At 36.8% G+C, this 121896-nt stretch overlaps 2 protein-coding genes across 2 annotated transcripts in view; one reads left to right on the top strand and one right to left on the bottom strand.

The window, feature by feature from the left end:
- Positions 1-208: 208 nt before the first annotated feature.
- Positions 209-60381, bottom strand: LOC100375525 (N-chimaerin-like). The gene is made up of 12 exons (XM_078009635.1): positions 60194-60381; positions 60021-60059; positions 25564-25651; positions 17419-17535; positions 14625-14898; positions 13746-13829; positions 11974-12058; positions 5756-5929; positions 5401-5478; positions 4779-4916; positions 1191-1305; positions 209-411 (listed from the first exon to the last, which is right to left on the bottom strand). The coding sequence occupies exons 1-12, from the start codon at positions 60207-60209 to the stop codon at positions 234-236; spliced, it is 1386 nt and encodes a 461-aa protein (XP_077865761.1). The 5' UTR covers positions 60210-60381; the 3' UTR covers positions 209-233.
- A 61406-nt stretch (positions 60382-121787) lies between these two features.
- The window catches only part of LOC102800966 (indolethylamine N-methyltransferase-like), a gene marked incomplete at its 5' end in the record, with an annotated part of 903 nt that continues 794 nt past the window's right edge, over positions 121788-121896 (top strand). Inside the window, one exon of the mRNA XM_006817230.3 lies at positions 121788-121896. This exon is cut by the window's right edge and continues 106 nt beyond it. Within this exon, the coding sequence (XP_006817293.3) occupies positions 121788-121896 (109 nt within the window).

Genomic DNA, 121896 nt, shown 5'->3' with positions numbered 1-121896 from the left:
ACAAGTAGTGTATGGTACCAAGTTTTATCGTACAAGTAGTGTGTGGTACCAAGTTCCAAAGCGCCATATGACGAGAGACAACAAAGCACTGTCTAATACTGTGAGGATAATGATCTCACAGAATCTAGTGCAAGAAACATTATCAATCTCGCTAAGTGACATATTTTCTTATTACAGTATTCCTTAGATTAACAGATATATAAATTGATTATTTAGATTAAAAATGATTTTATTTACAAATCTAATAAAACATTATTGTTGGCAATTAGGAGCTCAACCACATGTTGCTGGAATTTCATGTTTGTCAGACTTTCCAACGATTCCACTTCTGGTGATCGAAGCAATGTTGGTCCAAACACAACGCCAAGGTTCTCAGACCCCATCAAATTTTTAGAGCGATGTTCAGTTACCCTGGAAACAAGTAAAAACAAAAGTCTTTAGAGACAATCTGATGTAGGCTTGGTTACCGGTACTGTTTGCTTTCTAACATAATTGTTGCTTGGTTGACTTGATTAAAATCTGAAGAAACCAGTGTTAAAATCTTGAACAATAAATCATGAACTGTGTTACAGACTGCATGTACAGAAGGATTGTATAAGTAAGAGGTGTTTTCATTGGTTATACACCTCCAGATCGAGATTACACGCATACATGTAGTCATATGTGTCATAGTTAGAAGCAAGCAAGTTGGATCTAGAGTCAAATCAGATTTAAATATTAATTTGGTGACAAATTGAAATGAGAATAAACTGAGAACCTCTGTATACTGAGCACTACTATGTAAACTAAACACCTGCATATACTGAACACCTATGTAAACTGAACACCTTAATATACTGAGCAGCTATGTAAACCGAACACCTGCATATACTAAACACCTATGTAAACTGAGCAGCTATGTAAACCGAACACCTACATATACTGAACACCTATGTAAACCAAACACCTGCATAAACTGAACACCTATGTAAACTGAGCAGCTATGTAAACCAAACACCTACATATACTGAACACCTATGTAAACTGAGCACCTGCATATACTGAACACCTATGTAAACTCAACACCTTAATATACTGAGCAGCTATGTAAACCGAACACTTGCATATAATGAGCACTTGCATATACTGAACACCTATGTAAACTGAACACTACATATACTGAACACCTGAATAAACTACACTATACTCACCTGTGTAGATGGTTCACCATATACTTTAACGTCTGATAGTGTGCAGGCTTTAACTCTTGTAATTTATGTACAGCTTTATGCATTAGTTCTAACTTTTCTTCCGTAGTTTGATTTTCTATAAAAAAAATAACAGCCTTAATACAGTATGTACATTCTATAAATATGAATATAAATTCCTTAAAACTCAATACAGTCAGCATTAAAGGGGAACTAAATAGAGCCTAATTTGGTGTTTGTATTTATTAAGTTATGTATATTGATTATAAATTTGAAAAAAAAATTATGATTTAAATATGAGAATCCATAAACCTGCGAAGGACTTCCGTTTGCACCATCTTGCCATAAAAAAACGCCCTCATGAGGTATAAACAGGAAAGGCAACAAAGCATGATGACGAAATAGTATCTAATTATATATAAATAACTTGGGCAGTCATAGTTGACTGGATTGATGAATTGACTTCCAGCCTTGAGAGTTTCGACTTTTACGTTAATGATACTTACAAGTGTATCAACATGCAAATATTATGGATGTGCGAATGATTGAGACAGGCATTTTATTTTATTTTTTGTCCAACTGTACAATAAATGCTATTTCCATTACTGCTCTATGCGCACAAATTATTTCAAAGTCTGGATGCTGGAGTATGCAATCTTGAGTTCGTAGGGTGGTGGTGGAAAAATTTTCGTCCATGTATTCACGGGGCTGCACTGGCAAATCAATGGGGCAATTGTCACAGGAACACCAAGCAGATTGTTCACAGACTTCCTCGTAATTTGAAATAAAACTATCATTCGAACAAGGGGCATCGTCGACGATATACTCTCATCACTCACACTGGACTGAATTGAATCTTCACAGTATACCGTACTTCCCTGATCATAAGCCCATGAACACGTAAGGGAAAAGTAAGGGATGGGCTTATACTCGAGGACCACCTCAGAAAAGATGATTTTGTTTTAGGGTTAAACACTGTAAACATCGTGGTAACAACGAAAAATTATCTGCAAAAAATTCGTTCACCATACCGGGAAAATATCAGGAAAATAATACTTCTTTTTGAAAAAATGTGTCATTGATTTCCCAGACACTTTTACAATGAAGAAACAAACATGTTCATAAAAAACACATACATTTTATTACAATTCGATTTACATACAGTCTGTGGGAAAACAGTCAAAGGCATTTATCATTATCTTCGTTTTGGTATGTTTTCGATCGTAGGCAAACTCTCAACGCAAAGCAATTTTCACAATGAAGTTTTTCAGCGTGATTTAACCTGAAATGACTTCCTTTGACCTAACAGGTCATGTTTTTCTTTAACCAATCAAAATGATCTGTCGTAATGACGACATTTTCTGATTATTGACAATTTTTTTAACGCAATGCGGAAGTGACTACTGCAATGTTAGAATACAATCTGTCGATTGTCGACTCGCAATATCCGAAAAGTAACGACGATTAATAGTAACTGCGAGTAAATGACAGAATAGAAAGGATGCAAACCACGTTATGTACATTCACTATGCACTCTGCAAGTTTTCTTATAAAATCACAAACCAAACTACCGTACCAATCACGTCCAGTAAAAAACACTCTGAATGCCCTGAACTCGATAAATGCCTGGGATGAAGGATGGGCTTCATACTCAGGAGGGGCTTACAATCAGGGAAGTAGGGTATTTTAACACAATTGGGCTCCCACTGTCAGAATACTGTGGGTCAAACACATAATGTTCTAACCCAAGTTCTAAAAATGACGAGCATCAGGAACCCGTAATGTTTAATGTATGTACGAAATCCACCCATAAATGCCTGATATTTGATGATTTTTTAGCACAAAAATGACCACAATTCGGCCATTTTAAATAGGATATAGTCAAACCAATATATCTGTTTATCTATGACATGATGTATAATGAATATTTAAAATTTGAAAATATTATCATTCAAAACAAGTCAGAGATATGGGTCTAGAAGCCCATTCATTAAAACAAAATGGCCGCCAGACAGCCATTTTGAATCCGATCTGAAAAATAAATGATGTGCATCAGGAACCCGTAATGTCTAATGTATGTACCAAGTTTGAACAAAATCCATCCATACATGCCAGAAATGCTTGATATTTGATGATTGTTTAGCACAAAAAAGGCCACCATTCGACCATTTTTAATAGGATTGTCAAACCAATATATCTGTATATCTATGACATGATGTATAATGAATATTTAAAATTTGAACATAATCAGTGAAAGCAAGTCAGAGATATGGCACAAGAACCACATTCATTAATACAAAATGGCCACCAGTCGGCCATTTTGAATCTTATCTGAAAAACAAAATGATGTGCATCAAGGTCCTATAATGTCCAATGTATATACCAAGTTTGAACAAAACCCATCTGTAAACAGCCGAGAAATGCTTGATTTTGATGATTTTTAGCACAAAAATGGCCGCCATTCGGCCATCTTGAATCAGATCGTGAAACAAATTGACGTGCATATGTATAATATCATGTATGATGTATGTGTGAAGTTTGATTGTGATTGGTGCAGGCATTTCTATGATACAGGTCTGGACGCACGCACAGACGCATGCACACACACACGGAGGTCAAAACATAAGTCCCCGTTTTCAGACTGCGTTGTGCATATAAAAGTTGAGTTTATACTAGTAGTACTAAATGCTTGGCAGCATGAACGGCTATGTACAATGGCGTATACGAATGTGATCAGATACTAAAACGTCATAGCTTTGAAAAGTACCCGGATGTTAAATATGTTTGTTTGTTAATTATTCCCCTCCATGAATGGCCTCCATGGTGATTAATTGTAAGTACTTTGAATGCCTATCCAAGCTACAGTTATAATTAAAACAAAATTAAACCACTGCAATATTATTTCGAATACAGTTTATAATATACATAACTATAAATTAAGGTCGCATTGAAGTTTGCTTTAAATGTTTGTATAATGGAAGTATAGTCACAATGTAATTACAATAGAGAGTCTAGTCCAATAACTTATACTGTAAAATACTTTATTTTAGCTGCAATTAATTTTCACTGAAAAGACTTTTTGGCTGATTTTTGATGAGTTGAATGTAAAACATGGGAAAAACGGTACATTTGCTGGGTTTAAAATCTGTATTAGAAGCCGCATCCTCAAAAGAAGTCAAACCCATTCTTGTTGAACAATTGAGAACAGAAAATTCACCATTTCTCATATGTGTAGATGCTCTAATAGAAGCCGCATCCCCTCTGTTGCATTGTACCATTTTAATGGAAACTGATTTTATAGTAGTTGAAAGCGAAAATAAAGTATTATATAGTATTTCTTTCTGCAATATTTGATCATGAATTGAGACTTTCTAGATTAATGCTTTTTAGTGTGATCCTATTAGCCATAGATCCAAAAGTATTGACTTTGCAAATTAATCTAGCCCACAGTTATTTGGGTCATACATGCAAATTCTATCCAATATAACACATACTGACCCTAAAATACTGATAAATCTCTCGATTGACTAAAAGTGCAACTGACTATAGGTGCCTACATCGTATGCATGTGATAATGAGAACCATACTTACGCACAGCAGTTATGAAATCTAGATAGACTTCATATGAAATAACAGGTATTGGAAGTTGTCTAAAATAAAGTTTTAAAGCTCCTGTTATTGTATTTATGTCATCATAATCGGACGGACCAATTCTAGCATTTTCACCATCTGCAAGTGTAAATCATAGTATAGTGAACAGAACAAATAATTTAGAAATATAAAAATCAACAAACAGAAGGTCAGAGAGTAATCAAATGTACAGGAGTGCATGCTGTAATGATAGGGTGGGAATGGCAACAACTACTGAAAAATGCTTTATTTTCACTTGAAATTAATTTTGTAATTGTTATTTTCGCTGAAGGAATGAATGAGTGTCAATAAAATCCAGCAAATATACCATTTTTCCTATATTTTACATTCAACTTGTCAAAAATCAGTGAAAATAAATTCCATACAAATCACCCAAAAAGTCTTTTCACCCAAAATTAATTCCAGCTTCAATAAAATATTCTACAGTATATGAATTATAAATGGGAGAAGGCTGTTGCACTGTATTTGACCCACAAATGTATACATTGTACACACACATCTATAATAATCATAATCAATAAAAGCAAGAAATTGATTCATGTAATGTACTACATGTGATTACCTTTATCAAATGACTGTCTAACCATTTCAATGTCATCACTGAATCCTGATACCCTGTATAAACCTTCAGCCGATAACCCTGTAATATCACAATAATCAATATTCATGTTCCTCAAATAATACTAAATGTACTGTATTAATCTCAACATCCCTCATATAATAATATAACCTGAATTGTATCAAAGTTACTAAAAACAATAGTTCAGCAACATATGGCAAGAAAAATAATATACCATATTAATCTTACTGTTCTTTATTATATAATACAGCATGAAATATGAAAAACTTCCCAAATAATAGTGCAGTAATATATATAAGCAAAATAAAATACTACTACTACTAATGTTATTTCTCACCTCTTGATTCAATTTCCTTGATACATTTATCCACTACAATAGGCCTGGTTGTATTATGTGCTTTGACTAGTGTGGTTAAATCAATACTGTACACTCGTTTGATAAGTCGTTTATCTGGCTGACAATCATGGGGTACCAACTTAGAGCACTGCTTATGAGTACTTAATGCACAATCTGTGAAAAGAAAAGAATGCATGTGCACTATATATTAATATACCTGACACATGTAGATGAAATTCGATATAAATTAAATAGATGAGTAAAAAATTACACAAAAAAAACACATTATTTTATTAAGAGTGCACATCAGACTAAATAGCCATGACTAGCTCCCAAGAAGTAAGCATTGTGAATAAATTAAATATCTCTCACCTGAACATTTGATACCTTGTGCTATGAGTCCCCACATGAAATATCTCTCACCTGAACATTTGACACCCTGTGCTATGAGTCCCCACATGAAATATCTCTCACCTGAACATTTGATACCTTGTGCTATGAGTCCCCACATGAAATATCTCTCACCTGAACATTTGATACCTTGTGCTATGAGTCCCCACATGAAATATCTCTCACTTGAACATTTGACACCCTGTGCTATGAGTCCCCACATGAAATATCTCATCTCAGCATTTGACACCCTGTGCTATGAGTCCCCACATGAAATATCTCACCTGAACATTTGACACCCTGTGCTATGAGTCCCCACATGAAATATCTCATCTGAACATTTGAGACACTGTGCTACAAGTCCCCACATGAAATATCTCTCACCTGAACATTTGACACCTTGTGCTATGAGTCCCCACATGAAATATCTCACCTGAACATTTGACACACTGTGCAATGAGTCCACATGTGAAATATCTCTCATCTGAACATTTGACACCCTGTGCTATGAGTCCCCACATGAAATATCTCTCACCTGAACATTTGACACCCTGTGCTATGAGTCCCCATGTGAAATATCTCTCACCTGAACATTTGACACCCTGTGCTATAAGTCCCCACATGAAATATCTCTCACCTGAACATTTGACACCCTGTGCTATGAGTCCCCACATGAAATATCTCTCACCTGAACATTTGACACCCTGTGCTATGAGTCTCCATATGAAATATCTCTCACTTGAACATTTGACACCCTGTGCTATGAGTCCCCACATGAAATATCTCATCTCAGCATTTGACACCCTGTGCTATGAGTCCCCACATGAAATATCTCACCTGAACATTTGACACCCTGTGCTATGAGTCCCCACATGAAATATCTCATCTGAACATTTGAGACACTGTGCTATGAGTCCCCACATGAAATATCTCTCACCTGAACATTTGACACCTTGTGCTACGAGTCCCCACGTGAAATATCTCTCACCTGAACATTTGACACCTTGTGCTATGAGTCCCCACGTGAAATATCTCACCTGAACATTTGAGACACTGTGCTATAAGTCCCCATGTGAAATATCTCTCACCTGAACATTTGACACCTTGTGCTATGAGTCCCCACATGAAATATCTCTCACCTGAACATTTGACACCTTGTGCTACAAGTCCCCACATGAAATATCTCTCACCTGAACATTTGACACCTTGTGCTATGAGTCCCCACGTGAAATATCTCACCTGAACATTTGAGACACTGTGATATGAGTCCCCACATGAAATATCTCTCACCTGAACATTTGACACCCTGTGCTATGAGTCCCCACATGAAATATCTCTCACCTGAACATTTGACACCTTGTGCTATGAGTCCCCACATGAAATATCTCACCTGAACATTTGAGACACTGTGCTATAAGTCCCCATGTGAAATATCTCTCACCTGAACATTTGACACCCTGTGCTATGAGTCCCCACATGAAATATCTCTCACCTGAACATTTGACACCTTGTACTATGAGTCCCCACGTGAAATATCTCACCTGAACATTTGAGACACTGTGCTATAAGTCCCCATGTGAAATATCTCTCACCTGAACATTTGACACCCTGTGCTATGAGTCCCCACATGAAATATCTCATCTGAACATTTGAGACACTGTGCTATGAATCCCCACATGAAATATCTCTCACCTGAACATTTGACACCTTGTGCTATGAGTCCCCACGTGAAATATCTCACCTGAACATTTGACACCCTGTGCTATGAGTCCCCACATGAAATATCTCATCTGAACATTTGAGACACTGTGCTATAAGTCCCCATGTGAAATATCTCTCACCTGAACATTTGACACCTTGTGCTACGAGTCCCCACGTGAAATATCTCACCTGAACATTTGACACCTTGTGCTATGAGTCCCCACATGAAATATCTCTCACCTGAACATTTGACACCTTGTGCTACGAGTCCCCACATGAAATATCTTACCTGAACATTTGAGACACTGTGCTATGAGTCCCCACATGAAATATCTTACCTGAACATTTGAGACACTGTGCTATGAATCCCCACATGAAATATCTCACCTGAGCATTTGACACCCTGTGCTATGAGTCCCCACATGAAATATCTCTCACCTGAACATTTGACACCTTGTGCTACGAGTCCCCACATGAAATATCTTACCTGAACATTTGAGACACTGTGCTATGAGTCCCCACATGAAATATCTCTCACCTGAACATTTGACACCTTGTGCTATGAGTCCCCACATGAAATATCTCTCACCTGAACATTTGACCCCTGTGCAATGAGTCCCCACATTAAATAACTCTCACTTGAACATTTGAGACACTGTGCTATGAATCCCCACATGAAATATCTCACCTGAGCATTTGACACCTTGTGCTATGAGTCCCCACATGAAATATCTCTCACCTGAACATTTGACACCTTGTGCTACGAGTCCCCACATGAAATATCTTACCCAAACATTTGAGACACTGTGCTATGAGTCCCCACATGAAATATCTTACCTGAACATTTGAGACACTGTGCTATGAATCCCCACATGAAATATCTCACCTGAGCATTTGACACCCTGTGCTATGAGTCCCCACATGAAATATCTCTCACCTGAACATTTGACACCTTGTGCTATGAGTCCCCACATGAAATATCTTACCTGAACATTTGAGACACTGTGCTATGAGTCCCCACATGAAATATCTCTCACCTGAACATTTGACACCTTGTGCTATGAGTCCCCACATGAAATATCTCTCACCTGAACATTTGACCCCTGTGCAATATGTCCCCACATGAAATATACCACCTGAACATTTGACCCCTGTGCAATGAGTCCCCACATGAAATATTTCACCTGAACATTTGACACACTGTGCAATGAGTCCCCACATGAAATATCTCATCTGAACATTTGACACCCTGTGCTATGAGTCCCCACATGAAATATCTCTCACCTGAACATTTGACACCCTGTGCTATGAGTCCCCATGTGAAATATCTCTCACCTGAACATTTGACACCCTGTGCTATAAGTCCCCACATGAAATATCTCTCACCTGAACATTTGACACCCTGTGCTATGAGTCCCCACATGAAATATCTCTCACCTGAACATTTGACACCCTGTGCTATGAGTCTCCATATGAAATATCTCTCACTTGAACATTTGACACCCTGTGCTATGAGTCCCCACATGAAATATCTCATCTCAGCATTTGACACCCTGTGCTATGAGTCCCCACATGAAATATCTCACCTGAACATTTGACACCCTGTGCTATGAGTCCCCACATGAAATATCTCATCTGAACATTTGAGACACTGTGCTATGAGTCCCCACATGAAATATCTCTCACCTGAACATTTGACACCTTGTGCTACGAGTCCCCACGTGAAATATCTCTCACCTGAACATTTGACACCTTGTGCTATGAGTCCCCACGTGAAATATCTCACCTGAACATTTGAGACACTGTGCTATAAGTCCCCATGTGAAATATCTCTCACCTGAACATTTGACACCTTGTGCTATGAGTCCCCACATGAAATATCTCTCACCTGAACATTTGACACCTCGTGCTACAAGTCCCCACATGAAATATCTCTCACCTGAACATTTGACACCTTGTGCTATGAGTCCCCACGTGAAATATCTCACCTGAACATTTGAGACACTGTGATATGAGTCCCCACATGAAATATCTCTCACCTGAACATTTGACACCCTGTGCTATGAGTCCCCACATTAAATATCTCTCACCTGAACATTTGACACCTTGTGCTATGAGTCCCCACATGAAATATCTCACCTGAACATTTGAGACACTGTGCTATAAGTCCCCATGTGAAATATCTCTCACCTGAACATTTGACACCCTGTGCTATGAGTCCCCACATGAAATATCTCTCACCTGAACATTTGACACCTTGTGCTATGAGTCCCCACGTGAAATATCTCACCTGAACATTTGAGACACTGTGCTATAAGTCCCCATGTGAAATATCTCTCACCTGAACATTTGACACCCTGTGCTATGAGTCCCCACATGAAATATCTCATCTGAACATTTGAGACACTGTGCTATGAGTCTCCACATGAAATATCTCTCACCTGAACATTTGACACCCTGTGCAATGAGTCCCCACATTAAATAACTCTCACTTGAACATTTGAGACACTGTGCTATGAATCCCCACATGAAATATCTCTCACCTGAACATTTGACACCTTGTGCTATGAGTCCCCACGTGAAATATCTCACCTGAACATTTGACACCCTGTGCTATGAGTCCCCACATGAAATATCTCATCTGAACATTTGAGACACTGTGCTATAAGTCCCCATGTGAAATATCTCTCACCTGAACATTTGACACCTTGTGCTACGAGTCCCCACGTGAAATATCTCACCTGAACATTTGACACCTTGTGCTATGAGTCCCCACATGAAATATCTCTCACCTGAACATTTGACACCTTGTGCTACGAGTCCCCACATGAAATATCTTACCTGAACATTTGAGACACTGTGCTATGAGTCCCCACATGAAATATCTTACCTGAACATTTGAGACACTGTGCTATGAATCCCCACATGAAATATCTCACCTGAGCATTTGACACCCTGTGCTATGAGTCCCCACATGAAATATCTCTCACCTGAACATTTGACACCTTGTGCTACGAGTCCCCACATGAAATATCTTACCTGAACATTTGAGACACTGTGCTATGAGTCCCCACATGAAATATCTCTCACCTGAACATTTGACACCTTGTGCTATGAGTCCCCACATGAAATATCTCTCACCTGAACATTTGACCCCTGTGCAATGAGTCCCCACATTAAATAACTCTCACTTGAACATTTGAGACACTGTGCTATGAATCCCCACATGAAATATCTCACCTGAGCATTTGACACCTTGTGCTATGAGTCCCCACATGAAATATCTCTCACCTGAACATTTGACACCTTGTGCTACGAGTCCCCACATGAAATATCTTACCTGAACATTTGAGACACTGTGCTATGAGTCCCCACATGAAATATCTTACCTGAACATTTGAGACACTGTGCTATGAATCCCCACATGAAATATCTCACCTGAGCATTTGACACCCTGTGCTATGAGTCCCCACATGAAATATCTCTCACCTGAACATTTGACACCTTGTGCTACGAGTCCCCACATGAAATATCTTACCTGAACATTTGAGACACTGTGCTATGAGTCCCCACATGAAATATCTCTCACCTGAACATTTGACACCTTGTGCTATGAGTCCCCACATGAAATATCTCTCACCTGAACATTTGACCCCTGTGCAATATGTCCCCACATGAAATATACCACCTGAACATTTGACCCCTGTGCAATGAGTCCCCACATGAAATATTTCACCTGAACATTTGACACCTTGTGCTATGAGTCCCCACATGAAATATCTCACCTGAACATTGGACCCCTGTGCAATGAGTCCCCACATGAAATATCTCACCTGAACATTTGACATCCTGTGCTATGAGTCCCCACATGAAATATCTCACCTGAACATTGGACCCCTGTGCTATGAGTCCCCACATGAAATATCTCACCTGAACATTGGACCCCTGTGCAATGAGTCCCCACATGAAATATCTCACCTGAACATTTGACATCCTGTGCTATGAGTCCCCACATGAAATATCTCACCTGAGCATTTGACACCCTGTGCTATGAGTCCCCACATAAAATATCTCACCTGAGCATTTGACACCCTGTGCTATGAGTCCCCACATGAAATATCTCTCACCTGAACATTTGACACCCTGTGCAATGAGTCCCCACATGAAATTACCGCAATATTCACACCAGTTTGGACCAACAAAATTATGAACCTACAAATAAATAAGAAAAATAAATAAAGAACGTGTTTGTCAACAAGAAGTCAATAAAGAAAGGATAATGTACCAAAAGTTCATTGAATTATTGCATTTTTACAGAAACTAATTTCTGGCTATCATGACTATCAAAAATATAGACAAAATAGTGTCATAGAAGAAGTCATTTGAGCATTTGTATATTTATTGGTAGCTAATTTAGCAAACAACAATAATCAAGTCAAATCAACAATAATCAAGTCAAATCAACAATAATCAAGTCAAATCAACAATAATCAAGTCAAATCAACAATAATCAAGTCAAATCAACAATAATCAAGTCAAATCAACAATAATCAAGTCAAATCAACAATAATCAAGTCAAATCAACAATAATCAAGTCAAATCAACAATAATCAAGTCAAATCAACAATAATCAAGTCAAATCAACAATAATCAAGTCAAATCAACAATAATCAAGTCAAATCAACAATAATCAAGTCAAATCAACAATAATCAAGTCAAATCAACAATAATCAAGTCAAATCAACAATAATCAAGTCAAATCAACAATAATCAAGTCAAAACAGCAATAATCAAGTCAAATCAACAATAATCAAGTCAAAACAACAATAATCAAGTCAAATCAACAATAATCAAGTCAAAACAGCAATAATCAAGTCAAATCAACAATAATCAAGTCAAAACAACAATAATCAAGTCAAATCATCAATAATCAAGTCAAATCAACAATAATCAAGTCAAATCAACAATAATCAAGTCAAATCAACAATAATCAAGTCAAAACAACAATAATCAAGTCAAATCAACAATAATCTAGTCAAATCAACAATAATCAAGTCAAATCAACAATAATCAAGTCAAAACAACAATAATCAAGTCAAATCAACAATAATCAAGTCAAAACAACAATAATCAAGTCAAATCAACACTTCAGCGTTTTTTTTTTTTTTTAGAAGTTACCCACATCCAACCATTTTTCCTGAAATCCAGACAGACAACCATCTATCTATCTATCCTGATGATAGACACATCATCATCGGCATAGCTCAGTGGATCTAAGATCATTGAACTAAAAATGATATGTGCCAACCAGCTTAGTAATGTAGTTTTTATATTCATGTATATGACAAAAAAGGTATTTTATATGAAAGATACTGGTTATATAAAAAAGAGCAAAAGTTGCAGTTAAACACTGGTGGCACTGTTCACAAAATAAGTAGAAAAGTATTAAGTTGGATAATACATTAAGGCAGACACACAATTTAACCTAATCCAACAAGAGTATTATTTTTAAGTTATAACAATGAATACCTTAAATTTATGTGGTTTTTCATAAAACAAAGATTATTTTAAAGCTTTAGCAATAAATACCTTAATTTTACGTGGTTTCTCATGCGATGAGAACATTATTTTGAAGCTATAGCAATAAATACCTTAAATTTGTGTGCTTTCTCATGCATTGAGGACATTATTTTTAAGCTATAGCAATAAATACCTTAAATTGATGTGGTTTCTCATGCAATGAGGACATTATTTTGAAGCTATAGCAATAAATACTTTAAATTTATGTGGTTTTTCATAAGACAAAGGCATTATGTTTAAGCTATAGCAATTAATACCTTAAATTTGTGTGCTTTCTCATGCAATGAGGACATTATTTTGAAGCTATAGCAATAAATACCTTAAATTTATGTGGTTTTTCATAAGACGAGGGAACTATTTCTTCTATTTCTTCAATATGTTCTGGTTTAGTTGGAGCATCTTTCTATAATAATGAATAAAAGAATGTAAAATATCACCAAAAGTCCATACATTAATTAATTTGGTGACCCATTAATTCATTTTTTCATTTACTCCATTCATTGATTTTTGCATTTATTTCATATTTATACATTGTCCATTTGTCCAATCATTTATTCACTTTTTCATTTGTTAAGTCATGTTTTCAAAATTTTCATTCACTTGTCCATTTATCTGATCTTTCATTCATCAAATTATTTATTCTATTATTCCATTGTCTAATTATTCACTAACTTGTTCATTTGTATAATCAATAATCTAATGTTCAATCATTCATTCAGCTGTTCAATCAATTCATTTATCTAATTATCATCCACTTGTTCATTTGCATATTTCACTCATCTGACTAAGCATGTCTGATAATTCATTCATTGACCAATCCTTTCACTCATTCATTGACCAATTATTTCACTCATTCAGTCATTGAACAATTCTTTCACTCTTTCATTCATGACTAATTCTTTAACTCATTCATTCATTGATCAATTATTTTACTCATTCAGTCATTGACCAATTATTTCACTCGTTCATTCATTGCCTAATTCTTTCATTGACCAATCACTTCACTCATTGACTAATTCTTTCATTGACCAATTACTTCACTCATTCATTCATTGACTAATTCTTTCACTCACTTGACTAGTCATATATTCATTTGTTTAATTATTTATTCACTTGTCAAATCCTTTATTCACTTGTTCATTCATTCATTCATTCAGGTGGTTTATTTGCTCACTCATTGATTCATTGTCGTACTTACCACTGTTATGTTAGCTTTATTGAACTCATCATAAATCTTCACTTCTTTCTTTACGCTTTGTTTTCTTTTCCTTCCATCTAGCGTTGTATACTTGGAATGGTGTTCATATATTGGTTCTGATACCATAACCGCAATATAATCAGCCGCTTTAGATTCCATATGCATGGTTATCAACCCATCTGATACCAAATCATGTATAGTATCAAATCGTTTATCGCCCACGTAGTGTTTCCCATCATAGAATAGTTTAAAATTCTTAGTTACGCCTCCAAACCTGTGAAATTGTAAAAATGAGAGAGAGAGACAAGTCAACCAGTCTGATACCAAATTATGTATAGTAGCAAATAATTTAGTGCGTACGTAGTGACTTCCATCGTGGAATAGTTTAAACTTCTAAACCTGTAAATGAGAGATACAAGTAAGGAGAGCTAGACAAAATAACCTAATGGTGGTACATGTTGGTAGTTATTACCAACTCGCAGTCAAGAATCGACTTTACATCTGATAAACAACAAAGTGTGAATAAATAGAGGTATACATGGAAACATTTCTTCTAGCAGCAAGCTCTACTATGGTGACCATTTTTCAAAGATTACTGTAAAACACTTATTTTAAGTAACTTTTGGGTAACAGCTACGTAACAAAATGTAGCAAATTTAGCTACTTTGTATTTCCTAAATAAGCAGTTAGACCATTGGCAATTTAGCAAAATTAGAAATAATCTCAATTATGCATCTAAATAATTGACTTTATAAATGTGGTTTACAGTGTTTCAGGTACACAAAGTGTTTCTGTAGACATTCTTTATAAGTTACAGGGATTACAACAAATACAGTTTATCCTTAATTCCACATAGGTTTGTCAGATTATGTTGCTTAATGTAATTTAGATTCTCATAAACAGAAATTAGAAATGAAACATGATAAGAGTGTTACAAGATACACAGCATCTATTTTAAGACTGTGCACACTGCATAAAACATTCATCTCATATATACATCTTACAAAAAGTCTTAAACAGAAATAAACTTTAATAACCCCTATAATTTTGAACCACATTTTCTACAATTCGTGTTCATTCATGATGAACTTTTCAAATGTTGCTAAGTAGATACTAGAGAGTGTACAGTAATTAAATGTTATCCCAAGACTCTTGTCCAAAAAATGGTGGCTGATTTGCATATAAGTATTATTTAATTTGCATACGAGTATTATTTAATTTGCATATAAGTATTATTTAATTTGCATATGAGTATTATTTAATTTGCATATGAGTATTATTTAATTTGCATATGAGTATTATTTAATTTGCATATGAGTATTATTTAATTTGCATATGAGTATTATTTAATTTGCATGAGTATCATTTGATTTGCACATGAGTAGTAGTTATTAGACCATTTTCCATTCACTGCGAGAATCACACGTTATGCGTGAAATCAAACGTAAAAACAGGACAAACAAAGGACATAGTATCGTACGTAGTGCTGTCAAACATCGCATGAGATTCGTCAAACGTGAAAGTATTTTGGGGGACATTTCCATGCTTAATAATGTGCTGTCCACATTTGAAGATAGGCAATTTCGATTAAGTGAGGGTATTCGGAAGCAATATTTTTCTGTCGAAAATCGGCCAGCTACGAAATAGAAAAATTCTAGTTCAAAATCAAATCATTTGATTTTTGTGGCAGACATTCGACGTGCGTTTTTCATGCATCTCGTGAGATCTCGCAATTGTACGGAAAATCACCTTTTTGTATATTAGTGATATTGAATTTGCATAACGAGGTAGTTGATTTACATACAATTAGTAGTTAATTTACATACACGTAGTTGGTAATTTGCATACAAGTGGTAGTTATTAAATGGTTAAATAATTCAAAAACATTCACGGAAAATACATATACCAGAATGTGTAACCTTCAGAGGTCATGTATTAAGCCAATTAAAGGCACATAAGCTGCAATTTACGAACAAAACTCCCAGGGTATGGAGAAACTAATATTTTGTATTTATTTATTTGTCTAGATTTTCTGCTGGAATAAATTAATGAAAGTCAAATTCAGTTCAAATACTCTTCTCTCTACATGTGTATTTGAAATATAACTCATCTAAATTCAATGAAAGAAATTACAATACTGAGTATATATCACATTAGAAAATAAAAGTTTAATTATATGAACAATTATTTCCCATGATTCCATGGTGCAATCCCTGGGATTGGTAGCTTACCCTTTTAAAATTAAAATTACTGTAAATCTCTTCATAATATGAACAATATAGCAAAATAGTGATGTATATATTTACATTGTCACCCACGTATTCCAGTAACAAATCACCACCACATGTGTATATTTCAAATTCTTCAGTAAATATGATACGACTACAACAACATGCCTCAGTTTGTCACTAGGATTTGACTGCATTTTATTATTGTAAAGTTATATAATTTCAATAAAGAAAATTATCATTATTGCAATAAAACACTATGATATAGCTATGTGCAGTTTTTATACATCTGATTCGTGAATTGATAGAATCTAAATTTAAACCAACAGAAAAATGTGAATAAATCAAGCCTAAGAAATACATATTTTGCTTATTAAATGGATATCTTAGCTAATATAAGCTGTAGGTAATCTATTATGGTCTATGGCATGTATATACACCTTGGCTTAATTCATTCAGTGAATATAGAGGTAATTATTATGGCATATTGAGTCTATATACACCTATGTTTGAACTGCTTATTGGGTCTAAAGAGTCTATATACACTTTTATTTGTAATGACTTACCTTAAACTAAGTGTATAGCTTCCCGGAGATCTTTGACTTTCCCGAACGAGGTAACTGCCATCACCAAATTTGGCCAATAATCTGTCGGCTTCCTCTCTTGATATCATACCATGGCATCTGTAAACATAAACAAACAGTTATTTACCCCATCTTTCACTACCAATTTATGCCAAATTTCATAACCTTACAAAAAATTGTTGAAGTATTAAGTTGCTTCCAAAGAGATACTAATTAATAATTTAAATAGTTGATTACAAATTTTAGGCAATATATAATCATGATAAATTGAAATTAATATTGAATTTAGAAAACAATTACAGAAATATTTGGCGAGTTGAGTTTGACGAAAATGATCAACACCATCAACGGATTTAGTGACTGATGTATGTACAGTTAAAACATGTATGAGAAATTATCTATAGAGACAAGAAAAACGACAAATAAAAACAGAACTAAACAGAACCAGAATAAGAACCAGAGGACTACGCACAGAACAGCACTTCATCCATGAATTGCCTATTCCAAATGGTCATATGTACAAACTCCTTTCAACAAACTGAGGTCAGAGTTCAACTGAAAAGGTTTCATTCTATTAATGAGTGGAATTTTTTGATATGACCCCACGAGGGCGCACTCACTCACTCACTCACTCAGACAGCCAATAAAACAAGTTCCTCATGGAGAAATCATCAGATGAGTTTCCATGGTAACCATCATACAAAACACACAAGTAACATCCTATCTTGACCTTTTTTTTCCCTACAGAATTTATTCATAAACCGTTGCTTCACCCCAGATTTTTGAATTCATCAGTGTTAACAACATGTATACAACATAATTTCAATTACATTTATAAGATTAATAAACTACATAAGGACCTCAAGGCTATATATTGGATAGTCACCTTGGATAAATGTAGTTGTATGTAAGTGTATGAGAAAGTAGTCAATGTAATTTAGTTCATTAGTCCACCATGCATTGTGCAGGTGTGAGTTTTCACACTAATTTCATATCTTGCTTCAGGCAAACAAAAATAACTCAAATTATTACAGAAAAAATTCATGAGAACATGACAGGATGATTAACTTTAATGGCAGTCAATTTAACAATATAAATATTTTATGGAATGAACCGATATTCCACTATAACTGTATGTACAACACCTTATGATTTCAAACACAGCTAATATAAGTGATCTGAATACCTTATTTTGACAAATAATTTTACATTTCACAAATCAGTATATCGTAAAACTAACAAAATTTGTGAAATTGTTTGTTAAACTTAATAATATTGTGTACACTGCTAGAAATAAATGTTAAATAATTCATAATCTGAGAAAGTTTAAATCTTCACTGCTATAATATCTGCTAATAATAAGAGAATGTTAAAATTTTAAAATTGTTCTATGAGTATGTTCCACTATTCACAAAGCTGCAAAATTTTTTATCAGTCTATGGCCAAGACTGTCTGGAAAAAAAAAAATTTCAAGTGCCCATGAACCTGGATCTATACTTTATTATTGTCTGTTGCAAAATTAAAATGGTTTAAATATTCACCTACATCCACATGACCACAAACACTGATCTGATCTTCGTAGATTCAAATATAGGTGTATGCAATATATTTATTGATTTATTACTTGGAGAAACATTCAAATTTACCCATAATGCAGTGGTGATGTCAATGTTTGTGCACTCACTAATCTGTACTCACCACTTGAGGGTGCAATTTAACATAACATTGTCACCTTACTTTAATATTGCACTGATGAAACATGACAAAGAAAAAAAATCCTTTATTTGAAGTAAATAATCACCATGGTAACCACGGTGTCGTTGATTTGATGAGTCATCCATCTTTGTAGTCAACTAATGACTACGGTTAATAGAAAACCAGTCAAGTATTACAAGACAAAAGAGAAGATCTCAAGGAAGCAATGAGAATACTAAGTTATACTTGGTGTATGAGTCATCGATACATACACCTTTAATAGTGAGTGGGATTTTGATGTTAGATATAGGGGGGAAAAGACTATTCAACCCACCCCCCACCCCCTGTTACACACATACACTAACTGGAACTCAAACACATGGTGATCATTTAAACATGTTACACAAATAATATACTATTATTGCAGGTTCAAACCAAATCTAATATATCCTTAATTCAATAGCATTGATAAGTTTTTGAGCAATTGGAGCATGATACTTATATTATTAGTGGGCGATTGGGGCGTGTGGGCATTTGGGGCGTGTGGGCAACCTGGGTGTGTGGGCAATAGGGGTGTGTGGACAATTGGGGTTGGGATCTATGGGCAGTTGGGGTGTGTGGACAATTGGGGTTGGGATCTATGAGCAGTTGGGGTGTGTGGACAATTGGGGTTGGGGTCTATGGGCAGTTGGGGCGTGTGGGCAATCAGGGTTGGGGTCTATGGGCAGTTGGGGTGTGTGGACAAATCTAAGGTAGGTCTACCCAAGGTACTTAATACACCAAGTATCAAAGCAATCAGCCTTGTTGTTTTCAAGCAGAAGTCAAAAAAGTAAAAAGTTGATGCGGACAATAACGGATAATAACTCATATGATAATTAAGCTCTTCTAGACAAAGTCGACAGTGGAGCTAAAAATACATAATGCACAACATGCTATACATTATTTTTAGTTAAATGATTTTTGCACCAAGAACAATATTTATAGAGCATATATCCCCTATCAGAAACACAACTCTAAGAGAAGCATATATAAACCAAGAATTGCATTTACTGTATGCTGGATTATTAAAAGACAACTTATTTTGACCATAGACTCACCTCTTTATGTAAGTGTATCCATTACAGTACTTGTAGATGACAAAGAAATGTGTATAAATGTAATAATGATCAAATCAAAATTGTACCAAACTTCCTAAATTATTTAAACTAAGAATTATGAAAAATTACTCCTAAATCAATCTCAATATGCAAGAAATTCAATATAATAATGCAAGAGAATATCTTTTTTGATTTATTTTCATTTATGTCTTTTAATAGCAGTAAATGACTGCTCAGATAGAAGCTATCAATTTAACAATATCTGACCATATAATGCAGACACTGCTGTGACCAATGATTAATGACATGTCAGCATTTTATATTGATGGCTTTGTTATTGGTTATTGTCATATTTACATGCACTCACTGCCATCCACAAAATGCAGTAACATTTTTAACCCTATGTCTAAACCACTGCAAGATCTTGCGAGTTGCATGATCAAATGTTTGCCGCAAAAATTAGATGATTAGATTTTGCACTTGTATTTCTTTTGTTTGTCCATAGCTCAATATTAAACTGCTGATCTTTCAGAAGGAAATATGGCATTGAGAAACCCTTACTTCATTGAAACTGAAACATCATGAAATGAATATAATAGTTATTAAATGTTAAGTTCTAATGCCACTATGATGCTAGGACCTTTGTTTGACCCGTTTTTATGTTGATTTCATGCAATAACGCTTTGTCTCGCAGTGAAGAGGAAATGTTCTATTAATGTACATGGTAGTGTGAAAACCACCTTTATTAATTCAAGTCTGTTGTTTCATAATGTTTACTTGTAATAGAAAAAGATAATAGGATAACATGTACAACACCTGCATATCACTAATAGATTAGTACCAAGTATTCCCAACACAATATGACCTACACTGTAGTACTACTATTAGACAGCCAGCCAGGTAGATAAGTGCTTAACAAATTTGTATTTTCCGCATTTGTTGTTACATGCAGGCATCTATGCTAGATCAAGTCCTGATATAGTAAGATTTCATGACAAGGGCTATGCCAAAATTAAAAATCATTTTTTGGCCAAAACTCCCCATAGAAAGCACTTTTCTACCTTCTGCTGGCTGTCTATATCTACAGTTTCCTTCTTATAACCTGACTGTTATTATACATCTTTCTGGTCCTGATCTGATTGCTATAATTCAGCTGTGACGACAGGACGAGGTAGTGAAAAGCTGTAAAACTTCACTCTGTAATACATCTGCAAATTTATCAACAAGATATCATCATGCCTTATATGGAATTTGCACATGTATTTTCTAATGAGGTAATTGTCAAATACTCAATGATCCAAGGTAACTTCCAGATACTATATGAAAATGACAACATTGTGCTACATTATATTGTACCTAACAATCTGCAAATACAATGTTTCCATGGAAACAACAGCTTGGGGATGTTGCCAAAGAATCTCAGCTAATTAGAATAAAAACTAGGTAATAAGTCTAATTCTGTTAAGATCTGGTGATTTCACTACATGTAAAACTGGTAATAAGTCTAATGCTGTTGAGATCTGGTGATTTCACTACATGTAAGACTGGTAGGGCAAGATGTTTGGGGTGACCTAGGTGTGATATTTTTATTCACGACACACTAATCATTTTATGATACAAGTATGTCACTCTGACTCAAATGGCTGAAAATCAATACAATATGGCTTCACATAAATTATAGATAATCAAATTTATTCAACATTTCTTGTATATTTAAAAAATTTCTCATGAAAGAGAGGCAAGTCTTCTTTTCAAGAATCACTGCAACTACAAACAAACATAACAATTGGACCTATGTAAAAGGACTCTCTTTCACATGATTGTTTTGGTGGATATCACATTTTCAAATTGTTTGGGCATTAAAAAAAAGGATTTTCCTATCACGATTGGATAACTGAGGTAAATGTCATGCAAAAAGTCAGCCATTTTGAAGGTACACTTATAGTCTTTATACATGCCATATGACATGGTTTACAGTATAACCTAGCGGTAAGTTAAAACAGTGATTCATCTAAGCAATAATCTTTAATATATCTAAAAACAGAAAACAAATCTTGTTAAACAGCCTCCTTAAAGTAAAGCACTTGAAATTTATACAAGATCAGATGAGATAAAGTAATTAGTTAGTCATAAACCACTTCTTATTTGCTGCTTTCCACCGCGTGCACACCTGGAACAGTGACATTTGTATTCTACAGTTCACTATGCAAGTAATTTCTCTACAAATTCATTACCCACTTCCCCGCAGATTACTCACCTAAAATTTTAATCCAAATTTTTATTTTAATGCTTTGAATGCAAGGTTTGTCACCTTGTTTCCATTTTTCTTTAAAAATTGTGGTTCAAGACCAGTATGCAATGGAGGAGTCCTTGCTTCAAAGACAACCGAAAACAGGTCGGGCAATAGAAACCAATATAACAACACTACAACCGTATCACAATTGGGGAGTCCCTGCTTCAAAGACAATCGAAAACAGGTCGGGCAATAGAAACCAATATAACAACACTACAACCATATCACAATGGAGGAGTCCCTGCTTCAAAGACAACCGAAAACAGGTCGGGCAATAGAAACCAATATAACAACACTACAACCGTATCACAATTGGGGAGTTCTTGCTCCAAAGACAATCGAAAACAGGTCGGGCAATAGAAACCAATATAACAACACTACAACCGTATCACTATTGGGGAGTTCTTGCTCCAAAGACAATCGAAAACAGGTCGGGCAATAGAAACCAATATAACAACACTACAACCGTATCACAATTGGGGAGTTCTTGCTCCAAAGACAATCGAAAACAGGTCAGGCAATAGAAACCAATATAACAACACTACAACCGTATCACTATTGGGGAGTTCTTGCTCCAAAGACAATCGAAAACAGGTCGGGCAATAGAAACCAATATAACAACACTACAACCGTATCACAATTGGGGAGTCCTTGCTTCAAAGACAATCGAAAACAGGTTGGGCAATAGAAACCAATATAACAACACTACAACCGTATCACAATTGGGGAGTCCTTGCTTCAAAGACAATCGAAAACAGGTTGGGCAATAGAAACCAATATAACAACACTACAACCGTATCACAATTGGGGAGTCCTTGCTTCAAAGACAATCGAAAACAGGTCGGGCAATAGAAACCAATATAACAACACTACAACCATATCACAATGGAGGAGTCCTTGCTCCAAAGACAACCAAAAACAGGTCGGGCAATAGAAACCAATATAACAACACTGCAACCATATCACAATGGAGGAGTCCTTGCTCCAAAGACAATCGAAAACAGGTCGGGCAATAGAAACCAATATAACAACACTACACAACACATATCAATACCCCTAGATTGTCCACAGTCAAGGCCAACCAAACATGTTTTTAGCATTCAGTAATAAATACATGTATTATTGGTAAGAATCTATCCCTTTGTAGAAACAAGAAATAAGTAATTCACACAATTTGAATTATGCATACATGCTTGATCACATTGCAATAGGTATTGTTTAGACGATAATAACCATGACTGATTCCTCTCTGACAGAATCCCTAGAGTGTAAATCTGATAATACTTGAATAAAACTATCATTTTATAATATCTCAATTCAACCTGAACACCTGATGCTAGACACAGATTGATTGTGCAGCATCCGTGAAATTGACTTCAATTACGATAAGACACACAAAGATGAATCACGCTAATAATGAAATAATTTGATATAGTACTATAATCCCAATATCCTTGTATCCCCCCCCCCCCCAATTATTAAATCACATAGACTATGACTAGGCTTTCATCTCAAATAATTGCATAAAATAAAATAATGTAATCTGTTATGTTATTATATCAAAACCATGTACTGCTCCTGTTAATTCAGGGTCTCTATTTATTTGTGTACCAAATTCATTTAAAAAAAATAATTATTAAATGTATCCTTTCATTTGAGATCTAACTTTGTTGTTATTCATCAAGCTAATCCAATAAAAAAAATGCAATGCAAAAATTACCATCCTTTCATGTTACTTTGTTATGTTACATTTCCAGTGATACATTGTACCAGCCGAAAATTTCAACACAAAAGAAAGAAAAAAATAGTGCTTTAATAACAAAGATATAGATTGTAACATTTGATTAGTCAACGCGAATAGAATTACATTGCTTAGCATTAATAAATTTGGTGCCATGTTGTTGAAAGGTTGAAAGTAATCGCTATCATAAATGCTACATGTAGGAGTGAAACAATATTTGAATTCACGTCTTTTGATTTGATAACTGTTTGACCCTGTATCAGTACAAGCTTTTCTCCAACAAAATTCAGTTTTGTAATTGTGAATTTCTGATTGCATCAAAATTATTCTGACAATGAACTTGAATTACATGTATATATTTTTGGTGAAAAACAAGAGTACCTAGTTTTTGAATGACCATCTTGGGTGTAACTTGAATGTCAGTGTTATTTTCCGGTAGATTTACGTACTTTCTACAAAGCTTCATCTTAAAACAACACTGTTGCTGTGTGCAAACAATTTTCACTAAAATTACTGATGGTAAATCATACCATAGTAAATGCTATGTCTCTGTCAGTGTCTATTTTCATCCCAGAAAACCTGAATCACAATTAATTGAATCGACCATTCTATTAACACTAGACAAAAAATACCATTTGTATACTATTTATTTACACTCTCAGAAAATAGACAATTATTTTTATATTCATGAATTAATAGACTACAGACAGTAGACTATATATTTAAGGAGTCATCTTAAATTATCACATAAAGTCAGAAAATGCAGTACTTAAGGCATCACTCCTAGTACTCAGTATTAAGTCTGTATATAGTGATGTAATAAATGCAACTCATCTGTTACATAACAGGGTATAACTATCAGGAAATCTATTTCTTATTTGTCAACAATGATAGAGAAATCATCGTACATATTGACGTACATAATCACTTAAGGTACAGTGTAGCATATTACTCATGCATTTTTGACATGTGTGAACAAATTTTATTTTATGTAGAATATATCATTTGTCATTACATGTTAGTATGCTCACCTACAAAAGTCTTTAAAAATAGTCCTGTTTTTCCTGTAAGTGCATTAGCAGGAAATCCACCATAATGACATCAAAACACATTTGACTGTAGACGCTTTCAGCAAATGTGATAGTAATTTAAAATCATGTTTATAAGCTTGGGAATATTGTGCAAAAACAAAACGCCCCAAAAAAATAAATAGGCAAAACACAAACATACTTTAAATAAAAAGTCAAAAAGCTCAAAAGCATAGAAAGACAATAATAGACATGATTAATGATTGTACTTACTCTCTGCCATAATGATCTGGTTTATTATCTGTTGAACATTCTGAAATTATTCTTTTAGACTGGGGAGCTTGAAGCTGCAACTGATACACTGTGAATAACGATAGAAATAAAATAGATGTATATTAATTATGATAAATTAATATTTATGGTTTATAATACATTGTAGATATATTGTATAATACATTTGCAGTCCTGGGACCATGAAGCTTATACCCATCATTCTCACATATATAGACAGTTACTTACACAACAAGTAGTGTTGTTTCCTCAGGTCATATTATGAGGTCATTATGACGATACCTCGAAGTATGCACAATGACAGTACAGCGGGAGTATCGACTGATGCGCAACGGAGGTCGATGTGACAATGTACTGTCTGAGTGCATACTTTGCAGTATCCTCATAATAACCTTATTATTATACATCTTTTCTTTCCAATGATACGTCATGGGAATGTCGAAATCCAAAATGTTTAGAAAAGAATCAGCGAACTTTTTTGTGAGGAGTCCGGCCAAACTCTTGGTCGCAGCCATATTTGTTTTATTATTAGAGGTCACTAATGTGCATAATCATATCATATTTGAAATTCGCGTATCTTAATATGGTAGAATGAAAATATCCTGTAAAATACTGCAAAATTAGAGCATGCTATAACTTATGGCGTTATGGTGACAGATGTATAATAATATCTAATATGTAATGAAAATCTCACAGCAGAAATATTGATGAATGTGTAAGAAGAATATTTTCTTTCCTAACATTAGCAAAGGACTGTGCTAAATGCAAAACTGCATAATTATTTAGAGTGAAAAATAACAGAGCACTGAACCAATACATACCCAAATAACAGAGCACTGAACCAATACATACTCGAATAACAGAGCACTGAACCCATACATACTCGAATAACAGAGCACTGAACCCATACATACTCAAATAATAGAGCACTGAACCCATACATACCCAAATAACAGAGCACTGAACCCATACATACCCAAATAACAGAGCACTGAACCAATACATACTCAAATAATAGAGCACTGAACCCATACATACTCAAATAATAGAGCACTGAACCCATACATACCCAAATAACAGAGCATTGAACCAATACATACTCGAATAATAGAACACTGAACCAATACATACTCGAATAATAGAGCACTGAACCCATACATACCCAAATAACAGAGCACTGAACCAATACATACCCAAATAACAGAGCACTGAACCAATACATACTCGAATAACAGAGCACTGAACCCATACATACTCGAATAACAGAGCACTGAACCCATACATACTCAAATAATAGAGCACTGAACCCATACATACCCAAATAACAGAGCACTGAACCCATACATACCCAAATAACAGAGCACTGAACCAATACATACTCAAATAATAGAGCACTGAACCCATACATACTCAAATAATAGAGCACTGAACCCATACATACCCAAATAACAGAGCACTGAACCAATACATACTCGAATAATAGAACACTGAACCAATACATACTCGAATAATAGAGCACTGAACCCATACATACCCAAATAATAGAACACTGAACCCATATATACCCAAATAACAGAGCACTGAACCAATACATACTCGAATAATAGAGCACTGAACCCATACATGTACATACCCAAATAGCAGAGCACTGAACCAATACATACTCGAATAATAGAACACTGAACCCATACATACCCAAATAACAGAGCACTGAACCAATACATACTCGAATAATAGAGCACTGAACCAATACATACCCAAATAATAGAGCACTGAACCAATACATACTCGAATAACAGAGCACTGAACCAATACATACTCGAATAATAGAACACTGAACCCATACATACTCAAATAATAGAACACTGAACCCATACATACTCAAATAATAGAACACTGAACCCATACATACCCAAATAACAGAGCACTGAACCAATACATACCCAAATAACAGAGCACTGAACCAATACATACCCAAATAACAGAGCACTAAACCAATACATACTCAAATAATAGAACACTGAACCCATACATACTCAAATAATAGAACACTGAACCCATACATACCCAAATAACAGAGCACTGAACCCATCCCATACATACCCAAATAACAGAGCACTGAACCAATACATACTCGAATAATAGAGCACTGAACCCATACATACCCAAATAACAGAGCACTGAACCAATACATACTCAAATAATAGAACACTGAACCCATATATACCCAAATAATAGAACGCTGAACCCATATATACCCAAATAACAGAGCACTGAACCAATACATACCCAAATAATAGAGCACTGAACCAATACATACCCAAATAATAGAACAGTAAACTCATATATACCCAAATGATAGAACACTGAACCCATATATACCCAAATAATAGAACACTGAACCCATATATACACCCAAATAACAGAGCACTGAACCAATACATACTCAAATAATAGAACACTGAACTCATATATACCCAAATAATAGAACACTGAACCCATACATACTCGAATAACAGAGCACTGAACCAATACATACTCTAATAATAGAACACTGAACTCATATATACCCAAATAATAGAACACTGAACCCATATATACCCAAATAACAGAGCACTGAACCAATACATACTCAAATAATAGAACACTGAACTCATATATACCCAAATAATAGAACACTGAACCCATACATACTCGAATAACAGAGCACTGAACCCATACATGTACATACCCAAATAATAGAGCACTGAACAAATATATACCCAAATAACAGAGCACTGAACCCATACATACCCAAATAACAGAGAACTAAACCAATACATACTCAAATAATAGAGCACTGAACCCATACATACCCAAATAACAGAGCACTGAACCAATACATACTCGAATAATAGAGCACTGAACCCATACATACCCAAATAACAGAGCACTGAACAAATATATACCCAAATAACAGAGCACTGAACCCATACATACCCAAATAACAGAGCACTGAACAAATATATACCCAAATAACAGAGCAATGAACCCATACATACCCAAATAACAGAGCACTGAACCAATACATACTCGAATAATAGAACACTGAACCAATACATACTCGAATAATAGAACACTGAACCAATACATACTCGAATAATAGAACACTGAACCCATATATACCCAAATAACAGAGCACTGAACCCATACATACCCAAATAATAGAACACTGAACCCATATGTATATCCAAATAACAGAGCACTGAACCAATACATACTCAAATAATAGCACACTGAACCCATATATACCCAAATAATAGCACACTGAGCCCATATATACCCAAATAATAAAGCACTGAACCCATACATACCCCAATAATAAAGCACTGAACCCATATATACCCAAATCATAGAGGAATGAAACCCATACATACCTAATAGAGCACTAATCCCATACATACATGTACCTAAGTAATATGGGAAATGAACCCATATATACATGTACCCTAATTATAGAGCACTGAACCCATACATAAGTATCTAAATAACCCATTCATATATCAATGATTAGGCACAAGAAACATGTTTTTAATTGCATTTCAAATTGAATGTTTTTAAAATTGTACTTTGTAATTGACTAAAGAAATAAATTAAAAAAATTGTGATTTGCACATTTAAAACTGACACATGCATAATCAGAAATAAGAAACCTGAACAATAAGGGTTACAAACAAGGAACTGATGAAATGATTCAAAAGTTAAAAAACTTGGTTTTTAAGTTCACAAAATTGTGTTGTTATTTTACATGTTTACATGATTTCAGTTTAGCAGATTTTATTTATCAACAAAAAATAAAACCCAGTGAATATTTAATGCATTCACTTTTCATTTTGTCTTTACTTAAACATAGAAGGTAGCCCAACTTCCATAGGAATCTCGTTTTAGGGCAAGTTCTAGTCAGCCTATGGTAATAGTTTTGATGAGAATATCAAAAACCTCTTTTGACTAGATGTCATTCTCCTAACTACAAATGTTATAAGGCAAAACACTTTGAACTGTGTGTGTATGCAGCCATGATTTGAGTTTCATTACGTGCTTACAAAGACAACTAATGGCACAGTTCTAGACTGTCTTACATCATGTGTTACATTATATGGCATATTTACATAGAGTCAATGAACACAGAATCATTTAGGTTTTAACTGAGACCTAAAAACAAGTTATTTAAAATGGCACAGTCCTGTTTTCAAATTGATTTTTATGAGCTAAATACCAGACATTCCAAAGAAAATGGTGGAGTACAATGTTTTTGTGAAAAAAAAACAATTTCATGCAATTACAGAAAGAAGCAATGACCTATTAAATGTATCAATTGACATTTGTTAGTATAATGGTATGTCAGAAAATATCATATGATATACTGTAAAATACTTTATTTTCACTTGGAATTAATTTTTGCTATTTTTACCGAACAGCTATATATTTGCTATAATTGTGAAAAAAAATAAATGACCACCAGTAATCAGAAGGTCACTTGTCAAAAACAAGTTTTTAAAACTAAGTTTTATGCTGCATTTAAGATGGCGCCCCCCCATATAGTAAATATCGCACTTATTTTATTATCACGTGTGTGCCTATATTTTACACCTGAGAAGTCATTCCAGTGAAAATAAAGTATTTTACAGTATTAGATATGATACAGACTGAACCAGTTCACCTTTTTATGTATTTGTACCAAATTCAGAATAATTGTGAAAAAAAATAAATGCCCACCAGTAATCAGAAGGTCAATTGTCGAAAACAAGTTTTAATGAAATCGGTTACCAGTAGATCAAAGATCAACGGAAACAAAACCCATTATGACTTACATTTGGACTAATGGTGTGGACATGACTGAAAAATAATTGCACACATGTACAAATGGAACGTAAAACACAAGTCCTGTTTCAAGACTAAAAAATGCTTATGGTTAGGATGCGAGGCAATTTTTTCCCCCCACTTATTTAACCACTGAACATCGCCCTCTGTTGGCGAATTGATTAAAAACCTGCAAAATTTTTGGGTTGTTGAATATTTTTGCATAAATAAAACAAAATAATTATACCAGAAATATTATTTTTAACAAGGCCTAAGAAAATCAAATAAACAAATTAAAAATACTCCTTATGAAATAACTATCATGCATTTACAGGCGTGACACGTTTTTATAATTAAGGAATATCCATTCTCAGCGGCGAGGATATCGCATGATTTTGATCAGTTTTGCAACATATACATATACACACAAGCAATAGCAAGTGAACTGGTCAAAATCTGCACCAAAAACGTTCTACTCGCAACTGTGGTAAAATAACAATTAACCCTAGAGTTAGCATACAGTGATTATAGAGACATCTACATACTTGTATCACTGTAATTTGCATGGTTTATTCATGTATATGTAGTTCCTTTTTAGCTGCAACTTTGATATATGTAAAGTCATCTCGATCAAAATAATGTAAAAGTATCAATTAACGTCCTACACCCAATCACACTTTGAGGATTCACAAAACTTCATAGTTCATGAGCGAGCCAGTCTACAACAATAATTTTTTTAAGGCTTTGTTTGCAAAATTTTTCTAACGATTCTATATTTAACCTAAAATATAAAATAATGTTTTTCATTACATGCTATTTCAATTTAAGTTGACAGAAAGATTTGCCTCTACTTGTGTATTGTTATTGTTTATTGTTATTGTTTATTGTTGTAATATTTTGGAGTATTTTTTCTAAACATGGAGAATTGTGGTCATCATGTATTTAACCATAGTTTGCATATTAAATAAAAACACACTCTTGACGCATATTCAGGCAACTAAAACCTCAAGATATCATCTTTACACCAGATACACCATCCCCTTATAGCATTACAAGATTAATGTACAAGTGTGAATACCACACATCAACTTATAATTAAGATAAAACATACCTGACTTAAACATGTACATGTGCTTGTCATAAATAACACGTAAATTAACAACATCTCATCAAGACAAATGAGAGCAATGATTATTCATTAACTCAGGTTGAATAAATACATGTACAAGGAATAATAATATAGTTTCTATTCCCATGCCAGTTTTGAGTATAAGTAGCCAGTAAAATCTACCGAAAACTGTTCGGCCAATCAGAATGGTTCACTACAGATAATAAATGTTTTTCCAAACAGGATCATTTCAACTCTGAGATCATGTGACAGTTTTTAAATTGTGGAACTACATGTACCTTGAAACAAGTCTAGTAGTAACGATACTGAGGAAATCTTACTGTAACAATAGCAGGGTTCAAACTGGAACCTTCGAGTGTTGAGAAACATACACTGTCACTTGATCTACCTGGAACTATATGTTCAATGGTCATTGCGTTTTGAACGATATAAAAGTTAGATCATGAATATTCGTAAACTGATTGTCATTCAACTCTCGAATTTAGCTCCCCCTTGCCATAATTTTAAAATGCAAATTTACGAAAACAAATAACAAATTCTGAAACGTCAACGACTTGTACATATTAAATGTAAATTGCTTGAAATTCACGGGTCAGTGAAAATTGCAAATTATTTTAGCAGTAAACATTTCAGTGAAGTCTTCCAACACTAAGTGTCAGTGACATCATGAATGCAATAATATCCTCAGATTGCAAAACATTCCAACAGTGAAAATTCAATGACTCACAGTATACCAGTACTGTAGCTATATTCATGGTGTAATAATTCAAGTCTTTATAGTTTATTCCATTTGAAAATAGAGGTATTTTATCATATCATCAGAATGAAATTCATGCAGGACATTCAACTGAACACTACTCCCTCCAAATGAATATTTATAGATGGTTTGGGGCTGCCGATTTCAAGTCGGATAAAACTTTCATACTCTGACACGCCTGGGGGAGCCTACCCCCATGATAAGACTTTACATCCTAAGAAAGTCCTCGTATTCAGACTTAAACCCATATTATAACATCATGAGTTTTCAGGTTTCAGATAAGATGCTTCTGCTTATTGTAAACTACAGTACTACATTTAGCTAAAAAATAGGTTTATTGAAACACTTAAAATTCCTCAGAAGGAATTAAAATGGTTATACTAACTGCTAAAACACATATATAAAACATACAAATTTTACAAGAATTACTGTCTAAAGCACAACAATGGTTTAAAAAATAAATCAACAGACTACAATTACAAAAAAAACTATTAATAAATGTTGGTAATAATATTGGGAAAAAAATAGATGAAATAATAATAATAAAAAAAGCAATAAACAGTAAATCAATGAAAGATGGAAATGAGAAAAAAAAAAAAAAACTTATTAAAGGAGAAAAGTATTTATGTTAATTTGCCAGAAGATGTTGCTGTCTAAGGTTCGTGTTATTTTTGATAAATTGGGCAACTGGTATTTGTACATTCAGGTTTGTATCACCCATTAATTTTAAAAATTTGTTGTAGTCACTCATATTCATGAAATTTATAATGTGCTTAGTAGTCTCTTCAAATAATGCTTTCCGCGATTTTTCATAAAAGGGGCATTCAATCATGAAATGGTACTCATCTTTTACTTTATTATTTGAACACAGTTCGCAGATTCTATTTCATATTTCGGTTTTTGGTTTGGTGTAAATCCCTGTTTCAATTTTTAGTTTATGATTGCTCAGACGGAACCTACTTAGACATTTACGTAGTTCGGCATTCTTTATTTTGATCACATAAAAGCTAGCTAAGTTTGCTTTCAAAACAACTATCAAAATTTTGCAGACTAATCTGCCTAAATGAGTTTCATATTCTTAGTAGTTTGTAAGACAAGCAACCTTGCATTTTGTAGAGATCCACTGTAATTGACAAGTACAGAGGGCAGTGGCAGTTACTAGGTGGATAGGAGAAGTGGAATCTATGACAGTTTAGTAATTGTAACCATGGTCACTGTAAGGGCATATCCCATAAGAGGAAATGTATTTGTGTATGTAATGCATTGATATGTATAATTGATGATGTGGGGGTACAGGAAATTGAAGATGAAACATTAAGTTGTTGTCACTATTACCAGAATATATATTTGCATTATTTGTTACATGTGACTGAATTGAGAATGACAAATTTAGACAATATGACAAAGTGACATGCGAGATGACGTTGACCTTTCCTTGAAAGATCTTGATGAAGGAGTAACCTCCTGACCCCAACACACATGCAATCAACATGTGACCTTGTGATGACCCTGACCTGAGGCCTTGTGATGACCCTGACTTGAAGATTTTAGGAAGGTATTTTAGTCCCACCCCACCTTACTGTTCATATAAAAGCAACAAAACGTAAAAACCTTGAAATAACCTTGACCTGAACTTGAGCATTTCTGGAAAACATTGGCATGTGTACTAAGAAAGCCTAGCTTCCAACTGATACAGTTGTCTACTGGAGTCCATGCATTATACATGTGCAAAAATTCAAAAATGTAATAAACACTGACAGAGGACCATCCAAGATAGGTGTGGTATGAATAGCAAGGCAAAGAAAAGTAGACTGAGATACATTGTAGCTCCACTGTTAGCAATGCACATTTCAATTAAAGAACTGAAGATATTATTACAAAATGAACAAAACTTAGAGGTCTACCTAACATGTGTACCGGTATGTTTAGTATCAAAGCAATCAGACTTGCTATTTTAAACAAGAAGTCAAAAGTCAATTTTTACCAAAAATGACAAAATTATTCATCAAAAAAAAAAGAATTGAAGATATCATCATGAAATGAACAAATCTGAGAGAGGTCTACCTATAGTACCAATAAATATAATATCAAAGACATCGGAGATGCGGTTTTCACTTTCAGCAAAAGGTCCAAAATATCATTTTTTACCAAAAATGAAAAAAATATTCAGCAAAATTAGAGAATTGAAGATATCATCACGAAATGAACAAATCTAAGAGAGATCTGCCCAAGGGACACCAAGTATTATAGCAATAAGGCTTGCAGTTTTCAAGAAGAAGTCGAAAAAGTAAAAAGTTGGCGTGGACGACGACGGACAATCACTCATATGATAAGCAAAGTTGATGACGTACGGCGACAGGTGTGGTCAACCCATAAGCTCTGCTCGATCATCTTTGATGACAGCAGGGCAAAAAAGATGTACAAAAAAAAAAAATGCCCCAAAACAGAGAAATAAAATCAAACTACAATGAACTGGGCTGGATGAATCCATAGTAAAATAATAACAGGGCCTGAAACCAGCATTACCTAATTTAAATTACATTGCGTGATAGCAATAAATCTCTTGTAATTTCGTTCATTTTTATAATTTTATATTTTCCATAGTACCAATTTTCTGAACAAAAATGGTTTGTTTCTTAGAATCAATCTACCGGTATATTTATTTTTATTTTATACTTGAGAGGCAGTGTATTCAGTTTGCTCATGAAAATACAACCACATGGTACACTTCATAACTAATGAAAATACAATGTAACTTCCATACTCCACGAACGTTGGGACGAGACCATGGCGTTCTGCTGTAATACATTCCTGATGTTAAACACCTTTTTGTTGGTGATGACATGTTTTTAAATGATGAACATTTCTCAGAATAATTTATGGTTTAGTCTTAGGTATTGATGACGAAAGTGACTTAATTTGTTGTCGCCAAATCTAATCTGCCACTGGCGACTATTGAAAGTTTATTGTAAGAGAACGCACATGTCTGTACATGTTTGACATCAAGCCAATAGTTATATAATTTATGTAAAGAGCACAGCTCTACTAAACCAGCCTAGAGCTTACTAATAAATTATCTATTTTATGACAATTTTTATAGCTCTATATCTAAATCTAGTATTTAACATATATACAGATGTATAGATGAGCAATAAATATAAGTAGAGATATATAACTCAAAGACTTCCGTATTTCAATTTTGACAAGCTCCTATTCTTTTCTATTCTATCTATTCTATTCTATTCTATCTATTCTATTTATTCTATCTATTCTATTCTATTCTATTTATTCTATCTATTCTATTCTATTCTATTCTATTCTATTCTATTAATCAATAAAGAATACTAATGTTTTTAACTCTTACGTGGTCATGTCAAGGTAAAAGTACAGGGCTGACAAGATACATGTAGGGCGTAATCCTTTAAACTTCAAGAAAATACTAAAAAAGTCACAAATATTTTCTTGATTTATACTTTGTTTATTTTGATGATACATGTAGCTAAATGAATAATCACTTGCAACATCAAATCCCATAAAATTTAAACCAGTGAATACAAAATTATAAACATTTAATTGAGTTGTATTTGATGTACATGTATACAATGCATGTAAAACACATTGTTTACACCAAATTCTAGTGTACTATGTGTAATTCACTAATATCGTGTTTTAAACATCGTATTCATAGAAACATAACGTAAACTTATGAAACCTATTCACACATGAATTCATAAAAGTGGATGTAAGCACACAAAGTGTAATTACATGTAGCTGTTCCAGTGACAACACACCCTCATCATCCTACAAGACAGTTTGTCTGACTATGCGAGTCCCTAACAACAGTATCCATTCCATATAACCATAGAAACCTCATCAATACTAATTCTATACTCAATTACAGAGAACGGATTGTATCTTGCCATCCATCTATTACAGTGTACATGTGTATTGATTGTAATGTAATTTTGTCATCCACAGTAAAAGCATATATTACTGTGTTCAGTGATTACACACAGACAGAGTCAATACTCAGATTACCTGGCTTTTTATTTATTTCCGACTGCTCAATATATTCACTAGATATATCACATTTATTATTATTATCAAGCACTAAAAAAAAGCATTTACTGTTCCATGAAAAGCTGCTCCTGCAATCGTTCCAAAAATTATCAGCACATATTTGAACATTCAAATTTTATTATATGAGTAAACTATGTCACTATCACATTCAATATGATAGATATTACATTCAAACACATTCCACTGTTTATATCAAAGACACAAATGCTATATTGCATTATGGACATAGAATCCAATCAATGAACGCAAAGTGGAAAATGTTTTCCGTTTTCATTTCAGGCTGTTATTTTTTAAACTTTTCATCACCAGTCTTTTTATCACAACTCTAAACAAGCAGCCTGTCGGCTGAGATAGCTCCGCTGTTAGCAACGCACATTCCAATTAAAGAACAGAAGATATCATTAGAAAATGAACAATATGTATAGTATCAAAGCAATGGGACTTGCTGTTTTCAACAAGAAGTCAAAAATATCATTTTTCACCAACAATGACAAAAATAATCATCAAACTTAGATAATTGAAAATATCACCACGAAATTAACAAATCTGAGAGAGGTCCACATGTAGTACCTATATATGTAATATAAAAGCAATTGGACTTGCAGTTTTTAACAAGAAGTCGAAAATATCACTTTTTACCAAAAATGACAAAAATATTCATCAAAATTAGAGAATTGAAGATATCATTGCAAAATAAACAAATCTGAGAGAGGTCCACATGTAGTACCTATATATGTAATATCAAAGCAATTGGACTTGCGGTTTTTAACAAGAAGTCGAAAATATCACTTTTTACCAAAAATGACAAAAATATTCACCAAAATTAGAGAATTAAAGATATTATTACAAAATGAACAAATCTGAGAGAGGACCACATGTAGTACCTATATATGTAATATCAAAGCAATTGGACTTGCAGTTTTTAACAAGAAGTCGAAAATGTCACTTTTTATAAAAAATTCCAAAAATATTCACCAAATGAAATGAACAAACCTAAGAGAGGTCTACCTGAGGTACATATACACCAAGTTTCAAAGCATTCAGGCTAGTAGTTTTCAAGAAGAAGTCGAAAAAGTAAAACATTGACACGACGGCGACGGACGATCACTCATATGATAAGCTTCGCTCGACAAAGTCGACAGCGGAGCTAAAATAGTTCTGTTATTAGTCTGCACTTTTCTTCAGAAGATTGGCACAAAAATAGCCAAATTTTTGGAGTAAAAACTAAAAATTTACTCAAATTTTGTGTGTTGACTCCAAAATTAGGGTTCATTTCCAGAAATATTGAAGAATACATGTATAAGAAAAAAGTTCAGAAACATTTGGGCGAGAAAGTCTGGTGGTGAAACGGTTAAGCAAAGAAAAGATGTGTATTAAATGTATGCACACAAGTAGTTCAGGATCTCATTTCCCCTAGCTACACAACGGTCTATTCACTCACTATAATGTCCTCATGTATACTTCCTAGTATTCTCACGGTAACCTCATAATAGAAATACATTTTTTTTAATAATATTACAATATAACCTATTACAATAATTATCGCAAAAATGTTGGTGCAATATTATTATGTATTTTTTATTAATGTTCTGTTGGTATATTTGAATGAAATATAATAAGTTTGGTGATAGATCTTGATCAAAAATAAGTCATTGTCATTGTGTCCTCTTTCAGTTTTTAGTGACTGTGACCTATCGTTTCTAAAAGAATTAAATCACAACGTAAAATGACATGCTATACTAATGTGTGGCGAAAATAGTAAAGTAAAGTAAAGAGAATCAAAGATATCATCATGAAATGAACAAATCTGAGAGAAGTCTACCCAAGGTACATATACACTAAGTATCAAAACATTCAGGCTTGTAGTTTTCAAGAAGAAGTTGAAAAAGTAAAACATTGACATTGACGGACAATCACTCATATGATAAGCTCCGCTCGACAAAGTCGACAGCGGAGCTAAAAAAGTGCTTCAAATAGAGCAAAAGTTTGGTTTTTTTCAGAGAAAATTTTAGAATAAGATATGGGACAGCAATTCGGCAATTTCGTTGTCAAATATTCTGCTGGAATATTTCAACAAAGAGTTGAAGAATCAGTGATTAAACATTTTGCAAGCCTTTAGCTGGCTGAATGGTAGCTTAATTTTAACATGTCCAAATGTGTTTTATATTATTAATATTACTAAATACAACATAGAATAAGTTGAAATCAGAATAAGTTGAAATCAAAATAATGAAAATATATTCCATTTATAAATTATATAATACGATACAAAATACTAAATAATTTTTCCAGATATCAAGAGATTTTCATAAATTAGTCTAGATGCTGCTGTTAGTAAATTATTGCCATAAATATGCTTTCCATGTAATCAAGCTTTGTATGCAAGTGACAGTAGATGCAGTACATGACTCTAATGTAAACTAGCAAACACACCTGAGAGAAAATACATTTACATGTGTGTATATCATGAGGTCTTGTCAACAACTTGACACTAATGCCATGTCTAAACATAGTAAAATAACAATATCGTAAACTACTAAGTCATGTGACTAGAACACTGAGTTCTCCACAGTGGTCTATAGAGTGGCTTCACTATTCTAAACATTTTAATATAAAATATTGCAATGTTTACAATAGAGGTAATTAACATATTCAATTGTTATGCAAATTAGTTACTTTACTATGCTATTTTTCTTGTAGTATATATATATTCTTGTAGTATATATATTTTATTTTAAAGTTACTGGAATGATGTTTTCAATCTTTATTAATTAAGATTTTGTTAGTTTACTTGTAAGGTAGTTTTCTTTCCAATTTGACTAAAACCAACTGTGGCATGATTTTTTTTCTTTCATAAATTTTACTATCATTTTATTTTGCAATTTAATTTACCCAAAAAATTTAAAAAACTTCCATCAAAATGAATGATAATTAAAAATACTGGTAAAGGAAATAATATATAACATAATAATAAAAAAACCATGCATGGCACAGTCCCTGCTAGTTATCAAACTAAGATATATAGTTGACTGTACATGTATAGTTGCAACATAAACATATCAGAGAAATGGATCCAGAAACTGATGCTTTACTAATATGATGCTTTAACATTAAAATGATTGACATTTAGTCAACTTGTATCTGATTGTCAAACGAGTACTTGTCTAAATGGCCACCGGTCTGCCATTTTGAATACATCTGTATCTGGCCGCCAGTCAGCAATCAGGGAACCATAATGTCCAATGAATGCATTAAGTTTGAATGAAATCCATCCATAAACAACCAAGATCTGGTTCCGGAATGCCAGAAATGCTTGATTTTCAAAGATTTTGAATCGGATGGTCAAACCAATATTTCTATGATTTGAACATAATTCGTCGAAGCATGTCAGAGATATGGCACTATATAAGAACCGCATTCATTAAATAAAAATGGCCGCCAGTCAGTCATTTTCAGTCCAATCTTAAAAAACATAATGACATGCATCAAAGTCCCATAATATCCAATGTACAATGTATAAACCATGTGTGAACAAAATTCATTTGTAAACAGCCGAGATCCGGTTCTGGAATGCAAGAAATGCTTGTTTTGATGATTTTTTCAGTACAAAAATGACTGCCATTTGGTCATTTTGAATCAGATCATGAAACAAATTGATGTGCATATGTATAATATTATGTATGATGTATTTCTGAAGTTTGAATGTAATCGGTCCAGGCATGTCAAAGATATACTTCCAGATGCATGGATGCAAAGACAAAAGGACGTACGTCCCTGTTTTCGAACCATGCCCGAATGAGGATTAATAAATAATACTGTATTGGCTTTATTACATGCACTAGTTAAAATAGCAGAGGTGAGTTGATGTTCAAAATAAGTCATATTTCAAAGCTGTAGTAGTGGCAACGCTTGAAAACCATTTTAATCTGAAAGTTAAAACATTCGTTTAATATATTACGATCTAAACTTACATCTTGCATTATAAATCAACCAGTGAAATACCACAAAATTATGATACGCTGGCATTACGGTGACAGATGTATAATAATAGTAAGTATGTAATAGTTGAAGTAGTGTATATGGCAACTGTGCGGTGTAACTCTAGGCTTGAAATAAATAATTTAATATCTATGAGGAAATAATGTTTTAAAAGGTGGCTGAAAGGTGAACCTATGCAGCTACATGTATGGTCTCATAGGAGATTTGTACACTCACGGTATTAGCATTTTAATGAGAAACCACATATATCGTCAATGTCTCCACAACTCAGGTAGCGATTTCCTTCGTAATGTGATTGTATAATCACATGGGGTTAGTTAGGTAGCACAGAATTTATGCAAAAATGATGTTTGAGATACCACGAATCACGTCATAACGTAGTTAACGACAGCGATGGTTCAATCGAAACCTAGTAAATGTAGTGATTGAATCATGCATTTTCTATTACTGTAAAATGACTAATATTCACCGGGTTTAAATTTCACTGATTTACCATTTCAGGCATATTCAGTAGGTTTTAAATTCACGGATATGTCATTTAGATAATGTGTTCAGTTTTACATATTCACTGGGTTTTAATTTAGCGCATTTTCCAGTCAGCGAAATAAGCAAAATTAAAACCCAGTGAATAATTAACCCCTTTACAGTATACACTACTGCTTGGTGACACACTGGAAGCTAATTATTACAAGAGAAGGCATTATTTTCTAATAAAACAAGAAACCCAAATATATTTTAAAGTAGTGGAAATAACAAAAAGTTAACACATTCAAAAGAGATATATACGACTTATTTTTGACCATAAACCCACTTCTATCATTTACATGTACGTATAAGAAGCTACTATTAATAAAGCAAATACTGTATAGATTCCTTTACTAAAGTCAATTCAAGAATAATCAGTATTTTTTTATATCATGCAAATTAGTTGCCAATTAATTGGTAATGAGATTCAAAATCTAATTATGTAAATTATTTTCAGTGTACCCACTGAGATTCTATTCACCGGCTCATCAAACTGCATATAATATTTAACGTGTATTTTTAATTCAATATTAAAATTTCAAACTCATAAAAGATTAAAGTGAATCATTTTGCAAAACTACGAATTAAGCTGCATAGCTAAGTGAGTGTAAATAATCTTGTGATTGTATGAGTCACTGTGATTACATTATTATGATAGGGCCAAACTAATTGGATTTTATGTTATGCATTCTTTTTTGCAAGGTTTTAATTAATGGTGGAATTGCAAATAACATCAATTTAAGGTATTATTCTCATGATACTTGTGGTACATAAACTTGTATTTTGAACTTGTACTTGTAAATTGAACGGTGATCTAAATTCAGTAGAAGTGGCGGCATTCACAAGTTGCATTTTACATTTATCAAATTCAGATACATTCAGATACAGATTTTAATAATATTAACAATCCCAACATGCATTACTGTTTTGAATTCTGCTTTGAATGTATAAATAATATAGCTAATAAGTATGCGATGTTTTCTTAGATACAGTAGTAGCATTAGTGGAAAAGTTCTATGAATTCTTAAGGTAGACAATTTTGATTTTCCGCTCACTTTGAAATCTCGCATAATGTGATGATTTGATTTTGAACTTGAATTTCTTTTTTCATCTATGTCATCAAAATTGACCCTCATAAAATGTGTATAGTCGAGCATTATTGCGCATGCAAAATACCCAAAATTTATTTTTGCGTTTGTCAAATTCAACATGTTTTGTTTATCCTGTTTTTATGTTCAATTTTATGCATACTGCAGGATCTTGTGGTGAACTGAAAATTACTATAACTGTATTTTCAAATCACTGCTGAAACATCACATGTACACAACAAGTACATGTAGACTTTTTTATGTATTGTATTTTTGTTATTATTGCTGTCAACCAACGAAAACTGTATTTCTAAAGATGCAATAAATTATTAATATCATTATTTTTATTATTTTTATTAATTTAGCAGGAATTTAAGTTTTACTGATGTTGACATGTGACATGTACTTTAAAAAGCAACAGAACACAACATGTATATAAGTATGGTGCAGACTGCAGTGATGTATTTTTATTGAATACTGAATGAATTCCTTTTCCAGATTACCATCAACTCTAATAGTAGAAAATCTCTGACATCAAAATACAAAAAACAACAACATGGATTATATTTGTATGTGTATGCATTGCCTGAATATTCCACTATATAAAAATAATAAGTTTATAAAAGAATCCACTTAGCTTCTCGATTTTGGTAAGACATAAAACATAATATTCACTGACATGGCCTTTAATCACACAAGAGATGCTATGTGACTGGGTTTAAAAGGATATTAAGTGAGTTTCTAGCCTAATAGGCCAATGACTAGCTTATAACAAATTATTTGTATGAAAAATGTAAATTAGATAATTATCCAGTGTAATTGTAATATTATTTGATTATGTCATGGGAACCTACAATTACATGTTTGAAAACAGAAAAAGATAGACATGTAAAACCAAAGGTAGCAGAAAATAAATAATATAAATAAATAAATAAATAAATAAATAAATAAATAAATAAATAAATAAATAAATAAATAAATAAATAAATAAATAAATAAATAAAAGACGATAAAAAACTAAATTTTCTTTCCAGTAGAGGTTCAGACATTATTATAAATTTATCTGACATGTACACATAACAGGAAGACTTTTAAACTAATCTTATTTAATTTTATAGCATGCCATTTATTAAATAACGTAATGTATTCTTCAAACTATTAATTATCACTTTTTGCTATTACATTGTATTATCATGTATTTCCTGAGTTTATGCAAATGTAGGGTAACAGTGATTGATAACAAATAATAACAAACTTGAAGGATATATAATTTATTGGTTATTTAGACCATATACAGATACCTGGGGTGAGGGTGCGGTGGGGGTGTGGTTGAGGGTGGTTCGGTGGCTGGGTAAGTAATTAAAATCGATTTAGGACAGTGAAATAATTAGTTTTGGTTTTTTTAACTATTGATGGGGATGTGGTATTGCCATAGCAACCATTAGTACTCATGCTGCCACTTTCACATCAAATACACTTACACTGTAAATGTACTCTGTTGCAATGTAGGTGAGGTGATAAGCCTTGCAGACAGCTGACATATCTCAGTGAACAGTTTTATAATATATAAATAAAGAAACCTACTATAATGTACGACTCAATATTATCACATGTATTTCAAGAATATTTCTATTTTTTTATCAGTGGATACAATGTATGTTTCAAAATCAGAGCATCTTGTTTACCTACATTCTAAAATACCAAAACAAATCAGATAATTTCTCGTGTGGAGGGTGATAGAAATAGGGTATGCTAATTATCGATAGTTTCTTTAAATGAATGAGTGGAATTAAGATTTCATTTATTGCGAGCAGCTGCAGAAGTTGATTTCTAATGATATAGTACTTTGCAGACACTGTGAACTCTCACATGTATGTGTACAGTACTTTGCAGACACTGTGAACTCTCACATGTATGTGTACAGTACTTTGCAGACACTGTGAACTCTCACATGTATGTGTACAGTACTTTGCAGACACTGTGAACTCTCACATGTATGTGTACAGTACTTTGCAGACACTGTGAACTCTCACATGTATGTGTACAGTACTTTGCAGACACTGTGAACTCTCACATGTATGTGTACAGTACTTTGCAGACACTGTGAACTCTCACATGTATGTGTACAGTACTTTGCAGACACTGTGAACTCTCACATGTATGTGTACAGTACTTTGCAGACACTGTGAACTCTCACATGTATGTGTACAGTACTTTGCAGACACTGTGAACTCTCACATGTATGTGTACAGTACTTTGCAGACACTGTGAACTCTCACATGTATGTGTACAGTACTTTGCAGACACTGTGAACTCTCACATGTACAGTACTTTGCAGACACTGTGAACTCTCACATGTATGTGTACAGTACTTTGCAGACACTGTGAACTCTCACATGTATGTGTACAGTACTTTGCAGACACTGTGAACTCTCACATGTATGTGTACAGTACTTTGCAGACACTGTGAACTCTCACATGTATGTGTACAGTACTTTGCAGACACTGTGAACTCTCACATGTATGTGTACAGTACTTTGCAGACACTGTGAACTCTCACATGTATGTGTACAGTACTTTGCAGACACTGTGAACTCTCACATGTATGTGTACAGTACTTTGCAGACACTGTGAACTCTCACATGTATGTGTACAGTACTTTGCAGACACTGTGAACTCTCACATGTATGTGTACAGTACTTTGCAGACACTGTGAACTCTCACATGTATGTGTACAGTACTTTGCAGACACTGTGAACTCTCACATGTATGTGTACAGTACTTTGCAGACACTGTGAACTCTCACATGTATGTGTACAGTACTTTGCAGACACTGTGAACTCTCACATGTACAGTACTTTGCAGACACTGTGAACTCTCACATGTATGTGTACAGTACTTTGCAGACACTGTGAACTCTCACATGTATGTGTACAGTACTTTGCAGACACTGTGAACTCTCACATGTATGTGTACAGTTGTATTGATCCAGAAAACCTGTCTTTGCTCTGGATCGATTCAGAAAACCAGTCTATGCTGTGAATCAATTCAAGAATCATTGTACTGCATTGATACAAGATCAGAATAATGCCTAACAATACAACAAACAGCAAGTGAATGTCACAGATTATATCAGTCTAATTGCCATGCTTCATATATCAATAAACCAGAAAGTAATATTTACATGTGTGAAAGGACATGAGTGAATTTAAGATTACTGTGCAATCGGAACACAGCTGAAAAAAAAGTATTAGGAGAAAAACAAACAAAATGTTCTACAATAGACAAAGACAATTATGATTTAAGAATATGGTTATATCAAACAGAAAATTGAAGGCCAGAGTTGTTTTTCAAATTCAATTAAGAGTTAATAGGCATAAATGTTATTTTCGAATAGAAAGAAAAAATGAGATTGTAAACTATGCAGCAGAAAACAGAATATTGCAAGTCTTTATTCTACGAATAATGAAAACTTGCATACAATCAGTAGTCAAGATTACTGTGAAACATTTTGTTTCACAGATTTGTCGTAAATCAGTTTTTAGATATTATTTTTACTGCAATGAACATAGCAAAAACAAAATGTAAATGAAAAATTTACCTTACACTAAACAAGCATCAGAAAATATGTATATTAGAATCCAATTTCATGCAAGACACTGTACTATTAGAATAAGACATGTATTATAATTACATTTTAGTCTATGTTCCACATATTGTTATGTTATCGTTACATATGTTCCACCACATTCTTTACACTTTCTATCACAATAAGATTTCAGAAATTAAAGTTTTCTCATCAATCACATTCAAGAAAGAAATACCCATTTCCATTACATCAGATCTCCATATCATATACAATGTACATTACTACAGTACAAATTGTAGTGGAAACCCAGTGTGATATATGTTGTCCATAGCAAAATCATCACGAGGCAGTGTCATGCACAAGTACATGTAACCACATGAGATTTCTTCTCTAAAACATCAATTAAGTTGTTAGTCTAGGGCTCAGCTGTTTTCAACAATACGAAATTGCTGGGTCCTGGTTCCATGTACTATGGACATCTATACAGCAAGCACAAATGTAATCTAATTTTCCAATCAGTTTTCAAAGTTTTTGCAGACTCAAAAAAATCTGATGGCAATGTTCAAAAACACTGACAGTACATCTCTCCTCACATCCCAATTTCTCATTCGGTGCAGCAAATACTGGGCTAAATTTTCTTCTTTAATTAATACAGCTTGTACGCTGGGTTGACTTCAGTGCACTATGTCTCCCTTCACACCTACTAGATTAATAACATCTATCATTCACTTATTCCATTCGAAAAATAAAGTTTCCACTATTACACAGTACAAGTTACATTGGATTTCAGCTGTTAACACCACACTATGGGTTTTCTCATCTCAGTTACATTGGATTTCAGCTGTTAACGCCACACTGTGGGTATTCTCATCTCAGTTACATTGGATTTCAGCTGTTAACGCCACAATAAGGGTATTCTCATCTCAGTTACATTGGATTTCAGCTGTTAACACCACACTATGGGTATTCTCATCTCAGTTACATTGGATTTCAGCTGTTAACGCCACAATAAGGGTATTCTCATCTCAGTTACATTGGATTTCAGCTGTTAACGCCACACTATGGGTATTCTCATCTCAGTTACATTGGATTTCAGCTGTTAACGCCACACTGTGGGTATTCTCATCTCAGTTACATTGGATTTCAGCTGTTAACACCACACTGTGGGTATTCTCATCTCAGTTACATTGGATTTCAGCTGTTAACGCCACACTGTGGGTATTCTCATCTCAGTTACATTGGATTTCAGCTGTTAACACCACACTATGGGTATTCTCATCTCAGTTACATTGGATTTCAGCTGTTAACGCCACACTGTGGGTATTCTCATCTCAGTTACATTGGATTTCAGCTGTTAACGCCACACTATGGGTATTCTCATCTCAGTTACATTGGATTTCAGCTGTTAACGCCACACTATGGGTATTCTCATCTCAGTTACATTGGATTTCAGCTGTTAACGCCACACTGTGGGTATTCTCATCTCAGTTACATTGGATTTCAGCTGTTAACACCACACTATGGGTATTCTCATCTCAGTTACATTGGATTTCAGCTGTTAACACCACACTATGGGTTTTCTCATCTCAGTTACATTGGATTTCAGCTGTTAACGTCACACTGTGCATATTCTCATCACAGTTACATTGGATTTCAGCTGTTAACGTCACACTGTGCGTATTCTCATCTCAGTTACATTGGATTTTAGCTGTTAACGTCACACTGTGGGTATTCTCATCTCAGTTACATTAGATTTCAGCTGTTAACGTCACACTGTGGGTATTCTCATCACAGTTACATTGGATTTCAGCTGTTAACGTCACACTGTGGGTATTCTCATCTCAGTTACATTGGATTTCAGCTGTTAACACCACACTGTGGGTATTCTCATCTCAGTTACATTGGATTTCAGCTGTTAACGTCACACTGTGGGTATTCTCATCTCAGTTACATTGGATTTCAGCTGTTAACGTCACACTGTGGGTATTCTCATCTCAGTTACATTGGATTTCAGCTGTTAACACCACACTGTGGGTATTCTCATCTCAGTTACATTGGATTTCAGCTGTTAACGTCACACTGTGGGTATTCTCATCTCAGTTACATTGGATTTCAGCTGTTAACGTCACACTGTGGGTATTCTCATCTCAGTTACATTAGATTTCAGCTGTTAACGTCACACTGTGGGTATTCTCATCACAGTTACATTGGATTTCAGCTGTTAACGTCACACTGTGGGTATTCTCATCTCAGTTACATTGGATTTCAGCTGTTAACACCACACTGTGGGTATTCTCATCACAGTTACATTGGATTTCAGCTGTTAACGTCACACTATGGGTATTCTCATCTCAGTTACATTGGATTTCAGCTGTTAACGTCACACTGTGGGTATTCTCATCTCAGTTACATTGGATTTAAGCTGTTAACACCACACTAAGGGTATTCTCATCTCAGTTACATTGGATTTCAGCTGTTAACGTCACACTGTGGGTATTCTCATCTCAGTTACATTAGATTTCAGCTGTTAACGTCACACTGTGGGTATTCTCATCTCAGTTACATTAGATTTCAGCTGTTAACGTCACACTGTGGGTATTCTCATCTCAGTTACATTGGATTACAGCTGTTAACACCACACTGTGGGTATTCTCATCTCAGTTACATTGGATTTCAGCTGTTAACGCCACACTGTGCATATTCTCATCTCAGTTACATTCGATTTCGGCTGTTAACGCCACACTAAGGGTATTCTCATCTCAGTTACATTGGATTTCAGCTGTTAACGTCACACTGTGGGTATTCTCATCACTGTTACATTGGATTTCGGCTGTTAACACCACACTATGGGTATTCTCATCTCAGTTACATTGGATTTCAGCTGTTAACGCCACACTGTGGGTATTCTCATCACAGTTACATTGGATTTAAGCTGTTAACACCACACTATGGGTATTCTCATCTCAGTTACATTGGATTTCAGCTGTTAACGCCACACTATGGGTATTCTCATCACTGTTACATTGGATTTCAGCTGTTAACACCACACTATGGGTATTCTCATCTCAGTTACATTGGATTTCAGCTGTTAACGTCACACTATGGGTATTCTCATCTCAGTTACATTCGATTTCGGCTGTTAACGCCACACTAAGGGTATTCTCATCTCAGTTACATTGGATTTCAGCTGTTAACGTCACACTGTGGGTATTCTCATCACTGTTACATTGGATTTCGGCTGTTAACACCACACTATGGGTATTCTCATCTCAGTTACATTGGATTTCAGCTGTTAACGCCACACTGTGGGTATTCTCATCACAGTTACATTGGATTTAAGCTGTTAACACCACACTATGGGTATTCTCATCTCAGTTACATTGGATTTCAGCTGTTAACGCCACACTATGGGTATTCTCATCACTGTTACATTGGATTTCAGCTGTTAACACCACACTATGGGCATTCTCATCTCAGTTACATTGGATTTCAGCTGTTAACGTCACACTATGGGTATTCTCATCTCAGTTACATTGGATTTCAGCTGTTAACGTTACACTATGGGTATTCTCATCACAGTTACATTGGATTTCAGCTGTTAACGCCACACTATGGGTATTTTCATCACTGTTACATTGGATTTCAGCTGTTAACGTTGCACTATGGGTATTCTCATCACAGTTACATTGGATTTCAGCTGTTAATGCCACACTGTGGGTATTCTCATCTCAGTTACATTGGATTTCAGCTGTTAACGCCACACTAAGGGTATTCTCATCTTAGTTACATTGGATTTCAGCTGTTAACACCACACTATGGGTATTCTCATCACAGTTACATCCTCCATGCTGACTTTCCAGTAGTCAAATTAATTTCCTAACAGGTTTATACTGTCTCTATTTCTATCTGACGGTGTTGAATCGGTTTATACAGTCACTGAATCTGACGGTGTTGAATCAGTTCATACAGTCACTGAATCTGACGGTGTTGAATCAGTTCATACAGTCACTGAATCTGACGGTGTTGAATCGGTTCATACAGTCACTGACTCTGACAGTGTTGAATCGGTTCATACAGTCACTGAATCTGACGGTGTTGACACAGTTTATACAGTCACTGAATCTGACAGTGTTGAATCGATTTATACAGTCACTGAATCTGACAGTGTTGCATCGGTTTATACAGTCACTGAATCTGACAGTGTTGAATCGGTTCATACAATCACTGAATCTGACAGTGTTGAATCGGTTCATACAGTCACTGAATCTGACAGTGTTGCATCGGTTTATACAGTCACTGAATCTGAGAGTGTTGAATCGGTTTATACAGTCACTGAATCTGAGAGTGTTGAATCGGTTTATACAGTCACTGAATCTGAGAGTGTTGAATCGGTTTATACAGTCACTGAATCTGACAGTGTTGAATCGATTTATACAGTCACTGAATCTGAAGGTGTTGAATCGGTTTATACAGTCACTGAATCTGACGGTGTTGAATCGATTTATACAGTCACTGAATCTGACAGTGTTGAATCGATTTATACAGTCACTGAATCTGACAGTGTTGCATCGGTTCATACAGTCACTGAATCTGACAGTGTTGAATCGGTTTATACAGTCACTGAATCTGAGAGTGTTGAATCGATTTATACAGTCACTGAATCTGACAGTGTTGAATCGGTTTATACAGTCACTGAATCTGACGGTGTTGAATCGATTTATACAGTCACTGAATCTGACAGTGTTGAATCGATTTATACAGTCACTGAATCTGACAGTGTTGCATCGGTTCATACAGACACTGAATCTGACAGTGTTGCATCGGTTTATACAGTCACTGAATCTGACAGTGTTGAATCGATTTATACAGTCACAGAATCTGAGAGTGTTGAATCGGTTTATACAGTCACTGAATCTGAGAGTGTTGAATCGGTTTATACAGTCACTGAATCTGACAGTGTTGAATCGGTTTATACAATCACTGAATCTGACAGTGTTGAATCAGTTTATACAGTCACTGAATCTGACAGTGTTGAATCGGTTTATACAGTCACTGAATCTGAGAGTGTTGAATCGATTTATACAGTCACTGAATCTGAAGGTGTTGAATCGGTTTATACAGTCACTGAATCTGACGGTGTTGAATCGATTTATACAGTCACTGAATCTGACAGTGTTGAATTGATTTATACAGTCACTGAATCTGACAGTGTTGCATCGGTTCATACAGTCACTGAATCTGACAGTGTTGAATCGGTTTATACAGTCACTGAATCTGAGAGTGTTGAATCAGTTTATACAGTCACTGAATCTGACAGTGTTGAATCGGTTTATACAGTCACTGAATCTGAGAGTGTTGAATCGATTTATACAGTCACTGAATCTGAAGGTGTTGAATCGGTTTATACAGTCACTGAATCTGACGGTGTTGAATCGATTTATACAGTCACTGAATCTGACAGTGTTGAATCGATTTATACAGTCACTGAATCTGAGAGTGTTGAATCGGTTTATACAGTCACTGAATCTGACAGTGTTGAATCGGTTTATACAGTCACTGAATCTGACAGTGTTGAATCGGTTTATACAATCACTGAATCTGACAGTGTTGAATCAGTTTATACAGTCACTGAATCTGACAGTGTTGAATCGGTTTATACAGTCACTGAATCTGAGAGTGTTGAATCGATTTATACAGTCACTGAATCTGACAGTGTTGAATCGATTTATACAGTCACTGAATCTGACAGTGTTGCATCGGTTCATACAGACACTGAATCTGACAGTGTTGCATTGGTTTATACAGTCACCGAATCTGACAGTGTTGAATCGGTTTATACAGTCACTGAATCTGACAGTGTTGAATCGGTTTATACAGTCACTGAATCTGAGAGTGTTGAATCGGTTTATACAGTCACTGAATCTGACAGTGTTGAATCAGTTGATACAGTCACTGAATCTGAGAGTGTTGAATCGGTTCATACAGTCACTGAATCTGACAGTGTTGAATCAGTTTATACAGTCACTGAATCTGACAGTGTTGCATCGGTTTATAGAGTCACTGAATCTGAAGGTGTTGAATCGGTTTATACAGTCACTGAATCTGAGAGTGTTGAATCGGTTTATACAGTCACAGAATCTGAGAGTGTTGAATCGGTTGATACAGTCACTGAATCGGACAGTGTTGAATCGGTTTATACAGTCACTGAATCTGACAGTGTTGAATCGGTTATACAGTCGCTGAATCTGACAGTGTTGAATCGATTTATACAGTCACTGAATCTGACAGTGTTGAATCGGTTTATACAGTCACTGAATCTGAGAGTGTTGAATCGGTAAAATATACAGTCACTGAATCTGACAGTGTTGAATCAGTTTATACATTTTTTAGATCTAATAGTTTGTATAGTACAGGGCAAAGCAAGATTGTGGTATATAGTGACACTATTTCGCTATAAAAATTTCTACCATATTTGAAATATGAAATTTAGAATTTTACATTTTCCAATATACTGTATAATTACTGCACATATTAATTAACTTATGGAGTTAAGCTTTTTAAAATTTCTTTTATAAATGATTGAAATAATAACAAAAAATTTATTTTGAAAAGAAAACTACACAAATTTAGGCGAGGGTTCTTCGAACCCGCCTATTCACATAGTTCATACCCACCATAGACTCCGGTCAGTCAAAATGACTATTTTGAACTGTAGGCATTAATCAGCGATTCTGCCGGTGACGTAGAGATAGAATCCAGGTCAGGGGAAGCCCCATGACCTCAAGATTCTTTTACCCCTTACGTCACGAACCCACGTGACCGAGGCTACATGGCAACACCATAGGCAGCCGTCCATCACTCTGGTTCCTTTCTCTCCGCCTCGAGGACTTAGACCAACGCGACGGAAAGAGTGGGGAGGTTGGGGGGGACCCGGAGTCTATGGTGGGTATGAACTATGTGAATAGGCGGGTTCGAAGAACCCTCGCCTAAATTCACTACGTTCAATTACCCACCATAGACTCCGGTCAGTCAAAATGACTATTTTGAACTGTAGGCAGAGTCAGACACCGATAGGTGGCGGGTTTTTCCGAGCAAACAGAAAAAAAAAGGAGAATGATGAAAGACTTTCCCCCAGTCCGGGATGAAAAACAAACCCAAAAACCTAAGTTAAGACCCAAGAAGGGTGGTGTCTTACCTTGCCTGTGCTGTCCCAGAAGCAAGAAGCCAATGCTGCTGTGGTGACAGGGTTCGGTGTGCCCGAGAAAGCTAGACCCAAGCCGAACTCGGGGGTGATAAGCTTGAAGTAGGACCGAAACAGTTCGCATGAGGGCGTAGGTCGACAGAAGCGAAACCTGGGAGCTTCCAGGAAGTGCTAGTGGAACAGACAATCTGCCCGCAAAGATGCAGAGACTGACTTATCGCCTATGCGCAGAGGCCCCTGCAGTCGTTCGGGCTGGGTCAGCAAACAAGGCCTGACCCGCTACGACGGGGCCTAACCTGAAGAGACCCTGCTCAATAGATTGGGTGTCTCCTAGGTAGTAGTTGATGAAGACGTTCTGCATTCTCCAGAAGCCTGCCCTCAGAATGTGTTTGAGGGGGGCACCTGACGCTAGCACTAGTGAGTTAGCAATCGCACAGACCTCATGTTCTTGTACTTGGTGTCTCTGCAAGGTCTGTGTTGAGGATAGTGTATTATAGACCTCCAGTACAGTCGCAGTAATCCACCTGGGGATGGAAGTCGGGGAAACCCGCTTATCCCGCTTGTCAGGGCCGTAACACAAAAACATGTGTTTGGGTCCCCGTCTAGAAAACCTGGTACGGTTCTCGTAGCAACTCAGCGCTCGGACCGGGCAGAGAAGCAACTCCTCCTGATATTCCGGACTGACAATATTTGCCAGCCGGGGGATGACGATCGGTTGAGGATCGTGTCCTGGGATTTGGTTCTTGGCGAGAACCCGATTCGTGTCTTAGTACAACTTGATCGCCCATAAAAGTGGCACAACCGTTCGCAAAGGATAGTGTGCGCCTAGCTTTGACCGGCGCCTACCTGAGGCGAGGGCCAGTAGGAAGACTATTTTCCACATCAAAAAATTGAGTGGTGCTGATTGGAGAGGCTCAAAAGGCGGTCTGCTTAGAGCGGACAACACAGCCGACAAGTCCCAGTTGGGCAGTTCCCTTGCATGGGGTCTCAGCGTCTGGAAAGCAGTAAATAGTCTCCTAATAGTAGGACAATCGGTTAGTCTTGTTCCCGTACGTTTGAATGGTGGGGCACAAGGCCGACCTGTAGCCAACGATCGCTGCGTAGGACAAACCCACTTCGTCAAACAGGTGGACGAAGGAGCCTGCTACCTGGCCAATAGAGGGATGGTATCGATCAATCTCCCTTCCGCTACACTAACCAGTGTATGCTCGCAGCCTAGAAATGTAGGCTGCATTGGTGGAATCCCAGTTCGCCCTGGCCAGGATGTTGGCAGCCCGCTCAGATAAAGCTTTCGTATGGGCGGGTCTAATGAGAGCCTCTATGCAGGTAAGTGATACCCGCTGGGCTCGTGGTAGTGCGCCGTCTGGTTGGGACGGCATGTCCGGTAAGTCCGGAAGCACTGCTGGTGTTTCGACTATCGTTTCCGACAGAAGTGGAAACTAGGCCCTGTTCGGCCAATTGGGTGCGACCAATGATAATATGCAGGTGTGCACCTGTCGAAGTCTTCTCCGGTGCCCGGTGGACTAGCGGGAAGGGAGGAAAAGCGTACACAACTAAGTGGATCCGCGGAGCGACCCTGGCCCAGGCTCCTGGAGTCAGCAGGAGTGTTACGTACGTCGGGAGCTTGGTGTTCCGGGGTGCGGCAAACGGTCTAACTTTGGACCGTCCACAGCCGAAACAGCCTGGAGGCTACCCACTGGGGTATCAGCCACTCCGTGTTCTGGAGACGGAGTCGCCCTGAAAGGGCGTCGCCAGACTGTTCCTCACCCCTCGAAGGTGGTGTGCGGTTAGCTCCCCATTGTATTCCAGGCACCAAAGAAGGATTTTGCTCCGCTAGGACTGACAACGATGGGGAAAGCGCCCCCCCTCCTTCTTGAAGGAGACCACCGCTGCGTTGTCTGTGCGGAGCAGGACTCTGTGGTCTCGAACTACGGGTAGAAAGCGTGGTAGTGCTAAGTACACTGCTCACAGTTCGAGCCGGTTGATATGGTGGTCCCAAAACTATGCGGGAGCCATATCCTTGGGCTTGTTCGTCCAATAGATGCACTCCCCAACCCTGGGGGGAGGCATTTGTTACCAGAGTCATACCTGCGGCGAGCGGGTCCAAGGGGGCCCCTCTGCCCGAGGTTGGTCAGTGACGACCACCAGGGCAGGGCTTCCTTCACTTGGTCCGAGATCGAAACCCGCCTATCTAGTTCCCATAGAAGAGCTCGGCGTTATAACAAGTGTTATACCGGGCGGCTGCATAGTGCGGCCTGGGGAACGACCCTTCGAACCGAGGTCATCATTCCGATGATCCGCATTAGTTCACGGAGGGACACCGAGGGAATGCTGACTAGGCATTCGGCTAGGCTGCTTAGCGCTAAACAATATGCTTGAAATAGCTAAGCCAAGCTTACCTCTGTGTCAAAACTCCATGCCCAGGGACACCAACTGCGCGTTGGCTCGAGGTGGGACTTGTCGATTTACTAACGAGCCCAACTGGTGAAGTAAATCCTGTGTTAGCCTGATGCGTTTGGCTATTACCCTTTGCCCGGGTTGTTGGTAACCAGTAGTCTGGGTACGGATTGAGGTGTACCGACATCTGGTGAAGCAGCAGCACTACCTGTTTCATCCCTCTGGTGAACACGTAGGGTGCTGTGCCTAACTCGAACGGAGGGGGGAGCACCGAAGTTCGAATACTTGGCCCAGCTGGGCGATTCGAAGGAGATGGCAACTCGCTAGGTGCATCGGTACGTGCAGGTAGGCCCCGCTTAAATCTAGCGGGGCTAGCCAGTCAAAACGATGGATGGAGAGAAGAACCCTGAATGGTGTCTCCATGTGGAACCGATCGAGGGGCACGTACTGATTCAGTCTGTCTAGGTCCAAAACTGGACGCCTGCCACTTGTAGATTTGGTACTACGAACACATTTGGGTAGAAGCCTGGACTTAGTTCCGGCTGATGTACCCTGTGTATGGCGTCTTTCCCCAGCAAACTGCTACTTCCTGTCTGATTGCTTCCGCCTTGCGGGAGTCCCCTGGCAGTGCCCAACAGGGGAGACACTGACGGGGGGAAGTGGAGATTTCAGCGGTATGCCGTAAACGGATGTCACCACCTGGGAAGGTCCGAGGTCGGTCACCCGCCGTCTCCAAACCGGACTACACCGGCGCAATCTGTGTACGACAGGGATGTGTGGCCATGTGTTCGGCAGTTGCAAGGGGGGAGGGTGCTTCCTTCCCCCATGAGGCGAGTTCCCCAAGGCCTGAAGTAGTCACTAAGTTGTGACCTGGCCACTCACCGAACACGTGCCTGTCTCCCCCGGTTGCAGAGGTGAGTGTCAAACATGCTTCCCCTGCTGCCGGGTAGACATCCGTCCAGAGAGGGTGAGGAGCCACCACCTGGCTCTTACCTCCCTGGGGGCACGCCACTACCCTTCCCTCCCATGGAAGGGTATAAGCGCTTGCCTCCTGGCTGACTCTGGCTAGCGGGCAACGCCCTAGGGCATTGTGTTTTCTGTGCTTGGGGTGCCCTCCGCTTGCCCATGGCAGGACCAACTGGCTAGCGGATTCAATCTGAACCCTCTGATTCATTGCACTCCGAAGCTCCGAGACTGTACCCACCATTCCCTGAACAAAGAGGGTGGAGGGTGTCCAGTCTGCGTCACTGAGGTGGGGGACGTACCCCAGCTCAGCTTGTCGGCGAAAACACGTGCGTCTAAGGCCGCGTCTCGTAGCCCAGTAGTGGCCCTGGCCAAGCGAGCCAAGTCATCCTCAATTGGCAAAGACACCCATGGAACGCAGCTATCCCCCTTTGCCCGGTTTGCCAAATTCGTGGTACCGGGGTCTGGGGAAGGAGCCTTGGAATCCTGTTGAGGCGTTTTGGTCTCATCCCACGCTATGGGGTCTGATCCCGAAACACACTGACTGGGTAGCGTTTGGTCCAGTGGGAAGTGTTGCCTAACGTTATCCCCACCCGGGGGCCTTAAGCATTACATCCTCCGCGGCTGACCAACGCCGCCCATTAACACCGTTTGCGTGCTCTGCGCCCCACTCCGCACTCAGACGGACAGGGGAGAGATGTGTCGACGGGGTTGCTTTGGATCTCGACGCCCGTGATCCCATAAGCGTTGAAGCAACCTTAGGTGGTCGCTTTAGGATCAAGGGTGGGGGTATATACATCATATCACTGGGAACGATGATACTCCGCCTCACCCCAAAAGCGTGGCTCACCGAGTCATACAGATGGAAGACTCTGAGGGACCGCCCGGAGTACCGGCTGTATCCAACGCGAGCGAACGTGTCTCCTTTAACTTAAAATATGTGAGAGGGACCGTGTTCGACTGTGCGTCTCATGACAGGGTCGGTTCCCTCTGGGGACGCCCGTGGGTCAGTAAGAAAGGAGTCAAAACCCACAGCGGGGACCGGACACAAGGATAAATTCGTTATCGTTGTAACGTTACCGCGTGACGAACCCTAGCTGGCTGAAAGTGGGGGGGGGGTGTTCAACGCGTGCCCTGCCCTGAAAGCCCTGCCCCGAGATCGGAGACTTGGCTGCCAGCACCCTGTTGGCATTCAGTGCCCGCGGATCCAGAGAAGGACCGGTGTAATTAGCCTGAGCCTCGGCCACCCCCCAAAATAGTGGGAGAGCCGTGACTGGAAACGGGGGTTCCCCGGAAGAGACGTGTTTGAATGCAAACATGCTTTCGTGTCTCTTCCTGCTTGCCCACCGAGGGGACACAGTGGAGACAGCTCGCTCCGACTGCGTCTGATCTACCCGGCCTGCCAGGGACGCAATTGCCCCGACAGTCCTTCGACCAAAGCCCTCAACTCGGAGGCAAACTCGGCGCCGTGCGAGGAAGGGTCCACGAAGAGACCCGCAACGGGCCCCATAGGAGGAAAGCCTCCAGGGGCACAGCCTCGCTGCAGCCGGTAAAATCGGGTAAAAAACACCGCCTGAAAAAACAGACTGTGACGGGGGAGACCGAGAAAATATCGGTACCTCCGCCGTCGGGCCTCTTACTCGACGTCCCAGTACATGAAGTACCGGTAGCCGAGCGGGAGGACTTTCCACTCATGCAAAACACGCAACTCACTTTAACCGATTTGTTTACTGGACGCGCGACCTTGCTGTGACGCGGTCAGTCTCAGTGATTTTGATGGCTATGAAAGAAAATCTCAGGCCTCAGAACTCCAGTGAAAAAAACACGCTTTCATGCAAAAAAAACCGGAACCCACACGTAGCCACGACAAAGCATCTCGGATGCGGGTTCTATGCTGGTAGATTCTGAATAAACCACTGTACGGTCGGTTCGAAAGACGAGGAGACCGGAAGAAAAAGGCAGCAAGCCTTGGAGCTGTCATTACATCGATATATTGCTAAATACATTAAAAATAAAAGACGACATGCATGAGGGAGACGAATTACAGTTGTAAAAGGTGCCGCCATGAAATCAACATGTGACTACGTAGTGGCGCCGAATTTTGATTTCTTTGCTGTGAAAAATACTACACACAAAGGGGAAAACGACACGAGGGTAAAAAAAGACAAGGAAAACTTATCCTACCAGCTACCATGTCGGATGCCGAGCAGCGGCAACAACCCAAGCTATAAATCCGGACAGGAAAAAAAGCAGGCGATCCAGCAGAGCTCGCTAGATTTCATCTCCACTCGAGGCGGAGAGAAATTAAGAGTGATGGACGGCTGCCTATGGCGTTGCCATGTGGCCTCGGTCACGTGGGTTCGTGACGTAAGGGGTAAAAGAATCTTGAGGTCATGGGGCTTCTCCTGACCTGGATTCTATCTCTCCGTCACCGGCAGAATCGCTGATTAATGCCTACAGTTCAAAATAGTCATTTTGACTGACCGGAGTCTATGGTGGGTAATTGAACGTAGTGAATTTACCCCATTTATGAATAATTAACAGTTGGCCGAACGCATGGCACAGTTGCAGGCGTGGCCTATTCTGAATATGTCAACAACCAATCATAAGGTTAGTTACGAACCACATCGAGGGTCGGGACTCGGTTAGACTCGCTCAACCGGTTCGTAACCAGTATTGTGATTGGTTGTTGGCACATTTTGAAGAGGTCACGCCTCCAACTGTGCCATGCGTTTGGGCCAACCGAATGGAGTCAATTTGTGTAGTTTTCTTGATTTATTCTGCAGATATACTCGGTAGGTAAAATATAGGTAAGGCTTTGGCAAAATTTGAAAGATCAACTAATATTCTTCAACCTGGTATTTTTTATAGATTTTATTTTTCATTCTGTTCGTCTGTTTTTTCAAGTTTAAAAAATGTGAGCTGGCTGAGCCTTCACCCCCTTGTCTATTTCTTACACTGGATACCAGCTGATACCCCCCCCCCCCAGTTCATAGGGACTGCGTACAGTTGATCATAGTTCCTGGGCTCCCTTGCAAGATTTCTATAAATCTTGTTCGTATATTTCAGGTTTCAATTTTTATTTTACAAAGAAACAAATCCTATAAAATATAATTCTCGATCTGTTCATGTCAAGGGTCAATTAACCCCACTCGTAATCTTGTCAGCCCAGGTACTTTTATATTGACTTGACCACACAAGGGTTAAACAAATAATACGTATCAACTTATCGTACAACAAAGACCATTGAATGAACTGACAGTATGATATTCTATAGTTGGAAAGATCTTATTGTGCAAATGTAACGTTATATATTGTTATTAGGCTAATCTGGTAGGATTGTTGAGTGGATGATATGCTATAAGTATAAGGTACTTTTAAATTCATACTCATCCAGCATTGACATTATAATCACAGTTGATATTGGTCGAACCACAGGTTGAACAGTTTTCAAATACCAACTGAGAATAAGGTAGTTAACAATAAGATCAGAGAATACCAGTAAATACAACTTGAGGAAATGAAAACCTTTCTAAATTCTGCATGTAACCATACACTAATGTTGTTATTTATATATTTTCCATATTATACTATGTATATCTTCGTTAATGCAGTATTCGAGATTCCAAAGACGACACGATAAACCCACGTAGGGTCTTGCATGACCCGCAAACCGACCTCTACCAGATAAAATGACTATAGTAAAAATATTTTTAATGGTTGCACGTCTCTTTTATATCTTCCGTGTTAATAGCACTAACAGAATGAGCTAAAGAGTACTGGGGCAATTCACGTAATTAAATTTAAACGTCCACAACAGCACAAATAAGGTTACGGAGAACATAGAATGGAATGAACTGTGTTGTACTTACAATAAGACTTCCACATCGACGCTCCGTGTACGATGTTAGCTGTAAAAATAAGAACGATAGTAAGATGAATCCACGGTTAGTATAAAAGAACCGTGGTGAATCGTACACAGCATTAGCGTGTTCATCAGATCGAATTTCAATCTCACTTGCCGGGGATGTCGAGAGAGACTTACCTTCGGAACTCGCCATTTGGCATTTAGAATGAACCCCAGCTAGCTTGACAAGAACGACTGAAGGTTAGAAGACATATAATTCTAACACTTCGCGACAACCGACGTGTCAAACTAGTTAACGAAGGTAATTTCGCCGCATAATGAATTTCACCGTTTCGAGCTAGCCGCCATGTTGAATGTTTACTTCCGGTAGTGTGATACAAGTTCAAAACCTCGCTGCAATGAAAATACAACTTGTTGGGAGAAAATGACAAAAGGTCTCTGATAATATCGAAAACAAAATGTTATTGAAATACTTAAAGAAACTGCAAATAGAAAACATCTGGTTTGGTATTTTTTGGAGTAAGAATTTATTCGTTTTCGGGAGGATTGTAATATTTTACACATCATGAGAGAATAAAAAACTAAAAAACTGAACTGATCTAAATCCAAATTATAGATCTAACTAGTTAAAGTTAATACAGACAATGAACTACATTTACGACATTTCTTGGAATATAATACAATACAACTATATTACTTCCCTATAAAAAGAATTGTATCGGGCAAATAGCAAACAGTAACATTCTTTTTGTTTCCTTACATGACATGGCATGAAAATAATTTGCAATACTATTTTTTTTTTAATTTGACTTTATTTTGTTTTGTTTTTTTAACAGCAAAAATCGGTTTCATGAGCTTGAACAAAATTAGACAGCTAGGTGATCATAGTCGTTCATATTTTTTTAACGAACTTGAAAATTATGACGATATTACTTTGATTATATGTGTATTTTGTTTAGTTTATTATACAGACTAATAATAATTATTTATTGGTTATGGCGTCTGCATCGCCACTTAAGGAAGTGTGAGTTACATTTGGTATACAAGTCAATTCAAATAAAGACCAAACTACAGCCCGAAACTACTAATAACAAAATCGTCGGCCGTTGTGTCAATGTTATTGCGCCCTCCGATGACAGAATACACCGTCGCCACTTGGGGGCGCCAGACGAAATATATCATAGGCAAATGTCAGAGAAATAGAAACGAAAAAAACAAAACAAAAACATACAAGATGACCTTCCTTGTCCACAAAACTATATATTTTCGGAAAGCTTATGACTGGTAGAAGCAAGGCTGGTCAAATTTTGCGAAACAGTAGTTTTGAGATACGCAATCGACACATTGTGGGATATCAAAATATAGATGATAAACAGTGAGTGATATTTCCAGAGATATAGTTGGAATTGAAGCAAATGAGTGGCCTATTAATCCATGAAACATACTCACACATATCCGTACATATCATCATGTCTTAATGTGTGTGGGCAAAGCTGTCATGCACACAATCGGAAAAATATGTTATTACTGTAAGTCATTATGAACAATAAAAACTGAAATTTAGAAAAACTATGAACAGTTAATAAGGAAAATATGTGATTTGCTGTACAGTTTCCAAAACATTTTTTACAAGTTCCAGAAGTATATACGAGTCGTCAAAACGTACAGTTTGGCGACCGTTGGCAATGATACCAAGATTTAACAATTCCATGAGAATATCGCAACGTTCTTTTAACACATGAAACAACTGTGCATTGGTCGAATTTTGTATAGTTTCAATAGGCATACAAGCACCTGTATATATTTTGACAATAAACCCCTCATTCACATTGTGCAAATACAAACAAGACATTAAACCTTCTTGATAGTAACAATTAAGTGTTGTATAAACCCGAATGAAAAGTCTGGAGTCACGGCGACTACTGCTAGCGAGTCACCCCTCTAAAAACGTCATAACTGTGCCAATGACATTGAACTTTGCTCTTCCATAAAGCAGCAGTTTCCATCTTCAAATAATCAAAATAACCTTGATACCCTGGCGAAGCATGTCTATTGTTTCACAACGACTGTCCCAAGGGATTTTCGTCTTCTCAATTTCTCAAGATAAACGTCCCATGGTTGTTTTGTTTACTTTTGTCTTTTGGCAGCATTGCACAAAAAAGTAGCAAATACTGTTACTAAAGCACAGAATTTGCATGAATTTTTCTCCCCGGCCATTCACGCAAACTGCAAACGAAGTCTTTTACCTCATCCATAGTTGACACTTTGCAACCGCCTTGATGGATGTATTGTGGCGTATTTTGACCCCGGATTCTGACCTTGCGTTTAGGCTACATGTAATGCCGTTCATACCAGTTCAATTTCCTTTAATTATTACATCGAAATTTCATTTTCTTTAAAACAGTCACTTTAGTTGTCACTTTTCTAAAATTATTTTACAGATCAAAGGAATTTTCACTCCCATCATGCAATCTCCCATAGTACTTCCGCAGACACCGTGACAGTGGCGATCGCCAACATATCTACAAATAACCTCGCTCTCAGGAGCTGAGGAATAAAACATGAATCAAAGTAAACGAATTGTGACAAAAAATGATTTTATTATTATAATTTGGAGTTACATATAATGGTTAAACAGATAATCATTTCCCTTCCACAATAACAAAGAAACCTAGAAGGCAATGAACATTAAACACCATACAAAAATAATAACAATTGACAAAAATGATGTAGTTTGAAATGCAATACATGTTTTAACGTTTAATTTTTACCTCAATTATTGGAAACAACTAGATGGGACGTGTTCTCTCAGTGAAAATAATAATATGTAGTAGATGTCGGTTAGTTGTATACCGCTGGTGATTCCACTAGTTATGGACTGTTTTCTCGCTATCTACGCATTTTCACAAGCTCAAATACCTCTCAATAGACTCTATATAGTGAGTTATAACAGCATTACGAAGGCTGAATGCCATTTTAATTTGCCGTGTCACGTTGGTTGCTCAGTTTTACGCACAGGTATTTTCAAACATTTTTTGTGCATAATTTCATTTTCTGGAAGATGATCCCCTCCCCGAATTCCCAAATACCGTGGGTGGGCTATTTATAATTTAGCGATCAACTGTAGGATTTGGAGACATGCCAGTCTTATACATTATTCTAGTAAATATACACATTTGTTTAAATTTTGATCAAAGACTGTCGCCTATATAAATAAGTTAAAGCGCGGTGGTCGTCGCGCAGCGCGTGTTCGAATTTCATGTAAATAAACAATATATTTTACACGCGTTGTATACGTCGCTCTGAGTCCCATATCGAACAGGACGCCGCACGACGACTGCCACCCTTTAAACAACATCAAGTAAACAGAAAAAAATAAAGACATACATTAAATGCAAATAAATACGGTATGTTATATAAAATGGAAAATGGAAATTTTTGGTGCAATATATTGCTACCATGTTAACCTGTTAGAATTTGATTAGTAAGATTAGTTGTAAAGGAATGTACAATCGAAGCGACAATGAGAGGTCTCACACTTCATATTGTGCTTATATAATCTAGTTGTTTTTTTCCCACAGATACCATAGCTTTGTAATTTAAAGGCGGTATGAGACGGTTATGTAAGATCCAATACAATTACATATAGACTTTTGCCTCTGCTCAGCAGACCATTCATGGATCGTATTTAATAATTGAGTTTCACAAAACCTGTGTCTTCTGAAACCGTGCTACTGATTTGCCAAGTTATTATTTTTACCATAATGTTCAATAATTCTCTTGCATATTACATTTTCCAATATTTCACTTATGATTTATGTTAGTCATATATAGTCATCTTTTACGTACCGGGAACACATTTGTTGATTTCCATTCAGCTGGCAAATGACACAAAATGAATAGTTTTACTAATTGTCAATAAATGATTAAGACTGGGGAGGTGACATCGGAGGTGACATCGGGACTGGGGAGATGACATCGGGATAAAGAAACATAGAGTACAATGGTTATCCATGGGCGTTGGCCAAACGGCCAAGCCTAGAGAGCAAACAAGTTTACTAGGTCCGGTGTATATGTCTGAGTCTATCTGAGTCTGTATCTGTATTATTAAAGTCCGAGTCTGTCTTTTTATAAGGTAAATCACGTGATCCAAAATGATACATCACATGACTCAAAACACCTTTTTATGATAGGCGAGTAATTCAATACATCCGCATAAGTTTCCAGAAAATACATTGAATAAAAATACAAAAGTGATTTTAGCACCTCCACATTCATGGGGAAATGCTCTATAGGCTGATTTGTCGCAAGCGATAATGTTTTACGAATTATATTAATACACGTGGTGTCATACACTGTTAGCTGCCCATATACCACATACGTGCTAAAAGCGATACGGATATTGTTTTAGAAACCATGCTCATTGATAGCAATGTGAAGATACGCTTGATATTGTTCCAATACAAGCGTCACCCGTGGGAATCCTGACAACGCCCATGATGGGTGTCCGTACGAGCGATAAGACATAATGATGGTGTAATCTGTGTTGTACACATCTTAAACATTCTTGGAGTTATATCATCTAGTCCATGTGACTTAGTGGAGTTATATCATCTAGTCCATGTGACTTAGTGGAGTTATATCATCTAGTCCATGTGACTTAGTGGAGTTATATCATCTAGTCCATGTGACTTAGTGGAGTTATATCATCTAGTCCATGTGACTTAGTGGAGTTATATCATCTAGTCCATGTGACTTAGTGGAGTTATATCATCTAGTCCATGTGACTTAGTGGAGTTTTATCATCTAGTCCATGTGACTTAGTGGAGTTATATCATCTAGTCCATGTGACTTAGTGGAGTAATATCATCTAGTCCATGTGACTTAGTGGAGTTATATCACCTAGTCCATGTGACTTAGTGGAGTTATATCATCTAGTCCATGTGACTTAGTGGAGTTATATCATCTAGTCCATGTGACTTAGTGGAGTTATATCATCTAGTCCATGTGACTTAGTGGAGTTATATCACCTAGTCCATGTGACTTAGTGGAGTTATATCATCTAGTCCATGTGACTTAGTGGAGTTATATCATCTAGTCCATGTGACTTAGTGGAGTTATATCACCTAGTCCATGCGACTTAGTGGAGTTATATCATCTAGTCCATGTGACTTAGTGGAGTTATATCATCTAGTCCATGTGACTTAGTGGAGTTATATCACCTAGTCCATGTGACTTAGTGGAGTTATATCATCTAGTCCATGTGACTTAGTGGAGTTATATCACCTAGTCCATGTGACTTAGTGGAGTTATATCATCTAGTCCATGTGACTTAGTGGAGTTATATCACCTAGTCCATGTGACTTAGTGGAGTTATATCATCTAGTCCATGTGACTTAGTGGAGTTATATCATCTAGTCCATGTGACTTAGTGGAGTTATATCATCTAGTCCATGTGACTTAGTGGAGTTATATCACCTAGTCCATGTGACTTAGTGGAGTTATATCATCTAGTCCATGTGACTTAGTGGAGTTATATCATCTAGTCCATGTGACTTAGTGGAGTTATATCATCTAGTCCATGTGACTTAGTGGAGTTATATCATCTAGTCCATGTGACTTAGTGGAGTTATATCACCTAGTCCATGTGACTTAGTGGAGTTATATCATCTAGTCCATGTGACTTAGTGGAGTTATATCACCTAGTCCATGTGACTTAGTGGAGTTATATCATCTAGACCATGTGACTTAGTGGAGTTATATCATCTAGTCCATGTGACTTAGTGGAGTTATATCATCTAGTCCATGTGACTTAGTGGAGTTATATCACCTAGTCCATGTGACTTAGTGGAGTTATATCATCTAGTCCATGTGACTTAGTGGAGTTATATCATCTAGTCCATGTGACTTAGTGGAGTTATATCACCTAGTCCATGTGACTTAGTGGAGTTATATCACCTAGTCCATGTGACTTAGTGGAGTTATATCATCTAGTCCATGTGACTTAGTGGAGTTTTATCACCTAGTCCATGTGACTTAGTGGAGTTATATCACCTAGTCCATGTGACTTAGTGGAGTTATATCATCTAGTCCATGTGACTTAGTGGAGTTATATCATCTAGTCCATGTGATTAGTGGAGTTATATCATCTAGTCCATGTGACTTAGTGGAGTTATATCACCTAGTCCATGTGACTTAGTGGAGTTATATCATCTAGTCCATGTGACTTAGTGGAGTTATATCATCTAGTCCATGTGACTTAGTGGAGTTATATCATCTAGTCCATGTGACTTAGTGGAGTTATATCACCTAGTCCATGTGACTTAGTGGAGTTATATCATCTAGTCCATGTGACTTAGTGGTGTTATATCATCTAGTCCATGTGACTTAGTGGAGTTATATCATCTAGTCCATGTGACTTAGTGGAGTTATATCACCTAGTCCATGTGACTTAGTGGAGTTATATCATCTAGTCCATGTGACTTAGTGGAGTTATATCACCTAGTCCATGTGACTTAGTGGAGTTATATCATCTAGTCCATGTGACTTAGTGGAGTTATATCATCTAGTCCATGTGACTTAGTGGAGTTATATCATCTAGTCCATGTGACTTAGTGGAGTTATATCACCTAGTCCATGTGACTTAGTGGAGTTATATCATCTAGTCCATGTGACTTAGTGGAGTTATATCATCTAGTCCATGTGACTTAGTGGAGTTATATCACCTAGTCCATGTGACTTAGTGGAGTTATATCATCTAGTCCATGTGACTTAGTGGAGTTATATCATCTAGTCCATGTGACTTAGTGGAGTTATATCATCTAGTCCATGTGACTTAGTGGAGTTATATCATCTAGTCCATGTGACTTAGTGGAGTTATATCACCTAGTCCATGTGACTTAGTGGAGTTATATCATCTAGTCCATGTGACTTAGTGGAGTTATATCATCTAGTCCATGTGACTTAGTGGAGTTATATCATCTAGTCCATGTGACTTAGTGGAGTTTTTCATCTAGTCCATGTGACTTAGTGGAGTTATATCATCTAGTCCATGTGACTTAGTGGAGTTATATCATCTAGTCCATGTGACTTAGTGGAGTTATATCATCTAGTCCATGTGACTTAGTGGAGTTATATCATCTAGTCCATGTGACTTAGTGGAGTTATATCATCTAGTCCATGCGACTTAGTGGAGTTATATCATCTAGTCCATGCGACTTAGTGGAGTTATATCATCTAGTCCATGTGACTTAGTGGAGTTATATCATCTAGTCCATGTGACTTAGTGGAGTTTTATCATCTAGTCCATGTGACTTAGTGGAGTTTTATCATCTAGTCCATGTGACTTAGTGGAGTTATATCATCTAGTCCATGTGACTTAGTGGAGTTTTATCATCTAGTCCATGTGACTTAGTGGAGTTATATCATCTAGTCCATGCGACTTAGTGGAGTTATATCATCTAGTCCATGTGACTTAGTGGAGTTATATCATCTAGTCCATGTGACTTAGTGGAGTTATATCACCTAGTCCATGTGACTTAGTGGAGTTATATCATCTAGTCCATGTGACTTAGTGGAGTTTTATCATCTAGTCCATGTGACTTAGTGGAGTTATATCATCTAGTCCATGTGACGTAGTGGAGTTATATCATCTAGTCCATGTGACTTAGTGGAGTTATATCATCTAGTCCATGTGACTTAGTGGAGTTATATCATCTAGTCCATGTGACTTAGTGGAGTTTTATCATCTAGTCCATGTGACTTAGTGGAGTTATATCATCTAGTCCATGTGACTTAGTGGAGTTATATCACCTAGTCCATGTGACTTAGTGGAGTTATATCATCTAGTCCATGTGACTTAGTGGAGTTTTGTCATCTACTCCATGTGACTTAGTGGAGTTATATCATCTAGTCTATGTGACTTAGTGGAGTTTTAGGGATTTTATGATCGTCATCGGATACAAGATTGTTATCACGAGTTATTCAGTATATACTATCAGACAAAGAGCTTCCAACAAGAACTTTTTACCCATCCCAGCTCATTTTAATTCCACAAACCACAGTAATGTTAATCTTAAAGTTACAGATATTGATGCTGGCTTCAAAAACATTCACGACTGTAAAATCAAGGAAGCATTTTGGATAGAAAAATTAGGCACTATTTCTCCAAACGGGCTGAATAGAAGAGAGGAACATATTTTGTAATTCTTTATTTGACCATTGAGGGCGCCACACTCATGCTTTCACACCTTGTGTCCTTAATATATTCATGATCTATTGTTATTCAGTTTCACATTACTTTTTCAGTACTTTACTGACATCCTCTGTACACACCAGTAGCAGGTAATTTTCTTAGTTTTTATTACTTTATCTCGTTTCATCCATGTCACTTTTTTGATCTTTTTTCTTTTACTGCACTGTATATTTATGCAGTGTGTCATTTATAGTACAGCAACCCTAATATTTGTTTGTTTTTTTATCCATTTTAGTTTGTTGTTTGATAAAAGGGGTTTTACATCTCCCCGAAACTTCATAAAATAAACCATTGTTTGAAGTCAGAGACGTTTGGAGCTTCGTATATTATACACAACTAACAACAACTAACTTCAGAGGGACTGTGGACGAGCTCTATAGTATCAGTGAATATCACGGATCCGTCAACCCGACGTTTTGGCACAGTTCAAGGAATTCAACTATTCTATTCTGTTCACTTTAGACAAAATAATGATATGAATAGGAGTGTCACTGCATTTTCCTCTCGCTGGCTTATTGAAAACACCGACCGCTCGCCCCAAAACTGATCACTGACTCACACAGGAGTGTTCGAAATGGTGGTTTTAGTGATACAGTTTGGAGATACAACGGGTATTAACTATTATTACAATCTGAACGACTCATCAAATCTATACCACTTTGTATCATTCGCTAACGCAACATCTGTGTCCAATATTAGAGCCGGTACAATATTGTAAACAAATGCCATGATATCAGCCATATCGCTATTGTATACACGTATCTTTTTTTATTCTGTGTTGGACATCGTTGATCCATCTTGTAAAATACAACTCATTAATTATACATGACATCATCTCCTCAGCCAATCATAAATCACATCTAGTATTATATGACGTGTACAAAGTGAACAAATTAAGTTTATCCTAACATTCTGGTTTGCACAAACGTTTACAGCCAAAACAAAGTCAGCTTGGACATTCAGTTGTGAGACATGACAAAATAAACGGTGCCAGCGATATATTTCGCGAATGAAAGAACAAAATAAACGCAATCAACGGCGCTGACCACGCGCGTTGGAAATAAATAGAACGCGTTGCGACGAGAAATCTCGCCTGCATCTTCAAGTTTCACTCACGCAAACGCACACACATGCTATTTCCGTATATTGAATACGTTGACAACGGAAGGATAAGTTTAAATCATCTTTGTATTAACACAACGTGAAAGCAACAGTCTCACACTGAATATATGTTTATCAATTATTAAACTAAACATTCAATGAAGCAGACTGCGACGGTTAAGACGAAAAGACTAGGCTAAGACGAAAAACATGTGACAGTACGATTATGCTCGTCTACTACACGCCCGGGAACTACACGTTCAAGTATCCAACTTCCCAATACAAAACATGATTAGCTAATTAGTATCAGCAATAAATTCTAGTACTGCCTGGATAATTGCGTATTATTAGTTGACATCAGACATATCCCTGTACAGTGAAATAAATCTAGGATAACGTTGGTCACAATTATGGAGCTATGGACCCGCTGCTATCTCCAACCATGGATAACACACAGTGGGGTCAAGCTTGCTGTCAACTGTCAAATCGGCAAACAATATTCTGTTTGAGCTATGGACATAAAGTGCAGTGAAGAATATCCCAATCTCGGATATTTTTCATTCAACAGAAATGAGCGAGAACAATTATTTGGCAGAAATACGCAATCGACACTAACAATTTGTTGACCATCTGCAGCAGCGGTTCTCTCATATACTCAGAAGTTCTTTCGAATCCTCAGAACGTAATATCGAGCATAAATATATCAACGTGGCCGGTAACACGAACATACACGAATAAACCTCGCAACGCCGAAATACGGGTGCGCATTTAGTAAATTTGTATCATAAAGCAAATGCGTGCTTTTTGAGGTCAATTTGTATAAATTCGTTGGTCGTGGGGGCGTAGTTCGTTAACATTGACCTATCAAAATCACTGCTGAATCTAGGTCTTGACTTTGACGTTGACCTTCGGATACTGCAGGTTTGTTTCACCATTTGTATACTGTAATAATATACATACATGTCGTTGTAAATACATCGCTACCACAGTGCCAGAGAAGAGGGCTTATGATACAACTTATCAAGTACTCTTTTAAGGCCGTGGCTATATAAATAGTATATTGACACGCCCTGAAATACGTCGTGGATTTGAACTCCATTTTCGACCCCCATGAGCGAAGTACACAATGGAAGTTTTTGCAGTTACTGTTAGTGTGCAGTGTTTGTCTATGTGTATTGGCGATTCGCTCCGCTAGTATTGCCCTTACAATTATTTTTGGGTGTATATATGATTGTATGCGTGTGTGTGTGAGATATATTCTGTATGTGCGTCGTCTTCACGTATTAACTCCTCTGTGATATTTTTGGCTGGGCCGATTTTGTTCAAACTTGGCAAGCAGGTCATACCTTCACTCTAGTGCAACCAAATGTAACCAAATTAAAAATGTCAATTTTCGGAACGGTGTTGGTTTTTTTATCTTATCTTTATTTCTAGTTGGGCAGTAAAATCTAAAAAAAAAAACGCTCCAACGTTGCCATGGCAATAATCCCAAAAAATATTTTTGAATACCTTTGCACCAAATGTACCACCTTCTACCAATCTTAGAATAATCCTGACATAGCTCATTCTACTCGGCATGAGTGTGGGCCCGAGTTTGCTATTTTTTCATATCTCTGTTTTCATTGCTGATAAATTTGACCTCTAATTTAGAGTAATTTTTGGTCCGGAATGTCTTTTTAACTTTTCTGTGATTTTTGGGAGGCTGGCGCAATAGGTTGGAGATCAAAGTTCTTCTGGAAGACCCTAGACTCATGATCTGCTGGCACTGGGGCATCGCTGTCATAATTTGTCATTTGAGGTTCCAGTTAAGGGGTATCACTATAATCATTTGTCACTTTTGAAATATAGTATCTGCTGGCACTGGGGCATCACTGTCATTTGTTGTCATTTGAGGTTCTAGTTAAGGGGTATCACTGTCATCATTTGTCACTTTTGAAATATAGTATCTGCTGGCACTGGGGCATCACTGTCATTTGTTGTCATTTGAGGTTCTAGTTAAGGGGTATCACTGTCATCATTTGTCACTTTTGAAATATAGTATCTGCTGGCACTGGGGCATCACTGTCATTTGTTGTCATTTGAGGTTCTAGTTAAGGGGTATCACTGTCATCATTTGTCACTTTTGAAATATAGTATCTGCTGGCACTGGGGCATCACTGTCATTTGTTGTCATTTGAGGTTCTAGTTAAGGGGTATCACTGTCATCATTTGTCACTTTTGAAATATAGTATCTGCTGGCACTGGGGCATCACTGTCATTATTTGTCACTTCTGGAGATGTAGTATCTGCTGGCACTGGGGCATCGCTGTCATTTGTTGTCACTAGAGATTCTAGTTAGGGGTATCACTGTCATTATTTGTTACTTCTGGAGATGAAATATCTGCTGGCACTGGGACATTGCTGTCATTTGTTGTCACTTAAAGTTCTAGTTAAGGAGTATCACTGTCATTATTTGTCACTTCTGGAGATGTAGTATTTGCTGGCACTGGGGCATCACTGTCATTTGTTGTCACTTGAGGTCCTAGTTAAGGGGTATCACTGTCATCATTTGTCACTTTTGGAATATAGTATCTGCTGGCACTGGGGCATCACTGTCATTATTTGTCACTTCTGGAGATGTAGTATCTGCTGGCACTGGGGCATCGCTGTCATTTGTTGTCACTTGAGGTTCTAGTTAAGAGGCATCACTGTCATTATTTGTCACTTCTGGAGATGTAGTATCTGCTGGCACTGGGGCATTGTTGTCATTTGTTGTCACTAGAGATTCTAGTTAGGGGTATCACTGTCATTATTTGTCACTTCTTGAGATATAGTATCTGCTGGCACTGGGGCATCACTGTCATTTGTTGTCACTTGAGGTTCTAGTTAAGAGGCATCACTGTCATTATTTGTCACTTCTGGAGATGTAATATCTGCTGGCACTGGGGCATTGCTGTCATTTGTTGTCACTTAAAGTTCTAGTTAAGGAGTATCACTGTCATTATTTGTCACTTCTGGAGATGTAGTATTTGTTGGCGCTGGGGCATCACTGTCATTTTTTGTCACTTGAGGTTCTAGTTAAGGGGTATCACTGTCATTATTTGTCACTTCTGGAGATGTAGTATCTGCTGGCACTGGGGCATTGTTGTCATTTGTTGTCACTAGAGATTCTAGTTAGGGGTATCACTGTCATTATTTGTCACTTCTTGAGATGTGTTATCTGCTGGCACTGGGGCATCACTGTCATTTGTTGTCACTTGAGGTTCTAGTTAAGGGGTATCACTGTCATTATTTGTCACTTCTGGAGATGTAGTGAAAACAAATTACAGTGATGCCCCTCAGGCACTAGGGTGTCACTGTAATTTTTTGTCATTGTGACCTCTTGACATGCAAAAATGACAGTAACCTTCTACAATTTACTGTAATTAAGTGTAATTTTGTATGAACATATTGTCAAACAACTACAATTTAGCGTTAAAACACACTCCACCCAACTGTTATTTTGTGTGAATACACATCACCCTTATTTGGACATAATCATCAGGAAGGATTGACTAGTGTAAATCAGGCAATGATGAAATCCTCAGAAAAAAACGACTTGTGTAAATCAGGCAATGATGAAATCCCCAGAAAGAACCGACTTGTGTAAATCAGGCAATGACATAATCCTCAGAAAGAATTGACTCATGTAAATCAGGCAATGATGAAATCCCCAGAAAGAACCGACTTGTGTAAATCAGGCAATGACATAATCCCCAGAAAGAATTGATTCATGTAAATCATGCAATTGCATAATCCCCAGAAAGGACCGACTTGTGTAAATCAGGCAATGACATAATCTTCAGGAAGGATTGATTCATGTAAATCATGCAATTACATAATTCCCCGAAAAATTGATTCATGTAAATATGCAATTACATAATCCCAAGAAAGGACCGACTTGTGTAAACCGGGCAATGACATACATGTAATCCATAGAAAAGACCGACGAGTGTAAATATGGCAATGACATACTCCCCAGAAAGGATCGACTTGTGTAAATTGGGCAATGACATAATCCTAAAAAAAGATTGACTAGTGTAAATCAGGCAATGATAAAATCCCCAGAAAGGATCTACTAGTATAAACCAGGCAATAACATAATTCCCAGAAAGGATCGACTAGTGTAAATCAGGAAATGACATAATCCTCAGAAAGGATTGATTCATGTAAATCATGCAATGACATAATCCCCAGAAAGGACCGACTTGTGTAAAACTGGCAATGACATAACCCCCAGAATGGATTGCATTGTTTTCTGGCTTTGGCCATTTGGTTCCTTCCCGATCCAGGTACCACGAATTTTAGTTTTGTGGGATGGGAAAAGGGGGGTAGTCGCTTTCATGGAATCTTTCGGCAGTTAAGTCGGAAACAATCCACGTCTTGAGAGCAGAGCTACGATCCTTAATTTTTGAGTTTGTGGCCAGCACAGTGGAACATATTGTTTTGCTCCTCCAACAGTCTGAAGTTTCAAAGGCGGAACGCACTAGCCTCGTAGACCAGCAGACACAGACACACCACATGGCTTCGCTGGACATTCCTGTTTGGCTGCAGGCAGAGTCTTCAACTTCTACAGGCCTCACAGGGTCTCAACTTGGCGGAGGGAAGATCACCCCCTGATGTAGAACTGCTGAACCCATGGCCACATATCTGTCACACACAGCTTGCGCCAGTGCATTCTGGCTTGGAGGCAGCACAAAACTGACCCCTGAACTCTCCAGATACACGGTTAAAGGTCCTGCTGTGATCTCCACCTCCCCTGTCAAGAGCCCCCGTTGGGAACGCTGTCAGGGGAACTCAACAAAGCGGGAGCAATCCAACAGGAGGTAGATAGTTTGCTTACAAACAGTGCTATAGACAGGATAGAGGACTTCTACTCGCAAGTGTTTGTAGTTCCAAAGACTACAGGTAGCTGTACAGACTAAATCAGTATGTGCTTTCCAGGAAACACTGAGCACCGTTTCACTCTCCATGCTCTGACTGATTACCATCCCCAGACTTAAGCAATGCTTACCTCCACCCAGCGAGTCAGCGACTACCTCGATTCACCCATTTGGGCCAACTATTTGAGTTCAGGGTGCTTTCCTTTCGGATTATACAGGGCTCCATACATGTTCATCAGAGTGTTGAAACGGGAGGTGGTGGTGGTGCTGCTGCACCGGGCGTCAGTACACATCAACCTGTATCTGGACGATTGGTTGCTACACAACCAAAACAAATGGTTGTTTGCCGAGCAAGTAAGGCTAACCAGGATTTACTACACCAGTTAGGCTTACTAGTAAATAGAAAAAAGTCCCATCCAGACTCAACACAGCAGTAGGGTTACTGGGCATGGAGTCCGACACAAAGTCAGGCTTGGTATGACCATTGCAGACTTAGCACTAAGCGACTGTCACATACGACTTATTTACCACTTCCGTGTCACTGAGAATGTTCTAGAACCGTACTGTGTCTGGGTGGAATATTCTAGATTTTTTTTAGAAACTGGTTGAATAGGTAATAGAACACTGTAGGAGGCAATAGAAGGTAATGGAACATTCTATAAATTTATAGTAAATTCCAGACTCATTATGTATGCTGATGTAATGGTCTATTTATAGACAGTGTGGGTATATATAGGGGAGTTTGTTCAGCACTGAGTTCAGATCGGAGATCTCGTTGAATTGTATTGGAGTTTAAGTATCTAGTTATTGGAGTAGTGGAGTTTTACCGCGTTATTGTACTTGATGTTTGCAGAGTATAATTATACCAGTACCAGTTGAAACCTCATCTGTTGGCTCCGTGTTCGTATTTTATCATCGCCGCCAGGGAAGTCTTTCTCTTACTGTTGCTATTGCTGTTGCTATACCAATTACGGTAATATTACGTTGCGTGTGACAGCGACCTAGCTAAACATCTAGTCAATGTCCCTTCTGTGACTCTTCGAGAGCTGATGCATATCATCGGAACTGAAGAGGTGAGTAACTCTCTCGGACCAAGCAATGGATGCCTTGCCCTGGTGGATGTCAATTGCCAACCTCAGGTAGGGGGTCCTCCTTGACCCACTCGTCACGCACGACTATGGCTCTGAGGTTGGGGTGCACCTATTAGATGAACAAGCCCAAGGAATATGTCCCCTGCATTGGGTTCATGGTCGCCATATAAATTGACTCGAACTGAAAGCAGTGCACTTAGCACTGATACACTTTCTATCCATAGTTCGAGGTCACATTGTCTTGCTTCGTATGGACAACACAGCAGGGGTCTCCTGTATCAACAATGAGGAGGGAACCTCGATCCCTCCCTTCCTGCTAATTCACTGGGTACTGGAGAAACTTGAACAGGAGTGCACCTGCATTTTGATGATGGTGGCGCCCAACTGGCCAAACAAGGCCTGGACATACCTGATCTGCTGTCCCAACCAGACAGCGCACTGTCACACACCAAGGCTATCAGTATACTCACTCAGACGGAAGGTTTATCTGAGCAGGCTGTCAACATCCTGGCAAGGGCGAATAGGGATTCCACCAATGCAGCCTATGACTCAAAACAGTGGGCGTACATTGATTGGTGTAGTGGAAAGGAGATTGATCCATGCCATCTCTCTGTTGGCCAGGTCGCTGATTTTTTCTTCCATTTGTTGGACAACAACATAGTTGGTTCGAAGGATGAAGAGGGTTTGTTTTTTTGCATGGTTCAAGCGTTGAGTTACTATGAGAGCCGTACTGGGGAGTCGAGGCATGGCAGCAAGCACATGTTTATGTATTATGACCAGGGTAAGAAAGACAGACCAGCTCAGACTTTGGTTATACTGACCTGGCCCTGACGACCGAAGGAATCCCTGCACATAGGCAATAGAATAATCTCTGCTACAGATTTGGGCTGCGAAGTTTCTTCCGCACTTTTTGGACATGTCCAGGTCTTGCTTTCGACTTATGCCCTAATGCAGAACTGTTTTGGCGTCTTTTCTTTGAAATGCTAGTTACCCAAGAATCTGGGTTTGGGTCTAGCGTCCTTGGGCATGCCGAGGCAGTCACCCTATCTGCAGTTGCTTTGTTATGGGGACGACACTGACAAGGTAAGACACCTTTTGTCACTGGTCTTAACTAGGTGGTAGTCATAAGTAAGGAATATTGTCCTGGACTGGGACACTCTTTATTGTTTTTGTTTTTACTCTGAAACCCATCACCTCTCGGCGTCTGACTCTGCCTACAGTTCAAAATAGTCATTTTGACTGGCTGGATACTGTGGTGGGTAATTGAACATAGTGAATTTAGGCTCTGAATAAACAGGTTGAAAACCATCTGCCTAAACTTTTCTTTTCTTTCTGTACACTGATAGGAACTTGTATTTCTAAAGACATAATAAACTTTATTTGTATTATTAGTATTATATTATACCTTTTTAGCTCCGCTGTCGACTTTGTCGAGCGGAGCTTATCATATGAGTGATTGTCCGTCGTCGTCCGTCGTCGTCGTCCGTCGTCCGTGTCAATGTTTTACTTTTTCGACTTCTTCTTGAAAACTACAAGCCTGAATGCTTTGATACTTGGTGTATATGTACCTTGGGTAGACCTCTCTTAGATTTGTTCATTTCATGTTGATATCTTCAATTCTCTAATTTTGGTGAATATTTTTGTCATTTTTAGTAAAGAGTGATATTTTCGACCTCTTGTTGAAAACCGCAAGTGCAATTGCTTTGATATTACATATATAGGTACTACATGTGGACCTCTCTCAGATTTGTTCATTTCATGATGATATCTTCAATTCTCTAATTTTGGTGAATATTTTTGTCATTTTTAGTAAAAAGTGATATTTTCGACTTCTTGTTGAAAACCGCAAGTGCAATTGCTTTGATATTACATATATAGGTACTACATGTGGACCTCTCTCAGATTTGTTCATTTTGTAATGATATCTTTAATTCTCTAATTTTGGTGAATATTTTTGTCATTTTTGGTAAAAAGTGATATTTTCGACTTCTTGTTGAAAACCGCAAGTCCAATTGCTTTGATATTACATATATAAGTACTACATGTCGACCTCTCTCAGATTTGTTCATTTTGTAATGATATCTTCAATTCTCTAATTTTGGTGAATATTTTTGTAATTTTTGGTAAAAAGTGATATTTTCGACTTCTTGTTGAAAACCGCAAGTCCAATTGCTTTGATATTACATATATAGGTACTACATGTGACCCTCTCTCAGATTTGTTCATTTTGTAATGATATCTTTAATTCTCTAATTTTGGTGAATATTTTTGTAATTTTTGGTAAAAAGTGATATTTTCGACTTCTTGTTGAAAACCGCAAGTCCGATTGCTTTGATATATTATACATATAGGTACTACATGTGGACCTCTCTCAGATTTGTTCATTTTCTAATGATATCTTCTGTTCTTTAATTGCCATGTGCATTGCTAACAGCGGAGCTATCTCAGCCGACAGGCTGCTTGTTTATTATATATGAAAGTAACACATTTACTATCAAATGAAATGACATTCGTTTTTTCTCAAAAATAATGTATCCCGTTTAATATGTTCTTAGTAGTCATATATGACCACATGAAGCTGTCATGTAACATAACATAATTTTTAGTTCCTGTTTGGACGCAGTCCGAAAACGGGGACTTATGTTTTTTTACTTTTGTGCATCCGTACTTACGTGTGTGCGTCCGTGTGGACCTTTAACTTAGAAATGTCTAGACCAATCATAATCAAACTTCACACATACAGCATACATGATATTATACATATGCACATCAATTTGTTGCACGATCTCATTCAAGATGGCCGAATGGCGGCCATTTTTGTGCTGAATAATCATCAAAATCAAGCATTTCTCGCCTGTTTACAGATGGATTTTGTTTAAACTTGGTATATACATTAGACATTATAGGAACATTGATGCAAATAGTTTTGTTTTTCAGATAAGATTCAAAATGGCCGACTGGCGGCCATTTTGTTTTAATGATTTTCGTGCCATATCACTGACTTGCTTTGACTGACTATGTTCAAATTTTACATATTCATTATACATCATGTCATAGATATACAGATATATTGGTTTCACGATCCTATTGAAAATGGCCGAATGGTTGCCCTTTTTGTGCGAAAAATCATCAAATATCAAGCATTTCTGGCATTTATGGATGGATGTTGTACAAACTTGGTACATACATTAGACATTACGGGTTTCTGATGCACCTCATTTTATTATTCCGATCGGATTCAAAATAGCTGACTGACGGCCATTTTGTTTTAATAAATGGGTTTCCAGACCCATATCTCTGACTTGTTTTGACTGATTATGTTAAAATTTTTAATATTCATTGTACATCATGTTATAGACATATACATGTATTCAAAATGGCTGATTTTGAATGCTGTTCCAGAGCAATATCTCTCAATATGGACAAGTACTTGTTTGACTATCAGATACAAAAGTCAAACATTTTAATGTTAAACAATCATCATAATCATATTCCTGGCATGGTAATATTTCAGCTATATTACTATAAACAAAACTATATATCTTAAATTCTATAACTAATGGGGACTGTGCCATGCATGGCTTGTTTTAATGAGTTTGAATTGTGAATTTTCATAAAATATATAACGGTAGTTTAATAAGATTTAAAACAATTCTATGAAAACAATTCTATGAAAATAAATAATATGTATTTTACTTACTGACAACCTCTACTACTTTCTTAAATGAAACCCATTCAGTTTCTTGAAAATTCACAATATTGGTTTATTGGTTCTCAAGGTGACTTGGAAAATAAGAGCTGGAGTTGCTGCTGCTCAGTAAATAACATGGAAACAACACAAAGGTAAGTGAAACAACATGCAGGTCATACATATGACATAATTATGGTAACCATCATCTCTGATATAACATAATTGGACTTCAGGAAACCATCTGTATGGGACTCATCTATATTGCTCTGTTTGAGTTTGTTTTTGTTAGGCAAGACTAGGCTTATTCTAAACAGCCATGCATTGCAATACAGAGGTTCCTAACACAGGTTATGATGAGATTGTTTGTGTTCTGCAAGACTAGGCTTATTCTAAACAGCCATGCAATGCAATACAGAGGTTCCTAACACAGGTTATGATGAGATTGTTTGTGTTAGGCAAGACTAGGCTTATTCTAAACAGCCATGCATTGCAATACAGAGGTTCCTAACACAGGTTATGATGAGATTGTTTGTGTTCTGCAAGACTAGGCTTATTCTAAACAGCCATGCATTGCAATACAGAGGTTCCTAACACAGGTTATGATGAGATTGTTTGTGTTAGGCAAGACTAGGCTTATTCTAAACAGCCATGCATTGCAATACGGAGGTTCCTAACACAGGTTATGATGAGATTGTTTGTGTTAGGCAAGATTAGGCTTATTCTAAACAGCCATGCATTGCAATACGGAGGTTCCTAACACAGGTTATGGTGAGATTGTTTGTGTTCTGCAAGACTAGGCTTATTCTAAACAGCCATGCAGTGCAATATAGAGGTTCCTAACACAGGTTATGATGAGATTGTTTCTGTTCTGCAAGACTAGGCTTATTCTAAACAGCCATGCATTGCAATACGGAGGGGTTCCTAACACAGGTTATGATGAGATTGTTTGTGTTAGGCAAGACTAGGCTTATTCTAAACAGCCATGCATTGCAATACGGAGGGGTTCCTAACACAGGTTATGATGAGATTGTTTGTGTTAGGCAAGACTAGGCTTATTCTAAACAGACATGCAATTCAATACGGAGGGGTTCCTAACACAGGTTATGATGAGATTGTTTGTGTTAGGCAAGACTAGGCTTATTCTAAACAGCCATGCATTGCAATACGGAGGGGTTCCTAACACAGGTTACGATGAGATTGTTTGTGTTCTGCAAGACTAGGCTTATTCTAAACAGCCATGCATTGCAATACGGAGGGGTTCCTAACACAGGTTATGATGAGATTGTTTGTGTTCTGCAAGACTAGGCTTATTCTAAACTGCCATGCATTGCAATACGGAGGTTCCTAACACAGGTTATGATGAGATTGTTTGTGTTCTGCAAGACTAGGCTTATTCTAAACAGCCATGCATTGCAATACGGAGGTTCCTAACACAGGTTATGATGAGATTGTTTGTGTTCTGCAAGACTAGGCTTATTCTAAACAGCCATGCATTGCAATACGGAGGGGTTCCTGACACAGGTTATGGTGAGATTGTTTGTGTTCTGCAAAACTAGGCTTATTCTAAACAGCCATGCATTGCAATACGGAGGTTCCTAACACAGGTTATGATGAGATTGTTTGTGTTCTGTAAGACTAGGCTTATTCTAAACAGCCATGCAATTCAATACGGAGGGGTTCCTAACACAGGTTATGATGAGATTGTTTGTTTTCTGCAAGAGTACGCTTATTCTAAACAGCCATGCATTGCAATACGGAGGTTCCTAACACAGGTTATGATGAGATTGTTTGTGTTCTGCAAGACTAGGCTTATTCTAAACAGCCATGCATTGCAATACGGAGGGGTTCCTAACACAGGTTATGATGAGATTGTTTGTGTTCTGTAAGACTAGGCTTATTCTAAACAGCCATGCATTGCAATACGGAGGGGTTCCTAACACAGGTTATGATGAGATTGTTTGTGTTAGGCAAGACTAGGCTTATTCTAAACTGCCATGCATTGCAATACGGAGGTTCCTAACACAGGTTATGATGAGATTGTTTGTGTTCTGTAAGACTAGGCTTATTCTAAACAGCCATGCATTGCAATACGGAAGGGTTCCTAACACAGGTTATGATGAGATTGTTTGTGTTCTGCAAGACTAGGCTTATTCTAAACAGCCATGCATTGCAATACGGAGGGGTTCCTAACACAGGTTATGATGAGTTTGTTTGTGTTAGGCAAGACTAGGCTTATTCTAAACAGCCATGCATTGCAATACGGAGGTTGTTAACACATGTTATGATGAGATTGTTTGTGTTCTGCAAGACTAGGCTTATTCTAAACAGCCATGCATTGCAATACGGAGGTTGTTAACACAGGTTATGATGAGATTGTTTGTGTTCTGCAAGACTAGGCTTATTCTAAACAGCCATGCATTGCAATACGGAGGTTCCTAACACAGGTTATGATGAGATTGTTTGTGTTCTGCAAGACTAGGCTTATTCTAAACAGCCATGCATTGCAATACGGAGGTTCCTAACACAGGTTATGATGAGATTGTTTGTGTTCTGCAAGACTAGGTTTATTCTAAACAGCCATGCATTGCAATACGGAGGTTCCTAACACAGGTTATGATGAGATTGTTTGTGTTCTGCAAGACTAGGTTTATTCTAAACAGCCATGCATTGCAATACGGAGGTTCCTAACACAGGTTATGGTGAGATTGTTTGTGTTAGGCAAGATTAGGCTTATTCTAAACAGCCATGCATTGCAATACGGAGGTTCCTAACACAGGTTATGATGAGATTGTTTGTGTTCTGCAAGACTAGGTTTATTCTAAACAGCCATGCATTGCAATACGGAGGGGTTCCTAACACAGGTTATGATGAGATTGTTTGTGTTCTGCAAGACTAGGCTTATTCTAAACAGCCATGCATTGCAATACGGAGGTTCCTAACACAGGTTATGATGAGATTGTTTGTGTTCTGCAAGACTAGGCTTATTCTAAACAGCCATGCATTGCAATACGGAGGTTCCTAACACAGGTTATGATGAGATTGTTTGTGTTCTGCAAGACTAGGCTTATTCTAAACAGCCATGCATTGCAATACGGAGGTTCCTAACACAGGTTATGATGAGATTGTTTGTGTTCTGCAAGACTAGGCTTATTCTAAACAGCCATGCATTGCAATACGGAGGTTCCTAACACAGGTTATGATGAGATTGTTTGTGTTCTGCAAGACTAGGTTTATTCTAAACAGCCATGCATTGCAATACGGAGGGGTTCCTAACACAGGTTATGATGAGATTGTTTGTGTTCTGCAAGACTAGGCTTATTCTAAACAGCCATGCATTGCAATACGGAGGTTCCTAACACAGGTTATGATGAGATTGTTTGTGTTCTGCAAGACTAGGCTTATTCTAAACAGCCATGCATTGCAATACGGAGGTTCCTAACACAGGTTATGATGAGATTGTTTGTGTTCTGCAAGACTAGGTTTATTCTAAACAGCCATGCATTGCAATACGGAGGGGTTCCTAACACAGGTTATGATGAGATTGTTTGTGTTCTGCAAGACTAGGCTTATTCTAAACAGCCATGCATTGCAATACGGAGGTTCCTAACACAGGTTATGATGAGATTGTTTGTGTTCTGCAAGACTAGGCTTATTCTAAACAGCCATGCATTGCAATACGGAGGTTGTTAACACAGGTTATGATGAGATTGTTTGTGTTCTGCAAGACTAGGCTTATTCTAAACAGCCATGCATTGCAATACGGAGGTTCCTAACACAGGTTATGATGAGATTGTTTGTGTTCTGCAAGACTAGGTTTATTCTAAACAGCCATGCATTGCAATACGGAGGGGTTCCTAACACAGGTTATGATGAGATTGTTTGTGTTCTGCAAGACTAGGCTTATTCTAAACAGCCATGCATTGCAATACGGAGGTTCCTAACACAGGTTATGATGAGATTGTTTGTGTTCTGCAAGACTAGGCTTATTCTAAACAGCCATGCATTGCAATACGGAGGTTCCTAACACAGGTTATGATGAGATTGTTTGTGTTCTGCAAGACTAGGCTTATTCTAAACAGCCATGCATTGCAATACGGAGGTTCCTAACACAGGTTATGATGAGATTGTTTGTGTTCTGCAAGACTAGGCTTATTCTAAACAGCCATGCATTGCAATACGGAGGTTCCTAACACAGGTTATGATGAGATTGTTTGTGTTCTGCAAGACTAGGTTTATTCTAAACAGCCATGCATTGCAATACGGAGGGGTTCCTAACACAGGTTATGATGAGATTGTTTGTGTTCTGCAAGACTAGGCTTATTTTAAACAGCCATGCATTGCAATACGGAGGTTCCTAACACAGGTTATGATGAGATTGTTTGTGTTCTGCAAGACTAGGCTTATTCTAAACAGCCATGCATTGCAATACGGAGGGGTTCCTAACACAGGTTATGATGAGATTGTTTTTGTTAGGCAAGACTAGGCTTATTCTAAACAGCCATGCATTGCAATACGGAGGTTCCTAACACAGGTTATGATGTGATTGTTTGTGTTCTGCAAGACTAGGCTTATTCTAAACAGCCATGCATTGCAATACGGAGGTTCCTAACACAGGTTATGATGAGATTGTTTGTGTTAGGCAAGACTAGGCTTATTCTAAACAGCCATGCATTGCAATACGGAGGGGTTCCTAACACAGGTTATGATGTGATTGTTTGTGTTCTGCAAGACTAGGCTTATTCTAAACAGCCATGCATTGCAATACGGAGGGGTTCCTAACACAGGTTATGATGAGATTGTTTTTGTTAGGCAAGACTAGGCTTATTCTAAACAGCCATGCATTGCAATACGGAGGTTCCTAACACAGGTTATGATGAGATTGTTTGTGTTCTACAAGACTAGGCTTATTCTAAACAGCCATGCATTGCAATACGGAGGTTCCTAACACAGGTTATGATGAGATTGTTTTTGTTAGGCAAGACTAGGCTTATTCTAAACAGCCATGCATTGCAATACGGAGGTTCCTAACACAGGTTATGATGAGATTGTTTGTGTTCTGCAAGACTAGGCTTATTCTAAACAGCCATGCATTGCAATACGGAGGTTCCTAACACAGGTTATGATGAGATTGTTTGTGTTAGGCAAGACTAGGCTTATTCTAAACAGCCATGCATTGCAATACGGAGGGGTTCCTAACACAGGTTATGATGAGATTGTTTGTGTTCTGCAAGACTAGGCTTATTCTAAACAGCCATGCATTGCAATACGGAGGGGTTCCTAACACAGGTTATGATGAGATTGTTTGTGTTCTGCAAGACTAGGTTTATTCTAAACAGCCATGCATTGCAATACGGAGGTTGTTAACACAGGTTATGATGAGATTGTTTGTGTTCTGCAAGACTAGGTTTATTCTAAACAGCCATGCATTGCAATACGGAGGTTGTTAACACAGGTTATGATGAGATTGTTTGTGTTCTGCAAGACTAGGCTTATTCTAAACAGCCATGCATTGCAATACGGAGGTTCCTAACACAGGTTATGGTGAGTTTGTTTGCGTTAGGCAAGACTAGGCTTATTCTAAACAGCCATGCATGGCAATACGGAGGTTGTTAACACAGGTTATGATGAGATTGTTTGTGTTCTGCAAGACTAGGCTTATTCTAAACAGCCATGCATTGCAATACGGAGGTTCCTAACACAGGTTATGATGAGATTGTTTGTGTTCTGCAAGACTAGGCTTATTCTAAACAGCCATGCATTGCAATACGGAGGTTCCTAACACAGGTTATGATGAGATTGTTTGTGTTCTGCAAGACTAGGTTTATTCTAAACAGCCATGCATTGCAATACGGAGGGGTTCCTAACACAGGTTATGATGAGATTGTTTGTGTTCTGCAAGACTAGGCTTATTCTAAACAGCCATGCATTGCAATACGGAGGTTCCTAACACAGGTTATGATGAGATTGTTTGTGTTCTGCAAGACTAGGCTTATTCTAAACAGCCATGCATTGCAATACGGAGGTTGTTAACACAGGTTATGATGAGATTGTTTGTGTTCTGCAAGACTAGGCTTATTCTAAACAGCCATGCATTGCAATACGGAGGTTCCTAACACAGGTTATGATGAGATTGTTTGTGTTCTGCAAGACTAGGTTTATTCTAAACAGCCATGCATTGCAATACGGAGGGGTTCCTAACACAGGTTATGATGAGATTGTTTGTGTTCTGCAAGACTAGGCTTATTCTAAACAGCCATGCATTGCAATACGGAGGTTCCTAACACAGGTTATGATGAGATTGTTTGTGTTCTGCAAGACTAGGCTTATTCTAAACAGCCATGCATTGCAATACGGAGGTTCCTAACACAGGTTATGATGAGATTGTTTGTGTTCTGCAAGACTAGGCTTATTCTAAACAGCCATGCATTGCAATACGGAGGTTCCTAACACAGGTTATGATGAGATTGTTTGTGTTCTGCAAGACTAGGCTTATTCTAAACAGCCATGCATTGCAATACGGAGGTTCCTAACACAGGTTATGATGAGATTGTTTGTGTTCTGCAAGACTAGGTTTATTCTAAACAGCCATGCATTGCAATACGGAGGGGTTCCTAACACAGGTTATGATGAGATTGTTTGTGTTCTGCAAGACTAGGCTTATTTTAAACAGCCATGCATTGCAATACGGAGGTTCCTAACACAGGTTATGATGAGATTGTTTGTGTTCTGCAAGACTAGGCTTATTCTAAACAGCCATGCATTGCAATACGGAGGGGTTCCTAACACAGGTTATGATGAGATTGTTTTTGTTAGGCAAGACTAGGCTTATTCTAAACAGCCATGCATTGCAATACGGAGGTTCCTAACACAGGTTATGATGTGATTGTTTGTGTTCTGCAAGACTAGGCTTATTCTAAACAGCCATGCATTGCAATACGGAGGTTCCTAACACAGGTTATGATGAGATTGTTTGTGTTAGGCAAGACTAGGCTTATTCTAAACAGCCATGCATTGCAATACGGAGGGGTTCCTAACACAGGTTATGATGTGATTGTTTGTGTTCTGCAAGACTAGGCTTATTCTAAACAGCCATGCATTGCAATACGGAGGGGTTCCTAACACAGGTTATGATGAGATTGTTTTTGTTAGGCAAGACTAGGCTTATTCTAAACAGCCATGCATTGCAATACGGAGGTTCCTAACACAGGTTATGATGAGATTGTTTGTGTTCTACAAGACTAGGCTTATTCTAAACAGCCATGCATTGCAATACGGAGGTTCCTAACACAGGTTATGATGAGATTGTTTTTGTTAGGCAAGACTAGGCTTATTCTAAACAGCCATGCATTGCAATACGGAGGTTCCTAACACAGGTTATGATGAGATTGTTTGTGTTCTGCAAGACTAGGCTTATTCTAAACAGCCATGCATTGCAATACGGAGGTTCCTAACACAGGTTATGATGAGATTGTTTGTGTTAGGCAAGACTAGGCTTATTCTAAACAGCCATGCATTGCAATACGGAGGGGTTCCTAACACAGGTTATGATGAGATTGTTTGTGTTCTGCAAGACTAGGCTTATTCTAAACAGCCATGCATTGCAATACGGAGGGGTTCCTAACACAGGTTATGATGAGATTGTTTGTGTTCTGCAAGACTAGGTTTATTCTAAACAGCCATGCATTGCAATACGGAGGTTGTTAACACAGGTTATGATGAGATTGTTTGTGTTCTGCAAGACTAGGTTTATTCTAAACAGCCATGCATTGCAATACGGAGGTTGTTAACACAGGTTATGATGAGATTGTTTGTGTTCTGCAAGACTAGGCTTATTCTAAACAGCCATGCATTGCAATACGGAGGTTCCTAACACAGGTTATGGTGAGTTTGTTTGCGTTAGGCAAGACTAGGCTTATTCTAAACAGCCATGCATGGCAATACGGAGGTTGTTAACACAGGTTATGATGAGATTGTTTGTGTTCTGCAAGACTAGGCTTATTCTAAACAGCCATGCATTGCAATACGGAGGTTGTTAACACAGGTTATGATGAGATTGTTTGTGTTCTGCAAGACTAGGCTTATTCTAAACAGCCATGCATTGCAATACGGAGGTTCCTAACACAGGTTATGGTGAGTTTGTTTGCGTTAGGCAAGACTAGGCTTATTCTAAACAGCCATGCATTGCAATACGGAGGGGTTCCTAACACAGGTTATGATGAGATTGTTTGTGTTCTGCAAGACTAGGCTTATTCTAAACAGCCATGCATTGCAATACGGAGGTTCCTAACACAGGTTATGATGAGATTGTTTGTGTTCTGCAAGACTAGGCTTATTCTAAACAGCCATGCATTGCAATACGGAGGGGTTCCTAACACAGGTTATGAAGAGATCGTTTGTGTTAGGCAAGACTAGTCTTATTCTAAACAGCCATGCATTGCAATACGGAGGGGTTCCTAACACAGGTTATGAAGAGATCGTTTGTGTTAGGCAAGACTAGTCTTATTCTAAACAGCCATGCATTGCAATACGGAGGTTGTTAACACAGGTTATGATGAGATTGTTTGTGTTCTGCAAGACTAGGCTTATTCTAAACAGCCATGCATTGCAATACGGAGGTTCTTAACACAGGTTATGATGAGATTGTTTGTGTTCTGCAAGACTAGGCTTATTCTAAACAGCCATGCATTGCAATACGGAGGTTCCTAACACAGGTTATGATGAGATTGTTTGTGTTAGGCAAGACTAGGTTTATTCTTAACAGTCATGCATTGCAATACGCAGGTTCCTAACACAGGTTATGATGAGATTGTTTGTGTTCTGCAAGACTAGGCTTATTCTAAACAGCCATGCATTGCAATACGGAGGGGTTCCTAACACAGGTTATGATGAGATTGTTTGTGTTCTGCAAGACTAGGCTTATTCTAAACAGCCATGCATTGCAATACGGAGGGGTTCCTAACACAGGTTATGATGAGATTGTTTGTGTTAGGCAAGACTAGGTTTATTCTTAACAGTCATGCATTGCAATACGGAGGTTCCTAACACAGGTTATGTGGGATTGTTTGTGTTAGGCAAAACTAGGCTTATTCTAAACAGCCATGCATTGCAATACGGAGGTTTCTAACACAGGTTATGATGAGATTGTTTGTGTTAGGCAAGACTAGGTTTATTCTTAACAGTCATGCATTGCAATACGAAGGTTCCTAACATAGGTTATGGTGAGATTGTAAATGCAAATGCAATTATAGGGGAGACACATATCACACGAGAAGGCACTCTGAGTGTGTAAACTTTCACCACAGATGCATATTACGTACCTTAATAATTATATATTACATTGTATTATATTTTATAACTACAATTTCTGCTCCCATGACAGTCGGATCCAGATTCCCTTAATCTAACCCATTGGTTGTTGTCAACCTGTTCTAAAAGATTTTCTTCATAAATTTTCATTACTTGACAATGTCAAGAAAACATTCAAACATGTGCCATGGTTCTTGTCCGGGGGGGGGGGAATTTCTCAATAAACAATTTCGGGAAAGTTTGTTCGCAACCTTTAGATTTATGATGCTCAAGAACAGATAATGGTTGGGGGGGGGGGGTGTCAGCTGCTGAAAAAAAAACATCTCCCTCGGCAGAGGTGACAAGTCTAGCATCATCAATGAATCATTATAACTGAATCATCTGGTATGATTATTATCTTTATCTGCTCAGTATAAACAGAATATGTTTGAAATACAAGACAGATTTTGACCCAGACAAATATTTCGATGAATATTACTCAATGGATGCAACAGGAAACGAAAGCGAATGAAACATGATTGAGTTGCTTTTACCAAAGTTCATTAATTCAATCAAAAAAGGTATGTATATAACTATTACAGTCACCTCAATATAACTATTGCAGTCCTCTCAATATAACTATTGCAGTCCTCTCAATATAACTATTGCAGTCCTCTCAATATAACTATTGCAGTCACCTCAATAACTATTGGAGTCACCTCAATATAACTATTGCAGTCACCTCAATATAACTATTGCAGTCACCTCATTATAACTATTGCAGTCCTCTCAATATAACTATTGCAGTCCTCTCAATATAACTATTGCAGTCCTCTCAATATAACTATTGTAGTCCGCTAAATATGACTATTGCAGTCACCTCAATATAACTATTGCAGTCACTTCAAAATAAATATTGCAGTCACCTCAATATAATTATTGTAGTCACCTCAATATAACTATTGCAGTCCTTTCATTATAACTATTGTAGTCCGCTCAATATGACTATTGCAGTCACCTCAATATAACTATTGCAGTCACTTCAATATAACATTTGCAGTCACCTCAATATAACTATTGCAGTCACCTCAATATAAATATTGCAGTCCTCTCAATATAACTATTGCAGTAACCTCAATACAACTATTGCAGTCACCTCAATATAACTATTGCAGTCACCTCATTATAACTATTGCAGTCACATCATTATAACTATTGCAGTCCTCTCAATATAACTATTGCAGTCCTCTCAATATAACTATTGCAGTCACTTCAATATAAATATTGCAGTCACCTCAATATAATTATTGTAGTCACCTCAATATAACTATTGCAGTCCTTTCATTATAACTATTGTAGTCCGCTCAATATGACTATTGCAGTCACCTCAATATAACTATTGCAGTCACTTCAATATAACTTTTGCAGTCACCTCAATATAACTATTGCAGTCACCTCAATATAACTATTGCAGTCACCTCAATATAAATATTGCAGTCCTCTCAATATAACTATTGCAGTCACCTCAATATAACTATTGCAGTCACCTCAATATAACTATTGCAGTCACCTCAATATAACTATTGCAGTCACCTCAATATAACTATTGCAGTCACCTCATTATAACTATTGCAGTCACCTCATTATAACTATTGCAGTCCTCTCAATATAACTATTGCAGTCCTCTCAATATAACTATTGCAGTCACCTCAATATAACTATTGCAGTCACCTCAATATAACTATTGCAGTCACCTCATTATAACTATTGCAGTCACCTCATTATAACTATTGCAGTCCTCTCAATATATCTATTGCAGTCCTCTCAATATAACTATTGCAGTCCTCTCAATATAACTATTGCAGTCACATCAATATAACTATTGCAGTCACCTCAATATAACTATTGCAGTCACCTCCATATAACTACTGCAATCACCTCAATATAACTACTGCAGTCCTCTCAATATAACTATTGCAGTCATCTCAATATAACTATTGCAGTCCTCTCAATATAACTATTGCAGTCCTCTCAATATAACTATTGCAGTCCTCTCATTATAACTACTGCAGTCACCTCAATATAACTATTGCAGTCGTCTCAATATAACTTTTGCAGTCACCTCAATATAACTATTGCAGTCCTCTCAATATAACTATTGTAGTCACCTCAATATAACTATTGCAGTCCTCTCAATATAACTATTGCTGTCACCTCAATATAACTATTGCAGTCCTCACAATATAACTTTTGCAGTCCTCTCAATATAACTATTGCAGTCACCTCAATATAACTATTGCAGTCACCTCAATATAACTATTGCAGTCACCTCAATATAACTATTGCAGTCACCTCAATATAACTATTGCAGTCAACTCAATATAACTATTGCAGTCTTCTCAATATAACTATTGCAGTCACCTCAATATAACTATTGTAGGCACCTCAATATAACTATTGTAGGCACCTCAATATAACTATTGTAGGCACCTCAATATAATCTTTTGTAGTCGCCTCAATATAACTATTGCAGTCACTTCCATATAACTATTACAGTCACCTCAATATAATTATTGCAGCCCCGCCAATATAACTATTGCAGTTACCTCAATATAACTATTGCAGTCCTCTCAATATAACTATTGCAGTCCTCTCAATATAACTATTGCAGTCCTCTCAATATAACTATTGCAGTCACCTCAATATAACTGTTGCAGCCCTCTCAATATGACTATTGCAGTCACCTCAATATAACTATTGCAGTCACCTCAATATGACTATTGCAGTCCTCTCAATATAACTATTGCAGTCCTCTCAATATAACTATTGCAGTCCGCTCAATATAACTATTGCAGTCCTCTCAATATAACTATTGCAGTCCTCTCAATATAACTATTGCAGTCCGCTCAATATAACTATTGCAGTCCTCTCAATATAACTATTGCAGTCCGCTCAATCTAACTATTGCAGTCACCTCAATATACCTATTGCAGTCACCTCGATATAAATATTGCAGTCACCTCAATATAACTATTGTAGTCACCTCAATATAACTATTGCAGTCACCTCAATATAACTATAGCAGTCACCTCAATATAACTATTGCAGTCACCTCAATATAACTATTGCAGTCACCTCAATATAACTATTGCAGTCCTCTCAATATAACTATTGCAGTCCTCTCAATATAACTATTGCAGTCACCTCAATATAACTACTGCAGTCCTCTCATTATAACTATTGCAGTCACCTCAATATAACTATTGCAGTCCTCTCAATATAACTATTGCAGTCCTCTCAATATAACTATTGCAGTCACCTCAATATAACTATTGCAGTCCTCACAATATAACTTTTGCAGTCACCTCAATATAACTATTGCAGTCACCTAAATATAACTATTGCAGTCACCTCAATATAACTATTGCAGTCACCTCAATATAACTATTGCAGTCACCTCATTATAACTATTGCAGTCACCTCATTATAACTATTGCAGTCCTCGCAATATAACTATTGCAGTGCTCTCAATATAACTATTGCAGTCCTCTCAATATAACTATTGCAATCACCTCAATATAACTATTGCAGTCACCTCAATATAACTATTGCAGTCACCTCAATATAACTACTGCAGTCACCTCAATATAACTACTGCAGTCCTCTCAATATAACTATTGCAGTCACCTCAATATAACTATTGCAGTCCTGTCAATATAACTATTGCAGTCCTCTCAATATAACTATTGCAGTCCTCTCATTATAACTACTGCAGTCACCTCAATGTAACTATTGCAGTCCTCTCAATATAACTTTTGCAGTCACCTCAATATAACTATTGCAGTCACCTCAATATAACTATTGCAGTCTTCTCAATTTAACTATTGCAGTCCTCAATATAACTAGTGCAGTCCTCTCAATATAACTATTGCAGTCCTCTCAATATAACTATTGCAGTCCTCTCAATGTAACTATTGCAGTCACCTCAGTATAACTATTGCAGTCACCTCAATATAACTATTGCAGTCCTCTCAATATAACTATTGCAGTCCGCTCAATATAACTATTGCAGTCCTCTCAATATAACTATTGCAGTCCCCTCAATATAACTATTGCAGTCCGCTCAATATAACTATTGCAGTCCGCTCAATCTAACTATTGCAGTCACCTCAATATACCTATTGCAGTCACCTCAATATAAATATTGCAGTCACCTCAATATAACTATTGTAGTCACCTCAATATAACTATTGCAGTCACCTCAATATAACTATAGCAGTCACCTCAATATAACTATTGCAGTCACCTCAATATAACTATTGCAGTCACCTCAATATAACTATTGCAGTCCTCTCAATATAACTATTGCAGTCACCTCAATATAACTATTGCAGTCACCTCAATATAACTACTGCAGTCCTCTCATTATAACTATTGCAGTCACCTCAATATAACTATTGCAGTCCTCTCAATATAACTATTGTAGTCACCTCAATATGACTATTGCAGTCCTCTCAATATAACTATTGCAGTCACCTCAATATAACTATTGCAGTCCTCACAATATAACTTTTGCAGTCACCTCAATATAACTATTGCAGTCACCTAAATATAACTATTGCAGTCACCTCAATATAACTATTGCAGTCACCTCAATATAACTATTGCAGTCACCTCAATATAACTATTGCAGTCACCTCATTATAACTATTGCAGTCACCTCATTATAACTATTGCAGTCCTCGCAATATAACTATTGCAGTGCTCTCAATATAACTATTGCAGTCCTCTCAATATAACTATTGCAATCACCTCAATATAACTATTGCAGTCACCTCAATATAACTATTGCAGTCACCTCAATATAACTACTGCAGTCACCTCAATATAACTACTGCAGTCCTCTCAATATAACTATTGCAGTCACCTCAATATAACTATTGCAGTCACCTCAATATAACTATTGCAGTCCTCTCAATATAACTATTGCAGTCCTCTCATTATAACTACTGCAGTCACCTCAATGTAACTATTGCAGTCCTCTCAATATAACTTTTGCAGTCACCTCAATATAACTATTGCAGTCCTCTCAATATAACTATTGCAATCACCTCAATATAACTATTGCAGTCACCTCAATATAACTATTGCAGTCACCTCAATATAACTACTGCAGTCACCTCAATATAACTACTGCAGTCCTCTCAATATAACTATTGCAGTCACCTCAATATAACTATTGCAGTCCTCTCAATATAACTATTGCAGTCCTCTCATTATAACTACTGCAGTCACCTCAATATAACTATTGCAGTCCTCTCAATATAACTATTGCAGTCCTCTCATTATAACTACTGCAGTCACCTCAATATAACTATTGCAGTCCTCTCAATATAACTTTTGCAGTCACCTCAATATAACTATTGCTGTCACCTCAATATAACTATTGCAGTCACCTCAATATAACTATTGCAGTCCTCTCAATTTAACTATTGCAGTCCTCAATATAACTAGTGCAGTCCTCTCAATATAACTATTGCAGTCCTCTCAATATAACTATTGCAGTCCTCTCAATGTAACAATTACAGTCACCTCAATATAACTATTGCAGTCACCTCAATATAACTATTGCAGTCAACTCAATATAACTATTGCAGTCTTCTCAATATAACTATTGCAGTCACCTCAATATAACTATTGAAGGCACCTCAATATAACTATTGTAGGCACCTCAATATAACTATTGTAGGCACCTCAATATAATCTATTGTAGTCGCCTCAATTTAACTATTGCAGTCACCTCAATATAACTATTACAGTCACCTCAATATAATTATTGCAGCCCCGCCAATATAACTATTGCAGTCACCTCAATATAACTATTGCAATCATCTCAATATAACTATTGCAGTCCCCTCAATATAACTATTGCAGTCCTTTCAATATAACTATTGCAGTCCTCTCAATATAACTATTGCAGTCCTCTCAATATAACTATTGCAGCCCTCTCAATATGACTATTGCAGTCACCTCAATATAACTATTGCAGTCCTCTCAATATAACTATTGCAGTCACCTCAATATAACTATTGCAGTCACCTCAATATAACTATTGCAGTCACCTCAATATAACTATTGCAGTCCTCACAATATAACTTTTGCAGTCACCTCAATATAACTATTGCAGTCACCTAAATATAACTATTGCAGTCACCTCAATATAACTATTGCAGTCACCTCAATATAACTATTGCAGTCACCTCATTATAACTATTGCAGTCACCTCATTATAAGTATTGCAGTCCTCTCAATATAACTATTGCAGTCCTCTCAATATAACTTTTGCAGTCCTCTCAATATAACTATTGCTGTCCTCTCATTATAACTACTGCAGTCACCTCAATATAACTATTGCAGTCCTCTCAATATAACTATTGCAGTCCTCTCAATATAACTATTGCAGTCCTCTCATTATAACTACTGCAGTCAGCTCAATATAACTATTGCAGTCCTCTCAATATAACTTTTGCAGTCACATCAATATAACTATTGCAGTCACCTCAATATAACTATTGCAATCACCTCAATATAACTATTGCAGTCACCTCAATATAACTCTTGCAGTCACCTCAATATAACTACTGTAGTCACCTCAATATAACTACTGCAGTCCTCTCAATTTAACTATTGCAATCACCTCAAAATAACTATTGCAATCACCTCAATATAACTATTGCAGTCACCTCAATATAACTATTGCAGTCACCTCAATATAACTACTGCAGTCACCTCAATATAACTACTGCAGTCCTCTCAATATATCTATTGCAGTCACCTCAATATAACTATTGCAGTCCTCTCAATATAACTATTGCAGTCCTCTCAATATAACTATTGCAGTCCTCTCATTATAACTACTGCAGTCACCTCAATATAACTATTGCAGTCCTCTCAATATAACTTTTGCAGTCACCTCAATATAACTATTGCAGTCACCTCAATATAACTATTGCAGTCACCTCAATATAACTATTGCAGTCCTCTCAATTTAACTATTGCAGTCCTCTCAATATAACAAGTGCAGTCCTCTCAATATAACTATTGCAGTCCTCTCAATATAACTATTGCAGTCCTCTCAATGTAACTATTGCAGTCTCCTCAATATAACTATTGCAGTCACCTCAATATAACTATTGCAGTCAACTCAATATAACTATTGCAGTCTTCTCAATATAACTATTGCAGTCACCTCAATATAACTATTGCAGTCCTCTCAATATAACTATTGCAGTCATCTCAATATAACTATTGCAGTCCTCTCAATATAACTATTGCAGTCCTTTCAATATAACTATTGCAGTCCTCTCATTATAACTACTGCAGTCACCTCAATATAACTATTGCAGTCCTCTCAATATAACTTTTGCAGTCACCTCAATACAACTATTGCAGTCCTCTCAATATAACTATTGTAGTCACCTCAATATAACTATTGCAGTCCTCTCAATATAACTATTGCTGTCACCTCAATATAACTATTGCAGTCCTCACAATATAACTTTTGCAGTCCTCTCAATATAACTATTGCAGTCACCTCAATATAACTCTTGCAGTCACCTCAATATAACTATTGCAGTCACCTCAATATAACTATTGCAGTCACCTCAATATAACTATTGCAGTCAACTCAATATAACTATTGCAGTCTTCTCAATATAACTATTGCAGTCACCTCAATATAACTATTGTAGGCACCTCAATATAACTATTGTAGGCACCTCAATATAACTATTGTAGGCACCTCAATATAATCTTTTGTAGTCGAGTCAATATAACTATTGCAGTCACTTCCATATAACTATTACAGTCACCTCAATATAATTATTGCAGCCCCGCCAATATAACTATTGCAGTTACCTCAATATAACTATTGCAGTCCTCTCAATATAACTATTGCAGTCCTCTCAATATAACTATTGCAGTCCTCTCAATATAACTATTGCAGTCACCGCAATATAACTGTTGCAGCCCTCTCAATATGACTATTGCAGTCACCTCAATATAACTATTGCAGTCACCTCAATATGACTATTGCAGTCCTCTCAATATAACTATTGCAGTCCTCTCAATATAACTATTGCAGTCCGCTCAATCTAACTATTGCAGTCACCTCAATATACCTATTGCAGTCACCTCAATATAAATATTGCAGTCACCTCAATATAACTATTGTAGTCACCTCAATATAACTATTGCAGTCACCTCAATATAACTATAGCAGCCACCTCAATATAACTATTGCAGTCACCTCAATATAACTATTGCAGTCCTCTCAATATAACTATTGCAGTCCTCTCAATATAACTATTGCAGTCACCTCAATATAACTATTGCAGTCACCTCAATATAACTACTGCAGTCCTCTCATTATAACTATTGCAGTCACCTCAATATAACTATTGCAGTCCTCTCAATATAACTATTGTAGTCACCTCAATATAACTATTGCAGTCCTCTCAATATAACTATTGCAGTCACCTCAATATAACTATTGCAGTCCTCACAATATAACTTTTGCAGTCACCTCAATATAACTATTGCAGTCACCTAAATATAACTATTGCAGTCACCTCAATATAACTATTGCAGTCACCTCATTATAACTATTGCAGTCACCTCATTATAACTATTGCAGTCACCTCATTATAACTATTGCAGTCCTCGCAATATAACTATTGCAGTGCTCTCAATATAACTATTGCAGTCCTCTCAATATAACTATTGCAATCACCTCAATATAACTATTGCAGTCACCTCAATATAACTATTGCAGTCACCTCAATATAACTACTGCAGTCACCTCAATATAACTACTGCAGTCCTCTCAATATAACTATTGCAGTCACCTCAATATAACTATTGCAGTCCTGTCAATATAACTATTGCAGTCCTCTCAATATAACTATTGCAGTCCTCTCATTATAACTACTGCAGTCACCTCAATGTAACTATTGCAGTCCTCTCAATATAACATTTGCAGTCACCTCAATATAACTATTGCAGTCACCTCAATATAACTATTGCAGTCCTCTCAATTTAACTATTGCAGTCCTCAATATAACTAGTGCAGTCCTCTCAATATAACTATTGCAGTCCTCTCAATATAACTATTGCAGTCCTCTCAATGTAACTATTGCAGTCACCTCAATATAACTATTGCAGTCACCTCAATATAACTATTGCAGTCCTCTCAATATAACTATTGCAGTCCGCTCAATATAACTATTGCAGTCCTCTCAATATAACTATTGCAGTCCTCTCAATATAACTATTGCAGTCCGCTCAATATAACTATTGCAGTCCTCTCAATATAACTATTGCAGTCCGCTCAATCTAACTATTGCAGTCACCTCAATATACCTATTGCAGTCACCTCAATATAAATATTGCAGTCACCTCAATATAACTATTGTAGTCACCTCAATATAACTATTGCAGTCACCTCAATATAACTATAGCAGTCACCTCAATATAACTATTGCAGTCACCTCAATATAACTATTGCAGTCCTCTCAATATAACTATTGCAGTCACCTCAATATAACTATTGCAGTCACCTCAATATAACTATTGCAGTCACCTCAATATAACTACTGCAGTCCTCTCATTATAACTATTGCAGTCCTCTCAATATAACTATTGCAGTCCTCTCAATATAACTATTGTAGTCACCTCAATATGACTATTGCAGTCCTCTCAATATAACTATTGCAGTCACCTCAATATAACTATTGCAGTCCTCACGATATAACTTTTGCAGTCACCTCAATATAACTATTGCAGTCACCTAAATATAACTATTGCAGTCACCTCAATATAACTATTGCAGTCACCTCAATATAACTATTGCAGTCACCTCAATATAACTATTGCAGTCACCTCATTATAACTATTGCAGTCACCTCATTATAACTTGCAGTCCTCGCAATATAACTATTGCAGTGCTCTCAATATAACTATTGCAGTCCTCTCAATATAACTATTGCAATCACCTCAATATAACTATTGCAGTCACCTCAATATAACTACTGCAGTCACCTCAATATAACTACTGCAGTCACCTCAATATAACTACTGCAGTCCTCTCAATATAACTATTGCAGTCACCTCAATATAACTATTGCAGTCACCTCAATATAACTATTGCAGTCCTCTCAATATAACTATTGCAATCCTCTCATTATAACTACTGCAGTCACCTCAATGTAACTTTTGCAGTCACCTCAATATAACTTTTGCAGTCACCTCAATATAACTATTGCAGTCCTCTCAATATAACTATTGCAATCACCTCAATATAACTATTGCAGTCACCTCAATATAACTATTGCAGTCACCTCAATATAACTACTGCAGTCACCTCAATATAACTACTGCAGTCACCTCAATATAACTATTGCAGTCACCTCAATATAACTATTGCAGTCCTCTCAATATAACTATTGCAGTCCTCTCAATATAACTATTGCAGTCCTCTCATTATAACTACTGCAGTCACCTCAATATAACTATTGCAGTCCTCTCAATATAACTTTTGCAGTCACCTCAATATAACTATTGCTGTCACCTCAATATAACTATTGCAGTCACCTCAATATAACTATTGCAGTCCTCTCAATTTAACTATTGCAGTCCTCAATATAACTAGTGCAGTCCTCTCAATATAACTATTGCAGTCCTCTCAATATAACTATTGCAGTCCTCTCAATGTAACTATTACAGTCACCTCAATATAACTATTGCAGTCACCTCAATATAACTATTGCAGTCAACTCAATATAACTATTGCAGTCTTCTCAATATAACTATTGCAGTCACCTCAATATAACTATTGTAGGCACCACAATATAACTATTGTAGGCACCTCAATATAACTATTGTAGGCACCTCAATATAATCTATTGTAGTCGCCTCAATTTAACTATTACAGTCACCTCAATATAACTATTACAGTCACCTCAATATAATTATTGCAGCCCCGCCAATATAACTAGTGCAGTCACCTCAATATAACTATTGCAATCATCTCAATATAACTATTGCAGTCCTCTCAATATAACTATTGCAGTCCTTTCAATATAACTATTGCAGTCCTTTCAATATAACTATTGCAGTCCTCTCAATATAACTATTGCAGCCCTCTCAATATAACTATTGCAGCCCTCTCAATATGACTATTGCAGTCACCTCAATATAACTATTGCAGTTCTCTCAATATAACTATTGCAGTCACCTCAATATAACTATTGCAGTCACCTCAATATAACTATTGCAGTCACCTCAATATAACTATTGCAGTCCTCACAATATAACTATTGCAGTCACCTCAATATAACTATTGCAGTCACCTCAATATAACTATTGCAGTCACCTCAATATAACTATTGCAGTCACCTCAATATTACTATTGCAGTCACCTCATTATAACTATTGCAGTCACCTCATTATAAGTATTGCAGTCCTCTCAATATAACTATTGCAGTGCTCTCAAAATAACTTTTGCAGTCCTCTCAATATAACTATTGCTGTCCTCTCATTATAACTACTGCAGTCACCTCAATATAACTATTGCAGTCCTCTCAATATAACTATTGCAGTCCTCTCAATATAACTATTGCAGTCCTCTCATTATAACTACTGCAGTCACCTCAATATAACTATTGCAGTCCTCTCAATATAACCTTTGCAGTCACCTCAATATAACTATTGCAGTCACCTCAATATAACTATTGCAATCACCTCAATATAACTATTGCAGTCACCTCAATATAACTCTTGCAGTCACCTCAATATGACTACTGTAGTCACCTCAATATAACTACTGCAGTCCTCTCAATTTAACTATTGCAATCACCTCAATATAACTATTGCAGTCACCTCAATATAACTATTGCAGTCACCTCAATATAACTATTGCAGTCACCTCAATATAACTACTGCAGTCACCTCAATATAACTACTGCAGTCCTCTCAATATATCTATTGCAGTCACCTCAATATAACTATTGCAGTCCTCTCAATATAACTATTGCAGTCCTCTCAATGTAACTATTGCAGTCCTCTCATTATAACTACTGCAGTCACCTCAATATAACTATTGCAGTCCTCTCAATATAACTTTTGCAGTCACCTCAATATAACTATTGCAGTCACCTCAATATAACTATTGCAGTCACCTCAATATAACTATTGCAGTCCTCTCAATTTAACTATTGCAGTCCTCTCAATATAACAAGTGCAGTCCTCTCAATATAACTATTGCAGTCCTCTCAATATAACTATTGCAGTCCTCTCAATGTAACTATTGCAGTCACCTCAATATAACTATTGCAGTCACCTCAATATAACTATTGCAGTCAACTCAATATAACTATTGCAGTCTTCTCAATATAACTATTGCAGTCACCTCAATATAACTATTGCAGTCCTCACAATATAACTTTTGCAGTCACCTCCATATAACTATTGCAGTCACCTAAATATAACTATTGCAGTCACCTCAATATAACTATTGCAGTCACCTCAATATAACTATTGCATTCACCTCATTATAACTATTGCAGTCACCTCATTATAACTATTGCAGTGCTCTCAATATAACTATTGCAGTGCTCTCAATATAACTTTTGCAGTCCTCTCAATATAACTATTGCAATCACCTCAATATAACAATTGCAGTCACCTCAATATAACTATTGCAGTCACCTCAATATAACTACTGCAGTCACCTCAATATAACTACTGCAGTCCTCTCAATATAACTATTGCAGTCACCTCAATATAACTATTGCAGTCCTCTCAATATAACTATTGCAGTCCTCTCAATATAACTATTGCAGTCCTCTCATTATAACTACTGCAGTCACCTCAATATAACTATTGCAGTCCTCTCAATATAACTTTTGCAGTCACCTCAATATAACTATTGCAGTCACCTCAATATAACTATTGCAGTCACCTCAATATAACTATTGCAGTCCTCTCAATTTAACTATTGCAGTCCTCTCAATATAACTAGTGCAGTCCTCTCAATATAACTATTGTAGTCTTCTCAATATAACTATTGCAGTCCTCTCAATGTAACTATTGCAGTCACCTCAATATAACTATTGCAGTCGCCTCAATATAACTATTGCAGTCAACTCAATATAACTATTGCAGTCTTCTCAATATAACTATTGCAGTCACCTCAATATAACTATTGTAGGCACCTCAATATAACTATTGTAGGCACCTCAATATAACTATTGTAGGCACCTCAATATAATCTATTGTAGTCGCCTCAATTTAACTATTGCAGTCACCTCAATATAACTATTACAGTCACCTCAATAAAATTATTGCAGCCCCGCCAATATAACTATTGCAGTCACCTCAATATAACTATTGCAATCATCTCAATATAACTATTGCAGTCCTCTCAATATAACTATTGCAATCACCTCAATATAACTATTGCAGTCACCTCAATATAACTATAGCAGTCACCTCAATATAACTACTGCAGTCACCTCAATATAACTACTGCAGTCCTCTCAATATAACTATTGCAGTCACCTCAATATAACTATTGCAGTCCTCTCAATATAACTATTGCAGTCCTCTCAATATAACTATTGCAGTCCTCTCAATTTAACTATTGCAGTCACCTCAATATAACTATTGTAGGCACCTCAATATAACTATTGTAGGCACCTCAATATAACTATTGTAGGCACCTCAATATAATCTATTGTAGTCGCCTCAATTTAACTATTGCAGTCACCTCAATATAACTATTACAGTCACCTCAATATAATTATTGCAGCCCGCCATTATAACTATTGCAGTCACCTCAATATAACTATTGCAATCATCTCAATATAACTATTGCAGTCCTCTCAATATAACTATTGCAGTCCTTTCAATATAACTATTGCAGTCCTCTCAATATAACTATTGCAGTCCTCTCAATATAACTATTGCACCCCTCTCAATATGACTATTGCAGTCACCTCAATATAACTATTGCAGTCCTCTCAATATAACTATTGCAGTCACCTCAATATAACTATTGCAGTCACCTCAATATGACTATTGCAGTCCTCTCAATATAACTATTGCAGTCACCTCAATATAACTATTGAAGCCCTCTCAATATGACTATTGCAGTCCTCTCAATATAACTATTGCAGTCCTCTCATTATAACTACTGCAGTCACCTCAATATAACTATTGCAGTCCTCTCAATTTAACTATTGCATTCCTCAATATAACTAGTGCAGTCCTCTCAATATAACTATTGCAGTCCTCTCAATATAACTATTGCAGTCCTCTCAATGTAACTATTGCAGTCACCTCAATATAACTATTGCAGTCACCTCAATATAACTATTGCAGTCAACTCAATATAACTATTGCAGTCTTCTCAATATAACTATTGCAGTCACCTCAATATAACTATTGTAGGCACCTCAATATAACTATTGTAGGCACCTCAATATAACTATTGTAGGCACCTCAATATAATCTATTGTAGTCGCCTAAATTTAACTATTGCAGTCACCTCAATATAACTATTACAGTCACCTTAATATAATTATTGCAGCCCCGCCAATATAACTATTGCAGTCACCTCAATATAACTATTGCAATCATCTCAATATAACTATTGCAGTCCTCTCAATATAACTATTGCAGTCCTTTCAATATAACTATTGCAGTCCTCTCAATATAACTATGGCAGTCCTCTCAATATAACTATTGCAGCCCTCTCAATATGACTATTGCAGTCACCTCAATATAACTATTGCAGTCCTCTCAATATAACTATTGCAGTCACCTCAATATAACTATTGCAGTCACCTCAATATAACTATTGCAGTCACCTCAATATAACTATTGCAGTCCTCACAATATAACTTTTGCAGTCACCTCAAAATAACTATTGCAGTCACCTAAATATAACTATTGCAGTCACCTCAATATAACTATTGCAGTCACCTCAATATAACTATTGCAGTCACCTCATTATAACTATTGCAGTCCTCTCAATATAACTATTGCAGTCACCTCAATATAACTATTGCAGTCACCTCAATATAACTATTGCAGTCACCTCAATATAACTATTGCAGTCACCTCAATATAACTATTGCAGTCACCTCATTATAACTATTGCAGTCACCTCATTATAACTATTGCAGTCCTCTCAATATAACTATTACAGTCCTCTCAATATAACTATTGCAGTCACCTCAATATAACTATTGCAGTCCTCTCAATATAACTATTGCAGTCACCTCAATATAACTATTGCAGTCACCTCAATATAACTATTGCAGTCACCTCAATATAACTATTGCAGTCACCTCAATATAACTATTGCAGTCACCTCAATATAACTATAGCAGTCACCTCAATATAACTACTGCAGTCACCTCAATATAACTACTGCAGTCCTCTCAATATAACTATTGCAGTCACCTCAATATAACTATTGCAGTCCTCTCAATATAACTATTGCAGTCCTCTCAATATAACTATTGCAGTCCTCTCATTATAACTACTGCAGTCACCTCAATATAACTATTGCAGTCCTCTCAATATAACTTTTGCAGTCACCTCAATATAACTATTGCAGTCACCTCAATATAACTATTGCAGTCACCTCAATATAACTATTGCAGTTCTCTCAATTTAACTATTGCAGTCCTCTCAATATAACTAGTGCAGTCCTCTCAATATAACTATTGCAGTCCTCTCAATATAACTATTGCAGTCCTCTCAATGTAACTATTGCAGTCCTCTCAATATAACTATTGCAGTCCTCTCAATGTAACTATTGCAGTCACCTCAATATAACTATTGCAGTCACCTCAATATAACTATTGCAGTCAACTCAATATAACTATTGCAGTCTTCTCAATATAACTATTGCAGTCACCTCAATATAACTATTGTAGGCACCTCAATATAACTATTGTAGGCACCTCAATATAACTATTGTAGGCACCTCAATATAATCTATTGTAGTCGCCTAAATTTAACTATTGCAGTCACCTCAATATAACTATTACAGTCACCTTAATATAATTATTGCAGCCCCGCCAATATAACTATTGCAGTCACCTCAATATAACTATTGCAATCATCTCAATATAACTATTGCAGTCCTCTCAATATAACTATTGCAGTCCTTTCAATATAACTATTGCAGTCCTCTCAATATAACTATTGCAGTCCTCTCAATATAACTATTGCAGCCCTCTCAATATGACTATTGCAGTCACCTCAATATAACTATTGCAGTCCTCTCAATATAACTATTGCAGTCACCTCAATATAACTATTGCAGTCACCTCAATATAACTATTGCAGTCACCTCAATATAACTATTGCAGTCCTCACAATATAACTTTTGCAGTCACCTCAATATAACTATTGCAGTCACCTAAATATAACTATTGCAGTCACCTCAATATAACTATTGCAGTCACCTCAATATAACTATTGCAGTCACCTCATTATAACTATTGCAGTCACCTCAATATAACTATTGCAGTCCTCTCAATTTAACTATTGCAGTCCTCAATATAACTAGTGCAGTCCTCTCAATATAACTATTGCAGTCCTCTCAATATAACTATTGCAGTCCTCTCAATGTAACTATTGCAGTCACCTCAATATAACTATTGCAGTCACCTCAATATAACTATTGCAGTCCTCTCAATATAACTATTGCAGTCCGCTCAATATAACTATTGCAGTCCTCTCAATATAACTATTGCAGTCCTCTCAATATAACTATTGCAGTCCGCTCAATATAACTATTGCAGTCCTCTCAATATAACTATTGCAGTCCGCTCAATCTAACTATTGCAGTCACCTCAATATACCTATTGCAGTCACCTCAATATAAATATTGCAGTCACCTCAATATAACTATTGTAGTCACCTCAATATAACTATTGCAGTCACCTCAATATAACTATAGCAGTCACCTCAATATAACTATTGCAGTCACCTCAATATAACTATTGCAGTCCTCTCAATATAACTATTGCAGTCACCTCAATATAACTATTGCAGTCACCTCAATATAACTATTGCAGTCACTTCAATATAACTACTGCAGTCCTCTCATTATAACTATTGCAGTCCTCTCAATATAACTATTGCAGTCCTCTCAATATAACTATTGTAGTCACCTCAATATGACTATTGCAGTCCTCTCAATATAACTATTGCAGTCACCTCAATATAACTATTGCAGTCCTCACGATATAACTTTTGCAGTCACCTCAATATAACTATTGCAGTCACCTAAATATAACTATTGCAGTCACCTCAATATAACTATTGCAGTCACCTCAATATAACTATTGCAGTCACCTCAATATAACTATTGCAGTCACCTCATTATAACTATTGCAGTCACCTCATTATAACTTGCAGTCCTCGCAATATAACTATTGCAGTGCTCTCAATATAACTATTGCAGTCCTCTCAATATAACTATTGCAATCACCTCAATATAACTATTGCAGTCACCTCAATATAACTACTGCAGTCACCTCAATATAACTACTGCAGTCACCTCAATATAACTACTGCAGTCCTCTCAATATAACTATTGCAGTCACCTCAATATAACTATTGCAGTCACCTCAATATAACTATTGCAGTCCTCTCAATATAACTATTGCAGTCCTCTCATTATAACTACTGCAGTCACCTCAATGTAACTTTTGCAGTCACCTCAATATAACTTTTGCAGTCACCTCAATATAACTATTGCAGTCCTCTCAATATAACTTTTGCAGTCACCTCAATATAACTATTGCAGTCACCTCAATATAACTATTGCAGTCACCTCAATATAACTATTGCAGTTCTCTCAATTTAACTATTGCAGTCCTCTCAATATAACTAGTGCAGTCCTCTCAATATAACTATTGCAGTCCTCTCAATATAACTATTGCAGTCCTCTCAATGTAACTATTGCAGTCCTCTCATTATAACTACTGCAGTCACCTCAATATAACTATTGCAGTCCTCTCAATATAACTTTTGCAGTCACCTCAATATAACTATTGCTGTCACCTCAATATAACTATTGCAGTCACCTCAATATAACTATTGCAGTCCTCTCAATTTAACTATTGCAGTCCTCAATATAACTAGTGCAGTCCTCTCAATATAACTATTGCAGTCCTCTCAATATAACTATTGCAGTCCTCTCAATGTAACTATTACAGTCACCTCAATATAACTATTGCAGTCACCTCAATATAACTATTGCAGTCAACTCAATATAACTATTGCAGTCTTCTCAATATAACTATTGCAGTCACCTCAATATAACTATTGTAGGCACCACAATATAACTATTGTAGGCACCTCAATATAACTATTGTAGGCACCTCAATATAATCTATTGTAGTCGCCTCAATTTAACTATTACAGTCACCTCAATATAACTATTACAGTCACCTCAATATAATTATTGCAGCCCCGCCAATATAACTAGTGCAGTCACCTCAATATAACTATTGCAATCATCTCAATATAACTATTGCAGTCCTCTCAATATAACTATTGCAGTCCTTTCAATATAACTATTGCAGTCCTTTCAATATAACTATTGCAGTCCTCTCAATATAACTATTGCAGCCCTCTCAATATAACTATTGCAGCCCTCTCAATATGACTATTGCAGTCACCTCAATATAACTATTGCAGTTCTCTCAATATAACTATTGCAGTCACCTCAATATAACTATTGCAGTCACCTCAATATAACTATTGCAGTCACCTCAATATAACTATTGCAGTCCTCACAATATAACTATTGTAGTCACCTCAATATAACTATTGCAGTCACCTCAATATAACTATTGCAGTCACCTCAATATAACTATTGCAGTCACCTCAATATTACTATTGCAGTCACCTCATTATAACTATTGCAGTCACCTCATTATAAGTATTGCAGTCCTCTCAATATAACTATTGCAGTGCTCTCAAAATAACTTTTGCAGTCCTCTCAATATAACTATTGCTGTCCTCTCATTATAACTACTGCAGTCACCTCAATATAACTATTGCAGTCCTCTCAATATAACTATTGCAGTCCTCTCAATATAACTATTGCAGTCCTCTCATTATAACTACTGCAGTCACCTCAATATAACTATTGCAGTCCTCTCAATATAACCTTTGCAGTCACCTCAATATAACTATTGCAGTCACCTCAATATAACTATTGCAATCACCTCAATATAACTATTGCAGTCACCTCAATATAACTCTTGCAGTCACCTCAATATGACTACTGTAGTCACCTCAATATAACTACTGCAGTCCTCTCAATTTAACTATTGCAATCACCTCAATATAACTATTGCAGTCACCTCAATATAACTATTGCAGTCACCTCAATATAACTATTGCAGTCACCTCAATATAACTACTGCAGTCACCTCAATATAACTACTGCAGTCCTCTCAATATATCTATTGCAGTCACCTCAATATAACTATTGCAGTCCTCTCAATATAACTATTGCAGTCCTCTCAATGTAACTATTGCAGTCCTCTCATTATAACTACTGCAGTCACCTCAATATAACTATTGCAGTCCTCTCAATATAACTTTTGCAGTCACCTCAATATAACTATTGCAGTCACCTCAATATAACTATTGCAGTCACCTCAATATAACTATTGCAGTCCTCTCAATTTAACTATTGCAGTCCTCTCAATATAACAAGTGCAGTCCTCTCAATATAACTATTGCAGTCCTCTCAATATAACTATTGCAGTCCTCTCAATGTAACTATTGCAGTCACCTCAATATAACTATTGCAGTCACCTCAATATAACTATTGCAGTCAACTCAATATAACTATTGCAGTCTTCTCAATATAACTATTGCAGTCACCTCAATATAACTATTGCAGTCCTCACAATATAACTTTTGCAGTCACCTCAATATAACTATTGCAGTCACCTAAATATAACTATTGCAGTCACCTCAATATAACTATTACAGTCACCTCAATATAATTATTGCAGCCCGCCATTATAACTATTGCAGTCACCTCAATATAACTATTGCAATCATCTCAATATAACTATTGCAGTCCTCTCAATATAACTATTGCAGTCCTTTCAATATAACTATTGCAGTCCTCTCAATATAACTATTGCAGTCCTCTCAATATAACTATTGCACCCCTCTCAATATGACTATTGCAGTCACCTCAATATAACTATTGCAGTCCTCTCAATATAACTATTGCAGTCACCTCAATATAACTATTGCAGTCACCTCAATATGACTATTGCAGTCCTCTCAATATAACTATTGCAGTCACCTCAATATAACTATTGAAGCCCTCTCAATATGACTATTGCAGTCCTCTCAATATAACTATTGCAGTCCTCTCATTATAACTACTGCAGTCACCTCAATATAACTATTGCAGTCCTCTCAATTTAACTATTGCATTCCTCAATATAACTAGTGCAGTCCTCTCAATATAACTATTGCAGTCCTCTCAATATAACTATTGCAGTCCTCTCAATGTAACTATTGCAGTCACCTCAATATAACTATTGCAGTCACCTCAATATAACTATTGCAGTCAACTCAATATAACTATTGCAGTCTTCTCAATATAACTATTGCAGTCACCTCAATATAACTATTGTAGGCACCTCAATATAACTATTGTAGGCACCTCAATATAACTATTGTAGGCACCTCAATATAATCTATTGTAGTCGCCTAAATTTAACTATTGCAGTCACCTCAATATAACTATTACAGTCACCTTAATATAATTATTGCAGCCCCGCCAATATAACTATTGCAGTCACCTCAATATAACTATTGCAATCATCTCAATATAACTATTGCAGTCCTCTCAATATAACTATTGCAGTCCTTTCAATATAACTATTGCAGTCCTCTCAATATAACTATGGCAGTCCTCTCAATATAACTATTGCAGCCCTCTCAATATGACTATTGCAGTCACCTCAATATAACTATTGCAGTCCTCTCAATATAACTATTGCAGTCACCTCAATATAACTATTGCAGTCACCTCAATATAACTATTGCAGTCACCTCAATATAACTATTGCAGTCCTCACAATATAACTTTTGCAGTCACCTCAAAATAACTATTGCAGTCACCTAAATATAACTATTGCAGTCACCTCAATATAACTATTGCAGTCACCTCAATATAACTATTGCAGTCACCTCATTATAACTATTGCAGTCCTCTCAATATAACTATTGCAGTCACCTCAATATAACTATTGCAGTCACCTCAATATAACTATTGCAGTCACCTCAATATAACTATTGCAGTCACCTCAATATAACTATTGCAGTCACCTCATTATAACTATTGCAGTCACCTCATTATAACTATTGCAGTCCTCTCAATATAACTATTACAGTCCTCTCAATATAACTATTGCAGTCACCTCAATATAACTATTGCAGTCCTCTCAATATAACTATTGCAGTCACCTCAATATAACTATTGCAGTCACCTCAATATAACTATTGCAGTCACCTCAATATAACTATTGCAGTCACCTCAATATAACTATTGCAGTCACCTCAATATAACTATAGCAGTCACCTCAATATAACTACTGCAGTCACCTCAATATAACTACTGCAGTCCTCTCAATATAACTATTGCAGTCACCTCAATATAACTATTGCAGTCCTCTCAATATAACTATTGCAGTCCTCTCAATATAACTATTGCAGTCCTCTCATTATAACTACTGCAGTCACCTCAATATAACTATTGCAGTCCTCTCAATATAACTTTTGCAGTCACCTCAATATAACTATTGCAGTCACCTCAATATAACTATTGCAGTCACCTCAATATAACTATTGCAGTTCTCTCAATTTAACTATTGCAGTCCTCTCAATATAACTAGTGCAGTCCTCTCAATATAACTATTGCAGTCCTCTCAATATAACTATTGCAGTCCTCTCAATGTAACTATTGCAGTCACCTCAATATAACTATTGCAGTCACCTCAATATAACTATTGCAGTCAACTCAATATAACTATTGCAGTCTTCTCAATATAACTATTGCAGTCACCTCAATATAACTATTGTAGGCACCTCAATATAACTATTGTAGGCACCTCAATATAACTATTGTAGGCACCTCAATATAATCTATTGTAGTCGCCTCAATTTAACTATTGCAGTCACCTCAATATAACTATTACAGTCACCTCAATATAATTATTGCAGCCCCGCCATTATAACTATTGCAGTCACCTCAATATAACTATTGCAATCATCTCAATATAACTATTGCAGTCCTCTCAATATAACTATTGCAGTCCTTTCAATATAACTATTGCAGTCCTCTCAATATAACTATTGCAGTCCTCTCAATATAACTATTGCACCCCTCTCAATATGACTATTGCAGTCACCTCAATATAACTATTGCAGTCCTCTCAATATAACTATTGCAGTCACCTCAATATAACTATTGCAGTCACCTCAATATGACTATTGCAGTCCTCTCAATATAACTATTGCAGTCACCTCAATATAACTATTGAAGCCCTCTCAATATGACTATTGCAGTCCTCTCAATATAACTATTGCAGTCCTCTCATTATAACTACTGCAGTCACCTCAATATAACTATTGCAGTCCTCTCAATTTAACTATTGCAGTCCTCAATATAACTAGTGCAGTCCTCTCAATATAACTATTGCAGTCCTCTCAATATAACTATTGCAGTCCTCTCAATGTAACTATTGCAGTCACCTCAATATAACTATTGCAGTCACCTCAATATAACTATTGCAGTCAACTCAATATAACTATTGCAGTCTTCTCAATATAACTATTGCAGTCACCTCAATATAACTATTGTAGGCACCTCAATATAACTATTGTAGGCACCTCAATATAACTATTGTAGGCACCTCAATATAATCTATTGTAGTCGCCTAAATTTAACTATTGCAGTCACCTCAATATAACTATTACAGTCACCTTAATATAATTATTGCAGCCCCGCCAATATAACTATTGCAGTCACCTCAATATAACTATTGCAATCATCTCAATATAACTATTGCAGTCCTCTCAATATAACTATTGCAGTCCTTTCAATATAACTATTGCAGTCCTCTCAATATAACTATTGCAGTCCTCTCAATATAACTATTGCAGCCCTCTCAATATGACTATTGCAGTCACCTCAATATAACTATTGCAGTCCTCTCAATATAACTATTGCAGTCACCTCAATATAACTATTGCAGTCACCTCAATATAACTATTGCAGTCACCTCAATATAACTATTGCAGTCCTCACAAAATAACTTTTGCAGTCACCTCAATATAACTATTGCAGTCACCTAAATATAACTATTGCAGTCACCTCAATATAACTATTGCAGTCACCTCAATATAACTATTGCAGTCACCTCATTATAACTATTGCAGTCACCTCATTATAACTATTGCAGTCACCTCATTATAACTATTGCAGTCCTCTCAATATAACTATTGCAGTCCTCTCAATATAACTTTTGCAGTCCTCTCAATATAACTATTGCAATCACCTCAATATAACTATTGCAGTCACCTCAATATAACTATTGCAGTCACCTCAATATAACTACTGCAGTCACCTCAATATAACTACTGCAGTCCTCTCAATATAACTATTGCAGTCACCTCAATATAACTATTGCAGTCACCTCAATATAACTATTGCAGTCCTCTCAATATAACTATTGCAGTCCTCTCATTATAACTACTGCAGTCACCTCAATATAACTATTGCAGTCCTCTCAATATAACTTTTGCAGTCACCTCAATATAACTATTGCAGTCACCTCAATATAACTTTTGCAGTCACCTCAATATAACTATTGCAGTCCTCTCAATTTAACTATTGCAGTCCTCTCAATATAACTAGTGCAGTCCTCTCAATAAAACTATTGCAGTCCTCTCAATATAACTATTGCAGTCCTCTCAATGTAACTATTGCAGTCACCTTAATATAACTATTGCAGTCACCTCAATATAACTATTGCAGTCAACTCAATATAACTATTGCAGTCTTCTCAATATAACTATTGCAGTCACCTCAATATAACTATTGCAGTCCTCACAATATAACTATTGCAGTCACCTCAATATAACTATTGCAGTCTCCTAAATATAACTATTGAAGTCACCTCAATATAACTATTGCAGTCACCTCAATATCACTATTGCAGTCACCTCAATATAACTATTGCAATCACCTCATTATAACTATTGCAGTCACCTCATTATAACTATTGCAGTCCTCTCAATATATTTATTGCAGTCCTCTCAATATAACTATTGCAGTCCTCTCAATATAACTATTGCAGTCACCTCAATATAACTATTGCAGTCACCTCAATATAACTATTGCAGTCACCTCAATATAACTACTGCAGTCACCTCAATATAACTACTGCAGTCCTCTCAATATAACTATTGCAGTCACCTCAATATAACTATTGCAGTCCTCTCAATATAACAATTGCAGTCACCTCAATATAACTATTGCAGTCCTCTCATTATAACTACTGCAGTCACCTCAATATAACTATTGCAGTCCTCTCAATATAACTTTTGCAGTCACCTCAATATAACTCTTGCAGTCACCTCAATATAACTATTGCAGTCACCTCCATATAATTATTGCACTCCTCTCAATATAACTATTGCAGCCACCTCAATATAACTATTGCAATCCTCTCAATGTAACTATTGCAGTCACCTCAATATAACTATTGCAGTCACCTCAATATAACTATTGCAGTCAACTCAATATAACTATTGCAGTCTTCTCAATATAACTATTGCAGTCACCTCAATATAACTATTGTAGGCACCTCAATATAACTATTGTAGGCACCTCAATATAACTATTGTAGGCACCTCAATATAATCTATTGTAGTCGCCTCAATTTAACTATTGCAGTCACCTCAATATAACTATTACAGTCACCTCAATATAATTATTGCAGCCCCGCCAATATAACTATTGCAGTCACCTCAATATAACTATTGCAATCATCTCAATATAACTATTGCAGTCCTCTCAATATAACTATTGCAATCACCTCAATATAACTATTGCAGTCACCTCAATATAACTATAGCAGTCACCTCAATATAACTACTGCAGTCACCTCAATATAACTACTGCAGTCCTCTCAATATAACGATTGCAGTCACCTCAATATAACTAGTCCAGTCCTCTCAATATAACTATTGCAGTCCTCTCAATATAACTAGTGCAGTCCTCTCATTATAACTACTACAGTTACCTCAATATAACTATTGCAGTCCTCTCAATATAACTTTTGCAGTCACCTCAATATAACTATTGCAGTCACCTCAATATAACTATTGCAGTCACCTCAATATAACTATTGCAGTCCTCTCAATTTAACTATTGCAGTCCTCTCAATATAACTAGTGCAGTCCTCTCAATATAACTATTGCAGTCCTCTCAATATAACTATTGCAGTCCTCTCAATGTAACTATTGCAGTCACCTCAATATAACTATTGCAGTCACCTCAATATAACTATTGCAGTCAACTCAATATAACTATTGCAGTCTTCTCAATATAACTATTGCAGTCACCTCAATATAACTATTGTAGGCACCTCAATATAACTATTGTAGGCACCTCAATATAATCTATTGTAGTCGCCTCAATTTAACTATTGCAGTCACCTCAATATAACTATTACAGTCACCTCAATATAATTATTGCAGCCCCGCCATTATAACTATTGCAGTCACCTCAATATAACTATTGCAATCATCTCAATATAACTATTGCAGTCCTCTCAATATAACTATTGCAGTCCTTTCAATGTAACTATTGCAGTCCTCTCAATATAACTATTGCAGTCCTCTCAATATAACTATTGCACCCCTCTCAATATGACTATTGCAGTCACCTCAATATAACTATTGCAGTCCTCTCAATATAACTATTGCAGTCACCTCAATATAACTATTGCAGTCACCTCAATATGACTATTGCAGTCCTCTCAATATAACTATTGCAGTCACCTCAATATAACTATTGAAGCCCTCTCAATATGACTATTGCAGTCCTCTCAATATAACTATTGCAGTCCTCTCAATATAACTATTGCAGTCCTCTCATTATAACTACTGCAGTCACCTCAATATAACTATTGCAGTCCTCTCAATTTAACTATTGCAGTCCTCAATATAACTAGTGCAGTCCTCTCAATATAACTATTGCAGTCCTCTCAATATAACTATTGCAGTCCTCTCAATGTAACTATTGCAGTCACCTCAATATAACTATTGCAGTCACCTCAATATAACTATTGCAGTCAACTCAATATAACTATTGCAGTCTTCTCAATATAACTATTGCAGTCACCTCAATATAACTATTGTAGGCACCTCAATATGACTATTGTAGGCACCTCAATATAACTATTGTAGGCACCTCAATATAATCTATTGTAGTCGCCTAAATTTAACTATTGCAGTCACCTCAATATAACTATTACAGTCACCTCAATATAATTATTGCAGCCCCGCCAATATAACTATTGCAGTCACCTCAATATAACTATTGCAATCATCTCAATATAACTATTGCAGTCCTCTCAATATAACTATTGCAGTCCTTTCAATATAACTATTGCAGTCCTCTCAATATAACTATTGCAGTCCTCTCAATATAACTATTGCAGCCCTCTCAATATGACTATTGCAGTCACCTCAATATAACTATTGCAGTCCTCTCAATATAACTATTGCAGTCACCTCAATATAACTATTGCAGTCACCTCAATATAACTATTGCAGTCATCTCAATATAACTATTGCAGTCCTCACAATATAACTTTTGCAGTCACCTCAATATAACTATTGCAGTCACCTCAATATAACTATTGCAGTCACCTCAATATAACTATTGCAGTCACCTCAATATAACTATTGCAGTCACCTCATTATAACTATTGCAGTCACCTCATTATAACTATTGCAGTCCTCTCAATATAACTATTGCAGTGCTCTCAATATAACTAGTGCAGTCCTCTCAATATAACTATTGCAGTCCTCTCAATATAACTATTGCAGTCCTCTCAATGTAACTATTGCAGTCACCTCAATATAACTATTGCAGTCACCTCAATATAACTATTGCAGTCAACTCAATATAACTATTGCAGTCTTCTCAATATAACTATTGCAGTCACCTCAATATAACTATTGTAGGCACCTCAATATAACTATTTTAGGCACCTCAATATAACTATTGTAGGCACCTCAATATAATCTATTGTAGTCGCCTCAATTTAACTATTGCAGTCACCTCAATATAACTATTACAGTCACCTCAATATAATTATTGCAGCCCCGCCATTATAACTATTGCAGTCACCTCAATATAACTATTGCAATCATCTCAATATAACTATTGCAGTCCTCTCAATATAACTATTGCAGTCCTTTCAATGTAACTATTGCAGTCCTCTCAATATAACTATTGCAGTCCTCTCAATATAACTATTGCACCCCTCTCAATATGACTATTGCAGTCACCTCAATATAACTATTGCAGTCCTCTCAATATAACTGTTGCAGTCACCTCAATATAACTATTGCAGTCACCTCAATATGACTATTGCAGTCCTCTCAATATAACTATTGCAGTCACCTCAATATAACTATTGAAGCCCTCTCAATATGACTATTGCAGTCCTCTCAATATAACTATTGCAGTCCTTTCAATATAACTATTGCAGTCCTCTCAATATAACTATTGCAGTCCTCTCAATATAACTATTGCAGTCTTCTCAATATAGCTATTGCAGTCACCTCAATATAACTATTGCAGTCCTCACAATATAACTTTTGCAGTCACCTCAATATAACTATTGCAGTCACCTAAATATAACTATTGCAGTCACCTCAATATAACTACTGCAGTCCTCTCAATATAACTATTGCAGTCACCTCAATATAACTATTGCAGTCACCTCAATATAACTATTGTAGGCACCTCAATATGACTATTGTAGGCACCTCAATATAACTATTGTAGGCACCTCAATATAACTATTGCAGTCACCTCAGTATAACTATTGCAGTCACCTCAATATAACTATTGCAGTCCTCTCAATATAACTATTGCAGTCCGCTCAATATAACTATTGCAGTCCTCTCAATATAACTATTGCAGTCCCCTCAATATAACTATTGCAGTCCGCTCAATATAACTATTGCAGTCCGCTCAATCTAACTATTGCAGTCACCTCAATATACCTATTGCAGTCACCTCAATATAAATATTGCAGTCACCTCAATATAACTATTGTAGTCACCTCAATATAACTATTGCAGTCACCTCAATATAACTATAGCAGTCACCTCAATATAACTATTGCAGTCACCTCAATATAACTATTGCAGTCACCTCAATATAACTATTGCGGTCCTCTCAATATAACTATTGCAGTCACCTCAATATAACTATTGCAGTCACCTCAATATAACTATTGCAATCCTCTCAATATAACTATTGCAGTCACCTCAATATAACTATTGCAGTCCTCTCATTATAACTACTGCAGTCCTCTCATTATAACTACTGCAGTCACCTCAATATAACTATTGCAGTCCTCTCAATATAACTATTGCAGTCACCTCAATATAACTATTGCAGTCACCTCAATATGACTATTGCAGTCACCTCAATATAACTATTGAAGCCCTCTCAATATGACTATTGCAGTCCTCTCAATATAACTATTGCAGTCACCTCAATAGAACTATTGCAGTCACCTCATTATAACTATTGCAGTCACCTCATTATAACTATTGCAGTCCTCTCAATATAACTATTGCAGTGCTCTCAATATAACTAGTGCAGTCCTCTCAATATAACTATTGCAGTCCTCTCAATATAACTATTGCAGTCCTCTCAATGTAACTATTGCAGTCACCTCAATATAACTATTGCAGTCACCTCAATATAACTATTGCAGTCAACTCAATATAACTATTGCAGTCTTCTCAATATAACTATTGCAGTCACCTCAATATAACTATTGTAGGCACCTCAATATAACTATTGTAGGCACCTCAATATAACTATTGTAGGCACCTCAATATAATCTATTGTAGTCGCCTCAATTTAACTATTGCAGTCACCTCAATATAACTATTACAGTCACCTCAATATAATTATTGCAGCCCCGCCATTATAACTATTGCAGTCACCTCAATATAACTATTGCAATCATCTCAATATAACTATTGCAGTCCTCTCAATATAACTATTGCAGTCCTTTCAATGTAACTATTGCAGTCCTCTCAATATAACTATTGCAGTCCTCTCAATATAACTATTGCAGCCCTCTCAATATGACTATTGCAGTCACCTCAATATAACTATTGCAGTCCTCTCAATATAACTATTGCAGTCACCTCAATATAACTATTGCAGTCACCTCAATATGACTATTGCAGTCCTCTCAATATAACTATTGCAGTCACCTCAATATAACTATTGAAGCCCTCTCAATATGACTATTGCAGTCCTCTCAATATAACTATTGCAGTCCTCTCAATATAACTATTGCAGTCACCTCAATATAACTACTGCAGTCCTCTCAATATAACTATTGCAGTCACCTCAATATAACTATTGCAGTCACCTCAATATAACTATTGTAGGCACCTCAATATGACTATTGTAGGCACCTCAATATAACTATTGTAGGCACCTCAATATAACTATTGCAGTCACCTCAGTATAACTATTGCAGTCACCTCAATATAACTATTGCAGTCCTCTCAATATAACTATTGCAGTCCGCTCAATATAACTATTGCAGTCCTCTCAATATAACTATTGCAGTCCCCTCAATATAACTATTGCAGTCCGCTCAATATAACTATTGCAGTCCGCTCAATCTAACTATTGCAGTCACCTCAATATACCTATTGCAGTCACCTCAATATAAATATTGCAGTCACCTCAATATAACTATTGTAGTCACCTCAATATAACTATTGCAGTCACCTCAATATAACTATAGCAGTCACCTCAATATAACTATTGCAGTCACCTCAATATAACTATTGCAGTCACCTCAATATAACTATTGCAGTCCTCTCAATATAACTATTGCAGTCACCTCAATATAACTATTGCAGTCACCTCAATATAACTATTGCAATCCTCTCAATATAACTATTGCAGTCACCTCAATATAACTATTGCAGTCCTCTCATTATAACTACTGCAGTCCTCTCATTATAACTACTGCAGTCACCTCAATATAACTATTGCAGTCCTCTCAATATAACTATTGCAGTCACCTCAATATAACTATTGCAGTCACCTCAATATGACTATTGCAGTCACCTCAATATAACTATTGAAGCCCTCTCAATATGACTATTGCAGTCCTCTCAATATAACTATTGCAGTCACCTCAATAGAACTATTGCAGTCACCTCATTATAACTATTGCAGTCACCTCATTATAACTATTGCAGTCCTCTCAATATAACTATTGCAGTGCTCTCAATATAACTAGTGCAGTCCTCTCAATATAACTATTGCAGTCCTCTCAATATAACTATTGCAGTCCTCTCAATGTAACTATTGCAGTCACCTCAATATAACTATTGCAGTCACCTCAATATAACTATTGCAGTCAACTCAATATAACTATTGCAGTCTTCTCAATATAACTATTGCAGTCACCTCAATATAACTATTGTAGGCACCTCAATATAACTATTGTAGGCACCTCAATATAACTATTGTAGGCACCTCAATATAATCTATTGTAGTCGCCTCAATTTAACTATTGCAGTCACCTCAATATAACTATTACAGTCACCTCAATATAATTATTGCAGCCCCGCCATTATAACTATTGCAGTCACCTCAATATAACTATTGCAATCATCTCAATATAACTATTGCAGTCCTCTCAATATAACTATTGCAGTCCTTTCAATGTAACTATTGCAGTCCTCTCAATATAACTATTGCAGTCCTCTCAATATAACTATTGCACCCCTCTCAATATGACTATTGCAGTCACCTCAATATAACTATTGTAGTCCTCTCAATATAACTATTGCAGTCACCTCAATATAACTATTGCAGTCACCTCAATATGACTATTGCAGTCCTCTCAATATAACTATTGCAGTCACCTCAATATAACTATTGAAGCCCTCTCAATATGACTATTGCAGTCCTCTCAATATAACTATTGCAGTCCTCTCAATATAACTATTGCAGTCCTCTCATTATAACTACTGCAGTCACCTCAATATAACTATTGCAGTCCTCTCAATTTAACTATTGCAGTCCTCAATATAACTAGTGCAGTCCTCTCAATATAACTATTGCAGTCCTCTCAATATAACTATTGCAGTCCTCTCAATGTAACTATTGCAGTCACCTCAATATAACTATTGCAGTCACCTCAATATAACTATTGCAGTCAACTCAATATAACTATTGCAGTCTTCTCAATATAACTATTGCAGTCACCTCAATATAACTATTGTAGGCACCTCAATATGACTATTGTAGGCACCTCAATATAACTATTGTAGGCACCTCAATATAATCTATTGTAGTCGCCTAAATTTAACTATTGCAGTCACCTCAATATAACTATTACAGTCACCTCAATATAATTATTGCAGCCCCGCCAATATAACTATTGCAGTCACCTCAATATAACTATTGCAATCATCTCAATATAACTATTGCAGTCCTCTCAATATAACTATTGCAGTCCTTTCAATATAACTATTGCAGTCCTCTCAATATAACTATTGCAGTCCTCTCAATATAACTATTGCAGCCCTCTCAATATGACTATTGCAGTCACCTCAATATAACTATTGCAGTCCTCTCAATATAACTATTGCAGTCACCTCAATATAACTATTGCAGTCACCTCAATATAACTATTGCAGTCACCTCAATATAACTATTGCAGTCCTCACAATATAACTTTTGCAGTCACCTCAATATAACTATTGCAGTCACCTCAATATAACTATTGCAGTCACCTCAATATAACTATTGCAGTCACCTCAATATAACTATTGCAGTCACCTCATTATAACCATTGCAGTCACCTCATTATAACTATTGCAGTCCTCTCAATATAACTATTGCAGTGCTCTCAATATAACTTTTGCAGTCCTCTCAATATAACTATTGCAATCACCTCAATATAACTATTGCAGTCACCTCAATATAACTATTGCAGTCACCTCAATATAACTACTGCAGTCACCTCAATATAACTACTGCAGTCCTCTCAATATAACTATTGCAGTCACCTCAATATAACTATTGCAGTCCTCTCAATATAACTATTGCAGTCCTCTCAATATAACTATTGCAGTCCTCTCATTATAACTACTGCAGTCACCTCAATATAACTATTGCAGTCCTCTCAATATAACTTTTGCAGTCACCTCAATATAACTATTGCAGTCACCTCAATATAACTATTGCAGTCACCTCAATATAACTATTGCAGTCCTCTCAATTTAACTATTGCAGTCCTCTCAATATAACTAGTGCAGTCCTCTCAATAAAACTATTGCAGTCCTCTCGATATAACTATTGCAGTCCTCTCAATGTAACTATTGCAGTCACCTTAATATAACTATTGTAGTCACCTCAATATAACTATTGCAGTCAACTCAATATAACTATTGCAGTCTTCTCAATATAGCTATTGCAGTCACCTCAATATAACTATTGCAGTCCTCACAATATAACTTTTGCAGTCACCTCAATATAACTATTGCAGTCACCTAAATATAACTATTGCAGTCACCTCAATATAACTACTGCAGTCCTCTCAATATAACTATTGCAGTCACCTCAATATAACTATTGCAATCCTCTCAATATAACTATTGCAGTCACCTCAATATAACTATTGCAGTCCTCTCATTATAACTACTGCAGTGCTCTCATTATAACTACTGCAGTCACCTCAATATAACTATTGCAGTCCTCTCAATATAACTATTGCAGTCACCTCAATATAACTATTGCAGTCACCTCAATATGACTATTGCAGTCCTCTCAATATAACTATTGCAGTCACCTCAATATAACTATTGAAGCCCTCTCAATATGACTATTGCAGTCCTCTCAATATAACTATTGCAGTCCTCTCATTATAACTATTGCAGTCCTCTCAATGTAACTATTGCAGTCACCTCAATATAACTATTGCAGTCACCTCAATATACCTAACTGTCTACAACATTGTATTCTACAGGCGTTTTCACTGGTCCACGGTTACTTGAAATTGGAGGTGGTCCTATCATCATGTATGTGGCAGCTGCTTGTACAAGATTTCCAGAAATCATTTTTTCTGAAT

The sequence above is a fragment of the Saccoglossus kowalevskii genome, chromosome 21 (assembly GCF_978046115.1).
Source record: "Saccoglossus kowalevskii chromosome 21, keSacKowa6.1, whole genome shotgun sequence".
Classification (NCBI taxonomy): Eukaryota; Metazoa; Hemichordata; class Enteropneusta; family Harrimaniidae; genus Saccoglossus; species Saccoglossus kowalevskii.
This window is presented reverse-complemented; position numbering and strand designations above follow the sequence as displayed.

Bases quoted from the DNA above. Each gene is read 5' to 3' on its own strand.
- LOC100375525 (XM_078009635.1), bottom strand. The intron at 13,830-14,624 runs GTAAGTACGACA...TCATTATTATAG, and splicing joins ATAAAGCTAACATAACAGTG to AAAGATGCTCCAACTAAACC. The intron at 12,059-13,745 runs GTATTTATTGCT...ATTTATTTGTAG, and splicing joins AAAAACCACATAAATTTAAG to GTTCATAATTTTGTTGGTCC.